General features: G+C 37.9%; 1 protein-coding gene across 6 annotated transcripts; it reads left to right on the top strand.

Moving 5' to 3' along the window:
• Window positions 1-82,795: 82,795 nt before the first annotated feature.
• On the top strand, window positions 82,796-140,251 carry TFPI (tissue factor pathway inhibitor). Of its 6 annotated transcripts, none has more exons than XM_054515493.1 (9): window positions 82,796-83,002; window positions 115,540-115,659; window positions 123,012-123,212; window positions 128,526-128,564; window positions 131,860-132,048; window positions 133,120-133,239; window positions 133,716-133,811; window positions 139,338-139,520; window positions 139,879-140,251. In XM_054515493.1, the coding sequence occupies exons 1-9, from the start codon at window positions 82,948-82,950 to the stop codon at window positions 139,989-139,991; spliced, it is 1,116 nt and encodes a 371-aa protein (XP_054371468.1). In that variant the 5' UTR covers window positions 82,796-82,947; the 3' UTR covers window positions 139,992-140,251. The 6 variants fall into 6 exon arrangements, with proteins under 6 accessions (XP_054371468.1, XP_036243115.1, XP_054371469.1 ...); XM_036387222.2 differs by lacking the exon at window positions 82,796-83,002 and adding an exon at window positions 105,691-105,813; XM_054515494.1 differs by lacking the exon at window positions 82,796-83,002 and adding an exon at window positions 110,032-110,161 and having other exon boundaries at window positions 139,338-139,558.
• Window positions 140,252-144,179: the final 3,928 nt, after the last annotated feature.

The raw sequence follows: 144,179 nt of genomic DNA, 5'->3' as shown, positions 1-144,179 counted from the left end.
GATGTCAGGATTTGTGAACTCCAGATGATGAAAGAGAAAATTGTACTTAAAATCTGGGTTGAAGCTAGAATGTTCCAAGTAAATGTTCTGTATTTAAGAAACAGGAATCCAGAAATAGGTAACAAAACAAGTAGGGAGACTCCATGTTCCACATTTTCCTTTGTTTCCTTCTCTCAGCATAAAACCCCAGCTCTGTAGAGTTATCTGATGGCCATCTATGCACCCAGGATTTCTTTCTGAATCACTGGACATGCACAAACAATGGGATTTTTCGAATATCCAAAATGGTTCTTTTTCACTATGAAGTTTTTCATGGACATTGATGATATTACATGGTTAAACTGATATTTAGGTCTGTTTTTATAGAAAAAAGTAATTGTATTATAATATTGAATCATTATTGCATTTAATACTAAATTTATAAACCATCTTAGGTATGATCTGAATGGACTATACCAGGACAATATTAAAGTATTTTTGAAGTAATCAATCTTATTTTAATTTTCTTTTTGCATGCAATGGTTGGAAAATCTTGTGTCAGTGTTTTTTTTTTTTTAGTATTTGGGAAATTTAAAGGTGCTGCACAGGCTCCAAAGGTATTTTTCTCTTTCACAGTGATAAAATTTGAGGAATCTTCTCACTGAATGGTTACTGGCAAATCACAGCAGCCTTAGCATAGAAATCTGCTTTCTTCTGAGGCATTTTTCTAATCTGTGGTAATGTCTTTCCTGTGGGATAATATGTTGCTACTTTGATAGTTCCACAGAAGTATCAGCCAGGGCACATAGAGCTCTGTGATTATTTTATGTGCTTGTGGGTTAGCTTATAGCAGTGCAATCCATTCTGGGAAAAGGACAGTGTGTAACCATAAATTGAGACTGAATTGCTTCACAGCTCTTTTTGTTGTGCTTTATTTTCTGAGTAAACACTGAAACAACTGACAACCAGATTGTTTTCATCATAGTTGTGATGCATAGCTGCTTTATGATCAAAACCACTTGAGTCTGATTTTTTCTTTTCCATTTTGCATTGGATGAGGCAGAGAAGAAACAGCTGTGGCCTGTTTGGGATGGGGTCCCAGCCTTGTGCAAAGCTGTATACACACAGCCATGCAGAGCCAGCACTGTCTGTGCATTGCAAAAAAAAAAAAAGTGTGGAGAAGCTGGGGCCAAAGGAATCACTGGAGCACATCCAGATGCCTGGCAGAGCTGCAGTTACAGGGCTTTGGGGGATGCTCTGCTGTGAGGAACACAGCTCAGCCCCCAGGCCATGTCAGAGTCCCAAAGTGCTGTGTCAGTCTCTGCCTTTGAGCTGGGAAGGTGACAGCCTGTGATACACTGTGTCTAGCAGCTATAACAGACTGCTTTAAAACATCTGTCATGTTTTATTCTTATTTGAGAAAAATAAGTTTAACTGTGTGTAAGACTGTTGCATGATTATAGTGGAAGTCTCTTCTCTTTGTGTACTGTACAGTTTGCAAGTTGCAAAAAAAACTTCCTATTAAGCATCTGACAAGAGGATGCCATTAACAAAAATGAAGCTTATAATTAGATAGAATGGCTAAGCCTTTTCTTCTCTGAGTCTCTGTGCCTGGGTGTAAAGGCACAGTTCTACCTTTCAAAAGTTGCAGCGCCTCTTGGAAAGAATAAACTGATTTACTGTACTGATTTTGGCTGAAATAGTTAATTTTCTTCACAGTAGCTGGTGTGGAGCTGTGGTTTGCAGTTAGGCTGGAAACAGTTTTGATAATGCGGCAGTGTTTGTGTTATTGCTGAGCAGGGATTGCACAGTCAAGGCCCTTTCTGCTCCTCACCCCTGCTGCCAGCAAGGAGCCTGGAGGTGCACAAGGAGCCAGGAGGGGACACAGCTGACCCCAGCTGACCAAAGGGACATCCCAGACCATGTGGCTCAAGCTCAGTGTATCAGCTGTGGGGAATGTGGGCTGCTGCCTGGGGGCTGGCTGGGCATCAGCCAAATACTTGGTTTTTATTTGCGTCACTTGCTTTTCTTGGATTTTATTCCTGTCTTTGTATTTTTTCCTTTTTGTAACAATTTGTTGTTTTGGGTTTTTGTTTTTTTTCCTAATTATTGTTTCAATTATTAAGCTGTTCTTAGCTCAACCCATGAGTTTTCTTGCTTTTACCCTTCTAATTGTCTCCCCCACCCTGCCAGGGCAGGGAGTGAACAGCTGTGTGGGGCTTAGTGGCTGGCTGGGGATAAATCCCAACATTGTAATTACTAATTCTACCTTAGGTTTGTCATACTTGATTCCTTTACTGTAGGCAAATTGTATTTTCAAACCAGCTTCTCACTGAGGTAATTAGATTGATTAGAGTTCACTGAACTACAACTGCAATTTTATATAAGGACACAGCTGTAAAAATTTCCCTAGAATTATTTTATTAATGATCATTTGATACCTATATAAAACTTCTTTCTTATCAAGAAAGAAGTAAAATAGACTGAGGTGATTTCACCAAATAAATCATTATAACTGAAGAATTAAATCCGTGACAGCTAAGCTATTAAGTGTTAATTCATTACCTGTGCTTGCACTTAAGTTTGTGGAAATGTTTGTGACTGTACATTTGCAATTACAGAGTAAAAATAAGGAACCAGTCTTTATAAGAAGAAAAATCCATTGTTTCTTAAAATTCAGCCTGGTGTACAAAATTTCCTGATTTTGTCAATGGCAGCTGAGAAATGAATGTCTCCTTCAGAAAGGAACAGTGTTCAGCAAATGACCTTCATCATTAGTCATCCATATCTGTTTGGCACTGCTGATTGCCAAAAGAGAAATAATTTCCTGAGTGAAAAGATGGGTAAAATGAGATTAACATTTGCCCCTTCACAAGTCACTTAATGTGAGCTGCCTCCTCCACAAACTGAAAATTGTCTGGGAACCCAGTGAACATTTGATTTTAGGAAACCTGGAGCTGCTGTGCTGTAAAGTTCCTGTCTGGAACTCAGTTCTGGTTTCCAAATGAGCATCAACAACATTAAAGTCTTCTGAAGATCATTATGACAAGCCCTGCAAAATTATTTTTGAAAAGGGAATAATACGTGCTGCTAAGAGTTATCATCTGGTTTCAGTGCAAATTGTCACTTCCAGATTTTTTCTTTTCCTTGATTTTTTTTAAGGCACAGCAGATCTGACACTTTCAGAGTTAGGGGAGGAGTGATACCATTGAAGCCTTATTACTCTTTACCACTGACAGCAAAATCTTACAGATTTAGAACAAATGGCAAATAAAAGGGTTTTTCTTATTCTTCAGAGTAAAATAGAAACAGTAACTGCACAATACACAGAAATAACCTGGGTGCTTTATGAGAAGTCAGCACAAGGAACTGGGTTTCCTTGCTGCCTTCTGGGCATTACTAGAAGGTGTGGAAGTATTAGAGGAATAATTTATTTTTGGAGTTGTTTACCTGTGGGAGACTGAATCCTGCAACCCTGTCATGAGGTAAAAGACTGTTGGAAGGTATTTAATAACTTTAAAAAATCTTTTGCATTCTGGTGAAAAATTAGAGAAATCTATTGCCTCTAAATTTCATAATATGTAGTAGAAAGCACAAAACAAGATATCCTGATGTTTAGAGGATGGGGGGGTTTGTTTTTTCTTAATGAGTAGAGTTGTTGATTTTTTTCTTTTAGGGACCATGTCCTGGACTGTGGCTTTCAATATAAGGTCACAGTACTTCTCTTTGCTTCCAATTCCTATGCCGTTCATATGGAGTTTTAAGTGCCTTCTGTTCTAATCAAATAGATTTGATTCAGAACTCACTGGAATTACTTTTCATTGACCTAATTTGTTGAACTATGGAGTCAGAATTACTTAGGCCAGAAGTCAAAGTAATGAGTGAGCCTAAATCTTTGAATCCTTCTGAATGCTACTGAATTCTATGGAGTAAGAATTTTAAATGGATTATTGTCTTTACAAGTAAAGTTCGTGTTATGCCATTAGTTCTGGCTGGAACTCTGGTTTTTGTCCAATAAATCTCTTTCAATAAAAATATTTTTAGCTTCAACCAACTTGGAATACAAATAAAAAAATCCATTTCTCTGTTTTAAAATTAGGGGAAATGGCTTTTGCTTGATTAAATAACCTGATAAACACATAGAAGGGAGCTTGTGTGGATCTCTGTATGACCTTCAAATTTCTAGTGGCAGAGCTCCAGTATGTCTGTAGATTATGCCCATCCCCAAAATCTTCCCTCCATTCACCTTCATGAAGACAGTAGAACACATGAGGCAATAGGAAGCGTAACTGCGCAAGATAAGATAATTTTATTTTTTAAAATTGGAGCCCCAAAATGCAATTGAGTAACACAAAAATCAGCTGAAACCCTCCTGAACTGGCCCCCATTGCAGCTGTGATGCATCCAGTGCCAGCTTTTCCACTCCAGCCTAGCTGGAAGGTGAAAAACCCAAAGCTTGCCCAGCTAAGAACGATGTAGAACTGCTTCCTGTTTTATGCCTTTTGAGCAAAGATGAAATGGGGCAGAAAAGATGTACTCATTCACAGCCTGAAAGCAAAACAATGCAAGGTGATCCAGGGGAAATGGGCATATGAAACATGGTTTCATTTATTACACTTTCTGATCCAAAGGGATCAGAAACTTACTTGGTTTCCCCTTATTTGCAGCTCTAGAAAGCTTCAATGTAGGTAATAGAATGGAAACATAATGCTGAATTTCCATCTGCTGTGGGTGGTTGCCCTTCCCACACAGCCCAATGTGACCAGCAGAGGTGACAGAGCCTGACAGGACACTCACCCACATGGCAGTGCAGCTGCTAGAGCCTTGGTTTCATTTACACCATCTAATTACTGTTGATTAATGCGGGTACTGATTTGCATGTATTATGCAGGCTCTGTAGGAAGTCAGGGCCTCTCCATGGCCTGAAGCAGGCTCCCAGGGCATGGAGCTGCCCTTTGCACTGGAAGGGAAGCCAGCAGCAGGAGGGATGATCCCCTGGGACAAGCCTGGGCATGGCTCTTGGCCCAGAAAGGTGACATTGCCTCACTGACATTGCCCAAGTATTTCCAGCCTGGCTGGAGTCACAGCAGCACACTGGGGCTGCTGTGCTGTTCTACAGAGTAAACATTTTAGTGATGAAAACATCAAATCTTTCTTTTCCTTACCTATTTCTGATAGAACAAGGTGTCTGGGCTTCATTTCCCCATTACAAGGCTGAGGTTCAGCACCCAACTCATCCTTTCCTTTATTTAGCATGCTTTTTCCTTTCATGCTTGGGCTGCCCTTTGGGATATGCCGATACTGGCAGAAAAATCAATGATACAGATCAGTGGTGTTCTACTTAAAACTTATATTTGTCTTTGTAAGATCTGCTGACTTCTGCTTTTGTGATGCTTTCAGTATCTTTTCTCTCTGTGGCTGCTCCAAATCAATGGTGAAATGGGCAGGGTATGGGTTATAATCCTATTGACTTTGTTCTTCTACAAGCCATCTCTACCCTGAATGCTAACTCTTGTTCCTACAATATCATTTGGATCATGAAATCCTTTTAATTTTTTTCTTGTTCTCAAGCCAGCAGTCATTTTCTTGGGTACTCTCTTTGAAGGTTTTCCTGAATGGAAAGTCAGACTCTCAGTGGGAGAGTCACTTTAAAGGTAATGCAAGGCAAGTGCAATGCTGACTTTACCAGTAAAGTAACCTCCGGAAAATATATTCCTTAGCTTTGCCATCGAGCTGGAAAGGAATAGTATTACCTTCACAGATGAACTCAGCTCTCCAGCACTGAAAAATTAAGTCTTTCTAGGTGAGAAAGTTATTCTGAAGGGTTTGTAGTGATATTTTTTCTTATTCTGATAACGTATATTTTCTGTTTTCGTACTTCATTACTTTATTCCAATTCATCCCCTCCCAAGGCACTTTTTGTAATCTTCTCCTAAAATATATTTACCTGCTGCAGGCTTTTGTGAATGGCTATCAAGGCACAGTTTTGCTGTCACATAAACAAATAATCTTATTCAGTTAAGACCTTAATTAGCCTCTCCATGATTTTCTTTGCTTTTTTTTATCCAAGTCAAGTATGCCTCTGTCCTTCTTTCAGTGGAAATATTACAAAACAGTTTGTTTGGAATTCCTTTTTGATCCTCTCCATGGTACATGAATGCACATAGAAATATTTTATAAAGGTATAAAAATATATACTATTAAAATATGGTAGATACTAGAGGTGGGAAAATGCTGACCTGCTCACTCATAAAATAATTATAGAAATGTGTTTCTCTAGATGTATTCTCTAACTTTTCTCTGTGCTTCTAGGTAAAAGATTTTTCCTGTAAATATACTCCATAGATGCTATCCTGCTTTTAGAAAAGACACCTATTATGCTTATGCATGGAGTAGGACCACATGAAACAAATGACACAATTTTCTGACATTGCTTCTGATTTAAGAATTATGTTTAACTGAATTTCAATTCAGTCAGCACATAATTGCAAAATGAGAGGTTTACAGATTTCATCTTGCTCAAACGTTAGAAACCATTGGATAGCTCAGTATTGTCATGTAGGGTGAAAATATTTCTTAACAGAAGTAAAAACTCATCAGAATAACACCTAATAAAACCTGATTTATCAGTTTGACATCTGCCCCATGTTTTGCTTTATGAAGCACTTAATTAGATCTGCTGTTTCTGTAAATCTCCCTTGTAACAATATGTGTAATTTGTTCAAAGTAGTTCACAAATTTATTAATGCCTCCTGTTCAGCTGCCTCTCTGTATCAGTCAGAGTGGAGAAATCTGTGACTTTGTCTGAAGTAATTATTTAGCTTAAAATCAATTTCACTGAACAAGCTGGGAATATAATTGCAAAGAGAAGTACTTATAAATGATCTGTCAGGAGAGGACTTGGAGTGGTGCTGTACTAATCCCAGAAATGAAGAAGCAGCTCTGTCCTCAGTCTACTCATCCTGGTCTGACACAATAATTGATTGACATTGATTTCATTTAGCATGGGGAAAGGAGATTTAATTGAAGAAATAGTAAAGCCTGTCCAAATGGACAGTCATGCTTGTGGTAGATTATAATTCTAAATGAAGGGCTCTAAAGATTCCTTTTCATGAGTAACTTCTGATCTCTTGGTATATGAAAGGATGTATAAACAGCAGTGTTGGTGTGCTGAATCACTTGATTTCTATCTAACGACAGTCAGTGAGAAAATCCAATAAAATTAATTGTCTTGACCTTTCCTTCTGCTCTTAAAATTTCTTCTTGATGCATTTTATAATTAAGACTGTCTTCAACATTTCTTTATTGAGGTAATTTCAAGGTCTCCATACCTGTGAGCCATAATGATTAGTGCATTAATTTTGATTTTAAACATTATGAGACAATTTTGTTTGGACCATAGGTGAACTCCCTCCCATTTTTTGCTGTATTTTGTGCCTAATGGTATTACCATGATACTGTCAGAAATAAATCAAGTGTCCTATAGGTCTTTTGAGCAAGAGACAGAAGGAATTTTTATATATTTTTAAGTCCTTAAATCTCTTTCAGTTTAATTGCTGGTTGAAGAGCAATTAAACTGAAAGAGATTTAAGGACTTAAAAATATATAAAAATATTTTGGTGTTTGAAATGTAGTTCTCTTGTAGAATCAGTAGCAAAAAATTGACCAGAGAGTGGGGATCTGCCTGTGGATTTCACATAGGAGAAACGCAGTATTTGAGTTTAATAAACCCCTACTCTGTGGCTTGGAAAATACAGAAACTTGAATATGTAGAGGGTGTGGTAAGAGTGCTTTCACTACAGAAAATCTGACTAAAACTGAGAATTCTTAGCTTGGAAGAACACTTCACATGCCCTGAAAAGAGTGTATTTTCTAATAGTTATTGATGAGAAACAATAGGCTGCTAAGCCCATCAACCTTCAGAAAAACATAAAGTGAGGATGAGACAAAGAGAGTCACCAAAGCTTTTTATATACAAAGCAGCTTAGCTAAGATGAAATACCAGCTTTGTTTGGATGTTTAGAACTGCAAATATTGTGATATTTATGCTGTAAAAGCTCTTTAAAAGTCATTTATTTTTCAGTTAATTTTATAAGGACTGAAGCTTTGTTTAAAAAGCTTCGGTGACTATCTTTGTCTCTCCCTCACTTTATCTCTCTTACTTTCCCAAAACTATTCCTAAAAGACTAAATTGATGAAATTCTCAGGAAGTAACGGGGGAAAGGCAAATTTTTCTGGTAATAGTGAGAAAATTCGACAAATTTGATGAAAATATTCCCATTTAGCTGCAGCAGAAATTAATTTTCAGTGACATTTTCCAAAAGTAAGCATATATTCAAAAACCTCCTCAGGGTTCAGAGGAGGTAATAGTGATTTGCTGGGGGGGAAAAAAAAGACTACTTTGTAAACCTTGGTTTTTTTCTTAATTAATTTTATTTCAAGCCGTTCTTTGTCTTGGTTTCTCACCTTTCTGTAAGGAAAAGCTGGCATGAAATAATTGCAGAATTTTTTACTGCAGTACATTTTCTAACCAAAGAAGTGCTAGATTGTCATATTAGCTTACTGGAAATGTGCCTACTTGGATTCTAGAAAACTTATATTCTCATTTTTACATTATGTATTCATATAAAATTGAAAAAATTAGAGTTTATTTTAGTATTGAAGCCTTTAGTAGTGGATGAGAAATAAGTTAAAAAGTTATTTATCAAGAATCAGATTTTTTTTTTTTCACATTTCTCAGGTTGCATATTGAAAACTGAACATGCCTCAGTTTCTTACTGGTTAATGAAAATCTTAAACTGCTAATTCCTTGCAACTTACTGTGCCTACTCCTCTCAAACTGCGTAATACCAAAGCGAGCCTACTATGTTGATTTTTTTTTCTTAATAATGAATCTACTAGACTTAATTTGTCATCTAGATCTTTGAAGCATCTCCTCAGATCTGATTCAATATACACCAATTTTTGCATTACTAAAAAGGAAAAACAAGACTCAAAACCAAAAAACCTGAACATAACCATTATGTTTTGTTCTACTAAAATTCTCTTGGTGAATTTGGGGTGTCAAAGGCAGAAATTGCCAAACATGCCCTTGAAAATTCTTTGCAAACCGATTCACTTGGAAGCACAAATGTTTACTTAGGAGTGGGAGTTTTGAATATTGTTCTAAATCAGACAATTACAGAAAATTCCCACTCCATTTATGGAAGTGTAACATAAGCAGGAAGAGTAGAATTCCAGCTACCTTCCTGCTCTGAGATAATTCCCCTCAAAAATAACACTAGAAAAACTAATATTATGTCTTCTGTAGAAGAGAGAAATTTCTATTGCCCTTAGGGAGCAGTAAATTATGTACATGTCATAATTAGCAGCATTAGGATGTTGCATTATTTATAAGGATAGAAACACTTCCAGCAACTTGACATCCAGGTGTTATATGTGGTGGTATGGATGAGCAGAGTTATGTAATTGTTAAATCCCCAAGGGAAGACATGACTCACGCTGTCTGAGGCAATCTGGAGGAGTTAATTGCTACAAATATTTGCCAATTAAAGGAAAATGTTAAATCGGAAGATAATTCATAATTAAAATAACATTTTCATGTGAAAGATGGCAAAAACCTAGTTAGCAACCCACTGAAAAGATGTCTTGATAAACACCCATCCTTTGAAAATCAGTCTTGCATTAGATTGTGCTTGCAGAGTTGGGTACTAATTCAGGAAGATGTCTTTCATTTCTGTGGATTAATGAGATTTCTGGCAGACCTGGTTAGCTTAAATATTTTACTAACTTGAAGTTGATCTGAGAGATGAGTTTTCAATAGAACCACAGCTGGACTGGGGAATGGGATACCAGGAAAATATTTGTGTATATGTACCTCTCCACACCTAAGTAATTAAAGTTGAGGTAGGAATCAAACAAAGACCTGTTAACGTTCACACAGTAACAGCATGGTTGCTTATGAATTTTTGTTAATGTAACTGTGCTACCTTTCAGTATTGGAAAATACAGTTCAGTTTTGAAGATGCACTTTCAAGTAGGTGTTACTTGAAGTGAAAGTAAATGCTTGTAAAACAAAATGGAGAATATTTTGCCACAGCTTGTACAAGCTGCTCTAAGCCAAGAAATAATTGTTAATTAAAGCTTACTACTTTAGAGTAAAGGGAAAGGTATAGAATCTTTCCAGTCAGACTCCTGTGATACCTACAAACAGAAAGCTTTTTTTATAAGTTGAGCCTTTTTGTGGCTAAGACTCTCTCTGCAGCAATTTAATTATGAGTTGCAAAGTTGAATTTCTGCTTGGAGGAGATTGACCCTTTCCCTGTTGCTCAGCAAAATGAACAAGCAAATTCCTTCACTTGGTTTTGAATTTAGCTAGGGAGACAGCTCAAATCAGAACAAGATATCCAAGTGCTCTGTATCATCATCACCATCACATTACTACCAAACAGGAGGCCAAGAGGAGCAGAGAGGTTGGGTACAAATGCATTTATTTACCCATGGGACAAATCATACTTGTTTATCCATAGTACTGTAGGCTACAAATTATTTTTTCTAGGCCGTGTGGCAGGCAATTTTAAAATCAATAAAAGAACACAAAGACTTCTGCAGCTGGAACTGCAGCCATACCTTGGGTTACTGCTATAGGCAAGCAATATTTCTGTGTAAAAAGCCAGATTTATATAAATAATTTCTCACCTCTAGCATAGTTATATCATTTTTTGTTGTTCCTGAGCAATTTAAGTATCTGTGTTAGGGAGTTCCTCTGTGTTCTATTGTTTCAATCTGTTTGCATCCAGGATTCATGAGTGCAATAGTAGCTCTGGTTAGTATTGGGAGGTATTAGACTGGGAACAGAAGTGCTTAGCTTGGCCTTATTTTACCAAAATGTTTACCTGTAATAACCCACCTGTCCTTTACAGCAGCATCCTGAACCTTTGAGCAATCAGAGCTGAGAATTGAGTTTAATTCTGAGTGGTTGCAGGATCCTGAAGGGCTGAGACTTGGAGCTTCATTCTCTTTATTCATTCTGCAAGGCTGAGTTCTCACAATGTTTTTGGGAGCACTCTGGATGGAACAAAACTAGATGGCATCAATTTTACAGCTGTAGAGTCAACAGTTTAGTTGGCTTTCTCCAATGAAATCACAATCTGTTTTGACATTTTTTCCTTCCAAATGTTGACCTTTTAGCTGAAGTAGCTTTACTACCATATATCTTTACTACCATAGCTTTTGTTTACTGAAATGCAGAAATAGATTGGAGGGGGCATCGATAGATGTGTATCTGCAGGTATGTGATCCCCTGCTAGTTAACAGAGGGAAGAAACCACTTGGAATCAGGCATTTTCAAGGGTGTCAGAACCAAATATAGTTTGTTAATTGTGGCTGTTGGGCTGTGTTTCTGGTGATTCCTGTCACTGCCACAGCTATGCTTTGTGCTTTCCAACTCTGCTGCCTCAGGTGGAAGGCTGAGATTATTTCTTTTAGGGCCATCAGTGTTTTGCTGTCTGTGTTTGGACAGGTAATTGGTACATGCCATTTCTGAGCTCAGAAATCAGAATTTACTATGCTTTCAGTTTTATATAGTGGAGTGAGAGGGTAATAATAGAGCACCTGTAATGTTTCTTTGGATCTTGAGCCACTGACCTAGATTATGTGGCTGAAGTAGACAAAAATGTTCAGTTTCTTGCCAGACAGCCCACAGTGCATGAAATATCAGGTTAGCTGGTTCACTGAAATGAAAAAGTCTTGAAGAAGAAAACAGGGGAGAAGGGGATAAGTCTGACTAAAAACACAAATTAACAAAGCTTTGAATATTAAACAAAGAACCCCCAGAAAATGTAAGTAGAGCAATTTAAGTTTTTACCTGTCAAAAATATCTATTGAAGCTTTTTTAGATTGTCAGAAGATCCTATTTATGCCTTTATATGCCTAAAATATAGAAATACCTTTGCATTATTTATATATTTTCAGATTATTATCTCTACACATGATTTCTTGTAACATGTTTTTTATACTGAATTATTTGACTGTTATGTCTCTTTGGTCATTCTATATCTCTCACTTGTCTAAAGTATATTTTTTTCCAATTTTGTTGAATCTACAAAAATTTTTCACAGACTCCATTAAAATACAGCTGAACTTTGCAGGCAGCTGAGGCTTAAAGGCACCAATAAGATTGTTCAAGAAATCTTGCCTGGTTGCCAGATTTTACATCTAAATTCATTATTGTTGTGATGTGACTTATTCAGAAACAATCTTCTTGCATCATGGACTGCCCTGTAAATACCAGTGATGCCTTGGAAAGCCCTTGCTGTAACAAAATTGTTGTTTTCTACCCTCTTAGGTAAATATTTCTGGGAGACATCATTCTAAAGTCTCTGCATTTTTTCCAAGGCTCACACAAAAAAACATCTGTGACACTAAAATATCAAGCTGTGCATTCCATCATGGCTGTGCACTGGCTGTATTTCATTGTCTGTGGTTGGTATTAAGGTGTCATAGTCTGTAAAGCAGTTAATCAGGTGCAGAAAAGCAGGCAGAGTTGATGCAGCCCATTAAAAATGACGATAGAAAGATGTGCACACAGGCAGTGATGGGCAGGTTTCCCCTAAGGAAAAACTCTTAAACAACACACCTCTGCAAGGACTCCTGTTTGCCTTCATAGGAATGGAAATGAAGATGTGAAAGCTGCTGGGCTGCACTCTGAACAAGGTGCATCCATGGAAAAAAATGGGATGTCTAGCAAGAAATGAAGTGTGCTTATAATTGCCAGGCTATTAGTCTAGCAAAGAGCAAACTGCCTTCTGACTCTTGTGATTGACTTATGGCTGGGAGAGCAGAGGGCTCTGCTCTGGGTGTTTATCTAGAGTAATAAGCAGTGGAATTAGTCCTCTGGGTTGGCTGAAGTCCTGCTGCCTTCTCAGCAGCTGGCAAAAACAGTGAAATCAATCTTGCATCTTTCACAACTTCTGTATTCAATTTAGGAAATAAATGCAAAAATGATCAGCATTTTTCTAGCAGATGAGAGACTGAAATATACTGTTATCATTAAGCAACTTCAATAAGAAACAAGGGCAAATACATCACAAATTTATGCATGCCACTCTTTGCTCAGCATCAAAGGCAGAGGTGGCCTGAGGGTTCTATTTGTTCATCCTTTTTAAATCTTCAATGCAGAAGGGCTTCCTCCAAGGGATCCCTTTGCCTATCTTATTTGGGCTCTAAATAGTCTGGTTGTGGAGTTTGCACCACTCCCAGTCTTATCTTGACCCTTCTGATTTTGGAGTTCCAGGGTAGAGTAACTCTTTAAATGATGGGTCTATGAAGCTGCTGCATTTTGGTAGCCCTGAGGGGTAGGCTGGGAAGTTGGGTTTTCATTTCTCTCCACTACAATTATCTTATTTTGCAGCACTATTTGTTGCTTCTTGCACATGGAGACTGATATCTACCAAATCTTCTGGCCCAGGCTGGAGTTCACTTTAAAGGCCACTTCATGAGAGCAGGCATGGATTTGGTGTATTGGCAGACAGAGTAATCCAACCCTTTTTAAATTAACTTTCACATTTTCTGCTGTGATGTTTCCCAGTTTCTGCCACATCACCTCCCTGCTGGTACTGAGTAGTGCAGCACCCTTGGGACTGCCTGCCAAGGTCTTTTTTCTGAACCATGTATTAGGCTGTTGCTGTAAATTTTTATTTCGCAAAATGTTACTCTATGCTCTAGTTAATTCTTGTCAAGGTCAAACATCTTATTGCCTAATTTAGGGTGTACAGAATAGCTATAGCATTGTTCTGAGGGAAGAAGTACTCCAGGTGGTGGTTTTATCACCCAGATCTTGTCTCTCTTCTGATGCTTTTTATTGCCCTTTTGCTGTCTGACATTATGTTCTATCTTGTAGCAGGTGGATGTGATTTTTTTTTTCCCAGTTAAGCAAAACTTCAATAAGTTTAGTACATGTATCTAAATAGAAATGAAAATCTATATCTCCTACACGGCTTTGAAAAGCTTGACTGTGCAGCCTGGTTTTGTCAAACTAGTCTGCCTGAAAGTGCTTTCACAGTAAGTCCTTTGTGTGGATTAGAGGTTATTGGTGCTTTGTTTCTTGTGTGCAGTACATGGAATGTGATATTATGTCAATGAGGTTTAGGTGGCCTTTGTAGAATATACCCTTTTATGTCCTTGAAGCTTTATCAAGTTTCTTCTCTGGGGTGTCTAACATGACAGGCAATTCAAGGGACTCGTGCAGTTTGTGCCTTAGTTTTCTGTACTGCTGCTTTAATTACACTAGCAATAGTACAGGCTATACTTGAACTGTTCCAGCTGTTGGTTCTCTTGCTCTTTGCCTGGGTGTGTATAAGCAGTGGCACCTGGGTCACAACCACAGCTGTTTCTTCCCAAGCCAACAAAATTTTCAGCTGTGCTCAGTGATGCTGTGCTTTGCAAAGAGCCTGATTCACTCCTGAGGCAAACACGACATTATGCAGGGAAGCATGAGAAGTTTTTCAGTGAGGTTAAGTGGTGCTGCTTGTCCTTGTGGCCTCATTTGCATCCACAGCAGCAGCCCCTTTGTCATAGCTGCAGCAAAGGAGGGAGAGCAGAGCAATCCTGTCACGTTATTTCCGACACTGCACACGCGCCAGGAAGCCACTGTGCCAGGTACTGCCTTTGCAGGAATGTCACCATCGGGGAAAGGACCAAGAGTTCCTGGATGCCACTGCAGAATACCAATGTTTTCCCTTGTCCCAGTTATGGCCTTATGGGACAGTCTTTTAAGTTACTTAAGTAATTGTTAATTTAGTTGCTAGGGGATGGAATGTGTTAGATCACTCCAAGAAATGTTTTCAATTAAATCCAAAGAGACTATGGAATAACCCTTATGTTAGCAGAGCCTTGATAAAAAGGGAATTGGAAAAAATTTAACCCAGTTGTGTATGGTCAATGAAAACCACCAGGTCCTGTTAAAGGCCATGGATGTTAGGAAGGTTCCAGAATAAACAGTATTAGTGTTACAGGCATGTCTACACTGAGCAATTTATTCTGCTTTTGACTTGGGCCAGAATAAACTTACTACTTAATTTTACAGCAGAACTTAGTGCTTTTGTAAAATGTTTTTACGTTTAGTTGTGGACTGAAAGCAGTAAAGATGCAGTTGAAACTGATTATTCCCTTTTTTATCTTTGTGCTGCCTGGGGACTTCATTAGTTGAGAGGAAAGTATTTCATTAAAAACTCTGTCTTCGCTGACCTCAGTGAGGAAGGAGTTTTATCCCCTGCCTTTAGAGGAAGTCTCTCTTTGATGAGAGTGAGGAGCAAGGATCAAATCCAAGAGCAAGCAGAGTGAGTAGTTTTCTATGCTCTCTCTGTTAGACAAATAGAAACTTTTTGTTTCTCTCTAGACTGTACGTTTTGCACCAGTTGGAGTCCAGAATTAATCCTAACTAAACAATGTACATTTAGGGAGCTCTACTGAAATCAGTTACGTAATTGTGAAAGAAACATGAATTGAAGCTTCAATTTTGACTAAATTTTAATAAGGGTTTACCTTTCTTCAAATGTTTAATTAATAGCAATTATCAGACTTCTCCAAGAAACATTTTAAACCAATAAAGGGTAGTGTTATATTAGAATTGAATTTTAATCCTGTTGTAAAGCATGAATATATACATGATTTCCCATTTCTAAAAGAAGTTTTGAACATGAATGTTGTGCAATTAGCTTGTATATGTTTCAGTATTTATGGTTCCAAACTGAACTTCAGTAATTTCTATTGAATGGCTAGTTCTGTCAAACACATGCTGAATTAGGTTTCTTTTGATATTTCAAAAAGCTCATTGTCATTAGGGTTATAGATTCTAGTGCTAATTTATCAATCTATTAAATACATTTCTGTATTTTTGGAATCAAAACTGACAGTTTAACCTTAGCTATCAAAATCCTTTTTAAAATCTGTGATTTATGCTAAAGTACATCATCAGGGGGTGATTATTTGGGTTTCCTTGCAGTTGTGTCACCAACTTTTCCTTTTTGAAATGGATGGAGCTTTTCAAGACTGGAAACAGTGGTTTCTGTTTCTATGCATGTTATTTATCTCAGCCGCGAGCCCAAAGGGCAAGAAAGGAAAGTTTTCAGTTTTGAATTCAAAGAATTGCCTATTCTCAGCTGTATGAATATGTATAACAACTGCTCTTTTGCTCAGCACTCTGGGGGAGAAGATATTGAGTTCTGATTTTGCTTTATATGTAAAGTCTGCACTTTGATGATTAAATAGATAAGGCAAAAAATTCATTTAATTGTACACTGAACATATGTATAGCATCAGTATGTTATTACTGGGTGAATGAAGTATCTTTTTCAATCTAATTCTTTGGTTTTAGGGTTATTCATGTCATTGTCTTGCTATGTTTTTTCTCAGCTCTGATAAAAGTCTGCTGTGCAAAGGATACTATTTGATATGTGGTAGTCTTACAAGTGCCAGTAGGGCTGCTCCTTATAGTAGGCGCTGAAGAGCAGCTGTTAAAAGTGCTGTGAGGAGTATCAAATGGTCTCTAATGAGGGTAAGTCTGTGCACAGAATAGAACAATCTTTCTGATGGCTCAGGTTTTAGTTTGCATATTTTTCAGATCTTGTGCTGCTTTAGTGTGTAATATTAGGGGATGGTGAGCTCTCTTCACAGAGTAGGGGGACAAAACAATGCCTTCTCTAGCTGGGGACCAAGGACAAATGATCCAAAATTCAGGCCCAAGAGCATAAACAATGTGGACATAAGAGAGATGAGCAGGATGGGACTTCATGGGCTAAAGCTGTAATTGGACAATTAACTCCAATATGTAAATGGACCAGAACTTATAAAAGTGAGAGATGTCGTGACCAGGTGTCCATTTTGTGACCATTTTGGTTCATCTTGGGTGTAGCCCTGGCTGGGCTCTTGTGCTGCCCAAGGTGCATCCATTGAGGCCTTTAAATAAATCCCTACTTTATTCTTTAACTCCATCCAGCCTCTGTTCTATGTCAGTCTGCACAAAGCATCATTTCCTCCTCTGGAAGCAGGCAGGGCTGGAAAAGCCCTGCTGGAGGGCAGGTAGGGATGGGCAGGAGAGCACTGGCATTTGGCTCACCTTGGGAAGGGCTGAAGCAGCAGGGACCCCTCAGCCAGCCTATCACACCTCCTTCCTGCAGGGCTGCCGGGGTGCTGCTGCCTCTCTCCCTGCTCTGACATCTGCCTGCTCTGTGAAATGAGCCTTATCTCAGTTCTGCAGCTGATGGAAAGCCCCAGGAAACCATTGATCTGGTTCTTTTGAATTCAGTGGGCACCAGATTGGGATCAGAAGGGGAGAAGATGAAATAATGAAAAAATAGTCAGATATGCTTTAGAATCTTCAGCTGCTGGATAATGAAGAACTGGGTGCATCAGTGGGGGAACTCCCATGGCCTCAGTGCACATTATTTCTCATCTTGAATATATCTCATCGCAGAACATATTTGCTATCTATAAATTGAACCTTTGACATTATGAAGTCCAGCTAGTTGACTAGATTTAAAAACAGGTTTGGATACAAACCTTTTTTAAAGTCTGTTGTTGTGACTAGATCAAGTATTTCAAATTTTGTTTCAGTTTTTGCATCTGCAAAGCGGGGAAGTACATTGCTGGCATGTTTTTTTGGTTGTCTAACAAAATTTTATAGGGTTGGAAGCCTGGACCTTTTTCTAAGTGACAGGGACCTCTAGGAGTGTGCAGTCAGCAGCTTTCAGAGTCAGTGATCAGCCTGAGCAATCCATCATTGCAGAGAACATGTTGATGAGGAAACAACAATAGGTAAAATGAGCAACTCCATCTGGGTCAAACTGAATACCCAATGAAAAATTTTCCAAATAGACTGGTAATAGAAATTAATTAGAAAAGCAAATAACAGAATTTTCCATAATTCTTAAGATAATTGAGAACTTCACAGTCTATGGTGGGTATGTTTAGAAAGAAAAAATATGAAAGGGGTGTTTACAGAATTCACTAGATCTAAATGTCCAAAATGGAAAATGTCACACAGGCAACTTTACAATATATTGCAAGTCAGCTCTGCAAGCCCTTGAACTAAAAATTGGTTTTTCGGTTGGAAAAAAAGAGTTTCCTATGTGGGGAGTTGCAAGAAAATGGATCTCCCCTTATGGGGAAAACCCCCAAAGTTTTCTTTAATTGCAAATCAACAGGTGAAGGAAATTAATTTCCATGGACCAAAAATATGCTTTTCAATGCATTGGGTTCTTTTTATCAGGTTTGCTGACTTTTTAATATACAGCACAGCAGGAAGTTCACACCTGTTCCTGTCCTTATTCTGATACAGAAATTGGTACAGACTAAGAGGAGAGCTCTGGATATTTGCCATGATTACACACAAATTTTTTCTAAAGTGGTTAACATGTTGATTGAAAATATCTGATTTTTATTCTTTCCTCTGAATAGCTAATGGCCCGTTGTGATGCTGGCTGTTGCTTCTGATAACAGTCCTTATTTTCTAAGCTGATTTTAAACTCTCCAACATTCCCTTTGCTTGGAGGCCTAATGTGGGTCACAGCTGTTTGTGATAAAGGCACAGCAGACAACAATTCTGTGACATAACTTTGGAACTATTTAAATGTAGTAACTTAAAACTGTAAAACTGGACTGCAAAACCTTTATTTATTTTGTTGCTTTGTCCTGTGCTTTCTAGGTGAAGAGCTTGCATGTACACAGAAGAGCTTCTTCTGTGCTGTAGAGCTGAACAAGATTTGCAATGCTTCAGTCTCACATATATAAGGTAATCAAGTTCACCTTTCCATTCCTAAGTTATTTTCTAAAAGTGTTTTTGTTTGATTTACTAAAGCCAATAAAAAGGTTAGTGATGGGTGCTACATAAAATGTACTTTAATAATAAAGGGAAAAAACAGTTAAGTGTTTTCCAGTGGCTGTGATGCAGTCAACCTCTCTTATTTTTCACTTAGTCTGACATATTTGAATATGTACTACCTACCAAAAAATAGAAATATAGAATAAATGAAATCAAATGCAAATAAATATTTAATTCTGTTTATATAAGCTGCCTTTGTTGAGAATGGCAATAACTGAGGTTCCTGGCAAAGGATCATTGGAAATTCATGTCTAGGGGAAGAAAGTGAAATTAAATACTTAGTGTCAAATAGTATGTATAAATAAGATATGAGAAAGGTGCCTATACCAATATTTGACTTAGCATTCTTGGAGGAAAATCTGATAATAAATCTCATTAAATGGTGTGATATACCAGTAATATATTAAGATAGTTTAATTTTAAATTCTCCTGGCATCAGCTCTTTTAAGTACATGTATTTCTGTACCATGCAAATAGTTTTCCTTTAGAGCACAAATTGGATTACTCTCTGCTGTTCAAATTAATTGTCATATTACTGTCAATAATATTGGATGGAGTTTCCATAACTCTTTCAAACTGAAGCATTTTAGTAGTATTGCTGTGCTATTCCCCAGACTTAGTCACACTCTTAAACATTTGAAGAAATATGGGAATAAAATTGAATCCAAGTAGTTAGAAGAAATTATTTAGTGAGTTGATAGATTTTCGATTATCTTTTATTAGAAGTGCTTTAATATATTCTTAGAAGAACAAGAGAAAGTTTCAGAATTCCAAAATGCAAGTGTTTTAATTGGTCAATGGCAAGCAAGGATAAATCCTGCTCCAAATATCTGCCCTAAACAGAGATTCCTAAAGAGGGTCTTCCCTGCCTAATTCCTAAAATGCCATTATCTGTCTCTAACCCCACAATTTAGTGGGATAAAACTGTTTAAGGGGTGTTACCCCTCTGGAGATTTTTGTTGCATGTTTTTTGCATTGAAAGTTTAAAAGATTTGCAGGATCTGCATATTGAGCCCCTTGTCTCTCCTTGTGACCAGCTGCCCTGAAGTGGTCATGACAACACACAGGTGAGTCTGGAGTTGGATCTTAGCAGTAGCAGGGTGATGTCTAACAACACCTTGTAAATGATATTTTATGGTTACTCCAGGTATGAACTTGAAGAACATATTGGTGTATACAAATGATTTTTGCATGTGCAAACACTTTCAGAGTAAATGTTGCAGCTGTTTCAGTAGAAAAGTGTTGTTTTGCCATTGTGACAGCTTAATAATTAACATCAGGGTTATATTAAATAATTACTAATGCTTTGAGGTTCCTGAGTTTAGATACGTTCCTGTGTTAGGGGACTGCTGTGTGGTTGCCAGCTCTCAGGGATCCATCTGTATATATGACATGACCAATCCACTGAAAGCTTGATTTCAAAGCCCTCTGTAAAACCTGTCAGAGTTGTCAAACAATGATGAGGAAGAAACTACAATTTCAGCAGTATGTAAGCTTTCAATGATAGTCTTTTGTCCAGTAACAAACGTGGCAGTGGTCTGTGATGCTAGTCAGGAGATGAATACACCCTCAAGGGCAACCTTGCAGATACCTGTCATTTAGAAGTAGATGAAATTGGAATTTCCCCCTCAGTTATTGCTCATATTTCCCCATCCCACAAGTCATTTTCAGCTATTCATACATGCTCATCATCGAGGTTGGCACTAGAATTTGGTGTCAGATGAATAAAGTGACAAACTAACTGTAGGAGTCAGAACAATGCTTTGTAGAGTGTCATCTCTCTGAATTAGGGTGGTGTTTTTGTGTAGCCTGAAGGGATGGGGAGAGCAGGGCTGATGTGTGGGAGAGAATATGTTGTCATAAAAGCACTGCATGCTTCAGCTTAGCAGCAATGGTATCTTGCAAAAAGGCTTTTTTCTATTTCTATACATGCTGCATGCACATGACTATACTTGCATATGAATTTTGTTTTAATTTAATTTGGGGATAATTTTATTTCTTTCTAAGCACAGGTGGTTTTGAAACACTGTTTGAGCTCTGTTTATTTCAGCCTACAATTATTTGATTAAAAAAGACTTTGGGGAAAAAAAAAAGCCTGTATATTGAAATTGGAACAAAGTTATGTATGTAAAGGTTTTATATGAATAACGATCTTGTGAAAGAGATGGAATTTGTTAAGTATAAATTTTACATCCCGATCATTAATCATTCCTAAATTTTTAAACCTTAATCAGATAGCAGAGAGAACAGTCAAATACTGAATTATGAGAGAGGTATGCAACAATATCAGAAATCTAGTTCAGCACAAAAACAACAGCAACAAATTTCTAACAGTGACTTTATGATACCTATTTACCACAAACTCTTTCTAATGAGGGCATTCAAGCAATTAATCTTGAATTTACCCTTTAATGTGGTTACACAATTAAATCTATCTCACAAATATGTTCCCCTGTAGATCATTTCTGATCTAGCAATTCTCTTTCTGCTTTCATGATGATAAACTGAGTGAAGTATTAAGGCTTTTATTCATTAATTCTTTGTCTTGTTTTGTAATGATTCAATTTTGGACAAATGAATGTTATCTGCACATCACTGCAGAAAATACTCAAATGTCAAATATAAACAATATGCAATAGTCTTAAACATTTTATTTCAAATATTATCCAAGCTAACTCTATGGAATCTTAATCAGTTTATAGACTGTCTTGAATTTTTCAGTGATATTTTCTGCTGATTTTTTTCCCTGACTTTCCCCATAATATACTCAATTCTTAATACAAGATTGGAGTGCTTTAAGATACGGATGGCTGGTGTATGACTAACAGTGTTTAATAACACTTGTGAGAATGACTAAACATTGGCTGAAAATATTTCTCTGCACTGGAACTGCAGTGAAATGGCTGTGCTGAGAAAATTGCTGTTGAATCAGAATGCTGCTCAAGTAAATAGAATAATTTGTTTCATTCATTAGGGTCAACTGACAAATTAGCTGCAGCTTTTCCTACAGACTGGCACTACTACATTAAATGTGGGAGAGTGGCAAATGCAGAGAAGTGGTGATGGAACAAGGAAATGATTTGAAATATTAATTCTGTGGAAGTCTCTGTCAATATTCTTTGCAGATGAAATTATCCTAGTGTACCATGATAAATTCTTAGCTGTAACAAATACAACCAGTCTCTTCTTTATGTCTGCACATTTTTATCTTTCCTGAGTCCTTCCAGTTCTTATGAAAGTCAGCAAGGAGCTAAAATATAACAAGTTCTTAACTGAACAATTTAAAGATGGGTTGTTGTTCATTTAACTGCCTGGTGACCTTGTTCCCAAAGATTGCTGCTGGTGTGGTGCAGGACAGGAATCTGCTCCCAGAGCCTGCTGACACTGGCTGTGCCACCAGTGGAAGCTGTAGCACAGCAGAGGCTGCAGCATCAGTGCCACCCTTGTGCACAGTGACACTGCAGCCCAGGTGAGCAGGGTGCCAGCTCACAGGCATCCATGTCCCCAGACCACACAGGGGTCAGCTCCTGAGCCCCTGCTGCCTTTGGGTTCACTGGATGTCTGCTGTGTGCAGGCAGCAGCTGCTCTTCAGCATCAGGGCAGGGGCTCTTGGGCTCCTTTGCAGGAGCCACGAGCCATCAGTTGATTGCGAGAACTTTGTGGCATGGCCCAAGGCTAGAAGGAAAGCCTTTCACCCTCAACTGCCTAACTTGAGGAAGACTGCAAAACCAACCTCTGTTCCTCTTCTTTAAATATGTTGTGTAAATCTCATCCAGATCACATTAGTAGAGTCTATAAATTTACTTGTTCATTACTATTATGAATCATCATACACAATCCTTTTTTCCACTTTATCTCAAAACCAATTCTTTTTCTCTTTAGATGATCTATAGATGTGCTATAGATTATTAAATATCACCCCTTACCCACCCTCAGTTCTCCTCTAGGTAAACGGCACATCCATGATTTGCTGTATGAAAAATTAAGTCTCAAAATGTTTAAATGCTGAAATGTATTTCTGGTGAGAAATCATCACCTGCAAATGAACAGATATGATGGACTGGTGGAAGAATGTACTCCTGGGACAGTTTCTGCATGAGAGTTTTCAGAATGTGCTGCAAGACTACTTCTTTTCTTATAGTTCTGAGGATGTTTCTTAGTTCTTTTATTCTGTTAGAAGGCTATAAACTAGATATGATCAGAATATTTCTTTATGTAAAGATCTAATTCCAAGTCCATCCAGGTTTAAGTCATCTTATCAAGCTGAAGCTAAGGCATTTCAATATCTAATAGGTGAGAGCAAACTTATCCAACAGCTGTCCCTCTATAACCAATATTCTGTATTACCCAGGCACGCACACATCTCTTTTAGGTGCTGGCAGGTTTTGTGTAAACCTATCCAGTTCCCATTGCTTTGTCCTGGGACACAAAGTGCTCACAGGACAGGGAAGCACAGAGTAAACTGCTTCCCAAATATCTCCCTGGCATTCTGCAAATGAGAGCCCTCCCCAGCCTCCCCCCAAAAATATCTTTGTTTAAATCCTAGGTAGATTGTACTTCTATCAGTATTTCTCCTCATATTCTAACAATTTTAAAATTCAGTATATTTACCTGATAAAGGCAATTTGATTTAGTTTTAATAAATAAAAATTTAATAAATAAATTTTTGATATTATTTTAGTTTTTAATACCCTGGAACGCTGTGAGCATTAGGAATTTTTCTCCACACCTTTTGTACATTAGCATACAGAGTTAATGTTTTTGTCTTAGATTCCTGAAGTGTAACTGCATGATTGCAGTGTACCAGAAATGACCTTTACCTACCTGAACAGTGAGTTTTTAGCTTTTCCTCTGTTGTGTTACATCATGTTACACATGATAAAAACTTTTTTTCAGTGACAGCTATTTTAACTTGCCAGCAAGGCATTAATTCACATAATAATACTATGCATTTAGAAACACTGTTAACACATTGAATTTTATCTACTGGACATATTCACTTGACATTTTCCTGCAGCCAGGCTAGAGGCACGACTGTTCCACTGACTATTTTACCAGGAGCAGGGTTTTATCCACTTCTGCCTCTGTGTAATCCTGACACTGAGGCAGCTTGGTTTTGTAGGAGAGGCACAATTCAGCTAGGGAAGATGTCACTGCCCAAAGATAATGACTTTTTTTTTAATCTGAAACACAATTTTGTGGCGAAGTATTTTGGCATGAGAAGCACTGCTGGCTTTTTCTGATACATGATTAAATTTTGCAATATGTACTGCATTCAGTAGTGAATCTGTAAGTAGGTACAGCTGAGCACTTCAGGGTCAGGGCTCTCTGTTCTCTATGTAATGCAAAAAGCAAAACATGGAGGCAAAGACTCCCTCACTCAGCCTTAGAAACTTTAGAATTCAGGTTTGATCCTTTGAAACTGAGCTACATTGTTGGTTATATTTTTGATTGCAGAAGTGAGGTAGGAAAGAATTCATCAGGAATGTTTCCTGTGATGGAACTATCTTAACAGCATGGTATTCTGTTTTTGAATTATTTCCCTTTCCTTGTTGTATTTGGTAATGAAAAGAGAGAATGGTCTGAGTCAACATCTGAAGGCAGAGTTAGCAAAATAAATCAGGAGAATTACTGTAACAAGGTGTTGAAATGAAAAGCTAGCATGTGCTGCCGTTATCAAGTTCAATAAAGGTGTCAGAAGCAAAATACACATATTAATCCATAATTCCCAAGATAATTCTGTTCACTGCAGTTTAGATGCCATGAGAAAACCCAACAGGAATTCATAAAGCAATGCACCTTCAACAATCTGCATAATGTTTTTATTTACAGACTGACTTTGTTCCAAAAGGAGGTATTTTTTGAAATAAGCATGGTGGACAGAAATAAGCATGAATGGCTCCAGGACTCATAGTTGGACAGTCAATAAAGATTTTGGTGCTACTTCATAGAATTGGATATTGCTGCCACTGGTAAAATTTCAGTGTGGCATGACAAGTGTCAGGTTGGTTATGTGAATTCTCTTGCTGAAGGATTCCACTTTACCCGGGCTATGCCTTTGCTAGGGGATGCAGATGGAGTGATTTTTCTTTCTTGATTTCACACCTGTGATGAGGAATGGAAACCCCTCAGTGATGGGGACTGGTGCTCAGTGCTGTCCTGTAATTTACTATTTAGGAAAATGCTATAAAATGAAGGATTTCAGCTCTGATTCTCTTGGACTGATGACAGAGTTCTGCACAGGCTTGCATCTCAAAAACAGCTCTTAAACTACTCAGCCACTGGGAAGAAACAAGTAATTGCTATCTTTGCTGATAATTTTAAAACCTCAACCCTGGTTTTCTGTTTACACCTAAAACAGCTCAGAGAAAATATTTTCAGGCTCTTACAGTTCTCTGTAATTAATATTCACCCTCTAACATCTTTAGCATGCTGGAGCAGAGTCTGCTTTCTATTTGATCCAAAAGGTGAATATCCTCATCCTCAAACAGTTCCACTGTTAGAAATGGAATTGTGTGGAATCAATTATTTTGCAATGTGACTAATGAATCACACCGGGTTCCTGTCCTATGAACTGCAGAGTTATCTTACTTGACTAAGCAATAGTTTCCAGCTACATTTATTCACCTTGAATTCAGCTGGCATCTTTCATCAGAGAAAGTCATCCATTGGTGCCCAACAGGTCTTTTTCCCTCTTTTTTTAACTTTAGGCTGGCTTACTCTAATCTAGACAGCAGCTATTTATGCTTCAGATAATATTGGCTGGATTTTGGGTTAAATGTTCAAGTTCCTTCAGGATACACTAACCTAGTAACTCAAATTGTGATTCCTGAAATTGGTAGACTATTTGCAAAGTATTCCTTCAATTCTCTTTTTACTGATTTCCTTAGTGAAAGGGAAATATTAAAATATACTTAAGTTCTGTGTCTAAATACGTTTCATAATCTTCTATCAGAAAGTAATTAAAATTCAATTCCCTCAAATAGGCAGGCCACTTAAGGAAATGTATTCAAGCATAGAATAGACACCACCATTTTTTGGATAACAAATGTGCTAAATGGACACTTGGCATCTCTAGGCTTCTTCAGTCATAAATGAATTTTATACTGTCATTGCTTCAGTGGCAATTTAGGATTGAACTGTTGCCATTCAGTCTGTACTATGACACTTATGGAATCAAAACATAGAGTCACTGGAGCTGACCTTAACTCCTCAGTGATTGAGACTTAGAATTTAGAAATACTTGGGTCTGATACAAATCTTGCTTTATCTATTCTGCTGGTAGATGTTAGCCAGACAAGAAGTAACCCTTAGAGAATTCAGCAGGGTGAGTAATCTGAGTTTTTTGATTAGATAAGTGCTGATATCAGAGTATCAAGATAAGAGTTCTTAATGCTTAACATCCCATCCCTATTACCATATCACACAAATGTTTATTATTAGTCACTTTTTTGCTTACATGCTTTGAAAAGGATGAGGTCACACACTCCTGATTTTTGTTATTTAGAGAATAGTTTTTGAAGAGTTGGCAGAATTGTGTAGTTGTACCTATATCTTCACCAATTGATGCTTGAAAGCACCTAATAAAGTAACTAAACTATGAAATAATGCTGGCTGCTCTCAAGAACACAGGGCAGGAACTGCACAAGGACAGGAGTGAATGGTATCTCAGGATAAATGGTGTAATTAAAGATATTTCCCTCCTATTTTCATGTCAGGTCTATTACAGTGACCTGCTTCTTGATATCAGTGAACAATGATTTATCTGTTTAGCTACAAAATGAGGGGCTTATTTAAAACATGAAAACTCAAAAGTAACCCACCAAGATCAATGTGAAGCAGTGCCTCAGTTAAAATGGTGATTTACTGCAGATATTCAGAGCTATAACTAAGTCTCCAGCGGATGCAGACAATAGCAAGTTAAGTGTTACTATTTATCAGCTGAATTTGTATCATTATCCCAGAGTCAATATGTAGAGAGAGCTGCTTTGCCCTTACTGCTGCTCTAAGAGCCTTTCAGGGAGATGAACTGTTAGAGCAAATCTGGGATCAGTAAACAGCCCATAGGAGTTCCTCCATTTATGTTGTTTTGGTTTTTGGACAGCAGATACATTTTCAGTAGGAGTTTAAAATCCATTTCATAAAGGTCTTGGGCTTACTATGCAACTTCCTTTTTTTAAAAAAAAATCTGCCTCTCTGACATTGATGCCTCGTGTGCTTTAGGATATTATTTAACAACTGTATCAAATCCATCTCACCTGAAGCACCCCCTTGTGTGGGGTGCATGGAGCAGTGAACTGGGGCCAGGCCACTTAGAGGGGTTTGATTTTTCCCCTCAGAAATGGTCATAGAAGTTCAAAGAGGGTGAATGAATTGATGTATTTATACTGTTACTATTTTAAAATGGGTAATATGTGTTCTGCAGGAGAGGTGGGGAGAGCAGGGCAGAGCCACTACTCTGAATTTGCTGCTCTAGATAGGATCAATTTTTATATTTCATGCTTTGCTTGCTGCTTTAGCATAGGCCTGGTGTTTGTATGTACAAGTGATTGAAATATGCTGGCATTTAGCAGGATAAAATTCCTGATGGTTTCCTCTCTTGCTGTCCATTGCAGGATCAGCTGTGCTAAGATTTGGGTTTTCTCTATTTCATGGCTTTTTTTTCTTCTTTTATATATGATTTCCCTTATGATATTCATTGCCATACTAGACAAGCTGGTTTTTTTTCTTATGTGTAGTTAAATGTATTTGAGGGTCAGGATAAGAACTGTGAATGGATCTGAATTTTGATGTTTAGTTACAAAGATATTTATTCAAGAAAAACCCCAGCAATGTAATTTTTTAGTATTGGAAGGGGGCAGGGAAGAGAAACTCCTGAAACTACTAAATTAAAGTTTTTTGAATAGTTTAACTGTCAAAATAGGATTGTGGATAGTCTTGTGATATTTTGTGAAAATTAGTTTTGTATTTTATTTGCCTATGGTATGGTTTCAGCCCTTGTAAATATAGAAGCCTTTGCTTTCTGTGTAAGCATTCACTTATTTTTCAAGGTTAAATCCTTCTCTGCCTGTGATGGACAAAAAAATTGCATTACCTTTCAATTTCAGTCATTGTAATAATCTCATTTTACTTCTTATCATTCTAATTCTTTAGCATCCATGTTTTACCTTTTTTTTTAACTTCTTAAATCAACAAGAACAAGCTGGCAGCCAAGCTGGTAGTTGTATGACAGTGCCATACAGAAGGGACTTACAGCTTTTAGGATGTAACAAATTATTTAAATTCTTGCAATTTGCATGATGGTCTCCAGAAATTGGCATATGGCATCACGAGAAGGCAAAATGCCAGTCAGTGTAATATCAGCTGGCTGAAAATGCTTGGAAAAGACAGTGAATACATTTTCAAAGGATTAAAAAGCATGGCCTAAGGCAAGTCCAATGCATACCTACCCTGAACATGTTTGCTTCTGGTTAACATAAAAACAGATCTGCCACGCTTTGGACAGTTTTGATGGAAGTGCTGTGCAGAGTTTGAACTGCAGTGAACACAGTGATTTGTCCTTGTAGGAGCAGGCTCCTGTGATGCAACATAAAATGGAGAAATGTTTCTTACCATTTACTACCTTCTTAAGGGTCAGGAATCAAATGCATTTCTAAACAAAAAAAAGAGAAACCAGTCACAGTTGTGCTTTCACAAGTCCATGACAAAGTGCCAGTCATATGTAGAAAACAAGGAGTTTGGTCACAGGGTTTTGCTTCTCCCTACAGCCAGGGGTGTGTGAATGGAAATTGTTGACTGGAAAAAATGTAAAGCATATACAGTGATGTGAATAAAATTTATTACATGTTATCTCCTATTTCCATAAAGTCTGTCCTTGAAGCATCCTGATGCCTTTGGTCACTGCCATGCCTTACATTGATCAATGCAAGATCAAATTTAAGGATAAAAGCAAGGAACACAGTAAGGACAAAGCATCTGCAGCTATTCTTGTACAGTAGCATACTTGAAACACATGAATAAACCCTGGCTTATTCTGGAAAACTCTTTCAGGCTTTTAATTAAGAAAATTTCTCTAGTTCACCATGTATTTCTGTAACCCTTTTTCTGTAGTGAGGAATTCCTCAGGCTAGCTCTAAGGTTTGGTGAACCCTTTTTTTCCAGCTAAGCTGGATGTGTCTTGGTGGGTGTTTCATTGAATGAGCCATTGAATAAATTAGGGTTAAAGCCAATTTCTCTTAGTTTCTATTTTGCCCTTTCTGTTACAGTCTTCACGGATTATTGCAGGAACTCCAAGTGGCAATGCTGTTTGTGAACTGAAACTGTAAAGAAAAGTGAAAGAAACCTAAATTCTAATTCATTTAACTTTTAAGTAAAAAACTGAAATTCTTCAACAGTTAAGATTACTTTAAACATATGGCAATTTTTGGTTTGAAATAGGAAGGAGCAAAAAATAAAGTAGGTACCCATTTGGATCTACATCAGTCCTCCTTGTACCTTATTAATCATGTTGTGTGCAAACTGTTGTATGTGTGAGAATAAATCCTTGGCTTCCATGGCATCCAGTTCCCAGCCCTGGCATGGAATGGGCTTTGTGAGCAGTGAGAACTGCATCTATAATAAAGTGCTTGCATTCCCATGCCTGTACCAGAGGACTAATATAAACTTTTATGTGGTACTTGTGGTATTATAATGAGAAAAATTGCTGTTGTTTTTTTACAACTTCTGGGTATTTGAAACCATGATAGCATCCTGAAGAATTTAATGTGATGGTTTTATTTTATTTCGTTTTGTTTGAAATTTATTTACTGTGTTGTGCTGGATTGGAAAGGACCCACAGGGGTCATGGAGTCCAACTCCTGGCCCTGCACAGGACACCCCAGGGATGACACCCTCTCCCTGAGAACTCCCAGATGTTTATGGAGCTCTGGCGTGCTTGGTGCTCTAAACACTTCACTGGGCAGCCTGTGCAATGCCCAACGACCCTCTGGGTGAGGAGCCTTTTCCAATAACCAACCTAAATCTCCCTCATGTAGGGAAGCCACAGGAGGTTTTCTTCTCTGTGAGCTTTTGCTATTAAATGTCTATGAAATAGGAAAAAAAATAAATCTAGATTTATTATGTGGCAAATTATTTTTTTTCTAATTCCAGAAAGCAGTTTGGGGAATAAGAAAATATTAAATTTATTTTCAAATAGTTCTGAAGTCCCAGGTGACTGAAAGTGGCAAAAAAATGAAGAATTGGGAAGGATCCATTCCTCAAGCTCTTCATACTGTAGCTCATCCATTGTTAACAACATTATTTATGGAAATGTAGTTTTAAGGTTTTTAGAAAATTGTTAAAATTATTTTTTTCACAAGATTTTCAATTCTGAAAAGGTTTCCCTCTAGACAAATCTTTTGTAAGTGAAGGTCCCAATCCAGAGTTGTAATCAAACCTAGACAATTAACCAGGTTTTATTCCCCAGTAAAATGCACCTCAAAGGACTGTTAGTGTCAGGATGTGATAAAACCACATGGCATTCAATGCCCTGGAGCTTAAGGGAGGATTCATCCTATGAAGACCTGATTTCTGTGGTGGTTTTTTAATCAGAAACAGAAATATAAATTAATGATGAAGAATACTTGGCTCAGTCAGTTGGACTAAATTCCCAAAGGTGAAATTTCCCTGTAGATGAAAGCTTAGAAACAAAAGAATCAACGAATAAGGTTTGAGAGGCTAATTTGGAGAGACTGAGCATAATCCATTTGGCTTTAGAAGTGGCCAGGAAAAAGAAGGATGCTTCTTGGTGCTAGCTGACAGTCAGTGAGACAAAAATGCCATGTTGTGCAAGTACTGCTATAAAGAATGATCAGAAAAATAAAAAAGCTTTTGTCTGTTGGGAGAAAGGACCAAATCTGAGAATCACTCCTTCTCTGAAGGCCTATTTGAGAGCCTGAGGCTGAATGTTTGTTCCTGTAAGAGAGGCCCACAAATTGGGGGGAAGTTGTATGAAAATAATAACCTCTCCAACCTGAGAGTGAAAGAAATATGAAGAGCTTCTTGATTTTTCTCTGTATTATCTACTTTTCTTATCAACTCTGACTTGCTTTAGTAGGACAGGAGAAGAAGGCACAGTAGGAGAAATAGAAAGCCCCAAGTGTTATTAATTTTCTTTCTTTAGAGACAAAGATCAAGATGCAAAGCTGGGTTTGAGTAATCTGTTAACAAAATTTGGTTTTTTCATTGTTTTTGGTAACAGAGGAGTAACTTGGGGAAAGGTGTTTGGAGTTTTTTAGCCATTATCTCTGAAGAGACTAGTTTTTCTATGATACCTTTGAATCATACTTCCCAAGCACCATGGAAAATTCTAAATACTGGATATTATTTTAAAATAAAAAAAATTAATCAAGAGCCTAATCCAAAATTTCCTGAACTCAAGGGAAAGGATCTCTTTCCCCCTACTAGTCCCTGGATCAGATTTGGTTCTCACTGAAGAAATAAAAAACTTCCCAGCTATATCATTTACTAAGTTGAAGATTTATTTACCTCTTCTTAAAACTGGTTGCTTTCAGACAGGCAGATGTTGTAAATATTCATGCTGGAATAAATTTGCTTGTCAGGGGTATTTAGTGCAAGTGATCCTTGCACTTGGAAAAACATCTTGTCCTTTTCTGCCCAAGAGCTCTGGTTAGTTTTTGATGGGTACTGTAGGCAGAGATAGACTGTTCTAAATACTTGATTTATCAGGATCCCTGACCTTCCTGTCATCCTCTGCGGCTTGCATTACCTTTGGATATTGAAGCAAATAGAATCATTTCTCTGAAGTGCTGTGCAATTTAACTCCCACAACCTGTGCAAAAGGCACCAGATGTTTCTGAGGTCCCAGGTTTCCCATCTCTGCTTTGAACTCATCTCCCTCCCACATGGTTATTAAACTTTGGTTACAGCAACAACAGCTTCTTTTTGAAGGCAGTGACAGTGTTGTCTGATGCTCTTAAATTCTGGTTTAAAATACCATCTAAACCAGTTAAATGGGCAGCACATCAAAGCATGTCAGGAGCTGTAAAGGAAAGGCTGCTGCCTTTTAAGGCAAAATGATAGCAAGATTAGCATATTTATAAGCATAAATGTTTAGAGGACAGGGTTTTGTCCTCAGTTATAGCCCTGGAATAACTTTCTTTGTCATTCAAATCCGAAAAAAACATTCCAAATAGAGCAGCCTTAGGGGGGCCTAATTCAGGAGAATTAAATATCAGAGATCTGAACCCACAGTTTTTTCTCAATATCCTATACCCATAATATGTTTCCTATTTCTTGCTAGAAATTGACTAGAAATGATCCATATTCCAAACTCTCTCTTTCTAATAATTGATTGCATTGGAAAATCTTTTCATCTGGGTGGCTGAAAAAGTGAATTCCCTGTGTTTTTTTCACTGTGAAGCTTTAATTTCATCCTGTGACATTCCATATGTGAGTGATAATGATTTTCTATCTCACAGGGAGGAAAACAGCCAATAATAGATGCAACCATGCTTTTTAATGTATTTTCTTTAATATTAAGAATAAAAGATGGAACTAGAAAGAAAGAGGTCATTCATCTTCTGTCAAAAATATAAATGCAGGAAGAGAAGGAACATATATATATATGTGATTTGGTTTTATATCAATGATGAATGCAGCACAAATGCATAATAGATAATAATGCATACTTCACTGCAAAGTACTATGGAAAATCTACATTTTTCAGAAGTTTCCTATAATTCCAACTGCTTTTTACTGAAAAGTAGAGACCTGGAAAGCTTTTATGAACCAAGATGTTTACTACTGATATTATGAAAATTTCTTTTCACAGAAGTAATTTGCTTGAAAACTTGTATGTGAAATTTCTTCCTCTTTAGCTACTTTAGGCCAGAATGTAGCAAATTAAATTCAATAGGGAATAAAGGATAAAACAAGTGGTTTCTGTGTTCAAGATTGTTAGAGTAACCTTACTGCTCCAAGGAGGATATAAAAAAAGTAATTGTCTTTCCATTGCAAAAATTCTTCCCATGTAAGTGCCTCATTTTTCTTGAGAAGCACAGCATTGGTTGTTCACCTCTGCATCCATTAGCCACTTAAACATATTAAAGTGCTTTAAAAAAATTTTACAATAAAATTTAGGCTTTTACTTGACATTGTTCATAACAGGTTGAAATAACACTTTTTATTCTCTATGTATTTTCTTGTATTTCCCAGTTCTTATCTTTTGTGATAGAAAAAAGGTCACTCTTTTTAATGACATGAAGTAATAAAAATCAGAAGTTGAACGCGGGAGAATAAGTTCATAAACCTTGACTGTAAACCTTGTGAACATTAATGAGCATATTCTATGAAAAGAAAAATCTAAACAAAAAGAGATTACATGATAGTAAGATTTTTAGACTGCCACTCTTTACTATGAGTTAAATCTCAAGTGGTTTCTATGCTTCTTATCAGCATTACCAATGTTTTTACCTTCAGTTCTTGGACAATGTCATAGCAATTAGTAGAGCAGCAGTCTATGTGAGTGCCTTGGTAATTCCTGCTGGCAATAGGAGGATTATATATGCATTTCAAATTCAATTTAGCTTTAATCCAATTATTCTCAATTTGGGATTGAGTATCTGCGTTGTACAGGCACGAACAAACCTCAGGGTTCACCTGCCAGCTGAGCTGCTGGGAGTGAGTCTGGGCACACTTTGGGCTGTCCCCAGAAGTGACAAGAGCACTGCTGCTCTCTTTGTGCTCTGCCATCTGTGACCAAGGGGCTTTCAGCTCTCCCTGCAAGCAGTGACAAATCTGCTGCTCCTGGGGCTGCCTCGCTGCAGTCAAGTGTGCTGCTCTGCTCACTGCCTCCATGGATGTGCTTTTTGAGACAGCTTTCATCATATAGGGTTTTGCTATGGAAAAAGAAATAGTTGAAAGAGCAGTAGATAAGCTTGTAATTTCAAAGTTTATTGACACTTTGGTATTTTTTCCTCTCTTCAATGTACTTAGGGGCTGAATGAGCACTACTGTTTGTGTTGGCTTCATGGAATCCTTTGTCAGAAAACTTTTCACTTCTTTCTCAGCATAATGGTACTGATGAGAGAGATGTGTAATTCTGGTGTCTTCATGTTCAATTAAATTCGCATTCAAACATGAGCCAGTGTTACTCACTTTCCCACATAATTTGTAATTTTTAATATTTTGTACTTTGCTGTGGTCAAAAAGGAGGTCAGAGGAGGTGATGGAATAACACAAAATTCATCAGAAATTCAGGCTAAAAATACCAATAAGAACTGGCATCTGAAAGCCCTTGCTCACATTATTAAATATTACTGATCTTCTGAGTGTCTTTTCCTTCTTTAATTCCCAGTGAAGTGATTTGGCTGTGAGAAACTGTGTGGGTGCTTTGTGTGGGAGAGCTGACACAGCACTCACAGAGCCCTGCTCCATGTCCCCACTGAGACACTAAGCCTGCTCCTGGTTTTGTATGGGCTGTCAATATTCTCCCATTCCAGCTCAGAGTGAGCAGTTTGTCCCACCTAAGCTCTCCCTGCATTGTCAGGCAGTGCTGGAAAAGCTGCTTTAGCTTGGCACCAGGAGCTGTCACACAGGTGGGTGAAGGGGTTGCCTTTTTCTGTCTTGCAGCTCTTCCTTGCTGCTGACAGATGAGATGCAGTGCTAGACTTTATGCTAAATTAAGTACAAAAGGAGCAGGATTCAGGAAGATCATGGAAAAGCTCTGGATTAGGGCCAACATCAGTCCAATTACTCAGCACAGCGTTTATCAGATAAAACATGTGTCTTGTGGTGTGCTCAAGTTTAAATGAACACTACTGTGTGAATCAAGAAGAGTATGCAGGTTAGCAATTATCAAGATAATATGAGCAAGGTAAGCATTTACCAAAATTCTAAGCAGGAAAAAAATCCAATATTTTCCATAGGCCTTCTAATGTTTTTCTCTGTATGCTTTTTCCTTGACCTCAGCTGTCCTGTAAGTCACTGCCTTTTGTAAGAGGCAGTGGAATTCCTACTATAATCTATTGCACAGGTGCATGGATGCTCAATAATGCTTTTGCTGAACTTGCTGTTCAACACAAGCAAGGAATTGACAGGAAGGGTTCTTTTTGCTTAACAAGGATTAATGAGTTTTGATGTCTCTGACTGGGAGTAGTGCAGATATAAATTGTTTATTCAGCTTAGGGCATTCATTCCAAAATCAGAGATACACAGCCTTGAGACATCAACTCAGACTTGCATGTTCCCATCATATTTGTCATTTAATTGTCTTGATTAGTATTCAGCTTGTCAGCCACATTATTTGCCCAAGCACTCCAAAAATCAGTAGCTATGGTCTGGTATGGCTAAAACTAAAGCAAGATTCTAGTATGAGCTGAAAGCATCTGCCATTTAAGTATATTCTGGTGTTCAGCAAAGCATGACCTGTCACCTTCGAGGTGTAGCTTTTATGTTTTCATTACTTGATAGTGATTTCTTCTCCCTTCAGCCTGCTTCAAATGTGTGCAGCTAAGCAGAGGCTTGGAAATGTGAAAATATGAAGCCTTGGTAGTGCACTTGGAAGAGAAAGATTGCATGGAAAAGCGTTAAAAAGCACTGCACAGCTCCCTGGTCTCTTTTTCAGTCCTCTAGTTCTTTTGTGGTTTTCTATCATGCTTTATTTTTAGTCTTCCTCCTACCCCACCCTCCACTTTACTCTTTTGATAGCATTTAACGTTTCCTACTGTCTTTCATAATTTCTCAGACAATCTTGTCCCTCTAGAATGAATTAGCCTTCCTTACCCTAGCACCTGTGGAGTTCTTCAAATTAAGCAGAAGTACAATTTAGCTGGAAGATTGATGTAGCAGCAGACAGGCAGAGTAAGATCACTTAAATTGCAGTAAGTAGACACCTCCTAGCTAGAAGCAGGAACGGGAATTTGTTATATGACAGTCATGAACTCGGGCACGTTGTAGTAATGGCATAAGGCTTATTCAGTGCATTTTTCCATGAGATAAAAGGGTGATGGGATTGATTGCATTAGCATTTACTAACTAAAGGGAGTTGGTTTGTTTTCTTCATATTTGGACTCAGATCCGTGGAGTACTGCAAATATTTGCTGTTGGGTCAGAAATGGCAAAGGCAAGGGAAATTGCCCATAAGCTCCTACTGCCTTAGGGGGAAAACACCTACAACCATTTTAAAAACCTTGGGTGCTGCTGTAGCTGTGCAAAGATATTTTTCTCTACTCCAAACTGCTTCTGCTGTTACCAGTATGTGACAGGAAGCTTTGTAGCATTTGGGTCATCAAAGCCAAACTGATCAAACACATATAACAAAAAAAAGTGAGAGCATCTATAGTCTGTGTCTGGAATCTCAGGAGAGTTTTTGAGGGAGTTCTGTATAGCTGTCTCCAATGCTCCAGTCTACTCTTCACAAATTCAAAAAAGATTTATCTAGATAGGTCTGTTTGTGAGAATATAATCTGGTTTTACATGTGGGCAGTTTACAATAAAACGGGAAATGGAATCCTATTTTCTCATGTTCTTTGAAATGATGCCATTACACTCCACAGGAATCTTGTTTCATGAAATAGAATGAAATCTCAGTTATGATGAAATTTGTATCAAGTTCAAGCTTGTAGCTATTTTGGTCTTTACTTCAGCATCTCTCAGAGTTTTCTGAGAAAAAAGGGGGTGGTGGTGATATATTATTAAGGCTATCCCAGTGCTTTAGTTCGTGGAGGTTTATTTTACATTTTGTATATTGATGGGCCTGTGTGGACTGTACACAAAGAATTTTTGAGGAAACAAAAAAAAAAAACCCAAAAAACAACAAATAACCAAACCCAAACATTTCTATCCTTTGATTCCAAGGCACCTAGTTGTGAAATTTGGAGCTGCTTCCACAATCACAGTTACAAATCCAGAGGGTACAGTCAAACTACTTAAATTTCAGTGAGACTTATAGAATATGTATGGTTTTTCCATTGAATATGAACATCTTTGTTGTCAGTATTTCATCTCACATTGGTTGTTCTTTATACTAAAGAGCCCTTCTATTTCAGCTTGTAGGCTAGGTAAAAAAAAACAAAACATGTCACAGCTGTTCTTAAATGATTCTGTTTGGATTTGTATGGTTTTGTTTGCCAAGAATTTGCATTGGAAAGAGCAAAAGAGTTGGGAAGAAAACCCCTTATTTGGCTAGATTCATTCATGCTGATCCCTTAGGAGGTTTCCTACTTTCTCAGCCAGATTCATTTTGTCAGAGGTCTTTGCTCTGACCCTATTCTGTCTCAAGCTGGTTGAGAACCTCAGTGAGCTCTCCTCCAGGTTTATGCTGTCTCTTCTTCTTTGCTGCCATTGAGCAATCCCATATGGAGCCTAATCCAAATGTCACATCCAGCTGGAGTCAAGGGTTCTTTGATTCCTGTTAGTTTCTGAGAAACTGATGGTTTTTCATGTAAAATGATTTCAAAACAAGTTTTGTTTATGTGATTAAGAACATGGACAAGGTTCATCTTTTCCAGAATGTGCTTGTATGGACCTAAGATTCTCTGAAAATTCCAGTGACAGAAAACATATTTCTTGAGTGAATGTAACCCCTACTATTCATCTGTCTGAGAGAATGTCTTTTATAAATAAAGGCTAAACAGTGTAATTTTTCTTTCTTGTCAATAGACACCTCATATTTTTCAATCCTGTGTGTTAAATGGATCACTTCAGAAGAGTTATAGTAAAAAAGCTGCTCTTTGCGTGTCATGAGCACAAAGATTTACTTGAAAAAAGTTTTGAAGGAACTTAGTCTGGGCATTAGTAGAAGAGGTTTGGAGGATTTTTTTTTTGTCAAATGGAAATTTAATAATTTTCACTCTGAAATGGAATTCTAGTTTTTAAGATTTTGAAGTTCCTTATTTTATAAAAAAACTTCTGCCCTGGCCTGAAAATGTCATTCCTATTTAACTAAGTGGCTTAATGTGAGCTGGAAAAAGGAGAATGAGTCTGAGGGACTATCCAGTTGTGAGGCTTGCCACAAAAGTGGGAGGAAAAGCATCTAACTAAGCAATAAAAGTCTAATAATGAAATGTGTTTGTGTATTACACTTCTGTATGGCACTGTAAAGATGTAAAACACTGTGTAATTGTTGTGATTTATTAATGCATTTGTGTATTTTTGTAATAGCTCTAGTACTTTCTAATAACAACCAATACATTTATAAACAGATTGTTGGCAAAGCTGTTTTAGTCAACCAAGTACTTCTGAATTTATGTAATTTTTGAGACACTATTTTAGTATGCACTTTAGAGTTTTCTGCATATAAAAAGCTCCTAATTTCTTTTAAATGGGACCTTGAGGAATTCAAGCCTGGGAACAAGTTTATTTAATGGCTTAGTGAGTTGCTAACACACACTGGTTTATAGCTACTTGAAAGTAGTAGATGATTTCCCTTCTCTTTTATGAGATGGATTTCAGCTGTTTTCTTTTGTGGAACTCAAGGTTTAACAACCACCAGCTATCTTCTCCCAAAGAAGTGTAACCTCAGAAAAGGGAAGTTGTTCAAGTGGGATAAACCCTGTAGTTTGCACAGACTGAGCAGAGTTGTTTTGTCCAGTTTTTCAATGGAACTGAGCAGATTTCAGGCTGCTTTCCATTTCTCAAGCCCAGCAGGTTCAGCCTGGCACCAAACCCTGCTGTGGCAGCTGGAGGGTTTGCTCTGAGATCCCCAACAGCTCGTGACAAATGCACTCTCAGCAAAGCTGTGGTCACAGCACAGAGAAAAGAGCCAACTCTTCAGTATCTTCTCAACCAGTCAGTTAAATTTAAACAGAAGCAAAAATAATACCAAAACATTTTGACATGAAAAAAATGGAAGCAATATTTCCATTTTGAGCACTAGCCTTATTGAGAGAAATCTGATGAACGCATTTCCCAGGTGTTCCTGGTGATTTTTGTTGTCGTGTTTATTTTTGGTAACTCTAGTATCTCCTTTCTGTAACATTTCAAATCTTGTTTTACCTATGCAATATTAGCTTTAAAACATGGACCTGTATTTCTACATTTAATCTCATTGCTAACTCCTCCTGAGATAGAGAAAACCTCTTTCTTCCCTGACAGATCTCTTTTAGTAGAACTTACACTCTTTTTTTCCTCTTGAAAAACAGATTGATGCTTACTAAAGCAAATTTACCAATCCATTCTTCTTTGGTCTGTGTTTTATGGGTTTTTTTTTTGTTTTTTTTTCCTGGGGAACAGGGTTAGCAAGATGTTAACAAAACCTTAAATGTTATCTCTAAAGGCACTTTAACCTAGAGATTTAGATCAAAGGGCATAGTCTGTAGCTTTAAAAGGTGTATTGGAATTGTGTTTTGACTCTTAGCTTGGCAATATGTAATAGGCTTATCAGAGTTGAATCCAGGAAAAAAATATCCGGAGGCCCATGTGTCTCTCTTTAAATGCTTCAAAATGAGTCCTATTTCTTTTCACATAAAGGTTGAAATGGGAAAAGAATTGAGTCTAGATGGGAAACTTTATTTAGACCATAAATTGAGATTTATTTTTTGTTCCTCTCCCTCTGTTCAAGATCTTGAATGTTCAACTACATTTGCTACAAGAGGCTTTGATTACTCTCTTCCAAAATAGGTTATAAAGAATGGTAAGGGAAATGGGATGTGATGTGTATTACAAATTATTTAGAAATGTGAAAAGCAGAAACCATTAGAAAATTCAGCCTGACTTGTCAGCTAGAGAGGAAAGAAGCTGTCCCAAAGCTGAGAATGATCTGGGGCTGATAGGCATGGCAGATGCAGGGGGCCTATCAGCTGCAGTGTGCCAGTACAAGTTGCTAATTCTGGGCACATTAGTCTGAAGGAACAAAGGGCTGTGAAGTGCTAATTACACTTCAGGACACCTGCTCACACTCAGATAACTTCACCCCATTCCCATTTGTGGGATGACTTTTTGCTGCTATGCAAGTGTAGCTAAACATTGTCACAGAACATTCAATTGCTGTTTAGTGCTATCTGACATGATGTCATCTGACAGGATCACCTTTGGCCAAGTGAGAATTTGCTTTGTTGCTCAAGCCTCAAAATAAAAATTCATCCTTTGTATGTGCTGTACCTGCCAAGTTGGCTCCTTAACCTGAGTTAATTGTCCTTTCATACATAGCACAGTAACCATTCCATTTCAGAGACATTGGAACTGTAGCCAAAAGTTAATGCATCTAAATTACATAATGATCATTTTTCAGTGTACAAAAATGACCTTAATGAAATGGGATGAGTAAGAAATCTCCTTAACACAGTCTGTTCCCAGTTTCTTGCATAGGGCCCAGTGGAGGGACAGCACCCCAGGATGGGATCCCCTGGGGCCAGGTGTCTGTCCCAAGGAGGGTCCTGGCAGCTCCCTGTGCAAGGATACAGAGGGATGGAAACTCAGTGCCCTGCTGGGATGTCACCTCCACTCCAGCAGCAAAGGGGGGGGTATTTACCCCACACCTCTGGCAAGACTCCCTTATTTGAAGGCTCATCTCCTTTCTTCAAAAGTAGGTGTTGTTGAGCCCTGCTTTTGAAGAAGGTGCAGATGGAGGAAGAGCAGAACATCTGGGATGAAAGCTCTGTTCTCCAGTGGAGGGGACTTGGCTCCTGTACCCACTAGGGGTGCTTAAACCAACCCCTCCTGGCCTCTGGGAGTGTGCTGAGCCCAAAGGGCTGGGTGCTCTGCCTCAGTGTTGAGCTGGGGTAGAGGGGTGCTGTTTGCGTTCTTTATGCTTTTGTGTCTCAAGAGCACTTCTTGCATATACATTACTTTAGAAATTTCTTGTAAAAATATACTGAAGATAACCTGAAGGCTCTTGGCAGAGACTTTAGCTTCATAATAAATTATTTTTAAGACAAGAGGTGATATTGCATGCTATTTTAATAAATGTCAGTGAAGGCATAGCATCATGACAGAGGGGCTCTCAAGCTCTTGAGGTAAATGCTTCACCCTATGGAAATGTTGCTGTAGGAGTCCTGGTGATTTTCTGCACTCTGGAGGGACTTGCAGGCAGTTCTTTAGGGCTGAATATCTTTTCCAGCCCCAGTTAGTGAAAGCAAAGGCATTCCTTAGTCGCAATTATCATGTTCAGGCCAGAGTGTGATGGTACTTTGAGCCTCTGATACGCTGAAATATGTTTTCACTGATGAATTGCTGAAAAAACTGAGCAGGCTCCAAACATCTCTGTGTCAACAGGATTGACAATAGGATCAATAGGATGTGACTAGGACAAAAAGAAACAGTATACAGAGCTTTCCTTGGAGTATTTATATAGTATTTTGTAGCAGTCCTCCATTTATTTTATGTGTTTCAGGGTCAAGAACATTTAGCTCCTGTCTTTGTGAGCAGAGGGCTCTTCTGCTTTTTGAGCAATGCCTGATGACATGGTGCAATGGTTATCACAAAATGATAAAAAGCACTAGCCATTGCAAAGCCCCAGACTCACTTAATAAAAGCAACTGTGAATAATTACAGCTTTATAAATGGTTTCTCAAGAAAAACAATTGTCAGAAGAATGAATGCAGGGAATCGCAGCAGAATATTCAAGTGTGTTTTCAATTTCTTTAGAAGTTATGATTAATAGAGTCAGCCCACAGAATCTTTTATATCTGTTCCTGGCCTGCAGAAAGCACAAGGCACCAGCATTGTCCGAAGCCATTTGAATTATGAGAACTGAACTTTGCATTTTACAAGACAAATGAACTTTACTTTTTAAATTGCTTTCAGTCTGAACTACTTCTTGTGTTTAACCACTGACTGCAGTGTCAGGGAAACAGGATATAGAGTTTGCCTCTAGAGTGACACAATGAATTTAGCAGAATTAGGTAGAAATTTGATTTGGTATTTCAGTATTTATCCCAAACTTGCAGATCCCAGTGGTTTTCTCCACTTTTCTCCCCTTGTTTTGAAATTTTGAGCAATTCCAGTTGATAGAAATTTGAGTTTCAAATGCTTCTTTTTTTCCCATAATGTTTTGCTATTGACAGATAAAAATGAAAGAACCATTTCCTGAAATATTTTGTTTCATTTCTATTACTGAAAGGCTGAAGGGATTTGATTTAAACTCAAAAAAATTTAAAAAGAACATTGGACCAAAATTTCCCCTGTTCAACCATGAGTTATAGTTTAGAGAAAGGTAATATACAGTACAAGCTTGTACAAGCTGAGAAGGAACTTATTTCTTTCTCTTCATTAAAGTCAAGAAGAGACTTTGTTTATAGTCATAGAGTTGATTCAGATACTGAACTTCCTTCCTGATTAAATCACTGGGATTTGGCAAGTATTTGCAATTTCTTATCCAGCAGGTCTGTAATATTCAGAGCTGTATCAAAGTAATTAAAAATAAATATGTGTCTGAGGCTCAAGTGCTGCTATGTATACCTGAGTGTATGCACACTCTCAAAGTGAAAAACAGGACATGAAAAACATCTTTTACACAAAACTCTTGGTTATCTTGTGCCAGCGTCAGTTTTGTTAATGTTATTATTTCTATAACTTCAATGAGAATGTGGAGCAGTCTACTCTGAGAATGTATTCATCACTTTGTACACAGAAAAACAAAAACAATCCTAATAACTGATAGCCTGTTATTCTCAGTGGCAAAAAACCCTAAAATATTGTAAGGTGGGTACCTAATTGATTTCACTCCATAGTTTGCTGATCTTTCTAAAATGAATGAACACTTTGGGACATGTGCTGGCTGTTTAATGCATTTGGAAATGATTATGAATTGCAGCTTATTTTCCTAAAAGAAACAAGCTTGTGCAATTCTGTTCAATTAGAGTGATCCTATACCCAGTAGTTTCCAGTTAAGTAGTTTACAGAAATCTTTTCTCAGTTTTGGTTTCCAAGCATTGCCTCTATTTATCCTTCCCTCAAAGTTTATCTGAGTTATGAATTCTGGAAAGAAAAAAAAAAATATCAGAAATAGGTAAAAAAATAATTTCCTCTTCCAACTAGGTAGCTTCTGTTCCTCCCCATCTTCAGCCAGGATCAGTTCTCTCATAATTTTCTGTTCTGATTTTGGCTGACTTATTCTTTCTGTTCCTGGCTCATGTGGACAAACAGGCCCCCAAATATTGCCCAGCTCTAGCAAAAATGCTGCTCCTGATTGCTCAGAGTTCAACTTTTCTCCTTGCTTGACAGAGAGCCCACAAGGCTAAGCAGGCAAGTTTGGTGGCTGTACAAACAGGGACAGGAGAAGGGGCTGTGACAGTCCAGGGGCTTCACTGAGAGCACTGAGCTCTGTCCTCTTCTGCATCCACCAAAATCAGAACAGTTCCTGCTTGGGTACTGCCCTCCTGGCCACACCACTTGTTCCTTTACACCAGGATTTCACACAATTTCCAAAAGTCCAGATCTTGGTTTCCATGTCTCCCTGCAGTATTTAGTCAGGACATGAGTGGTTTTTGAGCAAAAGCATCAAAGCCAGGTGTCATTTCTTGTCATTTCGTGCACACTTAGTCCCCTGAGCTAGAAAATCTCCAGAAAATCAGCAGCAGGTAGCAGAAGTCAGCAGCTCCTGGCTCAGGGAGAGAGCCACAATGGAGAAACCCCACCCTGCAATGCTCTGCCCTAGCCCAGGGAGCTGAGTCACTGCTTTCCATCGTTCCTGCTTTTCATTTCTATTGTTTTCCTTTGTAATGCTGCTTGAATTCTCTCTTCCCAGATGGGTTTTGAGATGCAGTTTGGAAAACCCTGCTTTCCCAGCTGTTTGGCACTGTGGGAGCAGAACTATCTGCCCTGGGGCTGGCTCTGTTCATCTGTCACAGGCCCCTGAGACCGAGAAACTGAAAATTTCCTTTCAAACAGACTCTGTGTGGGGAATGCTCACATCAAAAACAAGAAAGAAATCTGGAGAAAAAAAATTAATTTAGCCTAATGGTTGCTGTTTATGTGAAAGATCAATTTTTGTTAAAGACACAAGCTCACAAATGTCTGGTGAATGGCAAAAAGATTCTTATGTTTAGGACATTTCTGCTTTTCTTGACCCTTCCCACAACAGTAGGTTTTCTAAACCCTTCTCTCTTTTTATTTACTTCTTCTGAATAAAACGAAATTTATTTCATTTCCTAGGTCTCCAGGCATTCCCAGGGCTGACTTTGTGTTAAGACAGATGCATTATACAGAAAAAAAAAAACTTGGGAATGAATACAGATGCATGAAACACTTCTTGTAATACAGGATCCCCTAATGCCAAACCAACACTCCATGAAAATTCTGAAATATCTAATTAAATAGCCTGATTCTGTCTACTTTCTGTCTCAGGTTCAGGCCAAAACAGAAATGTCATTGGAGTGGCTTTTCTCAAGATAATTTATATTTCAGTTTATTGGACTCATGAAGCTTGATACTGGGTGTCCAAATTAAACTTTAATTCACTACCTTTTAAGCTAAAGAAAACAGTTCTGAAAAATTTTGTAAGGCTTGTTTTGCTTTGTTTTTCCTTTATTCAAGAAATTTGTCTTCCCCTCTCCTCCAGAAAAGATTGTTTTAAAGAGAAATATTTCAATATTTTTGGTATATTTCTCCACATTTTTATCATGCATACAAAGCTGAAAAAAATTCTATGAATGAATCCTCTAGTAAGGAATATCCAATATTTTTCTGGTTTACTAAAATATTTGAATCTGTGACCTGTTTATTAGTGTCTAGTGTGTGTTGAATGTGTGCCCAGTAGACTTCTTTTCAGTGTCCTGCTTTTTGGAGCAGATGGCACTGTCTTCATTTTCCCTGTAAAACAAACGAAGAACAAATTTGAATATAACAAATTTGTTGTATTCTTATAACAAATAAGTATAAATCATCTTAGAATGTATATTTTCAGTTTTTCATTACATAGCTTTCTCATTACAAATCAGACAGGGATAAGATAGCCATAGGTTAATTTTCTTTTTAAAAATACTTAGGATTTCTGTACTTCACAGTCTTTTGATTTGAAGAAAATTAGAAAGAGGAACAGATTCTTTTCTTGGTGTATCTGAAGCTAACATTGATTTTGCAGGGAGCTCTCTCTTAGGGTATTAGTCCTGTATTGCCCCACCTCTTGAAAATGCTGAAGGTGTTCTGGTGAATTCTACTTTGTCATGGGGAAAATTAAATGCACTTGCCCACCTTGAGGCTTTAGAAATACTACAAGTATTTTTTGGTTCAGTATTCCCAGTGGCAGATATATTTAAGGATAGTACCTAAAACAGGTACATTTATGTCATATCATATTTTATGAAAAATCCCTTCACTAGGATTTTTCTGAGAAGCCTCAGAAAAGAAATGTAAAAAAAAAATAACTGATTTCTTGGAATGTGGTCTGGAAGTTGCTTACCAACAGGTGCATCTTTGATTGGTTCCATGTGATCTGTTTTTATGTAATGACCAATCCCAGTCCAGCTGTGTTGGGCTCGCTGCCTCTGTCACAAGTTTTTATTATTCGTTCTTTTCTAGCCTTCCGATGTCTCCTTTTTCTTTAGGATAGTTTTAGTATAGAATTTTCTTTTAATGTAATATAATATCATAAAATAATAAATCAGCCTTCTGAGAACTTGGAGTCAATTCTCATCTCTCACCTCGTCCTGGGGACCATCATAACACTGCAACAATTAATAACCACACATTTTGAAAAAAAGAAATCTATGGTTTTATCAAGGGCTGGATAAAACTCCTCTGGAGTCAACAAAATTCTTCTGTATAGCTCAATGGGACAGCAAGGTCAGGCCTTCAAAGAATAATTTGAATTTCTTGCATGCCCAGAAAGGCTCAGAGGGACCTTGTTCTGCTCAGTTAGGTTTAATGGGGGATGAGTAACTCTCTTGTTTTGCAGCCAGGTATCTGAGAGGACACGTATTACAAACTGTGGTGTTGCAGTGGGATGTGGAAGTTTCTGTGGAGCATGTGATGCATTGCAGGACATCAGTGCATCCCAGATATGCAGAGATGTAATTGATGCTGTTTCTTCCATGGATTTTGTACTTGTGGTGCTGCAAGGGAGAGGCTGAGTGTCTTTACTTCTGACCTTGCAGAATCTGCTCACAGTAAAGCGAGGGAAATGGCAGGGTCAGAGCCCGGGGGAGCCCTCTGTGGAAGAGTTGCTGAGGTGATGTTTCCTTAGCTAGGGGAGAGAAGCAGTGGAGCAGCAAGGGCTGGAAGCAAGGCAAAAGCACTGGAGACTGCAGGATGGAAATCCCTCACTGCCTGACAGCATCTGTGCAGAGCTAATGCTCAGGACAGCAAGTACTTTGAAGATGATTTCCTTAGAAAAGAAGGTTTGATACCACTATAGATAAGTTCTGCTGAGATCAGTTCTGACATGAATTGGTGTTGGCTTTTCTTTCTCCATACAAGCAGGTTTCCTTTTTTCTCCCTACTGTTTAAGAGCAAAGTGCAGCTTTGGGGGATTCAGTTAATGTTGGCACTAAGAGCTCACCATATGGCAGTTCCATCACAGTTTACATTCCCTCCTACAGAACTCTCAGAAGAGGTGTTTTAAAAATTCAGTATTATGCTGTTATTCATCCCAAACAGCATTTTATTGTGTTGTCATGATAGTTTAAAAGAAGATATGTGTTCACTTATAATTAATGAAGAATGAAATTAATTTTTTAGCAGTACAGCAGTGAGAATCTTTCCACAGACTGCAAAGTTCTCTCAAGCAATTCCTCATTTCAGTACTAGTTTGTGGGACTAGTTTTGCCATACTAAACCTAATGAGAAATAAGCAGCAGAGAACTGAAATTTTTATAAAGTAGATCTAAGCCATCTGGTTCCTCAGCCTGGGAGAAAATGAGCATAGAGCACTCCTGAAAATTGCATATCCACAGAGCACAAGAAAGAGAGGACTTTTCACATTCTAGAGGCATGAAAGGTTTCATAGCAAAACCTTTCAGAGGTTTTATAATGAAAAATCTTCAAATAATTACAGCTTCTATATATACTAAATTATTGTAAAATGTTTTTCACATAAATAAATCTCTTGTGCATGCACTGTTTGCTTCAAATCTCATTGATGGAAGTATTGATATCTTGGGGCCTAAATGCCAACTGTTGTGCTGCAGCCTTATAATTCACAGGGAAATCTAATGGAACCCAAACCTCGACCTCTTATTTAAAGACTACCACAAAGTTAAGGCAGCAGGCAGAAGAACCTTTACACTGAAGAGAAGCTTCCTCTTCATATGTCACATACAGAGAAACGTATGTTTCATTAATTTAACACAATAGTTTTCAAAGACATGATAGTGACTTATTGACCATAAAGCTTGGTGTATGTATTTTAAAAGGGTAAATCTATGATTTATTTTTATCGCACTTGGCTCCCATTGTTTCTAAAGTACATGGTTCTTTTGTGGGTATTTTTTTTTTCCTGAACATCACTACTGGATATGATCCATAAGCAAAAGCTATCTAAATTAAAGCAGAGTGTGTTCTGAGGTATGTATGGCTTCATGCATCCCTCTGAAGTCAGGAATATACACTTAGAAACCCTGAGCTAGGCTTTAAATTTATTATAAATGCTTTAGAGGAACTAGGAATAGCTGCTTTATGAAAAAATGAGAAAGTCCAAGAAGTCCAAGTTAATTTGGTTACAGAGCATATGAAGCATATCGAGTGTGCCTGTAAATCAAAAGAAAAAATTGCTAAAGCACATATATGGAGAGAACTTAAATCATAGGGAGTGATCATATTTAGAAAGTTGATTTCTCTCATTTCTGTGTTATATGTACTCTGTTGTTTGCAAAAAACCCTCCAAAACACTCTCTTCATTCAAACAATTTACTGAAAACAATATTTCTGTAAAGTCTTGACCAATGCTAATGGATGGGTTATGTAAATTTTCTAGGGAGGAAAGGGGGGATTGGAAATTTATTTGCCTAAAATATGTTCAGGATTGACACCTGGACAGGTGGTGTTATGATCTTGATTTATTTGTTGGTCTTTGCATATGTATCAGTGACCACAACCAAAACACAACTTTAGACTAAACTACAATTTACAAAGCATTTCACCCTTTAAGAGAAAGCAGCTGGGTGTGCTTTGGCCTATTCCACATTTTTCAAATAGAATTCCACCTAAAGGGTTAATTCATCATTGCACACTGGTTTCCTAATTTTAGAATGATGGGGGGAGAGGGGGGTGGAATTTGATGTTAAACAGAATTGGGGGTATTTTTTTGACAGCTGTGTACTTTCATCTTGGAGGCTTTTCAAGTGATCTTTCAGTTCTTCTGCCTCTGATCTTGAATTTAAATCTGAGTAGTAGAGTATTAATACATAACATTTGCAATGGCTGTGTCCAAACTTTTGCATTAAATAACCTTCATGTTAATATTGTTAATTTATATATCTTCCCTTGAGGCTATACCATGAGAGATCCATATGAGTCAGTGAAGCACTTCTCAAAGTATTTTTCAGATTAATGTTGAAATTAGCAATTAATAATGAGATCTCATTTCCAAGATTTCGAACAGCAGAAAAGAAAGAATTACACAGAACAGAGGAAAGATTCAAAATTTTATAAACACAGAAACCTCTTTGTTTCCACAGTGACGTGGTAGTACTTGGAGTGCAGCAATCTAAAAAGTAAGGAGTGTTAGACTAAAAGAAACAAATGAGACTGAAAAAAATCCACAGAATGTAAAAGTGGAAGTAAAATAATTATGTAGAGCCTTAGTGTAACTTCATCCCACAAGAGTCCAAAATTTAGTAACGTAATAGGTGCTTAAACAGGAAAAAAATCAAGCAGCAGAATAATATAAAACCAATGCTCTGATTCATGTTATGCTTGTAAGCAGTAATTAAATTTGTATGAACATCTTACTTGGGTATCATTATGTAATAAATCATTAATTTTTCTCCTTGGAATAACATGATGATTTCTAGATACAACAGTATCCCCCTTTGTGTTCAGGGAAAATAAAATCCCCAATGAGGCTCCAGATCCAAACCATCCCAGTCCACCATTTTTAACCAGGTGAGTCTGAAACCAATTAGGAATGACAGACATAATTGAATAATTTAAGGTTTGCCCAGAAATTTAAGGGTAGGATTAATGAAAACAAAGTTTATTCCTTTGTTTTAGAAGTGACTTGGGTAGGAATGCTGTAAAATAAGGAATATATAAAGGTATGAGTTATATTTGAAATAACCAAGAAATTTTAGTACAGCCTTCAGAGAATTGTGACAACCTTTTAGATTAGCAGAAGTTGTCTAAACACTGAAAACAACACTGGATTTTAAATTCTCCATCTGAGAGCAGAGGGTTTATGCATCATCAAGAGGATGGCCAACCAACCAACCAACCAAAACCCCCCCCAACCAAAATGAAAGTAATATTCTAAATCTGGAGATAAAAGTGAAAGTATACCTCAAAAATGTAATTTCTTTTAGTCAACCATTATTTAGTAAACTAAAATCAAGAAAGATGTAGTTGGATATCCTTTAAATATAAGGATTGTAGAGAAGAAACACCACCAAAATAGAATTTTATTCTTTCCAAATAGAATAGTGCATGCTTGTTTGAGGAGTATGGCACTCACTAATCACTAAAATCCTTCTGGGAAGGGAAGCGTTACTGCCCAATTTAACAGAAGGAAAATAAAATCCTTTAGTGACAGAGTGCACTAATCCTTTATTCAAGCACTAATTCCAAACTCACAAGAACAATTCTTTTCAGTACATACTAAAACTTGGAGTCCTAAAGTCCTTGTATGGTCTGTGCTACATAAGTGCATCCCTTTTTTTCCATGGTGCTGTTGTTCCTCAGCACATCCTGCAAGTAAACAGAACCGAAAGTATGCTCCAAATGGAATTTAAGCCTGAATCTTTATTGACACTTTCCTGTCCTGCATTTACTCAGCATAAATCCTAGAGAAGCTTTAGAGCTGAGATGTTTAAATTGAAGACAGTTCCAAGTTCCAGGAGTTTTCCTATGAAATGGTGTGTGTTTATGCTGCTGCCCTCTTGATTAGGCATGGTTTCAGAAGGATGAAAAAACTTCCCAGAATATTCTGATAAGAATATTTCAGTGGAACTGTTGCCAAAAGCTGACACTAAGGCTATCAAGTGTGAAATGAAAATTAGAAAGTCATTGGACATTGATTTGAATTAACTCATAATGACCTGGTTTATGTTTTTGGTCTCTGGAAAGATGATTAGAACATAAAAACAACTTTCTGTGAAGGGCATAGGAATATTAATGAACTATTCATGTGAATATGAGCAGGAAATGTCTTCTGTTAAGGTCCTCAGGAAACAATCACCTTGCTAAAAAGTTGAAGTAGACACTGGAATGGGATGGAAAAACCAGAAGAGTCTAAAAGGGAAATGCTTGAATTTCAGAAGCAGGAACAGTGGCTTATCTATATCAAAAGCTTTTTCAGCTTTAAAAAGTGTAACTTAATCATAAACTAAGAGATAAAGCAGCATATGGTATTGTGGATTGTATCATGTTGGTGCCTCTGCAAACTGACTGAAGGTCAGGCTGTAGGAGAGAGGCAATGAAATTCAGTGTTTTTCCATTTTAACACTCTTGGGTGCCCCCTCTAAACATTTGTGTTGTCAGTGGTGCTGTAACAGTTGGTATGGACTGAAAATCTGTTATGTCATTGTGGCTGTGAGAACATTATTCTTTGGATATTCTTTGTAGGAATTAAAACCTGAAAATCATTATGTACTCCTGGAGATATTCTCAAGAACTAAAGAGGAAATTGGGGTTTATTTATGGGCTGCACCATAAATTGCATTTCTTCAGTTTCATTATCTTTGCATTTGTTAGTGGAAAACTAACCAGCCTGAATGTAATGATAATCGAACTCTAAGGGCCAAGTGTCTAAACTGGATTTCTTTCTTCCATAGTATTCTAGCTTCGAGACGATAATGCTCTCAAGAAAGGGAGAAACAATAGAGAATTCAAATGCTGAAATAAACATGTAATTCTGATTATTTAAGTAGTGTCAAGCTTAGTTCCTTAAAAGCACCATCAGTTGTATTCATAGCTTCTTATTTGAGGGATGTTAGCCTAATTATTCTTCAACAGATTCCATGAAATCAGATTTTATAGAGACTATATACAGGCATTTTAGAATTTCATACATATGAATGCTTAGTTCTGTGTTTTCAGTGGATTTTGATGTAATTTTTATAGGATATTTTTATAAAATCTATATATTTCAGGAAAAAAATGAAATTTTAAAATTAATTTTAAATATGTGTAATATTTAGAAGAAAAGATGTTATGGTATCTGAGCTACAGTATATTTTGAAGGAAAAAACAGCAGCTTTGAAAAGCAAGGCAATCTTTATGGGATATTTCTTTTTAGATATTTGGCATTGATATGCTGTCACTAGGAGGGTCTTTATTTGAGAGAAGAAATGTTTGAAACTAATAGCCAAAACTTCTCTAATTGACCCCTGGTAATTATAATATTGATTGAATGTTAGTCATGTTAGTCATTCTGCTCTTCTTTTATTCATGAGTTATATGGTGAAAACAAGTGTTCCATGTAAATTTCTCCTTAACAGGCAATCCTTAGTGTTGAAGAATTTATATGTTATTGAGAGGATGCCTTTTCAGTACTTGCAATGGGTAAAAGCCCTTAAATCTCCAGCCCTGGCAACACCAGCTGGAGATTTAATTCTTGTGCTCTATAACCCTGAAGACCTTCTGGAACATTTCCTCTAGGTCACAATTCCCAACCAGAGCACTGGTGAGAGCTGTAAAAATCCAGGGGTATTGCTGAAGCTCCACTCTATAGTGAGCTGGTAAATCAGCCCCTCCTGTGATCAGAGCATCTTTAATGGACTAAATGATGTTTAGGATTTAGTTGTTAGAAAAAGTACCTGGTTTAAAGTGACAAGAAGTTCTGATAGTGGGGAAGTTCTTACCTGCAACTCAATGAGGCCTTTAGCACTTGGGGGTAGAACGGAGGGAGCAGGTGATTGTAAGAGAAAGGATGACTATACAAACATTCAAAATGTGGATTTAGAATGTTACTGTCTTATGCTTTCCTTCTCTGGGTTCAGATTATGGCTCAGGATCTCTAGCAGAAGCTGACAAATTCATTTCACAGGTGGTAAATGTGGCTTAGTTGCAGTAAAGTCAGTTAGCTTAACTCAAACTGCTGATGTGCATTAAATGAACTAATCCAGCAGGATTTTGCATTGTTGTGGTGCTCTTGTGTTCTCTACTGCAAGCCTCCCCTGTGGGTGTTGTCAGATTGATGAGCAAGTAAATCATGAGCCAAGTTCTGATTTTTCTACCTAAATACTTCATAAAGCATCTGTAAATGCTAAGGTATTTAAAACTATTTTGGGTATATCTGTTCTAAGAAACAAACATCTTTTGAAGGGGAACTTCGGGTTTTAAAGTTTGTTTCTTTTGTGCAAGCCTCCAAGAAAAGAACATTCCAAATAGAAATAAGTATGCATTATGAATATTGGAAAATATGTGGAAATACACACAACATATATATATTGTTTGTGTGTGTGTGTCTCTACCAATACATGTTGAGGATGGTGTTATGTGATGGGGCATGGATTTCTCAGTGTGCCATTCTAAAATTAAAATTTCCAGAAGGGCTATTGGAAAAAACTATTCTCAAAACCAAGAAAATTTATTACAGAGTGCACAGGATATTTCCATATACAAACATTACTGCAGAGTCTATCTAAACTGAGGCTCACTGTGCACATTTTATTAGACTTCTTTTAAATAAGTAAGATCTTGAAAATGAAATCTTATTTCAAGACCAGCCAGTGGTGTATTTGTTTGTGATAAACAGGAGAAGAACACCCTGGAATGTTCTTTCTAGCACAATTTCTAAATATGTTGTGGCTGAAATTAGCAGGTGAGGTGCAAAGGTGGCTGAAAGGTGCAGGGTGCTCAAGAGCTCTGAGGTAGCAGCAGGGCTGCCAGGGCTGCAGGCATTTTGCCTGGTTGATGTCTCTTTATTAATAATGCCCAAAAGCTTAGGGAGATTCTGATTTCTCAAAGGTGAAATTTTCGATAGCCTAGAAATCTCTGCTGTATAATTCCCCACTTCTCTTTTTGGTGATTGTTTTTTCTCTTTAAAGATAATTTCCTAATAGAAAGCTGATCTCTGTTTCTAGTTAGTTTTATTTTTGTGTGTTCATTTAGCAATGCAAGATTGCAAACTCTAAGAAACAAAAGCAATTGTAGGCACATCTTTGGGGGTTTATTTAACCTGATTTTCCATGGTGTTAGTTCCTTAGTAAAGGCATCTCACCCTAACAGTGTACCTTGAAGAGAGGTTTTTCAGAAAGGCATAATCTAAAAACCATGTTTCTCGATTAGAATAATGACAAGAATGGAGGGAGGAGGCAGTTTTGTACTTTGGTTTGAGACCAGTAGAACTTACAGTTCCTAGGGCTAACTGTTCAACATGATGGCCATTTAAAAAAATTGATAGAATTCTCCTGCATTTACTCATGGGGTATTTATTTAGATAGTGACCTTGGATATTTATTTAGGAAATTTCCTCTGATATTTATTTAGGTATTTTCCTTTGTTGTTTATTTTAAAAAGGTATGGGCAATATTTTGTCTAGTAGTGCAGAATTGCATGTAAGCCACCAACATAATGTTTAAAATGGCAATGGATGAATAACCTGAACAACCTGTTCCCCTGCTGTGCTAGTCAAGGTTTTGTACTTGGATAAAACTGAAATAAATACTGAAGATCTGCTACGAAATGAAGTCTAGGACCTAAAGGTGCTTACAGTAAAATATAAATTCAGTACAACCTAAATTATGTTCACCAAAACTTCTCTTACTCCAGATCTTCTCGGAGTGAAATTTCTTGTGCATCCTGGCTGAATTTCTCTTGGGAATTTGATCAAGCAACAAACTCACTAGAAAGACCATCAGTTCAAACTGAAATGGCACCTTCTGTGCAGAAGGTAACGATGATTCAATTTTAAGATAAACTGCCTGTTACATTAAAATAGCTGAGGGATATTTGGAGGAAGTAAAATATAGGATTTCAGCCAGGAGAAACAGTTGGCTGCAGCATCAGGTGTGTGATGGTTCAGAGCGCTTGGCCCCGTGTAGGAAGGGCAGAGGCACTCCTCCCGTGTGAAATAACAAAGGTGGAGCTCTGAAGAGGCAACTTTGGAGAGTCAGTATGGCTGAGAATACTCCTGACCTAGTCACCTAGTCAGGAGACTCTTCCACTGCAGGCCATGGCAAAAAATTGGGGTTTTCTCATTTTACGTGCAATGGATGCTGGTTGTGTTCCTTAATGGACACCATAAGGATACAGCTCCTGCACAAGGATTGTTCTCTGAAAGGGAAATTTCTACTTAATATAAAATACAACAATTCTAATGAACACTTGGGAAACTTTGCAGGTGCAATTCACTGTCTTTATCCTGATGCAGGGAGAAAGAGGAGCTGTTTAGTCTGTAGAAACTATTTGAGCTGGCACAGTTGGGAAAAGAAAAGTATGCAAACATCTATCCTTATTTATTGATAAATTCCTGACCTTGAAAGTTATTTTCTTTTTAGAACTCATAGTAACATTATAGCAACTTTAATCTGAATACTGTTTTGCTACAAAGTGGAAAATTTAAGGGAAATCTTGTTTGCAAAAACAGAAAGCATTATTTAACAAAAGAGTTTTCATTACTGAACCTTCAAAATATAGCCCAGAACTGTTAACTCACTGCTGGATGTTTTATTCCTCTGTATTTAAAAAATATGTGTTGTCTAAGTTATGGTAATTTTTTTTGTGTTATGGATGATATTGAGGTATCATTCTTTTATTTTTGTTTGGTTATTATTTCAGGGAGTAGACTTTACATAGTTCTCCTTTTTCTCTTTTAGAATTATTTGGTTGTCCAGTCAAGAAACTTGGAGGGATTTTGCAACTGCTATGAGTGACTCATGGCGAATATTTGTGGTGGGAGCATAGCACTGAAAATAACCCATTTTGTATTGTATTCCAGAAGGGAGTGGGAAGGCAATGAAGGGAAAGGAACTTTGCCTGAAGGGAACTTTCCCTGAGGGGCAAAGTGAACTGATAAATGGAATTACTGTCTCAGAAAGGACATAAGGAAAATTACATGCAGCCCACAGAGGGAGATGTATCCCATAGAAAGCTAGATCTTAAAGGTTGAGGGACTATCAGAATTAAGCAATAATTGTCAAGAGAAAAACACAATTGTATTTTAGGAGGGAAATTAAAACTGATTGAATGATATTTTAGTCATAAGATAAAATGATGAGTTCATGTTTGGACAATAAGGGTGAGATTGGAGCTGATCAAGATATTGTGCCTGAACTAGAGGAATACATTACCTCAGTTTCCAGCCAGGGTGATAACATAGAGCACAAGGATGGAGGCAGGATAACTGCTGAAATGAAAATAACCATACCAGGAAAAATAGGAAATTAAGTGTCATTATAGGGATGAAGAGGAGATAGACGAATTCCATTCCAGAATACTGAAACTGCAATAAAACTGCTCTTTGAAAAAAAATAAAAAAATAAATAAATCTATCAAACTGGATATAGTATTAGATAAAAATTTACTGAGGTAGGAAGTTATTGGTCTGGTTTATTGAAAACTGTAATATTATAACAAATACTTCAAGAAAAAAACTTAGACTGCAGTAAAGGATGAAAAGAGAATTACTGGAAGCTGATGATACAAGACTGCATGGATTGTAGATTGGACAGAAAATTAAAAAGTATGAATCTCATGCCAAAATACTTGACCTGCATTTTTCTGCTGAAATTGACTCTAGCATCTAATATCATCAGCCTACAAATCTGTAGAAAGGAATTCATTACCTAAGTAATGCATTATTTCATGTATACTTTCTCCCCCCATGCCTTTTAAATTATCTTAGGCTAAAAAAGAAATAGGGCCTTAATATATTTATATTACATTTATGACTTGTTACATTTATTTTACATTTATGACTTGTTCTTATGCTTTGCAACTGTAGAACATAGCTGTGTTCTACATTTTACTACTGTAACTCTTTAGTTATTAAAATTATTTTCATTTTTCCAGGCTCTACTTATATATTTTTCTTTAGCACAGAGGCAGTTGTAGTTCTCAGAGCTGTGCTTGTGTAGAGCTATCTGCAATTATTAATTGCTGCAAGAATTAGATTTTTTTCTTTTTTGCGTCTCCATGTCAGTTTAACAATTATGAAAAATAAAAGTAGTTTGTTGGGGGTTTGTAGAACAAGTGTAATACAAAACATGCAAAAGCTATTTTACTTTTTTTGTCAATAAAGGTGGTTGCTCTCCAAAGGGAACTATTAACACACTTGTAGTACAGAGAGCCAAGAGCAAGTCAGGCTTTTCAAACTGAACACAGCTGACTGCTGTATTTATTGTAGTAAATATTTTCTAATTTTTTCTCCTTATTCTATAACTAAATCTCACTTTTTTTGTAGGAAGTTTTACTTTCCTTCTGAAGGAGGAAACCAAGGGAATCTATTTTCTTGACTATATCTCTTCCTTTTTACATTTGATCTTACAAACGCTGATTTTCCTTCATTTTGCATTACAGCTTTTCTGTTTTAAACAGACTTGTGGATTCTGTTTCTCTCAGAAGTTAAGATTTTACTAGTTAGAACAAATCAAATGGGGTTTTAGCTGTCTGATAGTACACAATTCTCCGCTTGGAGATTTCATGGTACCCAAGTGCTTGATTTGATGGTACCTTGGCATGTTGTGTTGGGCACACATGATATTAAACACATGGGGGAGTGTCTCCAGCACATTAATGCTTCTCCCAGGGTCTCATTCCAGAGCTGCTAATTTAACCATTCCATTTGCTTTGAGCTGCTGCTTGTTTTTCTGAGAAGCTCCAGCATGAACCACTGCAGTGAAACATTTTCAGTTGACCCTAAACCACATCACTCTTCATACTCCATTTTCCTAAATATGTGGTATTTTATATCTAATTGTGCTCAGTGGTGGTACTGTTCAAAGAGAACCCAACCCTGCCAACCACAACACTTCTGCAAACATTCTGCTGCACAGTGCAAGGCTCTGGTCCTGCTGGGGCCACCAGCACGGTGGCAATTAATGGCCCCATGGTGTTTCCTCAGAACTTGCTAAAAGGTGGGCTCACAAGGGCCCAGGACTGAGATATGGTGATGCACAGCTAAATATTTAATCTGCTGAATAGTTTATGCCTGCTGCAGAGCAATGGTTGTCAAGCAGACTCACTGCAGAGCAGAACTGCTGGACACTTCCAGTATATTCCTGGCATTTGTATTCATTTCAGCTCTCTGCACAATTTTTATTACATTGTCACCTGCTGTTTTTCAAATGACAATTTATTGGTAAGAAATTCATGTCCTGCTAAGCACCATCTCTCTCTCTTCTTCCTCCTCCACACTTGCAGAACTTCTCATTTTTTTAATGTATCTTTTGATGAGATTTATAAGTTACATGTACATGTTGAGGAGAGCCAAACTGAAGTGGCTACAAAGCAGCAGCTGTAGCTGCAGCTGTTTCTTTCCTTGTTTACCATTGGTTTTTAATCTAGTGAAATTTAACTCAAAAAAATTGACAAATTAAATTAAATCTCCATTAATGAGTGCTCTATACTCACTTTCTAGTTCAGAGGGGTACATAAATATTCAAGCACATATTTTAAATTACTACCATGCATTACTTTTTAATTAATGACTCTGCAGCTGTTTAAATTTGAAACATCAGGTTCATGATTGTTTGACAGAGGAGTGTTAGCTTCAAGAGAGAGATCAATACATAAACAAGATTACCCAAATCCAGTATATCAGCCTGCTGATGAAACCAAAGTGGCAGCTGGTGGTTGGGTTGATTAGCAGTGTTCACAAACCATGACTCCAGAATGTGTGTGAAAAGGATGAAAAAACCATCCACAGGGCAGATGACCAAACAATTAAAACAGGTTTTGTTTTTTCTTTCCCTCTGAAAGAAACCCAGATGAATGTTGAACTGATATCTGTTTGACAGAGGGGGGAACGTGGGGAAGCAGGAGTTTGTTTTTGTTTTGTACCATATGTGTACAGGGGGACAGCTGACAAGGTGCTCACAGGATCTCTGTGTAAAGCAATCTCTCAAGTCATGTTTTCACTCAGTCATTTATACAGGATTACTATTTCCAGTGTCTGAACAGCAAGAGAGTATCAGGGAAACTTCCAAGTAAAATAAAGACAGCTTATAAATAGCCAAGTTGTAGGGCGTGTTATCCATTTAGAAAAATCCTAGGAAATTTTTTTTGTTTGTGTTTTCCTAATTCCACTTCCCATCCAAGTGTCAGTTTTGTGCTGCTATGTCAGTGCAATTCCACAATTCTTATACTCATATGGGAGATTGCCACAGTCCTCGTGCCAACCTAGTTTTTAGTGGAAACTGTATCCAAGTAACCCAAATATCAATATTTTTCTGCAAACAGTGAGAAATAGGAAAAAATATTAAATCTATTAATGTACACATGTAGTATTTCTATTCTTCCTGGATAAGATACCATGAAAATTGAACAAATCACGAAACTGCAGTTGCCTGTTCAACCACCAGGAAAGTGTGTGTCAAGTGAAGAGACTTTGCTCCTATTGTCATGAGCTTGCAGAGATTCTATGGCCCTGCCTAATCTGTGATGCCTCCAGTTTTCAAAACAATATTCTGGACAGATAAAGATTTACCTTCCTATTATAAAGAAAAAGATGGCCTAAGTGTTCTTGTGGAATTCATTTTGCTTGCTGCATTTATTCCAGCTGAATACAAAACTGAGGAGAGGGAATGGGATGTAGATTTTGGGGATCCAACACACATATCTATCCATACCATAGAGAGCATGAGACCATGCAGAGGCTGAAGCTTTTGGTTTGTGGCTTTATAGAATTAAAATCCATTCCATTTTCTAATAGTGCTTAGACACAGCTCTCCAAGCTACCTTCAGTCTATAACATGGGATTCTAAAGGGACTGAGTAAATGTGAATTGAAGTAGGAGAATTTGAGTTTGATTTATTACAAAATATTAATGGAAACCAGCTCATTTAAGAACTTGCATATCATTAGACTAGTGTCTTCCCCTAGGCAATAGCCTGATTTTGCTGTGGATTAATAGCACAGGAAGCCTTTGCCAGTTTATCCCTGTTCCAAGCACCCCAGGTTAAATGAAACACCAGCCATATGCAGAATTATAAATCAGTACCTGAACATCTTCGATTTAAAAAGCCTATATTAACTTTAAATTTAAGTAATGCACTATTCTTTTTAGAGTTAGAATTTGAAAAGGGGAATAACATGATACAGTCTAACAATGTAATGTGCATCCCAAGAGGAATTGCACAAAAATTTAAATTGTGGATTAAGGCAATGTGATGAAATGTTTAGGTGCCTGTGTTCCATCTCTCTGCAGCTGTGTGGGTTAGATGGCAATTTCTATCTTCTGATTCAGCTGCTGATTCCTATGGCTTAAAGTGTGAATTTAGCTACAATTTTTCTCATGTGGATCAGCATGAATCACCAGCATGAGTAAATTAATACTTATGGCAGAAACACTCCAGTTATCTACTATGTGAGCTAAATATTTAATAATATCATCTGTCAGTAAAGGACTGCTGTATCCTCACTGTGGATTAGCCAAGAAAAATTAATATATAGGATGTTGATTTGCTGAGTAAATTCACAGATATAACTTTGTTTCACATCATCATATCTGAGCACAAAGGCAAAACAATGACTTCTTAAGAAATTAAAATTAAACTGGTAACTCTACAGACATAACATAGCAGATACCAGGTATATTTATTTGCTGGAATAAATGTCAGTATTCTTATTCCTTTTTCTGTACCAAAATTATCAGTAGCATCTTAAAAGAACTTAGTCCTTTAAAAGAAACAGAGAGAACAGGAAACTGATAATTCTTTTCTTAGGTGAAGTAGATAAGAATTTTCCTAGATTATAACCAGTGAGATTTAATGATCTGATTAGTTTGCCCTACGCTTACACCAATTACTTGGAAAGTGTCATGTGTTGAACACCACTGAAATCAGTCTGAAAGCATTAAGCCTTAGACTTTGGCTATGTTTTGTTTCAGAAGTATTATTTTTGCTCTACATGCAAGAAACAATCCTTAGAACCATCAGGTGGGAATGGTTATATGTAAGGCTATATCATAAATGTAACAGAACAAAGTTTAAAATTACTTTATTTGACTTAACTAATCAGTACTAAGATGTTATAGAGTTTTTGTAACCTTGTCATGGAGAGATAGGATGTGTCTTTTAATACATGAAAAATTACTCTAACCTGGTTTGGTAATAAATGTTAAAGTTTTACTGTTTTCTTGGTATAGCTCAGCTATAACAGCTTTCAGTCTGCCTTAAGCTATTGAAAAAAAATTACTGTCTTCCAGGGTTTGCAATCAACCCTGAGGCTTCCTGCAGCTCTGGAACATATCTCATGGAGTGGAGATTTGATCACATCCACCTGGTGTTTGCTGCTTCTCCAGGTATGGACACAGGCAGTAAGGCCACAGAGAAAGGGAATCCTGTGTGCCTTTCAGGGAACAAATATTTTTGGTTTGTTTGTTGTGGTAGGGTATCCCCCACAGTGTCCCTTAGCTGCTATGTAGCCCTTGATACGCAGCTGTAGTGTTGTTTGATTTTTAAGATTTTTTAAGCTTTTTGATGTAGCTTTAAGCTTTTTTCTTGTAGCAAACTTTCTTACACACTTTCTGTAAATAACTTATTGTTTTGCATTCTTTTATACAAGAGGAGAAATTTGATAGACTGTTAGTTTGTCCAGTGTAATTGGAGAGATGGCACTTTCACCCTCCAATCCACTGTCACTCTTGGAAAACTATAAATGTTGGAGTCAGAAAATAAACTTCCCTTTTTTCTTCACCTTGAGAGCAGCAGTGTGTGCACTTGTGTTGTTTTGTGTCCTATAGTGACACTGTAGCTCAAGATGAGCCCAAGATCCAAACCCTGTGCAAACTTGCTGTGCTGGTTTCACACTGGCCTTGCAGCAGCCCCAGCTTCCTCTAGCTCACTGAATCCATCAGCCTGCTGCAGCACAGAGTGCCCTCAACACAGCTGAATTAATTGGAAAAATGAAGTTATTAGTTCTGTTTACAGCAAAACCAGCAGAGTCTTGCCCTTGGTATGACTCTGAATTCCCAGTGAAAAACAAGATTGATGATTTTGTAGAAAGGTTGAGTGTCTGAACAGAAGGGGTGGCCTGTACAGACAGACTTTTTAAGGAATATCTCTTCAGCAGACCAAAGCACATATCTGGATTCTTTTACTCAGAAGAGCTATTAGCTTGTTCCTGGAGTGTAGTTATTTGTTTGGAATGTGACTGTACATACGTTAAATACGACACCTGCCAGTTTCAGGTCCCTGCTGGATGTTCACAGCCCTCAGAGACTTGGAGTTATGGCACAGATACTGAAGGGAGAGCTGTGTATTATTTCTCCATGAGGCTCTTCTGATCTACTGTGATGACAGGAACATTACATTAAATTCTCCTCTCACTTTCAGTTTTCTGAGCTGTTTGAGAAACCTCAGTTATTGTTCAGAAAATTGGGGCTCAGTAGACAAGAGTGACTACAACAGAGGAACATGCCAGGAGGTTATTCAAAAGGAAGCTTGTGATGGAGGATTTTATTATTATAAAGTACTTGCCTCAGAGATTTTTCTCAGCTCTCAAAGTTGCAGAAAAAGGGACTTTTGCTTGAGTTCATCCAAGGTAAAAAAAGGACAGCTTTGTGCACTTTATTTGCAAATAGTCTCATTTTCCATATTGAAATTTGGTCAATAACTCCGTTTTTTTTTATTGTGCCTACTTTATGCTTTTACTCATACCTTCTGTTTAAAGTGCTGTGTGGAAAGACTGCTATTTATTTGGAAAACTGCATGGAATATAAGTGTGGTAGTCCAAACTCAAAGGTTATTTTTATACTAATGAATACATGTATTTTCAAACTATTGGTTTCACAATATCTGGCACAGTTACATACACAATTTCCAGTAAGCAAGTTGTACTGGTGTCATAAACTGCAGTTGTACACGGGCATCAAAAATTTCCAAAGCAAAAAAAACTCTTCTGTAAACTTATGCTCCATAGCAAAAACATTTTACCACCATTACAAGAATATGACTTGTGGAAAAGCTGCTAACACATATCTGGAAGAAAAATTTGCTCTTTAAAACTGAAGAAAAAAAATAGTGCCAATAGATTTTGAAAGCTGAAGTGCAGCAATACATCATCCAACTTGCCTGCATAGTCTCCTTATTTAGAGAGGGAAATGAGGAAAAAAATAGATCAGTGTAAACAGAAGGATGGGAATTCTCATTTATTTCATGCAGAAAGTTTGTAGAGTCATTCCCAAAATCTTTGTGGGAATAATTATGTCTATCTTTTGTGATCAAAAAATGTAGGCACTTCAGTGAGAGATTTGCTGGCTCACAGCACAGGGCAGATGCTGCAATTATAAAATTTGAATTTAAAAAGCAGATATTTTAATCTTCGTGTATTAATGGATCGAGTTTTTTTCAGAACCAAGACAAAATGTGTTATTTTCCCAAATAACTTAAAGGAGCAACAATTAAAACAGTCATAGAGCTTATGGGAGGAAAAAAGTGTTGTCTCACAGGGTGTTTTGGGACTGGGAGAGTCATCCCAGCAGGGATTCTGGAATTTCATTTGGTATGTATGTTTTGTTTGCATTTAAATACATTTAAACTAACCTATTTTTCCTATATACAACTATGTTTTTCAGTTTGGGCACTGGGAGGTGAATAGCAGGCTGAAATTAAGCAGGTTTTCTATCCTAAACAATCTTTTTAGAATCATAAATTGCCTGTTTGCATCATGGCTGTTTTGTATACTTTGGATGGTTTGTTTTCTGTGCATGACTATTTACACATGATTTGTATGTCGAAAAATTCACTTTTTTAACATTTTTTTTCTAAGTTTGAATTCATGTGCAAACCCTAATATTTTGTGTTGTTTTGTGTTCTTGGGATAGACTTGGGATATGTGCTCTCACTGACTTCATGGGAAAAGTTCAGCTTGAAAAGTGAGAGCTGCCCACACAGCAAACTTTGCCCTTCAGACAGGCAGTGTGAACACAGCCTTTTTCAACCTCCTGAATAAGCTGTTTTCACAATCACAGGAAAGAATGAAACCAGCACATTGGGGTAATTCTCTTATATTTTATTTGTCCAACTTGCACCTTAGTCAAAAGAAATTCTCCCTTGTGAATTTGACGGACTTTTTTTGTTTCCTTTGGGACTGGTTCTTTCTTCTTAACCATGTGTAAATATTGTTCTCTGACTCCTGAATTATAAGGTGCTACATTGCTTATTTAAGCTGTGGTGCTACTTTCAGAGAACTGGAATAAATGCTGTGTCTGCTTATGTACTAGTTTGAACTCATTTAAGACTATCCCAGCTGACGTATTTTCAGAAATAAGAGAACTCTGTTAGGAAAGGAGTTGCTGTTTTGGTACATGGGTGAACTGGTTTTTATTCTAGCCACCAGTCTGCCTTTTTTTATAGAATGACTTGGCTTGGAAAGGACCTTAAAGCCCTTCCATTTCCAACCACCTGCCCATGGGCAGAGACGCCTTCTGCTATCCCAGGTTGTTCCAAGCCCGTCCAACCTGGCCTTGAACACTTCCAGGGATGGAGCAGACACAGCTTCTCTGGCCAACCAGTTTCCTGAATATTTCTCAGGAGTCTGATCTACTTCTCTTCTTGAGAGGTTTTTTGCACGTTTTGTGTGTTCTGTCAGCAGCTCAAATTGATGCAATAACTCTCTGTAGCCTAAAGTATTTATATTTTTTTGAGGTTTTGCAGCTCTTAAGGCAGAGTAGAAACAAGTCTCCTCTGAAATGACAGTATAACTAGGCAAACTCATAGAGTAAACCTCTGGCTGCCTTAAAATAAATTAATTATATAAATAAATAGTTAAAGCTGCAAAATGGAGAGCTGCATGGTGATGCTGATGAGCCAGTTGAGTGCAGTGTTTCAGCACTTGTGTGCTGCAGATGAACCTGATGACTTAAGGCTTTTCTCAGGCTTGCAGCTCTTCAGCTCTATACAACTTTTTCCAGTACCTCAAGACAATGCAAATAGTTTGCACGAACTGATCCTTATAAATACTGCTCTAAAATACTTCTCTGTGCCCCTCAAATGGGACAGTTATTTAGCTGGTACATACAGATCCCCACCAGAGTCTGGCCCTGAGATTAGCTCAGGTGGTTAAAGCATGGTGCTATTAACAGAAAATTTGTGGGTTTGATCCCTCCATATGGGCCATTTATCAAGGACTTGATGATCCCTGGGTGGCCTTCCAGCTCAGAACATTCTGTGGTTCTCTTCTGTACCAGCTGGGCTGTCTTTGTGGGTTTGAGCTTGAACAGCAGCTCCTGAAATCCCTACCAGGACAGGAAAAACCATGACACAGAGAGCTCCATTTGCAGTGCTAGAACTTCATTTTCATGGTCTCTCAGCAATATTGCTCAGTCTCACTGCACACAGTACATGTTCCTTTGAGAAACAGGCTGTAAAACTTCACTACAGATTCTCATCCTCTAGTGTGAAAGCTGGTCTTTCAGGCTTTTGATTATGTTACTTCTATGTCTTGCATTGAAGTTGAGTGATTGCTAAAATCCATTTTTATTAAATCTTGTGGTTTTCTCTAGAGCCAGATCCCTGGATTTTCCTGCCTGACCTCTTTGTAGGTTGTTATCTGGAACATTTAATAGTAGTCAATAGTTTTTTTCCCTAGTTTTTACAAAGGGGTACTTCATCCAGCTTTATTCAACTTCTCATTTGTTTCTGCTTACAGTAAATCAATTTATATCCTTGCTCAACTTTAAATTAGGCCTAATCTTAACTTGTAAGAGCAACTGCTTATAGGTAAACTCAGATTTCTCTATTCACCATATTCTGCCTGCATCCTTGAGTGTAGTGTTGGCAAACACTGTGTTTTCTTTCCCCAGTCTGTTTCGAGGCCAAGCCCACTGCCAGAGCTGAGTTCTGAGGACTAACAAAGAAATATTAATATCTCTTCAATCTGTTTTTACATTTTGTTTGTATCACTTTACCTTAAAGTCTGAACCAATGTTAGAGTGAAAACAAAAGTATACTTCCTTGGTGTCTGAGTTTCTTTAGTAGCCTGGGTAGTTTTGTGCTATATTTGCACTTATTCTGTTTTTAGTGCATGGAATGCAGTCATGATTCAGGTGTCAATAACATTATCTCAAATCAGAGACCTCAGAAAACACTAAAGAAATAAAGTGAAGTACAATTACTGATCATCTAATGAGTTGTGCAATTCTGTATTAACTACCAAACCAACCAATTTAATTACTATCTCTTTACCTGTGGAGCACATTCTGCAGGTGATTGCAAAATATCCCAAGTATTAGCACCTAAAATTAGCCAAACCAGAAAGACTCCAAATAGAGTGGAGGTTTCAACCCCAAGTAAAATGCATAATTTAGTGTAGTACAAATACATACCAGTAATTATCCTTATCATAATATCTTAATAATTTTAAATAAAATTTTTTGGTTTTCTCTTCATAATTATTTTTAATTAACCATCTGGTGCTTGGCCTGTGCTCTCTGCTGATGGTACTCTGTTTCTATTTTTAATTTTTCTGCTTACAGTAATGGGGTCTGGGTGTGTGTGAAGAGTTATAATAGGAGAATTGCTTTACTTGACGCAAATAAATCACAAGTTCAACAGAATATGATGTTGATGTTGACTCAAAAGAAAAGATTCTTGAATTGTAACAGTTTTTAGAAAAGTTTGCAACTTATTTTAAGAGGTCAGCACTAACTTCTAGAGTGTGAAGTAGTCTGTGGTGGCCATGGAGATTTCTTATCACTTTCACACAGTTTTTTGCCTCATTATAACCTTTGTAGTTCAGTGCTCTCAAGAAATCGATGTGGATTTAAAAATGAATGTACATACCTTAATGAATCATTCAACTGTGTTTTAAAAGTTGTTTCACTTTCTTGTTTTTGTTTTTTTTTTTCCAAAAACATCTGTGTGATCTGAAACAAGAATTGTGGAGAAAAATAAAGTCAGCACAGGGAAGACTTTTATCATAAAGTTTTCAAAGTCCGCTTGGCTGAAGTAGGACAGAATTCCCCCCTGGGAGAAGCTGAGTTATTTCCCAAGGTCCATGCTGACTGCAGCTCTGCTTCTTTATGAGCCAGTCCTCATCAATCATATTTATTGTTTGCAATCCAAGCTGTGTGTGTAGTAAATTAACCTCTTTTCAATCCTCTTTGGCTAATCTTTTACAACACTATCTCAATGCATAAACTGGCTATTAAATAATATATATTTTAATTCTCAGGCTGAATCCTTACAAGATGCTGATGTCTTAAATCATACTTCTAACAGCCTGTTGAAAAAGATGTGATTTTTGAAAAGTAGCAGAAAACAATTGTTCCACTTTGCCTTTCCATATCACAGGAGGAGACAGTGATCATCTCTCTTTGGAGAGCACTTTCTGATTGCATTGGCTCCTGAGCACACCAGATGTCCTTTTGGATACCTAGTGGCAATAAAAATTAGCTGTTCACCTTCTTGAGAGAGAAGAAGTAAAAAATTGTGCTCCCAAGTTGTATGCTTCAAAATATTTCTGCATATCACAGACCTCTTACTGTTTTCTCCAACTTCAAGACCCCCTAGGGTGGGTATTCCACCAGATTCCTACCACCCCTCCCATCAGTGAAAAAAGATTTATGATCAAGATAAATTCTTACAATAGCACTTGAAACCAAGTTAGGAAACTCATGGAAAGCCTTCCCATTCAACAAGTGTGCATCTCTGTGCCAGCAGCAGCTTTAGTGGAGTTTACCTGCCTAGAATTAGACAAAACTCTGAGTGATTAAAAAATATCTTCAAAGAAACCCTTGATATTCAAACTTGAATATCAAAAACTTGATTTTCAAAAATATCAAGTCATACCTTGAAAAGGCAAAACTGTAGATAGGCCTGAACCATCCATAATTTCCAATGCTCCCTGAAGCTGCCTTTTTACATTGGCTCTGTGTATAAAAATGGGCCAGGAACTCTAAAGTGGAGATCACTTTTAGCTCCCTCACAAACTCTTTCTCACAGTGTGATTCAGGTTTTGTTTCTCTCTCTTGGTTACTTGCATCGATTAATCTCTAACAAAAAGACTGAAAAGAGCAAGAAACATTTCTTTTTGTTCTAGTAGGTGTGGCAAAATTCATGTTCTCCCCTCGCAAAAGCAGCTGAGATACATGTACCTGATATCACTGAAGGATTTTACCATTCCTCAACACAGTGCTACTCTTGGGAGCTGCTGAAGGAAATGGCACTACTTACAAATTGAAAACCTCTTTTTTCATTCTCACAGACAGCAAGGCTTGGCTTGCAGAAATGAGCTGTGACATGGGGTAACCTTACCAACAAAGTGCTGCAAGTTTTCCTCACCAGTGGATTTCTCAAAGGGTTCCTCTGTGTATTTCATGATCAAGGCCATTCCTATAGGGGGATGAATAAGCAGAAATACTGTGGAACAGCACCCACAGGTCTAAATTACAATTTAAATTAGTTTTAATTAGGTCTGGATAACATATGCATGTTATTTTTTTATCAATAGAAGGATGAGCAGGTGAATAGGAATCAACTCTTACTTTCCTTTCAGATGCAAAAAAACACCAAGATGCATTATGAATCCAGCTAATGAGAGATCCAAACAAATGGAGTCTGGTGGTCTTTAACATCACAGGTCTTTACCTGGGGAGGTCTATGTGGTTTGAGAGCAGGGTTGAGCTAGCCTAGTATGCCTGTTCTCTGTGACAGACAACACCAACTTTTAAAGAAAATTCCATTATTAATTATAAGTTCTTTTGAAGCCCAAACTCCAATATCGAAGGCACACTTTCTTCTATTTTTGTTTTGAAAGTACAATTATATATGATATTGATCAATTCCAGTCTCTCAGTAGCTGACATTTAATTTCTTTTGTGTCTTTTGCAAAAGCATCAATACAGTGTTCAGCTCTGAGAAATGTAGTTCTTCAGATGGGCTCTGTTCTGCAGTTCTGAGCTATATAAGGTATTTTAGACAGCTTGATTTTTAATAAGCACATTTTGCTCAGATGTGGATGAATGAAAGAGCTGTAAAGAAAGACACTTTAGAATGCATGGGAGAATCATATCTCCATGAATTTGATAAGTTCTTTAAAGGAAGGCAAGATATTCTGTGACTTTTATATTTTAATTAAAATAAGGAGAGACCAAGGTCCGTCCTCCCTCTTGAGTCTTCTGTCAGCTGCCAGGTTTCATGAGACCAGTGAAGTTAACCCTTTCCTTGAGAGTCAATGACAGCTTCTTGAGGGTATCTGTATTGAATCTTTCTGAGTTCCTGAAGGGGACGGCTGGGGCAATAACTCACAATTTGCTTGAACTGCAGAGCTTGCATCTCTCACAAGAGCTTTTCTATAAGTGTGCCTGAAGTGAAGGTACTTGCAAAATGTTCGAAGAGGAGAGGCATAACTGCTCACAAAAGACCTCTGCCTTAGAGTACCCAAACATTCAGGATTCCTATTCAGAAAGGAGCTGCCTAACCCCACCCAGATGTGCTGTGCAGCAGCACTGCTACAGCCAGACATAAACGAGCACAATGAAAAATGTCTGACACAGGCCATGTAATTAAACTCTGAAGGCCCAGATTTATTCACAGAAGGAAAACATGCATCAAAGAATGCCAGCTTACAAGGCCACTATCTCTGGCTGAGAATGATTGAGCTGAAGTTTGTCCAAGGCAGGAAATGTATCCTCCTGTATCAAAAATGTCATCTATTGAATGTCATATCACAGGTGAATACTATTCAAAGCAGTGCATTGCAAATGTTATTGAATTAGGACAGATCTTACTTTTTCACTTTCCTACTTTTCAACATAAATTAAGATGATTATGAGACAAGTTTTTATATGGCATTATCATACCTGAGGCAGGCAGGGATCTCACAGTCATGGGTCACCACCCAAGGCAATAGGGACACCGTTCTTCAACAGTGTAATCTGACTTGTGACCTGCCATGAATTCGTGCTCACTTTCTCCAGAATATATATACTTCACTGTATATATTCTCCACTATATATAATGTACTTTATGTACAGAAATCAGAAAGTTTCATCATCTCTGTGACAGTGAGCTCCATGTCACCACTTCTTCTAAAAGCTGGTAAATTGAAGAGATGCAGTTTGATCCCATTTTATCTCTGCTTATGCTAGTGAAGGGTATTTTGTCTGATAAATCAGCTTCAGAGTGAGACCTCTGTTATTTTGTAGTGCAGTGTTTCATACATGCAATCACTTTAACATGTTTTTCCATTTGATTCATTAGCTGTTAAATATATCTGAGTAAATGCACCAATTTTCTCTAAAGCTTGAATCACACTCATTAAAAACCTGCAGTTTCCCATAAACAGTTAGCAGGGATTGGTGAATTTGCAAGAAGCCCTTACAGTAATGTTTTGCACAGAACTGGTGACTGATAGCTGCTGAATAGAGGAACATTTTTAGTCCAAAGTTGTGATCAGTGCTTTCTGTTTCACAGGTTCTAAGAAAAACAAGATTATATGATCAAATAGAGGAAGGAACTGTGTTTAATTCAAGTATAGGAGGTTTTATATCCTTATTTACAGAAAGACACTGTAAAGTAGACAAAACCAAATTTGAAAAGGATCAAGCAAATCCTAGAAATAGAGGTTATTTTGCAGTATAAGTACATGATCTAAAAGTTGAATGTAACCCTCCAAGTCTCTTAGTAGTTGTAGATACAATCCTAAAGCAATAAAAAAGTTGTTCCCAAGTCCAGAGCTAAATGTAATTTCAATATATAAATCTCACTCTTGGGGAATTTGCATGTTTTAATTGTTGTTATGCTTGCTTTGGATGAACAGTGGGCAACTGATGCCAAGTTTTGTCTTCATATGGCACCAATTAAAAGAGAAAGGTTTTGGTGACCTAACAAGAATTACTCCCCCGAGTCTATACATACATTTGTTTATGCTGATTGGGGGGGCAAAAAAGTATTTTAATATAATAAACAGAATTTCTGATGTTCTTTCTCTTCATTACTAGAAGATAGGATGGTTGAGAGGGACAATTACTTGTAATGTAATTGTGTTACTTGAAATCACCACTTTTGCAGTGTCCTTAACACTGGAGCATCTAATAACACACAATTTATTGGATCTGAAGTTAAGTCAGCTGAGTGGTACTTGGGTAAAAACAGCCTCTTGAAAAGCCATAGTACATTATAAAAGCAGTAGAGTCAAGGGACACCTAACCAAAAAGCAAAGCTGTAACAAGTGATAAATTCACTTACAGGCTTTCATCATCTTAGGGGTGTTTATGCACAAGAACAGAAGTTAAAATGCACAGGAACAGAGGTTTGCCTGTAGTATGACATCAGACTCTCACCAAGAGTCACCTAACACACCACACTCAAGCCCTTGACTAAAACAAGACACTTGTCATCCCACAGGAGCAGTGTCTTCCACAGGCACTGTCACATCAAAGCCACTGTTGGAGCAGCCAAAAAAAGATCTGCTGAGCAGAGCTGAAATCCTACACAAGAGGGAATCTGGAGATGTCTGTGTCTGGGAAAATTGTCTTTTAGGAAGTTTTTGGAGTGTGAATTCATGTGCTTACAGAATTGTTGTGGTTTTCATTATGTTTAATGAAGTTTAATTTTACTCTCCAGAAAAACAAAGAGAGATCAGTGTGAACTTTTGGCTTGTTCTTCAGGCATTACGATTTTGCTTGATCTTTATACGAAATGGTAGCTCTTAAATTTGATGCCACTGATGCTGATGTAAGATTTTAAATTCCTTGGATTCAAACTATGGCTACTTGCATTTTCTGTGTGATTCTAGGGAAACTTTTTTACTCTCTATCTCAACTTTTAGTCATAGTGCTGGCTCACTGACTTCTGGGGTATTTTCAAGCAGGATCGGATCTTCTGCTTGTTTTTAAAGTAGTTTCACTGGAGTAAGAATAGTCTTCATCATGTGAGGATATGGTTCTGTGTTATTAACCCTGTGCTGGGACAATGATTGAAATGCCTTACTTTGAAGTGACAGTAAGATATCACCCAGCAACTTAGAAATGCATCTAAAATGATTTTAAGTGCATTCACCTTTCCTTTTCCTTTTTTTTTCTTTTCATACAAATCTAGGAATGTGCTCATGAGATACCATCCATTAAAGTGCTTTTGTACTATTTGACAGTAGAATTCCACTTTTTAAAAAAGCTTTCCTAAATGGAAGTGCTGGCATTTTTCTGATAGCTCTGGTGATGTGGAAATTGGAGCTGTTTTCTGCTCTCTCTCATCCCCTCAGTATTCTAGTTATGCAAGAGCTAATTTGTGTGAAATGAGAGAACTGATAGTCCAGCCAGCTCATTAGGTGCAATTAAAAGAAACCCATCCCTCAGGGCCAATGAAAATCACCACCAGAGAAATAATTGTTCATGTTAGAGGGCTGTCTTCCCTTAAGCACAATAATATTGTGTTGGTGTGTATTTGTCATGCACTTCTTATGGCTCTACATGAAATAACACTTTCTTGCAAGGGTCATTTGAACCTGGCCTCTGTCTTTTCTTACTAGGTAGAAGTTAACTGCCACAGATTGGCAAACTTCTTTAGGAAGGTGATTTTCCAACATCACTTATGTAGTTTGATAATTCAAGTTTTTTATTAAACTTTTCTTTTCAATGAAAATTTCTGTTACAGAAAATAGAACATTAAAGAGTATAGTATAATAGCTGGGTGAAGTTAATGACTGTGTAGACTTACTGAAAGATAAAATTTTGCAGTATAGATTGTATTTGCAAAATACCCAATGCAATGATTGTTGAAATCATTCATCTGAAATGATTCTTCAAAACAAAATTATGGAAGCTATGCTGGGATCAATTATACTGAGACTTTCTTGTCTTCCAGCACAGGAGTATTTTGGAGCAGTGAATATTTCTGGATATGCAGATCAGTCTGCTGCATCCATCCTTGAAACTCTGATGTGTGCCACAAGTGGCTGCTTGTTTCTCTATTTTCTCAGATATTTAAAAACACAGCACTGATGCATTTTCATCTTTACATTCAACATTGACTTGTTTGTTGTGATATGCTCTCAAGTGTTGATATTCTATCAGTTCTTGTTGAATGGGCTGCAGCCTTTTCTTCAGGGAGACTCTTAGAATTTAGCAGATCTCAGCATTAGTAAAATATTCCCAGTGATCATCTTAAATATTTCATTTGTTCTCTCTCACACTACTGCCTCAAAATTGTCTTCTTAGACCTTTGTCAGTGATGTCCAGAGATCTTCGGAAAAAGCCCCAAATTTTTGGGTTTTTTAAAATCATAAAAGATGATACTCTTCTCTTAGGATTGAAGATAATAATAAAGAGCATTATTCTAATTTCAGATTCTCCCCTTTTTCATGTTGTAATGCAGTATTTCACAGAAAGAAATGATAACTTTGAAATGGTAACTTTGAAGAACTGAAAATAATTGCTGTGATACATTAAATACTTCAGTATAATTGCCATCTGAAAGCCACAAGCAAACCTACTTCATTAGTTTCTTCTTTGCAACAAAAGACTGACACTTTCCAGAACATCAAGATGACTTAATTTGCTGTATAATAAAGAAAAACATTTGTAAATGACAGATTTTGGTTTTTTCCTATTGATCAAGGCTGCAATTACTAAAGCAATTAACTTTTTAGATCTCCATTAGGGTGCAAATGAAATCTAAAAAAGTTTTAACATGACAGGGAGTCATGTTATTTTTTTGAAATAAAATGGGTTTTAATTTTCAGTTATTTTTTTGCAATAAAATGGAATAGCATTAGTTGTCAGGAAGTTTAGCAGTGAATCATGTTCTGATATGCAGACAGAAATCATTCTGTCCTTCCAAAATATATGTGTGCCAAGTACAGGAAATAGTATCTTGAGACATTATGTTACCATTTTTTGTGTTCTTCTATTGAAACTGAACCAATTGGTCTTCAGGTTCTTAATTTTTTATTCAGGTAAATCAGTTAACAGAATTTTACACAGCTGATGAATGGTCACATTTGACCTTAGTTTGCATTCATCAGTATCACTGTGCAAAAACTAAGTTCTGTGATTAATATTTTATAAGGCCCAATGTGTATTGTATACAGGTGCTACATAAGTTTACAAAAAAGTAGCTTTAAAGGAGCAATGTGATGAAAAACAGAATGCTTTGCCCTCTATGTTGTCCAAGGTAAAGTAATTTGAATTTGATATTCTACTTTTGCTTGTGAGCATGAGGTTTAGTTCCACTGGCTCTGATTAGCACAGATTTTCTCCTTCCAATCCTAAATGAGGGTTATCATGGAAACACTGAAACTAAGAAATGAAAAAAAAAAAAACATCTTCTAAGAGAAATATGAATTACACTAAGAATGTCCATTAGCATCATTACCTTGAGTAGTTCTAAATCAGTGGTTTTCAGAATTAGGAAGAAATGTCAGCAGAATGCCTCATTCTGCTACTTACTTTGTAATTATAGATTAAGAGTAACAGTGTTACCCACCTGTCCTCATGCCATGATGTCCAGCAGGACTGTCCATTAGAACAATAAATATTAAATTAATGGGGGGAGGAGGAGAGAAGAGAACTAGGGAAAAAATTACCCGAGGATAATAAAAAAATGATATACTCATATGGATCTTATATGACCTTATGAGTGACACAACCTTCTATCACCTCTCAGCACCCAGGGGAATTTTCTCATCAGAATCCCTGAAAAATAAGGATGTCTGTGTGATTATCACATATAACTTATTTGGAAGTATAATGGTGGCAATTTTTCTGATACCTTGATCACTTTTTTTACCTTATCTGTATCTCAGATGAAACTCATGGTGAAACTAACAAAATTTAGCACTTCTTGAAAAGGTTATTTAAAAGTTTGAGATTGAAAATGAGAACTAAATATTCTAATACAATTAGAGAATGTATCTAGAAATGCAAAACAGTTGTTGAGACTGGAATGTGGTATTTTATGCTTTGCCAATGAACTGATTTAGTTTTTGAAGTGTTTCTTTAAATTCTTTTTATTAGTAACCAAATTCAGTTCACGTCACAGACACAAACCCAATATTTTGGCCCAAGAATAAACCAGTCAGAAGTCAAAAAGATCACTGAGACAAATGAGAGGGAAAATTGAAATCCATTTAAATTATTTTTTTTCCTCTAAAAAATTATTACAGTACTAAAGAGTGACTGGAAGCTTTACAGTTTTGAGAATTCAGGCTACACCACATTAATAGCCTTTGTAGTCTTAAATAAGTGGGAATGAGAAAGAGGAGAAAAATATAGGTAAACAGCAGCAGTAAAATTGAAAATTCAGCTACAGTAATTCAATAAATTAGTGGCAAAATGGGAAGTACAGATCTCACAATCACTAATGAGTCATTCATTAAAGTGAACTATATTTCAATTTTTATTTTTAGGTGAAACTCAGACCTGAGTTATTTGTTGCTGTCAAACGTGTGCCTGTGTTCATTTCTGGCATTATTTTGGTTGAGCTGCCTCAGCTTTATCTGTAAGTAGTTTCTGAAATAAATGCCATTCTTCACAAACAGAGATACTGAAAGAAATGAAAATGCACATTCCTTGAGCTGCTGGTGCTGGTAGACAAAGGAATGGGAGAGGAGAAGTATGTACTGTATAAGGTCATTGAATTGAAATGACTCCCCAGTTGCTTAAATTTTTCTGGAAACCATCCCATGTATAAAAGAGATCAGTTATAATCTAAATGCTAAGGAATGGTTTCTATGGCCAAAAAAAAATTTTTTTCTTTAATAACTAGGATGCTAAAGAGTAAATTTCCTTATGATTACTGATTAGCTACTTTGCCTTCTATCTAACTGGTTCTGTACTTCTAAGCTTTGCATATTTTAGTGAGGAAACAAACAGTACCATGGTAGCAGTAAGAACATTTTGTATTTCTATGATATTCTGTATATTTTCTTTCTGTGGTATCTTGTCTTTGGGCTTAAACTGCAAAAAGGCATTATCAGAACTACCATTATTAAAATGCATGCAAGTCTTCAGCTCTCAAGAGATGAATGAACCAGTTTCAGGAAACTGCTGAAACAAAGCAAGGAAAACTCATATGGAAAGCAGTGCTGGAGGCTCAGCATATGTCTGTGACAAATGGTGTTTAGATTTGTTACAGTGTGTGTTACCTCTGCTTAGAGAAATTTATTGCTCTCAGGTAATGAGAGCTCCTTGGGAGCACAGGTTTAGTAATTGAGCCATAAAAGATTAAAGCATGAACAAACCCAAACCCTCTTACATTTTGTATTCTTTGTGACTTCCAAGTGACTGCCTCAGCAGTAACTGCCTTTTCCTTTCCTAATCTGAAAGAGTTTCTCAAGGATAAATCATACTAATCATCACATAACCATTCCCTGCATCCACTTCAAAACCAGCAAAGATGCTTTGATCACATCAATCAAACCTTAATGTTTGATTAAGGTTTTTGCATAACAATGCAGAATATTCAATTTTTGGTGAAGCAGAAAGCTGAGGCTTTTCGGTCTGTTGCCAAAAAAAAGCCTGGCATTTGCCTACCTGGGGAATCATCTTGTATTGGATATAAGCAGTCACAGGGCATATGGTAGTCTATAAATGAATTATTTTTCCAGACAGTTTCAACATAAAAAAGGTGAAAGACTGAGTGGCTTGAAGGAGGAGCTGTTGGTGCATGACCAGAGTTTTTAACTATGTGTTTCTCATCAAGATACTAAAATGGTTGTCCCACAGATGCCCATTAAATGCTTGTAGATACTTTAGAAGAATTCATTTTGGATTGAATTTTGCAAAAATGTGGATACTTGAGAAGAAACTCTTTTAAAAGGGAAAAAGGTTGTTTCTTTGTTATTGGATTCTCATCTGATAGTATCAGTCATGTCTTGTTGAAATAGACTCTGAGTGGAAAAAGTATTCAGTAAATTCTAGTTTTTTCCTCACATGGATATTAAAAAAGTCTATAATTTTTATTCTGACTGGCTATTTCTTCTCTTTAAGAATTAGGGGATCACTTTACTTTTGAATCTGTTCACAGTAGGTGAATCTGCTTTGGCTACCTATACCATAAAAAAAAATTCTGAAGTTGTTTTAGTCTCTTCATTATGGATAGCAAATTAAGAAACAAGTAACTTCATATTCCTTATAATTACAATAAATATGATTTTTGTACCAGGGTTTTCTCATGTAAGACATAATTCTACTGTGTTTGTTTCCTGCCCTTATTTGGTTATATTCTTTGTCTTATTATCAAAACGGTTCAATTGTATGTGAAGAAGAGTCCTAGAAATTGCAAGGTCTTTTGAAGAGAACTTGCTGTGCTTTACTACAACAAGTAGTAACAAGCAGTGCTTGACCTGTTTGTATATAGCACAAGCTGGGGCAACAAAGTGGTAGCAAGATCTACGAATTATTGATATTTTTCCTGCTCTTTTTTCTTTTCTTTCTGTTAAAGCATTGATCTCCACACATGGAGATGTTCTGTTACTGCTCTATTGAAGGCAAATTACTTAAGAAACTGAAACTCTCTAGTTTGAGTCAGTGTTTTCCTTTTTTTGTTTTTAATTAGTCATTGCCAACAAAGATAGGGAGCAGGTGGTTATGGCAATGGAAACCACTAAAATATCTATTGTTCCTTTGTCTCTGTGCCAGGATCAACAATTGCTGGTACTGTTAAGAAGCCCATAAAAACATTTGCTCTGGGAAGAGGTTGGCAGTGAGAAAATATTAAGGTGAACTTTAAGCAGTGAAGAAGCTACTGAAAACCCTAAAATTAGCCTTAGTAGAACTGGAGACATTTTATGACTTAGTCTGTTTCTGCAGCTTATTTCCACTAAACTTTGTCTAATAACATGCTTTACTTTTCTTCCCTCACCTCCAATTTTAGTTCTGTTACAGAACACAGATGCATGCTCTAATAAATAGACAAAATTGATGCATAGATTTATTTCCTTTCTTATGTAACCTGGTTCTCATGTAATGCTTCTTATCACTTAGTCAGTCTTTTTACTCCACATCCTTTCTGTTCCATGTCCCTGTGCTCACTTCTAGCCATTTATGAACTGGACAGAATTTAATACACACTGAAGTGGTTTGTGTTTATTAAAAGTATTTCAACCAATACACAATCAATTGAAATATTCAAGGTTAGGAGCAGTTGAGCAAAGAGTATTTATTCTACTCACTGGGCTAGGAGCAGAAAGTGCTCTTGAGAATTTACAATATGATTTCATGGAAGATTAGGAAAAGACTCTCTCTTAGGGTAGCCACAGTATCTGAATTCACCATATCCTCTACAAATTTAATGCAGATATAGCAGCCTTTATGTTATTACTATAATTTCCCTTAATAGAATATTTAATTTAGTTATCCAAATAATACAGTAAAAAATTAGGAAGTTTAAATAATATTCATTGTGTCAAAAAAAACCCAAAATGTAGAAAATGTGTCTTAACCTACACAAAATAGTTATGATCTCAGTTAATAAGTCTGTGATGTCATCCTGAGTACCACAATAATGATTTACTCACTGCATTATCTACCATCTTGAAACACAATAAAATAATTCACTTTCTTGGCTTTCGTTTTGAAGTTAATAGTTTTCCATTACAACAAAAGAGGAACTTTCCCTTTTTCATGAATTATGGTCATTGGAGCGGACCTTAAAAGATCATTCTTATCTCTAATTGTGGAAAGTGAGATGGCTACTGCTGTTTTCATGCAGCATAAATACAGGTTTACTTCAGTCTAGGCAGAATTCAGGTTATACCAGATAAACAGTTTTGCACAAATTTGACCTATCCATTTTTCCTAATTTAAATTATTCACTTCAACTAGGTATTTAGTAGCTGATAATCACTTTAGAAAATGAAATTTTTACACGGTGTTGTTTTCCACCAAATAAATTCAAAGCCATATCAATTTGTACTCATTATACTGCATTTCTCTGCAACTGTCAGAAAGTTACTTAAGCATTTCAAGTTATACCAGCATTATGGTATTTAAAAAGTTATTCAAAACATGTACCATAATAGATTGTCATTCAATCTTTGATTAAAACTCTACAGAAGATTTTTTTTTCATGAGCTTACCAATGCACAAAAAACTTTTAATGCAAGTTTTCTTAAGCTCTGTCACCATCAGCTGCTCTTAGTTCCACATAATCTCAAAGGGTTTTGTATGGAACCAAGAAACTTCTCAAAATCAGCAGTTACAGGGCCTCCTCTGGGGGGCTGTTTCAGAAAAAGTCAATAAAGGAAGAGAACTGGTCAGCTGGTGGGATGAGCCCTTAGGAAGTGGCTTCCTTCAATCTGAGCATCACCTAATAAAGTCAAGGAAAATGGAAGGGTAAAAAAAAGAGCAATTAATGAAGTAATTGTGTATCTCAAGAACTCATGCTACCAAATAAAAAATCTGGGGAGATGACTTGGTGAATAATTCTGCAACAGCTGTAATTTCATCCTTCATATAGATAGTCCAATTATACAGGAGATCAATAACAATTAAAGGGTTATCAATAGTTCCTATGAAATCAATTGGACAAAATGAGACTGAACAGGGTGAGGAGCACTGTGAAAACAGGGTGGTTCTTCCCCTCCATCATCTTCACAGAGAGAGAAGTCCTATTCCTTAAAACTAAAAGTCTAGCATCTTTGAGTGTTGTTTTCATTCCTGTTTCAAAGCATGATATGAAAATAGACAGTTCTATCTCTTCCCATTTTGTAGATTGTATTTATCACAAAATTAGATGATCTTGTTTTTACAGCACATGCCAAGTAATTTTATAATAACATTGACTCATCTTTCTTCCAGTGAAATATATGAATGGCACAAGCATTCTCTTCAAAGAGATGACATTCTCAGAGTAAAAGCAGTAATATCCAAACAATGCTGAGAAGGAATATGAAAGAGACCATTTGTATTTATTATTCTTTGTGTGAAATTAAAACTAGCAAACACAGCAAAAGCAGCCAGCTTAATGACAGTATCACATAATTAGGAAATGCTTGGTGAATGAATAAAATATATTTCCATTATACTCTGATCAAACTGTTCTGATGGTGAGCTCTGTGCATATAGAAGAGGAGAAGTAAATTAAAAATGTGGTTTTTCTTCACTCTTTTCCATGTGGCATTATTAGTGTTTTACCAGTAAATAGCCCTTACATTGCAGTACCAGTCTGGGTCCCATTGCAGCATTCTTTTACCTTTATTTCCACAGTACTGTTTCTACAAAGATATCAGCATTTCATTAGCATGAAACTACATAGATTTTTTCAGATTTGGAATAATGTGTGGGCTGATTGAGTTTAGTAGCTTTTAAACAATTTGGTTTTGTGATATGTCTTCTATCTAATGGAAACAAACTGACTGTTATGCTCCAGCTCAAAATGCTGGAGGCTGATAATCTTTCCTGGTTGTAATACCATTTAGGGATTCCTTGGACACCTCTCAAGATACCCAACAGATTTTAAGAAGCAGAATGTTAAGACTATGGAATCAAACTTGCAATTGGATTTGAAGGAAGGAAAGTGTTGGTAACTCCCTTGCTACTGCAGATATCATTAATACTCCTCCCTGCATTTCTTTGTAGATGTTTAAAAAATACAGGAAAACACCCTCAAATTAAACAGGGGGATTATACTGGATGTAAACCCAGGCTGGTAGCATAATTTTCATTAAACTGCTGGCCAGACTGAAAATAATTACATTATGCCACTGGTTTCCATGAGGGAAACAGAGTGCGCCCACACTGAGTAAGATTTTATAAAGAAAATAAATTAATAAAGCTCTTAGGACTCTGTGTACTTTGCATGTACTAAACTAACCTGGATTTTTTTTCTTTGGTTTGTTTATTCATATGTGCATACATTATTTAACACTGGGACTAACAAGAATTGATGAATCTTGTCATGCTTTTCAGAGCCTGAGTTATGGGAAGTGACACCACTGAAAGTTATACTTGCTTTATGTGGCCTACAGGCTTCATGCAGAGTGCCATAATATATTTTACTCACATTTCTATAATATGACTGTAAACAAATACTAGTTATGAATGTGGTCCCTGAGAGGAGAATTTGTCTGGAGTCTGTGTGTGAAGGATTATTGATTCCTGCTAGAGCTGAAAGTGAGTAGCAGGTATGGTAAATAAATCAGGAATCCATTATACAGGTGCATTACTGCCAGAAACACTTGCTTGAATTTTTTTTTGTTGTTGTTTTTGAACACATAATTATTACCATCAAGATATTTTTCTTATTGCTTTTACAGTGTTTTCCACTCCTTCACCCTTGGGAGCAGCTGCAGAGTCCCCAGGGCAGGGCTTCATCTTCTGACCAGGAACAAGGCAGAGAACAGGGGTCCATGACTCTGATCAAATTTTCTAGGACTGGAGAAGTGATGGTACCAGAAGGAAAAATACAAATTAATTTCTTCCATCCTTCCAGAGTCTTCCTTCTGTGCTGCTCATTAAAGCAGCAAAAACCAAGGCACAAAAAGGAGGCATCTCTCACCCTGTCTAACAAAGCTGTCCACACTGCTCTGGCCTTCAAAGGGCTCCTCAGGTCCTGAGTATCAACCTTCTTTCTACTTCTTTGCTCTGTTTTCTTGAACATTTCCTCTCAGTCTCAGTCCCATATTTGTTCTTGTGCTGTAAGGATACAAAATAATAAAAAGGTTTAACTTGGGAGCTTAAGACTTTCTTTCTCAATTTTTTAGGAATTACTGCTTTTCTAAATGTAATTCAAAACTCTTGTTCCCAGGTGGTCTTGTAAAGTCTGTGAAGATTGTTTTCTTTCCTTGATGCAATGCTATTTTATTCTAACCTGTCTCAAATCATGAGGTAGAGCCCTTGACTCAGCTCTAGTGAATTTTACTTAGCACCCAGAGCAACTGTCAGCAGTGGTCAAGAAAGCTGCTTTGGCATTTCCTTCTGGGATCTTCATCCTGTCTCCTGCTTCATACACTTACCACCTTAGACCTAGCCCCTCATACACTAACCTTCATCTTTTTGCAACTTTTCAGTGAAGATTTTCCTCAGCTTTTTGCTTCTCCACTCACTGCTCTTCCTTCAAGGGCTCTCTGTTTCATGCTACTCCTTCACCCAAAGGATTTGCTGGATTTCTCACCTGATTCTTCAGGCCTTTTTGCTCAGTGAATCAGCTGTCACACTCTTTGTGTCTACTTGTACCAGCTGTCCCCCAAATGCTCTTGTGAATAACTTGCTGTTTCCTGCCCAAACACAGTAGCAGTCCCTCAGCTCCTCCTGCTCAAACCATTCTGCTCACTGCAAACTCTTCTGGACTCTGCTGAGGAAACCCAGACCCTTCAGCTCTTCCCACTGATGTACCTCAGTGCCTCACCCAAACTCTGCTTCTGGAGGTAATCCACAGAAATTCCCACCAAAATCTTCTCAACAATCTGAAAATATTTTTGTTTGTGAATATGGAAATCAAGCCTTTGTTCAAGATCAAGGAACCTGTGAGAGTTATCTTTTTTTGTAGACTGAACAAGAGATGTAGGGTAAAAACAGAGAAGGAAGTGAGCAAGGCAATTGTCTCCTTCATGTCATCTCCATTATTTTGGGGATCATCCTTCACAGGCATGAGAAATAATCAAGCCTAGGCACTGTTAAAAGTGGAGGAAGCAATAAGTGCTATAGGGATTTTAAACATGAATGTAGTAGTTCAAGCACTGGATAAAATTAATTCTACTGAGTGGTATTTACCTATCTCTGGAATAATCCTCCACCAATCTGCTTCTAATCAGAGCTGGCTTGCATCAGAATGTACTTGAACACTACGAACAACCAGAGCATCTTGTGAGAATTCCACCTACGTAGTGGAGACAAACTGACTGCAAAGATGAACATAATGAGGTGTTTCTAGAGCCCCAAGAAATGTATGAAATCTAGTTATCAGAGCACTTTACCATTAGCACCAGTGTTTACAGGCAGTGGAGGGCTGCAGCCCTCTGTGCTAAGTGCCGTCCCCTGGGATGTGTCTGGAGGAGCAGCGTGTGATGGTTGGGGTGCTGATGTCTTGTCAGGTGAGCCCGTTGTGGCTCAGGCACTCAGGTGAAAGCAGTAACACCACGAGTCACTGAGCCACATCCAGAGCAGGGTGACTGCAATTGTAGTCTGCTCTCTCATTCTGTGTAAAACCTCTTTTCCACGTGTTTCAAAACAGTTTTGTGCTGATATTTGAAACCTTGATTCTTTGAAAATTTACTCTTAATCCCGTGAGAAAGAGGTGTCTGGTTCGTTTTTGGTTTTTTTGTTTTTTTTTTTTTTTCTTTTTTTTTCCATATTTCCTGCTATTTGAGGACCATCACACCCTCCAGGTAAGGCAGTGCCGGTGTGTCCGGGCATGGGGGCTGTGGAGTCCTGGCTCCCTCAGGGACGGGCTCCGTCCCATCGTTCTTCCCTGAAGAAGGCAGTGCCGGGCCGGCCCCGGGCTAATTGCGGTAATTAATTGCAGGTGAGCTGCGCGCGGGCCAATCGCGGTGATTAATTGCAGGTGAGCTGCGCGAGGGGTTTGTGAGGCAGGCGGGGCCGGGGCGCTCCCCATCAGTCCCACGGCCGGCCCCAAACGGGGTTCTGCGGGAGCTGCTGCGCTTATCTCCCGATGAAAAGGTTCGGTTTGTGTTCTTTGTGTGCGTTTGGGTATTTTGTCGGGGTTTTTATTGGTTCTTTTTTTTTGTTTTGTTTGGTTTGTTTGTTTTTTTGGGGTTTTTTTTTGTTAGTTTAAGTAAAGAACGAGGGCGGCTCGAAGCCCAGCAATCTCCAGGTGAGCGCAGTCCTGTGGGAAGGAGCAGGGCTGAAGAGTGATTCACCAATATTGCCATCAACTTTTTACTAAGCACCTGAAAAAACTAATAATTTACTCACATGCCTTTATTTGTTGTCTTTCCTCAGTGTTATCACTCAACACGTGCTGGTGGAGGAGCTGCTGGAACAGCCACAGCCGATGGGAAAAAGCCCATGGAAACCTCAGGAACCGGAGGTGCCGTGCCCGTTTTCAGGTCAGGTGTGCATGGAAATAAGGTTTTGTGAAATACTGCAAATGTTGGCTGCAACTTACTTTTACTGCCCTTTTTCCACCCTGACAGACTTTGCTAACTGTGCTCAGTGGCTCAGCTGATGAGGGTAGTAACTAATCAAATTCTTGAATAATTTGGAGTTGTTGCATCTGCTGCATCCTGATAGGAGAGGAAGCAGAACTGTGTGTGGCTGGGAATGAGTTATTAATGAAGTGGTTACAGAAACAATGGTTTTGTTCTGCTTTGTACCTCATGAAAGCTGTTAGCTTTTCTGAGGCAGGAGGAGGAGGAAAGAGATGTTTTCATTAGTAGCTGCCAGCATCCCAAAGTGCTCCTCGGGTATTGCAAAGCAGAACAGTATGAATTGCAGCAGAGATAAGGGATGGTAGAAGCCACACAAGTCTGCTCTGTGCTTCTCTAGATACCATCACAGTGTGTTATGAGTAAATTAGGGTAGCAGCATCTGTTTGCCACATATGTAAACTGCTAAGTAAACGCCTTGAAAGTAAGAAAAAAAATGCTTCTGTTTTGAGTATGAGAACACCTTTTTGTCTAGGTGTTAATATAATAAAAAAAAAAGAAAAATGAACAGTAACTCACATAAATATTTGAACAGTTTCATCACTTTAAGTAGGCTTTAGGGAGCATTTCTAGTAAATAGAGTAACTTTTGTGTTCATAAGCACAGTGCTACAACAGTCTGACCTCAGCCTGGGTTAATGGGAAATTATAGAACGAATGAAAATTTCAGTTCTAGCATCAGATGCAATATAAGGGGTGGTTTTATTCTCTACCTAGTCCTGAGAGACTGGATGTGAATACTGAGTGTGTTTAGCAGAACTGTGCATTGCATTCCAGTTAATCATTAGAATAGAGCAAAGCATTTATTATTTTCCAAGAGAAGAAGTAAAACCATTCATAGAATATTGATGAGACAATGTGTTTAAGGCTCAGGATTTTCTTTCCTGTGCAGTTTCCAAGGCAGTCCATGAAAATCCCATTCCTTCCAGTCTGGCCTGCGAAAGGCATTGCTGCTTCAACTTCCTCTTGTTCTTTGTGGTTACTGATGATGAAATGATTAGATAATTACAGATTATCTTGGTAGAGTTCTCAAGAATTGTGCTGGACAAAGTTGTTAAAGGAGAAGTGTTGCATAGTGGTTGCTCATTTGTCTTTACCTATTTTTCCCTCACTATAAAAATACACAAAAATTGATAAACATTGACTTAATCACTTCTGACCAACCCCAAGGCCTGAGTGTATGGACTGATCCTTTCTTTTGCTGTCCCTTGATGGAATCTTAACCAGTTAGGATGTTAGTGCTTTGCAGAATTAGCCATCAAAATTGGCCAGACTGACTACAACTTGGATTTATAAAGTAGAAAGAAAAAAAAAATGGTTTTTCACCAGCTTTTATCTGGCTACATGTTTTGTCTTGCTGAGGTTTGGTGTTCTATTGTCTCTTTGACAATAACCTTTTCAAGGCTTTTCAGAGAAAGGGCACACAAACATTGGAAAGAGTTATTTGTTCACAGCAGTAACATGATTCAAGAAAAATAGGTATGTTACAGTTGGAGAGCAGAATTTTATTTGTATTTTAAGATAATGTCATGATAATTAATATGACTATTTCAATTTCAGCCTTTCTTCTACTTCAGTGCTGTGCTGCATTGCCATTAACAGGCAGGATTATGCCCAATAAGTTGGTTTGAACTAGAGTTCAAACTTTAGTCTGAGACTAATTCATTGGATAGGAGTGAAATCTGTCCAGCTTGTAACTTAATGAATAAATTCAATTTTTAAATTTGGTAAAATTGTTCTGTAGTGAACAGCACTTATTTTGTTCTGTAATGACTTAGTAGAATGGTTTAAGAGGATTCATTGTCAAGCAGCCTCTGGTAGAAATGTGGTCTGTTTTTCTTGCAGTCAGTTTTGGTGCTCCCCTGCCTGAGGAATGAGAGTTTAACTCCCATGGCATGAATAACATTGTGAGGCAGTGTGAACTTGGGAAGAAATGCTACAACGTTTATATCTCTTAGTTAACATGGTTTTTTAAAATAAATACACAGTGGTTGTATCACATTTAGAGAGCCTTTGTACCAGCTGATAGAGATTCCTTGATTGAGCAGCTGATTTCTATAAACAGCCCGTGTGTAGGCAGGGTAGCAGGAGGGCTGATGGGAGGAGTAGGATTTAGGTTTTTATTGCTGATCGTAATCATGTAGTGACTCTGGAGTGTGGGGGTGTGCAGAAAAGGCAGTGAAGAGTTCCATGGTATTTCTGAAAGCAATAAGGGAGAAAGAAACCTCCAAAAACCACTGGGGTAGTTACTATACAAGAGGAAACAAGGTGAGAAAGGCAAGTTTGCTGGTCATTTTCAGCTGCAAGTGCATTTAAAACACTTTTGTTTGTTTTTAAAGGTTTTTATAGTGGCAATGAGGGCTTGCAAATTTGAGAATTAGCTAAAGGTAAATGGAGAATTTAGATGTGCTGTGAAAGAAGGAAACTTAAGGTGATGCTGCTGAAACCTCACTACGTGATTCTCTCCCTTTTGTTTGAACAAGGTTGTTGATTATCTTTACTGAGATCAGTGAGTTGGGTGAGGACAGCAGGGTGCATGTGATTGCTGGAAACAACAGGAAAAAGCAGAGTGTGGGAGGCTGGGAGATGTAGGAGGATGTCCAGCTTTGGGGAGGCAGGGAGTTTTTAGACTGATGAGCATTTGAGCTGTGAAATGCAGCATGGCTGCAGAAAATGTATTGCATTGTTAGAAGGAAAAGGCAGGTTGTTCCCCAAGAGAAGAGAAACCAGGCACAGTAAGGCAGGCAAGGGAAGTGACAGCCCCACATCCCCACATTCCTGCCACTAGCAAGCAGGTTCAGAGGACATTGAAAAAGCAAGGAGTCAATGGAATATCCTGTCTGAGCTGTCAGCAGTGAGAATTTCACAGATGAGATCACTGCATCTTTTATAACATGAAAAACAACAAGAGTTTAGGTAAAGCTTCAACTTCTGTGCTGATGGCTCAAATCTGGTTGCAGTTACTGTCTTGTTCTCCCTCAGCTTCTCAGATTAATGGCTACATATGTGCCAGCTGCTTTCTTTTTCCACCCTAAATGTATCTGGAGGTACAAAATGTAGTCCCCTGTCAGAGACTGTGCACACAGAATAGGCCAAATGAGGGGTTTGGGCATTTCACTTTTGGGGGTGGACTTGGAATGTACCTGCCAGCTCAGAGTTGCCTTATTGCTAAACTAATAAAAGACATTATTGAGCCAGGTTTCCAGCCTGGAATGGGATGGTTTGGGTTGGAGAGAAAGATCACCCAGTGGCCACTCCCCTGCAAAGGATCTTTCACCCTGTGTGGGTAGGAATGACCACACCACCCACCAGATCATTGTGATTACTTTACTAAACCTTCAAATGAAACGTGCCTCTAATGTTGTAAAATGAACCTGTCAAGTTCAACTGCAACTCTGAGTCAGTAGGGTTTTGAATTTTTTTTTTTAATAATTTTGACTTAGATTTTCTGATTCTAGAGACAATCTTGAGCTACAATCCCAATACAAATACTTCATTACAAATGCCTACATTTGGATGCATTACTGTCTGCCTATGGAATGGTTGATCTGTGTCATATTATTCTGTAGCACTATACTTGTAAGTCTTAAAGTCCTTCCCTAACAACTTGAATTAATCAAAATGTTGCCAAATAAGGCTCCCTTATCTAATCTAATGACTTGTTCATGTTAGTTTAAATACTCGCTGTGTAATCAAACTACTTAATAGAGATATAATTAAGTATAACTTTAAACATTAACCACAAGGTGTGATTTATGCTGTCAACCTTTTGCTGAGGGAGAGTAAAACTGCTCTTATTCTAAGGAATTCCACTTTTTTGCAGCTTCTTTAAGCAATTTAAATCAGTTTTCGACTCACTTCTGTGTTTACAGAAGTTTGCCAAAGATCAGAAAATAGATGGCAAACATTGCTTCTCTTGTTTCTCACAAGAGTTAGTTTTCTCTACTAGTACCAATTTGTAATCCAATTTTTCCTACTAAAATGTGTGACCCAAGTCTGAGAAGACATTAGGAAGCAAAATTGAGACTAACAATGCCCTCAAATTAAAAAGAACTCTGAGGAGAGGTCGGTGAGGGAAGGAGATATATATATATATAGGGAAGGATTTTCCGAAGGAGATAATTGAGTTGTTCATCCTGTGCAGGCTTGCAACTTTTTTTAGTGAGATGGCCTGGAAAAAAAATTATTTGTTTATGTTTTCATTTCAAAATTAGGCCTGAATATCCCTGTATGTCTAGAGCAAGAGTCTGCCTTAGCTGTGAAGCAGCAGCATGGTCTCTGTGGATTTCATATCCTATTTTCAACTTGTCTGTGTGTGCTGCACTGCTTTACTGCATCCGAGTCACTTCACACTGGGTTTAAACTCCCAAATTAGCTACAAGGAAGCTGGAATGCCTGGAAGATGGTGGGGGGAAAAAGAAACCATGGATTACATCTTAATCAAAAGAACATGCTGAGGGAAAGGGTGATGTACATCTTGTAGTGATGTACACCTCTACTTCCCATGCGAGCTATTTTTGTTTGCCTGTTTTCTGAAAGTAGCTTAAATTGGTAACTAAAGGAATGCAGGAATAAATATCAAATTTCATACTGCTTTTACAATTGTTTCCATTCTTTTAGGAACTTAATGTATCAGTCTTGTTTTTTTTTTTCTTGTTGAGAGAAAAATTGAGGGGATAGACTGGAGAGGTGAGCATAGATTTCTGTGTTTTGTGGGTTTTGTAATGAACAGAGGAAAAACACTTCTGTGACTTGCAGCTTATGGTGCAAGATGGAGAGAAGTGTGGTGTTCTGCATGTTTTGACTTTTAACATGGACAGCGATGTGTTCAGGGACTAAGTATTCTCTTAACTTTCATGTTTTACGTCATTCAGTGGTTTTATGTGATATGCATGAACCTTTGTTCAAAAACTTTGTAAGCATTTAAGTATTTATCCAAATTTTCGATGCCATGTTTTTTCACTGTGCACTATTTATACTTTTAAAAATATATGAATATTAAATTTATCACTCGAACTTGTTTCATCTTTTACAAGGCAGAATACAATTTGGAAATTGTTGAGTTTTAGCATTACAGGAAATGGCTCAAGCTATGACTTTTACCATAAACTATGTTTGTAATCATTAGCACTTCAGTTTCTCTGTTAATAAGAACCAGTGTGGAATTACTATGTATTTTTTGAAACCAGAAAGTATGGATTCATCTGTTGCTGATTATCATGTTACCACATGTTAATTATGCCTGGCAAAAAATTTGTTCTTTTCCATTATATGTTTGTGGAGAAGCCAGTTAGTTCTGCTTCATTTCAGCAAACTGGGCTGATGCCCAGACAACTATTAGCAGCTTCATTGTCATTATTTATACTGAATGGCAAAATTTGTCATTATCAGGGTGAACTGTGCAACCTGAAAGGGAAATTCTTGGCCAAACATGTTTTGTTTCTTTTCCTTTCTAGTTATGCCATGGTCAGGACAGCTATGTGTTCACAGGCTCTGTTGTTTTTATTGGGTATTTCCATCAATTAAAAAAAAAAAAACCTCATTTTTTGCCACTAGTCTTGGTTATAAGGCATCATGGCCATGTGAGGGAAATCTGTTAAGTACCTGAGGAAAACACCAGTAATGCACTCAAATTGTGATTCAGCTGTTTTTCCCTGGGGTGAATCTGCGCAGCCAGGAGTAAAACCCATCTTAGTGAGTAGCTGTGCTACAGTTACTCTGTGATTGTTGCTTTTTAAAGTAACAGTTGTATTTCAGCACCACCTATAGGTATTTAAAGGAAATCTATTTAGCTCAATGGCAGGATTCACAAATGGGCTCTGCATTAATTGAAAGCGAGGTTGTTTGTGACAATTGCATAGCTGCTGTTACATTTTTCATCTTTAACCTTGGCTCAAAAATATAGTAGCATGCTATGTAATGCCTATGAGATACGCTATGACATTAAATTGTTGATTGAAGGAATATTTAGTATGAAACTGCATGATCAGAGGCCATGAGAGGAAGCTTCATGAGATGCAGTTTTCACAAATAGTGTGAGTTTTGCAGGTTTTGTCTTTTAATGTAACAAAGGACTGGGAGAAAAATTGAAGGTTTTTAATAATGTCAGATTTTCTCTGGATTCACAGGTGGGTTTTCTGTACTTTAGGAAGTGTTTTTATTGATTAAAACTAAAGAATCTGCCTTCATTGTTTAACTTACTCAAATATGGCTAAGATTTATAAGTACCTGGTACTTATAAAAATATAAATTTTATAAATTTATAAATTTTATAAATTTTTTGATCCAGTGTCTCTTTATGAGGAATGATTCAGTTTTTTGAATTGGGCATGAGTGGCAGAATTACTGGCCTTTTGAAAAAGAGAAGATATGAGATATAACCTGAGTTCTTACTCAGGTTGCCTGGTTTTCCCAGAGAAAGTATCTCAGAACTCACAAATGCATGAGATCTCTGAAGGCAAAGTGTCCCATTACGCCAGTGCCCCCTGAATTTCATTTTAATATTTTATGCAGAACCTTAAATTTACATATAGTTTAAACAAAGGGCTTGTGTTAGGTTTTATGGTTTTTTTCTGTGTGTTTTTTTTTTTTTATTCTCTGTCTGTAATGGTTGCAAAGAGGACAGAAGTGTTTGTTCTTCCTAGTCAAGCACTATAGGCAGTAGAATTTGTCAGGACCGTAGAAGGAATTGTCCCTTTTATGACAGTGAACAAGACTGGTGGCAGATGATATGAGGAAACATCACTGGCAGATCTTTGTGTTTTGTAGTAAGTGATATTTAGTTATATTAGCTGCTCCTGCAGCTTTCTGTAACAGAGACACCATTTGTTTCTGCAGGTATCTTTACAATTGTACAGATACTGTTCTTGTATTGTGCTTTGTATTTGCCTTTGGACAAAAAAATTGCTGTAAATAGTGCTACACAATCTTATGAATTGGGAAGGCATTGAAGAGACAGTGGAGAAAGGAAGAAACAAAAACATGAAAAATCTAAAAGAGGGATTGGCAGCCCCTGCTTGTTGTGGTTTTGTTTATTTTTAATAGATAAATACAGCGACAATGAGAAGTTAAGTGATCTCTCCAAGAACAGTGTAAAAAAGATATTATTGTCCAGAAAGAGTCTATGACATTCTGCAACCCAAACCAGAAGCACTCCTTTTGCTCAAGCTCTCCAGTGTGTAGTTAAGAGCAGATGTTGCTGTGGGTGGAGTGGGGAGGGTCCCAGTGAGGAGCCTGGCAGGATCAGACCTAGGTTATAAACCTTGGGCTGCAGTCCAAGACTGAGGAACAGCAATGCTGGAGCCTTGGGCGGGAAATCTTCTGTTCTGCTCCTGCTTTAATGCCTTGGCATGAGTAAGACTTGAAAGATGATATTTCTGTTGTGGAGCTCCTCATGGCTTTGGTGCTTCAGGAGCCATAAACTGCCATAGATTCACACTCTCTCTTAGTGAGCTTTAGCTCTATTTCTGCAGGGTTTGTCAGTGCCTGCCCTTTCCTCAGATCATGGCAAGCAATGGTGCTTGTCTAATCACTCTTTGAGGGTCACTGGGGCTCGTTATCTATAATGAAATGCCAAACAATTAAAACATACACGATTTTAAGGTCAGAGAGAAGTAAGTTGGTTTCTGGCCAATAAAGCTGCTACAACAGTGATTAGAGGAGTTTGCTCTCATTAATGGTGACAAGCAAGAACCAGAAAGACTTTGCTTCATAAATGTAATGTCTGCTGAAGTTTCCAGTATTTTTACTGAGATTATGTGAAAGAGCCAGCAAGGAGCTAAAGGAATTACCTTATAGTGTGGTTGTGTGTGAAGAATGTGGTTCTTGACATCCAGCCAGCAATGTGAGCACATTGTTCCAAACATGCTTTGTAAGAAAAGCCAGTTGGGGAAAATGGCCCTGCTCCCTTGCTCTGTGCTTCTGGAATAGAATGTGTGTTTTATAACCTTGGGGAGCTTGTGGAAAGGAATAACATACTGGTCCAATGCAAAAGCAAGTTTCCTGAAGCTGTGCTGCAGTTCCCCAGGACCATATCACTGTAAGCCTCCTCCCTTGGCTTGAGAGCTGTGGGGGCTCCAAGTGACTTCACTCCTTGGCCATCAAATTGCTGTTTCTAACCAGGAATGCTGAAAGCAGTGCAAGGGCTCACCCTCTGCACAGCAGCAGAGTTGAATTGCCTTGCTTTGGGCTTAGCTCCATCTACATCACGTCCTGTCTATGAATAAAATTGCTTAATAATGACTTCAATTTGCATATTTCACAGTGATTGAGAGCCTGTGGTACAATTCTTACTTTCAAATCCTGTTCATGCAATATAAGTCTGTTCTGTATTTTCACAGCAGCAGATAATGCTTGAAGGGCTAACTTCTTAATTCCCCAGAGGCTATAATTTCTACTTACCCTCTTATCAATGGTTATTTTCTTTTCTTATTTTCTCTCTCTGATTTATTTTGTCTTATAAAACTTTATATTGTATTAACAGACAGGATAACTTGTTCTATAGCTTGTTAAATAACTCTATCTTGCAGAAGTTAATCTTAATTAGGTCTGGAATTCAAAAGCCCTAAATTGATACACAGTTTCTGAAAGCATGGAATGCTTAAATAGCTCATTTTGAAAAAAAAAGAAACATCAAGAAATGAAAATGGATTCTAATTAAATGATTCACTCAATTTGTTGCTTCTTAAAATAGACTGCTGCAGACCCTTTTTTTTCAGTTATAGTATTTCTTTTTGCTTAGATTGTTCACAGAGATGTGTCTTTTCTAGAAGTTTACTCTGTGTATCACCTGGTTTACCTCCAGACAAAGAGCCTTTATGGCTATAACTCAGACTTAGAAACCTGAACAAATAAACAAAATAAAAACTAGTCCAAAATTACAGTGACTGGGCTGGAAGAGGTTGAGCACTCAGCAACTAGGTAAACTTGTTCCTTGATCCCCTTTTATGTTTCAGTGGTGAGTTGGAAGTAGCTTGAATTCAAGCCATCATTGACCTTCTTTTGTAGCACATAGGTTGAAATCTTTCAGCTCTTTCTTATCCTAAGAAAATAAGTTATGCCATACGATATGCTCATACATTTTGGGGCAGGTTTTCTGCTGTTAATCCAGCAGCCGTGGATGAGCAGAGCGCCTCATACAAAATAAAAAAGATTCCATTCAGGTATTTATTTCTTCATCTCCTGTAGATGCAAAACCATGGGTAGGAACAGTTAGAAAAAGGTCATTCTACCAAGAGGTTTCTCTCTTTAATGGGAACAATAAAGCCTTTGTCAGCTACCAGATGTGCAGGCAAATTGAGAGGTGACCTGTGGACTGATCCTGCAAGACAAAAAGGGCTTCTATCTCCATTAGCTGCACCATTCATTTAGAGTTTTCTTTCTGTTGTCTTGGATTTAAATCATCATTTTGGAACAGAAATTTGACTAAAAATATGCTGGAAAAAAACCGTCTTTTATTCTGTACAGTAGGATTCACTGCTGTTAGATTAAGAAATTGTTTTCTTCTTTTGAAATGATTTAAGTGATTGACCTAGTGGATGTTCCATATGTGGGGGCTTTGTGTGTTTGTGTGTGCTTTCAAGAGCCATGAATTATAATTTGACATAATTTTGTAATTAGTCATGACGTGTGCTTCATGTTTTCTTGCGGCATATTCCAAAGATCAAGTCTTTATAATCAGAAGCATTTGTTCAGGTAGGAAACTGCTCTGTGTAAAAAGCATTGACTGTATTGCAATGACTTTGATAACAACACAAATGTAGAGACAAATTTAGGACAGTGAGATAAATTTTTATAGAATTTTCTGGTGATACTGACCAAAGGAGTGAGTAACTGTTGTATTTCTAAAGAGGTACAGAAGTTCCCCTGGGAAGCTTTTTAAAGCAGTAAATATATTATTGAGTACTCCAGAACTCCAAGCAGAGCAAATGTGAGTTCTTTACTACTGAGGTCTGCAAAGATACCCAGTTTTCAGGTTCTGGTTTTTGTTTTCAAGGCCTTAAAGCTAATACCAACAGCAATAAGTAAAGTATAGTTTCCCATCAGGTTGTGTTATCTGTGTCATCCCACAAAAAAAAATTGTATTCTAAATCCTGGCTAAAGCTTCTGCACACTTTAGGCTTTGAGATTAATAGGAACCCCTTGTGCACAGAGAAGTTGAACCTCACAGGTTTCTGTACGGTTCAGGTTACTGAAACACCTCTGCAATTCAATTAATGTGTTATTCCAAGAAGGTATAGAAAAAGCAAGTGAAAAAATGGAAACTAATGAGCATGTGAAACAAAACTGTAATGCATCACATGGTGGCCATGCAGTGACACAGCTGAATCCTTGGGAATGCTTCCTCCCCCTCTAGTGGTTAAACTGCTTTTCTGAGCAGTGGACTTCCAAAATCTGCCAGAGCCAAACACTTGCAGATGTGCCAGAGGACGTTGGAGTATCTCCAACTGGTAGGTGGTAATTATTGAGCTTTCCACTTTGTTTCAAGTCTGCTTATTTTGGAGGAGAAGAGATGTTCTCACAAGTAGCCACTGTAATACCAGAGAATTAATGTGATTCTTTACTGTACAAAAATTTACTCACTGGAGGATTGACGTTTTTCCCCACAGCCATTGCTCTCACATACAGAGAATATTTTCTGTGTCACCTATAAGTGGGAAAAACAGTTGGCAACTGGTGTTATGAGGTTTTATTTGTTGAGGGGTGTTTTTGCGAGTTTGTTTTTTGTTTGTTTGAATCCTTATATTTTAGAAAATCCAAGCATGTGAACAAAACAATCTTCACATATCCTACAGTGGGTAAACAAATCACCAATCCTATTTCCATCCAGAAACATGTTGTACTGTTTAACCTCAGATGTGTAGATTGTGTTGGGGCTGATGATGCTACACTGAGCAGGCTGTCTGCTTTCAAGGTGGTTTTGAAATGAAAAGTAATGGGATCTTTGCAGGCACAGCACAGGCATTGGTATAAAACATCAAGGTCCATCTGTGAGCTGGGGGAGAGCTCCAGGCTTGGTTTATAACCAGCCCTGCTGGTTACTGCAGAGCTGAAGGAACTTCCTTGGATTTCACAGGCACAAGGAGGAGTTGGACACAGCAGAGGAATAAATGCCATCTTCCCTCTTTGATAGCAGTAAAAACTACACCTAAGTCACAAATGATCCTGAGAAAACAGCAGCAAGTGATCAAATGGAATATTGTTAAGTTTAACCATTTTCACTAAAGAGCAGCACCAAGCCACCAGGAAACTCTTTCCATGTTTGGTGTTTTAAGCACCTGAGCCTTGATAGGCCTTAGAGCCATGCCAGGTCTTGACAATAGATCATTAATTGATTAATCAGCACTCCTTAATTTCATAAGTAGAAAGAGCTGGTAGTTTGTTATTCACACAAGTATTTGAGTTAAAATTTTTCAGCTGTCTCTTGTGAGAAAAGCATTGATAGTTGAGGATGATATTTTGGTCAGAAAAATGAGTATTCCCTTTAAAAATCAAAGGACCTTCTTTCAATGATGTGAATCATCTATGTTTTGCAAAAAGAACTTTAGTTTCAGAAAAAATCCTCTTTACTGAGAGAATACATATTTTAGCATGATTTTTTTCCCCAGAAACACTTACAAAGCCACCCCAGGGATTCATCTTTAAATAAGTGTCTCTTGTTTGGAGCAATTAAAACTTTCTATTTTTTCTTTTCCTTCTGTTTTCCAGCTGGTCTGTCCACCTGCTTACAGTTTGTATCCAAAAAGCAAAGTTGAGAAACCCATAAGATCTTTCTGTTTTAAATGGAACAAAACAGTGATAATGCCTGTATTCTTCATTTATTTCTACAATGTTGACATAATATGAAAAAAAGTAAACTAAAGCATACAAACCCAACCAAAAAAGCCCCAATTTGTATCCTGATTAATAGCACTAATTTAATCAATGGTCATTGTGTAAGAAAGAAATTCTATAGTAAATTCCAAGATGCCTATGTTGGAAATGGTTAATTATAATAGTACACATTCTCATGAATAATTTCTTTTTTCTCATGAGTAACTGATAACTCTGAAAGATACTCAACTTGGCTTTCTTGCTATTTTTGACCCTATCATCTGTTCCCTGCACTACAGTAATAGAAACAAAGAAACATCCTGAAATTTAAAAATACTTTTGCCTGTATATGTATTACTTCATATTCTGTGGAACAAGTCCTGAAAAACTTTATTTTCTCCTTGCATTTCAGGGTATGAACAATTCCAACCCTAGTCTGGGTCCGTAATCTCTTCAAGCCTCTTTTGCCTACAAAGCTTCCATACTTCTATCTTTGTCAGTTCAGTAGTAAGGGCACTAAAAATAGGAGAGAAGTTTACCATTTGTCACTCTTGTGAAATGATTTAACCTCAAAACTTGACATCCTCTGTCCTGACCGAGTAGGAAATACTCTGTGTGCTATTACAACTCATTGTAAAATAAACCTGGAAGGAACAACTGAATGAACAGAGCCTTTTTAAAGGAAGCTGGTAATCACAATCTGTCCTTCTGCATATATAGTTCTTGTCTTACTTTCCATTCCTGGCTCGAATCTAACCAGTGTATTCCAGAACTGCAGGGTGGCAGGGGAAAGATCTATCTACTGTAGCTGTTCCTCAAAATATTTTAAATTGGAAATATTTAAATCCATCTATTAATTGCATGCTTTCTTTTGCATCTAGCATCAAAGTAAGGTGCTGCTTCTATTTATTACTTTTGTTGTTTTTATTATCGTTACAAAGCATTTAAAGGAAAAAAATTAATTTGGTCAAATTATATGTGAATATCTTGATAGGATGGAAAGCCCCCATGAACACCTTGTATCTATATAGCAGCTTTTTCTCCAAAAAGCAACAAATTTTTAAAATAGAATTGGAGGAATAAAATCTGTTGGGGGGAATATTTAAGCATCTTTAATGGAATGTGTTCCAACACAGCACTCTGATTGTAAAAAATCTGTGTTCAGCTAGTATTTAGCTATTGAGAAGTAACTGTTTCTGTGCTTGATTTACTGCAAGTAGCTTGTATTAAAAGCTTCTTTGAAACATAAGTGCCAGCAATTGTAGCTTGTTTTTGTGAGGGTTATCTGTCAAAGAAATTTATATGTGTCTATTAGAAGAGTTATCTGTGCATTAGAGCAGGGTGTGTGTATTACAATGTCTTAGCTCTGGGCAAATTTTCTTACCCTGTGGTGTAAGCAAGCAAAAAATATCACCCCAGCTATCTCCCAGGCTGGAAAGTAATCAAATAAGCTGACAGGGTTCTGCCACAATCTAGTGGAGATTTGTATAGTGCTAGAAATAGATTGCAGAGGATCAAAGAAAAATATTGAGTAATTCTTAATCTTCTTTTACCAATAGCACACAAGGTTTATGGAAAATCCTCCTTCGCTGCCTGTTTTCTTATTAAAACAGGCTAATTCAGGGAAGATGATGAGAATATTGCAGTGAGAGATTCTTGCCAGTTAAAAATTTGCCACTCAGCAAACTAGGATTTTACTATAACTGTTTGGATTTTCCCATAGGAGCCACACAGACTTCCATATGTTGTGAATACAGCTTTTGTAAGCATTCTGACCAGTCCTGTTAAACTCTGCTTTACTAAGGATGCACTTAGCACCCAGGAAACACCTTAAATACTGGGTTTCTTTCTTCTAATTCTAGCAGGATCATTGCATTGTTCTCAGTCCTCCTGACTTCTCAGATTCTTTCTGATTTATCCTCTGGTAGCACTCTGAGTAAACCCAGCATGAGAGCCATCATTAGCTCATTTCTGTTAGAGCACTGCTGTGGATACAGTTTAAATTGCTTCATTCATCCAGTTACTGAGCAGAGCAACATGTCTGAACTTGCTGCAGGAGACCAGAATGCAGCATCAGGAAATTCCTCTGCAGCAACCTGTTGTGCTCTTCTCCTTTCAAAAGCACTGCCTTATTCCAGAGTTATGTTTAGAGTTAGGCACACACTTGAGAGACTTTGGCTGCTCAGCATTCCGGATGTTTACTCTTTGTTTTGAAACCAAAGTGCAAAACTCCTGTGGAAGGCATTATGTTCCATTTTCTGTCTCCTGGGGGAGGTGATCTTGCCAAGGATCTGTTTTGGTTTGCTGTTGTTTGGGGTGTTTGCCATGAAACAGTTGCATGGAAGAGATGTTTTGAATCCAGCATCTTCCTTGCAGTAATTTTGTTTCTGAAGAAAGGAGGAAATGATTTTACCACTGACTAATTTGATGGATATCAGTCATCTAAGGTGGCTCTTGCCTAATGAGTTGGAAAGGGCTTTCCCACCTGGAGCAGTCTGACAGGACCTGTGACACACAACTTTTATCATGTCAAAAGTTTCAATACCACAGTGTACAGAGTATTCCATGTTTGGCACAGTCTTCTCTTGATTGAATAGTTTGGGACTTCAAACAAGATTTTTTTTTCATTCATTTCTAATCCAGTACTTGTCCCTTTTTTGAAGTGCAATCTGGTGTTTAGTCTTCTTCCACGTGTCCAGTCTCATTATTTATTATTTTCTATTGCCAGAAAAATAATATTAAATACTAAAAGAGTAAAAATCTTTTTCTCACTGCTAGGCAACATAAGCTTTGCTGAAGATGGATTGGTGCTCTGTCATCTGTGAAACACAAATTGTTTCCAGTTTCTTGGAGGGCAGGAACTTGATAAAGGACTGGCAATTGTTCTGAGAGTTGTAAGCTGTGAGAAATGGATTTGTAAAGAATTTTTAGAACTTGATAGAAAGTTTATGCAGTTTTGAATATTTGTATATAAATATTGAGAATAAGGTGTGTTGATTTAGGAAGTAAATAATTTATGCTATTATTACTTAATAGCAGCATTGTGTGGTAAAAGCTAATAGGCTAAAAAACATTTTATAAACTGTTGTAACCAAAGAAATAAGATAGCTTCTGATAGAATGGCGTTGAGTTTTACATTTCTTGTGTCTCACTCTTCATCGAGACTGCTAATGGAATAAAATCTTTCAAAACACCTCTCAGTTGCCCCATCTATAAAAACTAAAGAAACCAGCAGTAAGCACTGTGTAAAGAGCCATTCCCTGGTGAGCATGTGCACTGCAGTAACTCTCACAGGAACAAGTGGCTGGGTTTAGCTGTCTAATGACTTCTTCTGAAATGTTGAAATGTTTGTTTTGCTTAGAGATGCTGTCTTAGATACTGGATAGCAACTGATAAGAGACAAAGTTTGGGTGGTGTTTTCCAAAGGACTTTGCTGTCTCTGTGATTCCTAGAGAAGCCTTTTCCTCTCCAAATGGAAGACTGCAAGTCAGTGGTCTGGGGAGGCAGCAGCCAGCCTCAGGAAGGGCAGGTCTTTACCACAGTAGTTGTCGGTAATGCTTTATTTTGGATTTTAGCAGATTGGAAAACAGGTTTCCTGCTTGTGTGCCTGGGTTGCCTTCCTGTGTCTGGAGCATGAGCAGGCAGGAGGTGATGGAGCAGAAATGACAAGTGGGGCAGGGGTGCTGGGAGGCACCAGGGTACCACGGTGGGGCTGGGAGGAACAGAAGGCAGCAGGCCTGGCCCTGGGGCAGCCGGGGCTGGGTCCAGCTCTGTCTGCCAGGAAATGCCTGTCACGGGCTGCCCAGGCTCCCCAGAGCGGGCAGCACGTGGTGGTGTCCTCAGTTGCCACCTCCTTCACTTAACCAAACCCTTAAAATACTTCCCTGAAAATGTTCTGTGGGACTCCCGCTGCTGCTCCTTATGGCACGGCTTGTGCATCTCCTGCACCTGATTTATTCACCAGCCACCACGCAGGGGAAGGCTCTGCCTGGGGGAAACTGGCACAGTGCAAAACCCAAAATGACACACAAGGTGGCCAGGGTGCAGCCTGGAGGAGCAACTGTGACTAGTGCCTCCCAGTCACATCCTCTGAAAAGAAAATAACTTTCACTTCTATTCACCCTATGCCAAGACAAAACACAGGCATGCTCACAGCTTTCTGAGAAATCAGTAGAAGGTCCAATGAATGGGAAGTTCTGCTTGTTTTGTGGTTTTCTATCTAAAAGCACAGTCTATTTAATTTCAATTTGTTTCATTTAACCAAGAGTTAGAAACAGCTAAATAATACTGTCAGAGTATACCTCTCATTGGTGGTTTTGGTGCTGCTAGAATACATTTCAAGGAGGGTTGGAAAAACCCATATAAGGAGTCTCTGACAATGTAAGCTACTTATATACATGCTGAAGTTAGTCAATTTTCAACATTCTGAGCATGTAGAGTTGTGTTTCTTGTACTATTTAGCCTTTGCTCAGTTTTGTTAAAGCAAGAGATAGGTATTTTAGATAATGCAATAGTCAATCATTTAAATTTACAGCTTACGTGAACCTACCAGGAACTATTTTTGAATGATTAAGGAAATATTATATCAATTTCATCTGTACTCATAAATAAATATATTATTCTGGTATGGTGTGGGTATGTATATATAAGTAATGGCAGGAATATGTATACTGTGCATACATAAAAAGATATACAGAAATAAATCTCTCATCAGAGCAGTGGAAATAAAAATGGGCACACAAATTTAAAAGGAAAGATTTTTAAAAGTTTAATGGAATATTTTCCCCTGAAAGCAGAAATTATCCTCAGGCCTGAATATTTATAAATATTTAACTTATGATAAAACGCACACTGACTGCAGCCTGATCAGGAATGCAAACCAATAATAGTAGTAATAAAGAATGCATAAATACAAATGTAGGTTCTGGCTGTTTCCACATAGAACACCAAAGCTCTCAGTGCTGCAACAGTGACATCCAGTGACTGAGGCAGCCAGTCCTGGGCTCAGGCTGCATTTGGAATGAGCACTAAAGGACATGGATAGGAAGGGATGTTTGTTTGCTAGGATCTTTAGTGCAACACTGGAATCATTAAGAGGATAATTGGAAATGCCATGGGAGAATGAACAGCATGATAAATAGGTAATCAAGAAAAATGATGTGTTGAATTAATCCATATCTGTTTCAGAAATAGGCATTTGCTGAGCCAAACAAGGAATGTATTGTTTTAAAACAAGTGCTTTATCCAGTGAGGCAGTTTGTTCCATGAGCCTACACACACCCCCTTTTTTATCATTTAACAGAATTCAGTAGGTAACACTTCTACTCTGTTTTGCTGCAGATGTGATCTACCTCAGATCTAAATGCAGCTGTATGGTGGAAAGTTCTTTTGATTTTTCAAATAAATGAAATAAAAAGACCAAAAAGAAATAAGAAACCTGCCTTTTGTAGGGAAGGTAATAAAATGCTCACGGTCCTTTTACATAAGACATCATTTTCTCTGTTTTGGTTGAAGGTATTGTGAGGTTTAATGAAATTCACACTTCATAAAGCTGCTGGCTCTAAAACTGAGTGGCATTTGATTCTGACCTGACCCCCTACTTCCTTACTTATCCTTTTTTTTTTTTTCATTGGGTAGGAGTCTTGAAAATCTCCACGTTATTCCAAATGTCACATGATATCTGCTGTACTTTGATTCCTGTAATTGAACTACAGAAGTAGCTTATCTGTGGGCTTTTAAAAAAGGTAGTAATGGGAACTAATTTTTTAGGATTTCAACTTCAAAGCATGCTCCAAGCTGCCCACATTTTACTCTTAAGAAACTGAAGAGCTAAAAAAAGGTATATGAGTTATATAAGGTCATAAGCAAAAAGAAATGCACAGAAAAATGAATTAAAAGAATTACAAGGGAAACAGCTGCCCAGATGGAAACATGAAATGGGAAAGTTTCTCACATCTGTCTTCTACCAAGAGGCAGTAGTTTGATTGTGATACAGGAAAATAAGAGAATAATCCTTAGGGTTACATTGCTTCTCCCTGCTTGTTCTAAACAATATTCAGATTATTAAATACGCTGGGTGTTTAATCCCTGATTCATCTGGTGTCAACAAATGCAATGTTATATTCTGGTGGTATGCTAATACTGGGTTTCTATAGGGTATAAGATGACATAGTGTTCTGCCTAATAGAAGGAGAGCCCTTTTGGCATTTTTTTAAGCCCTGATTTGGTGGAGGGAAAATTTTATAAGCTCAGCTTCTTTCAGGAAAAAGGACAACAGCACCAGCTGACAGCAGAACCTCTGTACTTCTGCTGGGCAAAGCAGAAATTTAATTTCAAGAGAACTGACTGCTCACCATAAGACAGCTGGGCTTAGAAATCAGAAAGGTAGATGCTGAAAGTATTCCTTGCTGCTGCTCAAACAGGTTGGGTAGCTCAGCTTGGGAAGATTTTCAACTAGTAAGAATTTGATCTGATAATCACTTTCCTCTCATCCATCACTCAGTTCCTCTTCTCACCCTTGAAGAAAAAAAGCACATTAGGATAGTCCACTAAGCCAATTTACCTTTGATAGCCCTGTTAAAGATTTGACTTTCAAAGCACAAAACCCCAAGAAAAAAACCCAGCAAAAATAAATTTGGATGTTAAGTGTTGAAGATTCTCCCTTTTAAAGATGCTTAAATATTTAGATGTCTAAAATTTATTTTAAAGATGTTTACATACTACATTTCCATTAGTAATGGTATGTGTTACTTAGTTATCACTAGTTTGGAGTGAGGATAGAAACAAAGCCTGAATTTTTGTCCTCATTGTATTATCTCAATGTTCTGCTTTCAGGAAAAATAGTCACCTTCTATGTTCATTTCAGTTTCAGTCTTTAGAAAACCCTTGAGATAGCCATGGTTTTTAAATAAGATCAGAAAGTTACAGGAAAGAAACAATAAGAGTGGAGGAGTGCATCAGAGAGACAGCTCTTCCAGTCACAGCTGCTGGATTCTGATCTTGCTTTCACTAAAGGAAGATCTTTCACTTTCACTTCCATTCATGTGTTTTTAGTAAGCATTGAAATATTTATTACTACAGAGAACACTATAATGGAACAAGTATAAACCAGTAATAGAACCATTTGTAAAACTCATGCTGAAAGGCAATTAAGCTATTTTCCTCTCTTTCTCTATGTTCCCCTCTTTAGAAGCTAGCTAGGATTTTGTGTGGCTGTGGTGACAGTGACTGCCACATCTTGGCTCTCACTTTTAGGCTCTCTGGGCTGAGCCAGCTGTGCTGGTTGTGGTTCTCCTGCCAGATTGCTCTCAGGTTCCTTATCCTTATGAGGATTCAGAAATGCCCGTGCTGTCCCATCTCCTAGCACCAGTAGGAGAATTAAGTTATGACTCAGTTTGTTGGAGCAGGAGGCAGACAGCTCTCAGCTCTGAGGAAATTTGTAGACCGAAGCAGTGGGAAAATCAAGTGGCATCGCTAGAGGGCAACAAGACATCACAGACTTTGTGTTGTTAAAGCTCGAGCAATGTCACACCCTCACCGAGGAACAGCTGTTTGAGGAGCAGCTTATGTAAACCTTTGTGTTTTCCCAACTGTGTGACAATAGCGAATCTTGCTTCAGAAGTGATAGAGCTTAAAATATTAATTTTATTATATCTGCACAAACAAAATTTATAAAATAATTTTGTGTTGCTTTATCTCTGTTCTGGCACAGTAAAACAATTACAAGATTGGATGTTTGTGCATAATTTTAATTTCTGAACAGCATATTAGCTATGGTGGAGTATAACATATTCTCCTAAAAACCCATGCACTATATACAAATAAAAATGTACAGGTTAGGAAAACTTGTATTTGTAGTTCACTGTCTTTCCCTCCATCCCTTTCAGTCAGCATGAGCACCAACCCTAACTGGTAACAAACATTGCAGGGGACGGTGCTCCTGCCCCAGGCCTCTACAGCTTTTAGGGTAGTTATTAGTTCTTACCTTCCATTTCCTGCTGGCACTAACAGCGTTGTCAGTGTAAAGCCAGCTTGCCACTCTGTGGTAGAATGTAGGCTTGGAAGCATTTTGCACATGACAAGACTTTCAGCACTAGTATTGTCATCCTTACCTACCTTGTGCAGGCCAGCAGTCAAGACAGAGCTCCAGGCTAGGGGTTTTTCTGGCATTGCACATTGCTCCTGTTCTGGCTCTTGGAAAGAGTGAGGCTGTCACCAGAAGCAGCTTCATTGTGAGAGCTCCCAGCTGACAACATGGAGTAAAGGGATTTTTCTGTGGTCAGAGGGTAGCTGGCAGTGTGTCTTTTTAAGCAGAGTCTGTTTGTTCATCAGGCTTGTAATGATGCTGACCTCTTCTACAGACCTTCCTTTTCTAATTCCCTCATCTCCCACCTTGTTGGGAATAATTCTATGCACTGTCAGAAGACTAAATTCTAATCACCTCAGCTTTGGACCCTCTGAGCCAAGTACTGAGTACTGCAAGTATATAGAAACAATCTTTTTCATGGCACCTCTGCTTTAGTTGACTCTAGCTGAACTATTGTATCTATCTGCATATTCGTACCTCCTCAGGTAGGGACGTTTTCCACTGTGGACAGACAAGAGTTATCAGCAGGCTTCAGGGCAAACCAGGGATTAGTGTGATTGTCTAGGCCAGGTCAGAGCTGACTGGAATTCTCTGTTCACACTAAAGGTTCAAATCAGTTTTGTTTTCGTCTTCAAAGTCTTATTCCAGTTTCAACTGAAACTTTTATGTTGCAGTGATAATACAAACTAAATTAGAAGGACAACTGAATTAATTCCTGGCAACTAAATTAGGAGGACTGCATGTGGGAGCTGGAGAGGCATCAACAGAATAGAAAGCAAAACTGCTTATCTGAAAATGAAATAGTTTTCTTGGAATTTTTCTTTTGAGTATGCATTCCTTGAGCACATGGTGGCATTTTTACTATCATCCCATTTTATTATTTTCCAAAGACATTTTTAGTCTAACTTTTAATCAAAATAAGGGTTTCATTCTCTTATATGTTATTTAAAGTACTTTTCTTTATATGTTTTTCTCCCCTTATTTAAAAATAAGATGTCAAATGTGTTTTAAACTGTAGCTTTTCCCTTTTATTTTTGCATGTCTGTGTGGACTATATCATTCAGAATTCCTTTGAGTTACCTGAATACGGTCTTGTGAGAAAAAGACTGTGTCAGTGAGTTAACATCAAACTATGAAATTTTTTTTTTGTGGGTGTTCATTAAAAAAAAAAGCTCATTAAAACAGCCACAAAAAATTTACTTGGAATTATGGCCAGGCCCGATCCCAAGATTTGAAATAAATTTGCCTGGACTTGTAATTTCAGACTATTCAGCATCCAGTACAACTAAAACTAAAGCAAGTTTCTTTGGCAATTTCTTGTAGAGTGGAGCAGGTTTGAAACAATCCTCACAGATTCTTGTTCATCCATCTAGGCGCATTATCAAAGTGGAGAAGTATGTACATTTTTTGAAATCTATTGAGTTTTGTTTCTATTTCTACATTTCTAAAGGAATGTACAGACATTTCTTTAAAGTCATGGTGTGATTTTAGTGCATCTGCTTTGGACTCTCTTTCTTGTGACCCTCATGGATAGCACTGATAGACACTAATTCTTAACACAATGATTTTCATTTGCTGTGGTGTGACACAAATGACAGAGTGCCCATTTCCTTTTCACTGACCTCTGCAGCTGTCTTGCCTCTTGCTTTATCTGAGCTGGTAATTAGTAACTGCAGGGTAGAACCTGGCCCCCAGCATTTGAACTGTCCCTTTACTTTGGGAGTGCTTCTATTCCATTTCAGGACAGTTAATCCATCTGATTATTGACCCAGTTAATTGTAAGTAGACTCAGCTGACTACTGGCTTTGCTCTGAAAAGTATTACAGACATTTTTCCAGTCAGGAACAACAGCCAGGAGATCCAAGGAGCTGCCAGGAGCCCTTCTGTTTGTGTCAGAGATAGTTAATCCATTAACTGGCCGGGACAAACTGCCAGTCTGTTTCAGGATGGTGATGAACAGCTGAACATAACCTTCAATGAAAGTGATTTAACTACCTGTTTGCCTTTGCCCAGAAATAATTAAAATGAGTTACAGCTACTGACTGTGCAGGTTATTGTGCTTCAGCTGCTATCTATGTCTCTTACTGTTTAATTCCTTACCTGGGAAGTTCCCATCCTGTGTGTCCAAGACTGAGATGCTGGATGTGTGTCTCTATATGCACAACTTAGAAGGTCCCTGAGGGTCCCCATCCCTATCATCAGCCATGGCACTCTTAATGACCCTAAAACTCGAGTTTTAGCACGTACTGGTGTGCTGTTTAAATAGATGGGATGTTGTATAGCTTTTGTGAACAGCTCCAGACAGCCGGGTGAGCAGCGTGGCTTCGTTTAAAAAGGATAAAATGCTGCAGTCCATCACGCCGCCTCCCTTAAACTCGCAGGGAATAAGAGGGCATCCTCACGGGCCGTGTCAGAGCCTGCCAGGGACAGCGACTGAATCGTCTCACAGTCCCTCACTGTGTCAAGGTGCGCTTCATTTCATCCCGTGCTGTTGGGCAAGCGGCTGCTCCCAGCCCCGGGCAGATGGAGCTCCCAAGGGGAAGCATTCCCGCCGCTCCTACCCGGGGATCTCTGCCCGCTGCCCGGAGCCAGCCCGTGTCGGAGCTGCGGCTCCAAACCGAGCTGCAGCAGCTGAGCGATCCATCCCCCGGCAGGCAGGCAGGCAGGCAGGAGCCCGCAGCGGGCAGATATCAGCTCGCAGCCCTGCCCGTGCAGCTCCACACCACACCCCTCCAACGTGGATCGCTAGGGGAGGATCACACTCAGCTCTGATTCAGGAATTCCCTCTTTCTTCAAGAGCTGTTGCTAGGAGTTGGGTGAGTACTTTGCAACAGACTTTCGGTTTTAACGGAGTAATTATTCTTCCTTTAGCTGTCGAAAGCACTCTCAGCTAGTGGCTTTTCTTTAGATGCAGTCGTCAGATGTTTAGATTCAAAGTCCAGCAAAGAGTGCTGTAAAAAGGGAGAGACTTCTTTTCCTTTGCAGATTTGAAACGGCAGGATAATGAATATACTTGCATGGTTAATACAACTAACATTTGGTTGCCATAATCTCAGTCTCAGGTATTTTAAGCTCTAAATCGGTTCTTGGAAAGGAAGCCATCCTAAATCTGAACAAGCTAATTCTGATCAATAGCTTGAGTTTGAAGAAAAGTTTTTGCTTTTTTATGGTGCATGTAAGAGAGGCTCGATTCAAGCAGACTGGTCTGCCAGGCTGTTTCAAATCAATCTGAGGCACCCAACTTCTGAAGCAATTCATATTTTGAGAAGTACAGGAAGATTTTAGGAGAATCAAATTAAGCTGTTAAGACAGAAGCCAATTTCACTCACAGTATATTTGAATTTTACAAGAAACTAGTGAATGAGGCATCCAGTCGTATCAGTGTAACAAACACACTGCACTCCAAAAAACCAGAATATTTTTGGAGACTTTTGTAATATTTTACTTAGAATAATTGATGCAGACTTCATTTTTAGTAACTGTGTAAAACAAAGAAGTAATACTAGCCTGTATTTTAAAATATCGCTAGAATTGGCTAATATGTTAAGAAAATTGCAATTTTAATGAGGAAAAAGTCCATAACAATGGGAAATTAGAGGTAGGGAGAAAAACAGCGATTTGGACTGGGGGAGGAGTGTGTGGCTGGTCAGTCTGACTCAGTGCTCCAGGAATTAGCCATGAAAGTGTCATGGGAAACATGTAAAGATATAAACCTTCCTTCCTGAGTGTCTTATGGGCAGAGACAGGAAGTGCAGCTGTCAGTGCAGATAGGGACAGCAAGGGCATGCTGGAAGAATTGCCAGGCACCTACTTGGGCAAAGCTGTCAGCCTTTGCCCTTTGGAACCTTCTGCCCATTGTTTAATTTCACTAAGAGACATTTATTGCTGTCTGTGAAGGCAGCGAGTATCTGTATCCACAGCAGATTCCTCTGAATTATTCTTTAAGCTAAATTTGAGAATTATAATCAAGTTTACTTTGGGTGTAGTGTACACAGAACACAGCTGAGGAGGTAAAGGTGATTAAAGCACATCCTGCTCTGGCCTTTTCTCCTGTCAGATAATGCCCCAAGTGAAATGGTTCATTAAAAAGCAGTCATGTGGCCAATTGCTTGATGAATCCATTTATTTGAAAATTTTATGACTTTTATGCCAGAGAGTCACAGAGTGCCCTTTAAATTGCCTTTCAGTAATCTGTGTGTTTGTCCTCACATTGTGCATTTCCAAGTTTGTAATTTTTGAGTTTTAAAGCATTTCAGCTCTCTGGTGTAGCTATGTGACATTTAAGGACCGTTAACTTTTTAGTGCAGTGCCCACTAATATTGCTCATGAAAACTTAATTGTTATTAATTCAGTAATATTTTAAGTGCTGAATTAGAGTTTTATGTTTCTGACTCAAGACAGATAAACTCAATGCCATTAAATTTCTATTTATTCTTAATCTCATTGGAGAGCAATTTTGAAAGCCCAGTGGTAAAACTTTGGCTCTTTGGTGTCTATTTTAGATCTAAAAGGAAGTGAGGGACAGCACACAAAAAGGAGGCAGTTTTCTGGGAAGAGGAAATTTCAATAAATAGGAGGAAAAGTGATCTCAGAAACAAAGCAAGGGTGTAAAAGAAGGAGCATCCTGGTAGACTCAGAATCTGTCCAGATCCACAGTTAGACAAGGAGAATTACTCAGCTCCAGTTCTACCTGCAAGGACTGTCTGTTTCTCAAATAACTCTTCCAAGTGCATAAACAGAAGCTGATCCTGGTACCCAGGTGTTCACCAGCACAGGACCACTGATATTTTTTATGCTATTCTGATTCTGTGCACCTTGGATCACTTTTAGGGCACAGAACACAGACTTTTCCCACTGATATATCAGTGGGATTAGGATTGTTTCTGGAAAAAAAAAAAAATCTCCTCTGGGGAAAAAAAATACCGTTCCACAATCTTTCACATTCTGGAAAGTTACTTTAATATCTACATTTACTTTAAAAAGGTGATTCTGGCAGTAATTTTAGTCTGCATTGTAAGATAAGGTGATATCTGCTTTAAGTGCTTTTTTACTTTCATGATTTTGTTGTCATTCAGTTCATTCTGAGAATGTCTGCCAGAAGGACTCAAAACATTTGTATAGGGAAAAGAAAATAAATTTTTAAATTAAAAAAAAGAATATCAGTAGAACTTAATAGCATAGAGGTTTACATGACTGTCTCAATTGTGGAGCAAAGTGTTTAAAATCTGTCAAATTCCATTAGTTACTGGTGTTTGTTTGGGCTGCATTCTGAACAGTCATATTTTCTCTCTGGAGAGTCAGGAGAGGCTGATGGGCTCTTACCTATCTGCAGTTGTTCTTCACACTGAAACCAGAGAAAAACTGTCTTTAAAAACAGGGACAAATTACTCACTTCTGTGTGATTGTCTTATGAAACCAATTTAACTTTACAATGGGGACAGAGTACCCCTGGGGACAGAATGAAGCAAAACCATATGGAGAATTGTATAATTCCTTTCCCCTCGTAGTTACTTCACAGCAAAATAGATTTATTTTGATCCTTTTCATTTTCTCTCACAACTCTGTTCAGTTTCTTAATTACTTCCTGTGCTGTTAATACAGATATTTATTTCCCATCCTTAGTATTGCTGCCACCTTCCCTGATGAATAACTGAGTGAAGCTCTGAATAAGATAATTAGATTTACAGTTTAGTGAGAAATTAAAATTAGGCTTACTCTAGCGTATGAGTTGGATCACAAGAAAGTTCAACTTTCTTTCAGAAAATTGAACCTTCCTTCAGAAAACAAAGCATTCCAAGGGAACTGATTTTAATGTAGCTACATTGAAAAGAGTAGTTGCAGCCAGTTAGAAATACAGATTTTATGTAAAGGAAGCACTCAGTTGGTATTGTTTTTATGAAGGTCAAGGAAGCATGTTGGCATTTGCTCTATGTCCAGAGGAGCTGGCACTGTGGGAGATGAAGGGAATACAATCCTTTTTTTCTATGGCATTGTTATTTCATGTTGGTTTAAAGTGGCTGTAGGCTGAGTCCTGGGTGATTCCCACTGAAGGCAGTTTCAGCATTTCTAACCTGTGTGACCATCACAAATCCACTGTAGGAAAAGTGTCTGTGGTGTCTCCAGCTGGGAAGCCAGAGCAGGTGAGCTCAGCTTGCCTGACAGAGCAGGGAAATTTGGGTTTTGAACCTCTGTATGTGTGAAAATGTGATTGATGTGATGGTGAGGTTACAAAAGGTGAATGGGTATGACCAAAACCAGTCACAAGAGGCATCACTGTGGCAGCAGTTTCCTCCTGTGCCTGCCTGTGGTATTTCCAGCACCTGAGTGTGTGCAAATGGGAAATTACACACCAATGGATTACCTATGTATGATATAGTGCTGAAATTCCTCTCCCCACTAGAAAAGCAGATTGTGCTAAGTTAGTTGACATCTAAATTCACTTCTGTTTATCCATAAGGACAGCTTAGACTTGAACACATGGGCTGGACTTTTCCAGTCCAAACTGCTAGGAAAAAAAAAACAGGTTAGACACTTTATAGTGCTTAGATGTAACTAATACTGCTGCTTGTTTGTTTTGCTAGTGGATCCTGTGCTCTGGAGTGGTTTTTATTAGGATACTGAAAGCATTCCCTGTTTGAAAATAAGATCAGATGGCCAATATTTTTGCTACCAACGGGGAGTTTGTCTGAGCACTTCAGGCCCGAGTGTAGTGGGGTTGTTTTTTTTATTAAAATGTATGAAATTATGTAAGCAAGTTATTGCTTTAGTCCACATGTAAAAATATTTTGATAGGAGCAAAAGATTTCTTTTCCCTGTTGAAAGCTATATCAAAATGAAAATGAGATAGTTATGTGATTTGCTGCAGACAAACCCAGTGGTCCTGTGAAAAGTGCAGTTATTTTAATAAATCAGTCCTAATTTCAGAAGTTATAATTCCCTTTGACTGTTGCATCAGGTGCTCTGCACTGCTTGGTCAGAGAGGAAAATTGTTTACAGGCTTCTGTCGACAAGGGTTACTGCCACTACAGCCCTGCCTAGCTGATTATATCCAGTTCCCTGCTCTTGGGTCATGGATACCATGGATGGGACACCTGACTGAGCCAGGCAAGAAGGAGAACTCGGGGGAGGAGGAGTTTAAGGTCTGGAGCTGTGTCACAAGAGAAGGTGAGTGGAGACATGATGGCAGAAGTACCTAGTGTCAGATGTGAACAGTCCAGCAGAAGGGAAAAAATAGGTCCTGGACCTAAGTTGGGAAAATGGAAAACAGTTTTAAAGCAAGAGTGAAAGAAGCTAACAAGGAAAATGAAAAGGTAAGAGGTCCACAGGCATATAAGGAAGAAGGGACTCCTTGTGCTGGGTTTATTAATTAACTTGTTATTTTATATTTCCATTTCAAAATATGACAAGGTTTTTACTTTCTATTATTTTATCACATCTTCTTGAAAAGCAGCATTTATAACCTTCATAAAAGCAGAAAGAAGGTGGGAATTTAAATCTGAATCAGTGACATCAGGTTATACAACTTTTTAGCAAAAAAGCTAATAAAAACATTAGTTTTCTCCAAATTTTCTCCATAGTTCCCAGTTTTCACTTCACTTTCCAGTTCTCACTAGGTAATTTCAGAGACTGGAATAGTGCAGCAGCAAAGCATTTAAGCTAAATAGTGAAAGGCAGTTAACCAACCAAAATTGTCTTTCATGACAAGAAGGAATTTGAAGTTCTTGGAGGAAGCACATGGAGTCCCTGGTCCCAGGACTGACACAGACTGAAAGCTGCCACAGCAGGGCACAGATAAAGGGAGATAATTTGGGATGGGAGGTGGGGTTGCCATAGCTTTTGCTTTCAGTCAGTAATATTTGCATGCTCATGATTCACAGTGCACTCCTGAACTTTGAAAGCTGCTGTGCCAGCGCAAGGCTCTGGTGGCAGTCAGTTTAATTGACAGCTCATCATTGACTCGGGTACCACCATCAGAACAGAGGTGGTGGAATTCCTGCTCACTCCATTCTTCATATTTACAGCTGAGGGAATGGGAAAACAGCTCCAGACCAGCACAGGTAATAAAATAATTTTAAAGAGAACACTGACTCTGCCAGCTGGGAGACAATGCTGCAAAGGAGACTGATGAGACCTGTGTCACACAAGTCCTAGGAGGCAGTGCAAGATATCAGAGGGCAAAGGCAATGCCTCTGAACTACAGTGACCTGAAAAGGGTCTGCTTTTATATCAGAAGTGCTATAATCCTGTCTAGTTAGACCTTTTAATCCTTCATTTTAGGCCGTGCTAAAATGGACCTCTGGCCATGCACATCCTACCTTCTGCTATTAATTCCTCTACTTAATTATATCCTCTGCCTTTTTGTGTGTGTGTGTTTCTGTTTCCTGGGCTGTCAGTGTGAATGAGTCACTTTTACCATCATTGCAATGTCACTTTAGGCCTTTTTCTAAGGATGTCTTTTTTTGGCTACTATGGGAAATGCTAGTTTTATTTTTCTTTTTCCAGTTAGCGTGTTAGAGATAAATGCTACACTGGAAAAAAAAAAAGTTTGTGACTAAACATTCAGGGAACTAGAAAAATTGGTGTTGAAGAGACTGCTAGGTTAAAAAAAAAAAAATAAAAGTCCTGTCTCCAAAGGCTGAAAACTGCATGAACAAGATATTCAGTTTTATACTTTTCTGGTTTTGGCAAAAAACATCTTGAGATCCTCTTTCTATTTTTGTTTTGGGTGTCAGGAGGAAAAAGTCTTGGCTATAAGGCCAGATAGTGAAGATCTGTAACTGGGAGCTTCCTTGATGGCTTGTGGTCTGCCTTGGCTACCTGTGTTTCAGACTGAGGGAAGCTAATGGCACCAAATGAAAGCGTTTAATTAAATCAGTCAACAAATCAGTGCCAATTATTATCCACCGACCTTTGATCTTCTTTGTCAAGTAAAATTCTTGTTGTCTGTTATAAAATGTCTCATTAAAAGGTGGGGGAGTTTGGGAGCAGTAGAATGCCAGTTCCTTAGGAATTGTCTGTATGAAAAATACATTAATGACACCATGATGGAGAATATTAATGCTGGACTGACACCTGGCTGTCCTAAGCTAGAGTCATTCTGAAGGAAAAGGCTTTATTTGCTCTCACAAGTTTTCAGAATGTGGCTGAAATAATCAGACAGTTAAACATTTCCTATTTTTCTCATGACACACAGTTTTTCACCATTGTGTGCATTTGACATTTTACTAGCCAGATATGATAGTTAAAGTATTTTGAATTTTTTGCTCCATACAAATACAACAAAAACAAAAAATCAGAGTGCTTTAAAAAATATAAAAAAATTATAACAGTATCATAAGAGGCTTACAGCTTTAAAGTTCTGTTACTGGGCAGCTGAACATCCAGTCAGAAAACCTGTACTTTTTCTAGAGGGTTTGGGTTTTAATTGAAAATCCAGTGCCAAGTATGCTTTGATCTGGGATTTCATTCTTCCTTCAGGAATAATAAGAAATAATTAGACTATGGAAGGATTTAAGCATTTTATTACCAAAACCTTCACCCCACTCAGCCCACCCTCACCCAAACCTGACCCAATGTTCTGGGACTGTGTGGCCTGCTGGGAAGGATAGCAGGGAGATAAAGGAGGTTGTGTTTGCTCAGGAGGCTTTGCAGCAAGGCAGATATGCTGCTGCACAGCCTGCATCGCTCTTGTTGGGAACTGGCCCAAGCATGGACGTGCCCAGCTTTTGACACACTTGTGACCCTTCCTTTTAGTGGAAATGTAGGAGTTGAGTGGAAGAATAGAAATACTGTACCCTGGGAAGGGTTTTGTTCTCTGTACAAATGCAATCATTTGTCCTCATAAACACTCAGTGACAATGCTGTATGGTAGCTCATGATGCACACAATTCTACTTCCAAATGGAAAAGAAAATAGGAACTTATTAAGGATTTCCATTTCTGCCTGATTGCCTGTGTTCTGCTTGGGGAAAAGCTTTTGAGAATATGGGATAACTGACTAAAAACTGATTACTAAATTTTGCAGTGTAAATCTATACTCTGTGGATTCCTGGAAGAAGGAACCAAAGCTTCAGTTTGAGTGATAAAAACCCAAATTCAAAGAGAGTTTTGCTGAACTAGTGAGAGTTTTGTGGCATGTTTGGAAAAACTCAAACATGGAAAATGAGGGCTCAGGGACAAACATCGAATTAATCCATGGGTTACTGAGGTTGTGGATAATTAGCAAGTTCCTTTATGAAGAGCCACAATTGGGCCAATGATTATTTCTAAGAAAAACAATGTGCTAGAAATTTGCTCTTTCCCATGTAATTCAAAAACTATAAATGTATTTTGTAACTTTTTATTCCAGTGACCTCACTGGAACCAGGCAGTTTGCAAGTTATTACTTTATATCTAAGTATCCAATCTGAATATTTGATGGTATTTTTGCTTTAAGTGAGCCTAGACCATGTCAAATGATCACCAAATTTTTTATATTGTAACGATAATTGTCTGTGCAGTTCTTTGAATTTTTTTACTTAATGTTTCTCCCCATATCATCTTTATTAGTTGTGGATTTATTTTAATTTCAGCTGATGTCAAACTAACATCACAAATCAGATGTCTCTCAAATCACAGAGACAGTCTTGGACACTTGGACAACTTCAGGTTGCCATGTACAGAGTTACTGTCCATTTTAAAGCATGACTAGACTTCTTATCAGGGGTGAATTAAAAGACTTATTGCGACCCTTTTTTTTTTAACATTTGGATAAAAATGCATAATTCCTCCAAGGTCAGGTATTACAAAACTTTGTATATAAAGGATTGTAAAACTGGAGTTTCAGTTGGAATTATGATAAAAAATGCTAATTTTATTTCTTTGAAAAATACTCTAGCTCTTGCTCATTTTTTCCATTTAGGGACTATTTCAAAACTTGTGCATTGGTTTCTAATCCAGGAGAGGTTATTCTATCTCTGCTAGAAAAACAATGATTTCTGAATTTGTTCACAGAATTAAAAAATAGTTTTGAGGAAAGATTTTAAAATCATGATTAAAAGCACAAAATGGGATCTATATTAGTTTGCAAAATGTTTTGCCAAACTGTATGTGGATAAAGCCTTTTATCCGTTCCTGTAGAAGTTAGGCGAAATAATTGAGTCTAGAAGGAATCAAAGACATGAAATTTTTTGTTTGTTTTGGCAGGAATGCATTATGATGTGGAATTTACCATGGTCATATTTTCTGGCTAAAAAAGAAATTCCTTTAAAACCAAAACTCTTGTTCCATTATTAAAAAAAAAATATATATAAAAAAGGAAGAACTCTCAGTAGTTTTCCCTACATTATATACTGAAGCCTTCTAAAGGGCATTGTCAAATTAAAAATTACCTAAATAGTTAGTGCTGTTCATGATTTCAGCAAGTTATTTTTAAGAATTAATTTCCTTTTTATTACATGCTGCAAGCTGGGAAAACACTGAGTATGCAAGAGGGAAAAATTGGCAAGTTTTCTAGAGAGAAATGAGAATTGTGGCCCCGATTTGGTGAAGACCACTTTGTCTTCACAGGCATGTAAACAGAAACACTCAAGACCAAAGAGTGTCTGAAGGTTAGAAACTTCCTAGCCCTTAGATTTTAAGTTTTATTTACTTAATATTAATTAACATAGCAAAAAGAAATTCAGTACTGTACTTTAAGAGAAGAGGGTAGGGAACTCCCTTCTATTCCCTATTATGAATAGGGAATTGATCTGTTGGTAACAAAGAAGACATTGGGTCTATTTTCTAATTAAAATCCAGAGACCCTTAAGGAACTTTTAGTTAGTTGGAAAATATGTATTTCTAAAAAAGTTAAAGCAAAAGTTTTCTGAAGGTAATTTCATGTGTGCGTGCATAACCTCATCTTTAGCAACCTCAGCATGACAGCTGCCATGGGATAAAAGTGTTTTTCTTCTGTCAGTGATTGCACTGCTTCAAAGTGAAAAATAATAGCTCTGAACTCAAGTTTGGAGGTGAGGCTCTCAGTATTAAAGAGATGTACAAGATAGAAAATCCTGCAGAAGGCGCTGAAGCCTATGCTGCAAAAAGTTCACTGATTACTCTGAAATGGTATTTAGTAATTTGGGATCCTGCTAATTATAAAATGATTAAACATTTGTTTGAAAATCTTGTGGTAATGAATCTAGGTTCTGCAGATGGAATAAGACTTGGAATTATTTGACTTGGCAAGCAATGCTAATTGTGCAATTAGCATCAGGACATTAAAAGTACCAAGTGTTATATTTTCTGTCATGATGTGTTCCAGGAGGTGATTTCAGTTGGGGCTTAGATTAAAGCAGTAGCAGTGCCTCTAACCTGGATTGGAGATGGGACGGGAGACTTGCAATCCTTGTCTTGTGTTTCATTGTGCTGACAAGAGGTTTATGCTAAAAGAGCTCACATTATCTCCAAAGCTCCCAGTTTGTGTGTCTGCCCACAGGGCTGTGCACTGCCCTGCTAATAGCTTTTGCAGAATGCTCAAGGAATCTGACTGAATTTGTCAATTCTCACTTTTATGTTACGCAGGAGAAATGAAGGGAAGAAAGAAGGGACTTTCCTCACCTTCACCCTTTATCTTGCTGCTCTTCTGTATCGCCGAGCACGCGACTGCTGAGCTGGATGGCAGCAAAGAAGAGCATGTTGTGGGTAAGAGATCCTAGAAAACACCTAAAACTCAACCAACAAAAACCAAACGCTCAAACAACAACACCCACTATGTTAAAATGCACTGCAGGTGTAATTCTGTACTTGAGAACTTTTGTGGGAAACGTTTGAAATTGGGACTCAGCTAAAAATGGTGTCTAACTAGGAGAGAGATGCTTATAATTATCTATTAAGCTTTAGCAAAATTGCCTTCTGCTGGGGCTTCTGTTTACCAAGCTATTTGCAGCATCTAATCCTAATCAAACACTGGGTTAGATGTCAAGATGATTCCTTTAAAGCTCTGCTCTAGCAGCATGGAAAAGCTCAATATTCAGGCAAGGAAACATAGAGCGGGTTACTCAGGCTTTATTTCCTCACACAGAAAAAGCAAAAATATGATTAATACCGTTGTAGATTGATGTTGCTCTGTTCCATGCACAGATCTCTTGAGTCACAGTTAATTTTCAAAGTTGGCTTTAAAGATGATACAATTACTGTCCTGGTAGTTTTCCTGGGCCTTAAGGAAGGTCTTTGTATTGCCCAAGTGATTTGATATCACTGAATAAATAAAGGAATTGGACTTGATCCTTGTTAATTCCTTCCAACTCTGGATATTCTACAATTCTATGACTAAAAACTCACTAGCTGAAAATTTTTGTTAGAAAAGCAGTGTGACTGTTAGAAATGGGGATGTTCTTGATTTTTCACCGTGCAAAGATCATTGTTTACTTCACTGAAATTAAGATCTATCAGAATTCGCGACTGGCTATCATTGTGAAGGATATTTCAATTTCTTCCCAAACAATTCTGAGAAAGATGAGGGAAAAATACACTCCTGGGGCCACACTAAAATATTACTTTTTCCTTTGAGGAAGTGACTTGAAACTCTGACCACTTCCCCAAGTTGCAGAGGACTCTGAAGGGGATGCTTTTGTTTGACAAGTCTGATTTTGAAGTGCAAATGAAAGTGCAGCTAAGGGGAACCTTTTTGTTATGTTTTGTCCTGTTTCCATCCAGATTATTTCTCTCTATCAGACTTTTGCAGCAGTGTTCTTTGAGACAGAAATAGTAGTTGGGCATAGTCATGGCTATACTAAGACAGGACTGTGTCACAATTAGTCACTAAAATTTAATATATGTGCTGTTCCAGGTTAAGTGTATGACTAGAATGGCTGTGTAGTAAAGACTGGTTCATGCAGAATAAATTGTTTCTTTTAAACTCTGAAGTATAAAAATGCCCTTTTTGTTTGAGGGCAAAGCCACATTTACCTTTGCCCCACAACTCTTAGTGCTGTATAAATTCTTAGCCAAGCTTGTAGGTCGTGGAGGCCAAACCAGCTTGCACACTTTGTCACCATAACAAAAAATCTGATGGCTTAATTTTTTCCTCTGTTTGCTTTGTTTATAAAAGAAAATAAGTAAATAATCTCAAGGAAATTAAATAGTCATTTTACTGGGGATTATTTTTCACTGGTTATTTTGCAACTGGTTACTTAGGATTATGTGACCACTAACTGATTTAGCAAGAGAAACAATTCTGAACTTCTGGCTTTAATTCTGAAGTAAAAACCCATCAGATGTGAGGCTTAGCTATTAAACTAGGATCCTGTTTTTGTGACTACTGAGGACTCGGTTGTAGTGTTTACAATAAAAAAGCTTTTGCTGTACTGTTTTCACTAAATATTTAGATTGTTGTTAATTAAAATTTTATTTGTGGTTTCTCAAGATTTAACTTCTGCACTCAGACTTTAAGTGTTGAAATTTTGTGGGCTGCAATATCATTGATAACATTTGTTTTTGAAGTTAGATGATTATAAAGCAATGACATTTTACCCCAGCATTCCATAAATTTCAGGTATTAAAGGATAAAATTAATTCTGTGCAGCCATTATTTTTAATGTCATACTTTTGGATCACATGGAGTATAAGTGCTTTGTGAATTTAAGAAGTGGGCTTATGTCTATTTTAATTACAGTAATAATCAAGATTGCAGGGTCAAGCCCAATGTAATAAAAATATTTTTAATTTGTTCTCTTCCAACAAAATCTGTCATTTTTCCATCAATAGATAAGTGTAATAACAAAAATGAAGTATAAAAATAACCAGGTTATGCATATTGTTCATTCATCCCTTATGTGGTAGGCAGCACTGTAGCTGATGTTCCAAAGCCTGAAGAAAATGACTCACAAATTGAATGTGCTTTTTATTCATATGTGAAAGCTTGCCAAGAATAAATGTGCCTGCCTATAAAAAAATGTAGGAAACACAGGGTAGGAAGAGCACTGAACAGTGTGTGGGTGGGAAGCTGTCAAACTGACAAAGATTGAGAGAAAAGAAACAGCTATTCATTAGTGACAAGGTGCTTAGTATTGATACCACTTATCAAAGGGAGACATTGCCAAGGAAGGCTGGAAAGATGACAGCATATCTTTATAATTAAGGATAACCATGGAAATTCTCATAAAGTAAAGAACACATAACCTAAGCAAACTAAAACAAAGTATTTTTACATAAAAATTCAGAAATACTTGTGATCTTTATTCTCCCAATTCATATCTCTGTTCTGAAAAGCGACTCCTCCATAACGCTTACCTTTCATACTAATTGTGCTTCAGGTGCAGTGTAGAAATCAGTTCATTTTCCTAATTAAAAGGAAGTCTTTTTTATCAAGCAGCCTTCCAGATTATCCACAAGAGTATGAAAGCCAAATTAGAGTCTTTTGTTATGCCTACATCCAGAGGAAAGGTATTGTTTTCACTCGTACTAATGTAAGAGGATTAGAGGCCTCATTCACCACTCCTGCTTTTGTAGCACTGCCCTGCTTTCTAGTGAAGTGATAACAGGGCCTTGCCTGGATCACCTGTGCTCAGGGCTGCATCAGGGCTGGCTGCAGCTTATTAAAGCTCTTTCAGTGAAATGACTGCACTGCAATGAGGAGTGGTGTCCAAACTGCACTGCAATGAGGAGTGGTGTCCCCTTGAGTGGCAAAAGTTGCCATGAGAGTGACAACAAAGGGGAGAATGTCTGTGCTGTATAGGAACAGTCCTGGCCCCATCTTGTTTGACAGATGCAAAAAGCAGGAAGGCTGAAGGACTGGAGGAAGAAAGGAATGGCAAAAAATACCTGCAAGGAGCTCATTGTCACTGTCAGCCATTTCATTCAGGGCACTTTGGTCTTAACACAGACTGGGGAGTGCAGTGGCTGTTAAACAGAGCAATGGGTGTTTAGTGCTCATGCAGCTAATGTAAGGAAGCCATTGCATTAAAAAGTTTAAAAAAGGGAGAGGAGATTTTGCTGGGGTTTTATTCCAGATATAGTATGGGAAATAATAACTTCTGTGTGACAGTGAATATCAGCTGTAATCATTATTTAATGTATTTATAACAAAATGTCTTGGTCTAGGCTAGTACAGTCCTATAATTATACAAGAATTCTTTATGTATCTGGACCAGGTGTCTAAATTGGATGAGTAATAAATATCCAACAGAACCAGATCTAACATGAGAGCTTAAATTAATTTTTAAAATGACACATGCAATGTGCTATACTTAAGAAGGAGAATTAATGCAATCATAAATACAAGATGGAATATTAATGTTGAAGCACCTGTATAACAAGGTTCTATTTGCTGGAAGGTCAATGGAAGTTACAGGGCATTACAAAATTAATTCAATGTTAAAGTGATTACTATTAAAATCAATGTCAAAAGGCAAGTGATTTTGTGATGGATTAAGGAAAAAACCAAAGGATAATTATTCCACTCTATTTGCCACTAGTAATGTGTCAGGTAGAGGATTATATTGAACTCTCAGCAGCACATTTTACCAGGAATCCAGACCAATAGGAATCATTCAAATAAGAGTTATGGGAGGATTAGAAAGCAAGGCCAACAAAAAGATGAGAAGAAAGGAGTTTATTTAGCATGGAGATAATTAAGAGGAGACAAAATCTTCCAATAAAAAGAGAGTAGGCAGAGGTTTGGGTTACAGAAGTGATACAGTGAGTGCAGGGCAGCTGCTGCACCGCCAAGGCTTCAAGCAGCCAGGGAAGCAACTGAACTTGGAGAGCCCAAAATCAAGCTGGAGAGTATAGGAAACAACCTTCTCTCCTGCAGCAGCCTTGAATTGCAAGACATAGAGGTGAATTGGAAAGTTGAAACTGATTTACCATGTGTGTATATATATGGGTTTAAATTATTTTGTCTATGCATGAAGTAAAAATCATTTAGTATTTAATAAAGAATAATGAGGCAGCATGTTACCAAAAAAAAGGGCTGTCTTACACAAAGAGTAGTGAAATCCTAGAGCTGACTGCTTCAGATTGCTTGGAACTTTACTTCACTTGGATGAGAAACTCCATTAACATTCATTCAAGTGTTATCTTCCTCTGCTTCTGCTGAGGAATTTTCACTGACTTTCCTGACAGACATCTTCACTAAATGTCATATCCTATGCCTTTCACACCTAAAATGTAATAGCACTTTGTCCCACTGTTCAAGAGCAGAGGATGAGTCCTTACACTAGGAAGTACTTTTGTCAAGTTATATTCCACAAATGAAACAAGTACAGGCAGATGTGTGTCTGTGGGCAAATACTCCTGCTTGCCTTCTCATCTGCTGCTCTAATCTGAGAAGGAAAGCTAACTTTATATCATCTGTGTGAGTTAAGTGCTCCCAGGTGTAAAATAATGGGGAAGAATTCTTTCACTGTTTCCAGACAGAAGAATGATTCAGTTCCGACCAATCCCTTGGAGACCTCTTTCTTCAGAGTCACTTGGTTACTGTTTGGAGTTGGAGGGTTTGGCCCCTGGGGCTTTGACAGGGTACAGCTTTTACTCAAACTATGGCAGCTTTCTAGCATTCCTAGGAAACTGAGTGATTGCCAAGAAGTGTGACACAGTTAGTCATTATGTTCTCAGCAGATGTCAGGACATCTGACAGTGGTTAGCAGCATCCCTGTGACTGCAGGGGAAAGGCCTTAGGAGGTAACCAAAACAATGATTTTGTTCCGTGGGTCTGATGGGAAGTGGGCTAGGAGTGGAGAGCAGAAAGTTCCCAGGATGAACTCTGCTAAGCCCTTTGTTCATCCTCTTGGTGTAGTTTTGCAACAATGCTTGCATGCTGTTTTTGTTTGGATAGCCCACCACACTGGGGTGGTGCAATGCAGCAAGAAAACGAGCTGACATAACTGTGTGTCTGAAATGTCAGTGGTTAGGAAACCTGGTCAGTTTTCACAACCTCTTGTAGACTGAACTGGGTCACTGGCAGAGGTCACAGAGGGGATCTCATTTCTGGGTGCCAAGAAAATGACGTATTCATAAACCAGCTGCCAGCCCTCACCACATCTGAGTTGGATTGGTTTCTGTGGAGCTCTGAGTGTTTGATTTTAACATTTCAGGAGTGAGTTCATAACTTACTGAAAACGTTGGTGTTTTTAAGGCATTTCTTTCCCTGGTACTGAGCAGGGGAAATCCAAAATTTCATTTTGCAATGCAGGATCCTCTCAACTTTTTAAGTTGAGCCTTTTTAAGTCCCTTCCAAAGGATTCCCATGCCTTTTGGAGAACTTTAGAGCCTTTGAAGTCCAACTTGGCATTTAATTTGACTTCTAAATACTAAGATGTTATGGACTCAGGAAGACCCAGTTAATGAAACCAGAAAGAAAAAACATTCTAAAAATCTTGTTCAGCAGGCTGAGCTCCACAGCAAGTTTACCAAATGTGACATCTCTTATAATTAGTAAGTTTATTTCATCAATATTTCCTATTGTATGGTCTTCAATAATATTTTCAAATCTATATACCCAACTTCAAAATCTAAAAATATACTTTCACCAATATGGCTTAATTTACAAACAATTTTGCGGACTGAATATTTAAATAGAATTTTGAAATTAGTCCTTTTTTATATGTATTTTAACACCAAATGGTCCACTTTTGGAAGATCTGACTGTGTGCTATGATTGTTCTGTTGGCAGTAATCATGTAATAGAGGTTGTTAGTTTTTCAAGGACTTAAATGCTATTCTTGAAAAGATTTTAGTGCTGAAATTTGTTTATTTTCTATAAGTTGGATAGTTATAATCAAATGTAATAAAATAAGTAAACTTCCATAGACCTCAGTACTTCTGAGGATTTATCTCAGCTCTTAGAATTTAATTCAAGAATTGTATAATAAGGTCAATTTTAGATGCTAAAATTAGATATCCACAGAGCAGGTGGGTAGTAAGTACACAAGGTCCCTTTTAACCATGTCATAAAGACTGATTTTCGTGGATTCTTTTAATTAAAACTGGAAATTTAAACTAGTAAGAGTAGGAGTCTGTAATGATTATGTGATCATGTAAACTCTTCTCTTCTTTTTTACTTTTGTCTCCTTCCTGGGCCACTGCAAAGAGCACAGATGTTTTGCATGTTTGCATGTAAGTTCTGAGACATCAATGTTCTAATTAGCTGTAGGATGAATGAATGAAAAACTTTAGATCTGTTCTTCTGGCTCCTATGGCATGCCCACAAGCTCTACAGAGCTTTCAGAACCCTCTAGGGTAAAATACTGCCTTGGAAAACTAAAAGAGAAAAAAAAAAGTAAACCATATATTTGTAAGGGAACAGTATCAGGAACTGGATTGTTGGTCAGAATTTCTTTATAGACATTGACAGGGTGAAACTTTGGTAGTGTTCTTCACAATGCCTATGAAAATTTATATGGAACACTCCCTGACCTAATATATATTGAAAGACAGAAATGACACAATTTGAAAGCGTTCAGTCTTGTTTTGCCTTGACTTTCTAGCTGTTTGCTGTTGAAAGCTGTAATGCAAGAACAGTGAGATGAAAGGAAAAGGAGTCTGGTGCCGGTCAGTGGTGCCAGCAGGGTTTGTGTCCCTGTGAAGTGCCATCTGACAGGAGAGTGATGCCCTCTGCAGGCCTCTGGCCATCCCACACTGTTCCCTGGCAGCTCCTTTACGAGCCAAGTTCTCTGGGAGCAGTGCACGGAAGAGAGCCCAAGGAAACCTTTCTGCCCTGGTGGTCTTTGTGTCTTTGTGTGTTTTTGTTATTCAGCGTTGCACCCCAGCTCCTGTGACTCAGCCACACTCCATAACTGTTTAGAGGTTTGTGATGAGGAGTTGAAGTTTATACTGTGAGCTGTTTTGGTGGAAAATTGAAGCCACACATTTGAATTGATCGAATGGAATCTGTGTTCCAATGCAGATGATGTTTTTCTTTTTACATCTGTTCAGTGTGCTGGGAGCTCTGCAGTGCCTCTCTGGAAGAACACACAAGAAACCCCATCTGGGAGTTACACCCTGCAGTGTGCAGCAAACTAACTCAGCTCTTCTGCTTCTCCTCGGTGCTCCAGGTGCTGGTTTGCCACCACTGAAGCTGGTGCACTCCTTCTGTGCCATGAAAGCAGACGAAGGCCCATGCAAAGCCATCCACATCCGATATTTCTTCAGCATCAAGAGCCGCAAGTGTGAGGTGTTTGAGTATGGTGGATGCCATGGCAATGAGAACAACTTCCTGACGCTGGAGGAATGCCAGGAGAAGTGTGTGCCAAAAGGCCAGTACCCATTCTCTCACCCTCCTACCAAGCCTTCATTTGTAGCTGTTATTTCTCATTCACAAACCACTTCAAATTGGGAAGTAGAAGCTCTCTTCAATTCCTATTATGACAGAAATACGATTCCTCTAATTATGTTCCCAAGTAGGTTGTAGTCATCTGAATGATTTTACATGGTGTGGAAAGACAGGTAGGTCTTGTAGTGTACCTCTGGAATAGAAACACCAAGGCAAGGAATCTTATTTTCTAGCTAGAGCCCTGTTTTGGATGAGTTCTTAAGAGAAATTGATTCTGAGGCTGGGCTAAGCTGGTGGGTAGCAAACAGGTTCTTTATTGCTTTTGGAATGTCTAACCCAGGTTTGTCCTTTACTTGAGAAGCTGATAGAAGTTGTCCACAATTTTGGCCATCTTCTCTGTTTCAGCATAATTACTACTACAGTAGTAGATAATTCTCATTAAAAATGCTAGTTATGGCCAATTTTTAACTTTGTTTCATTGAATCCTCCTCAGTTAATCATTGGAAAAAAAGAAAATGAGATCTAACATACGATACACAGCACAATGTGCACCAAGGGCTTTGTGAATGCTGGTTTTGCTATTAAAATTCAACCTTGTAATTAAGGTTTTCAGCATTGTACACATTCCTCACACAACTGGATGAAAATTAGAAGACTTGTATCTTCTAGGATTAGCACAGGCCACTTGCAAGCACAGCAAGTTCTTATGGGTTACAAAAAATACCTCTGAGAAATTTTGGATTAGAAAATTGATTTCAGAAGCTCCTATTTGGGTTTTCAAAGCTGATTGCCATATGTGACAAAGTAATTTATAGCTTCAGGTTTTGTCTGGCAACAAATGTAAATGTCTCTTACCTATTTTTTCCATCCCTTCCAGAATTTATGTCTACATAGTGTTTAGATCAGGCTTTAAATCTGTTGCATTGTCTGCTTTTTACACATCTGTATTTCCTGATCAAAATTACTCTGCATCTTCTTGCTAAATTAATTTAGAAATCTCAAAGTAAGTATCTGTCTCCCACTGCAGTGTTACAATAATGGCTGGAGCTGGTTGCACATTACCCAAAGTAGTATTTCAAGAATGTTTGTTAGTTTTAATGCCTCTAATTTTATCAATCTACAAATGTTAGTGAGCCATTTCCATATACCTTGAAAGCATCCCTGGCCTCGACGCCTTTGGTCTTTCCCAAGAGGAGACTTCACACATTTTATTAACTCACCACGTATTAACTCAAGATATTGTTTACCTTTCAGATGTATTTTTCTGATCTGCTGGTGCCACCATAATTTCTGTTCAGTTAAGTTTTGCTTTTAAACAACTGTATGCTTATAAAGCTCTCTCTATCAGAATGAAAAAAAAAAAAAACCAAAACAAAACACTACAGAGTTTCACTAAGAACAGGGGCAGTCAAAAATCTTACTCCATTTTTTAAGGGGATGAAAATTTTCCAGTACATTTTACTCTAAGGATTAATTGGAAACTTAGCTTTTGATGGTTTTTGGATAGATCCTACTAATAAGCCTCAGAGACCAGAGGTGCTCCAGGGAAGAAGTAGGAAGGATCAGTCACAGCCTTGCTCTGTTTTCAGGTGCAATACATGGGTAAACACAGTGGTGATTATAGTAAAATAATATCAATTCTTAGAATGGCATCCCATCCAGAAAGAGGTATGTGGAAATCACAATTCTTTAGTTACTAAATAACATAATCCAGCATTTCAAGTAAAAAAAAAAGAAAAAAGGATGACATGAAGAAAAACATTTTGCCCTACATTCAAGCACACACAAATTTCAGGAACCTCTGTCCTAAGATCTGAAATGGATCTTAAGCAGAATCTTCCTGAAGTGGCTGGAAAGGGAAAGAACCTAATGAATTTCTATTTATGTTGAAGTTTCAGATACTTCCAGAAGTGCAGATTACTATTTTGGTGCTCACTTACCTGTATTTGGTATTTTAGCAATTGGCAAGGATAAAAGCTTCTCCAAAATATACTATTTGTGCCTTTGATTCATCATACCCAAGTTTAAAAAAAATACCAAAGTAAGATAGAATTCAAGTCATAGGCTTTAAAATCTTCCTTACAGACTATTGTATGGGAGCAGATCTCATTTCTGGGCAGAAAATCAAAGAAAGAAGGAATTCATTACAGATCATGAATCTGTTTCTAGTTATGACTCCACCAAATTTAAAAAGTAAAGTTTTTCAAGATAAAAAATTGAAAATTATTGTTTCCTTGAATAGCACTCAGTTTCAGAAAGACCTGGAGTCTTGGATGTGAATTAGCTGCTCTTTGACACCAGGCTGGCTCTTGGTGGTTTCCAGCTAGTATTTGGTTTGGGGTTTCAGCAGGACCCACAGCATCTTTACCATGCTTGCACTGGAGTTATTTGCACCTGTCAGAATCTCATCCAAAACTTGGCACTTCCTATCACAGGAAATTTGGAGTGTTTGTCCTCAATTTCAGCTTAACGGCTAGGACAGAGGAATAAAAAGGAAAAGGCTGGGCTGATGACCTCGATTTCAGTTTAAAGGCTAGGACAGAGGAATAAAAAGGAAAAGGCTGGGCTGATAGATGCAGAATTTGGAATTAAGTGTCCAAAAGTCATAATCAGGTGTCATGAGTGAAGATTTATCACATTATTTCTTCCATCTGATGCTGCTGTTTTCGGAGAATAAGCTGAGTTGGAAGGGATCCAGTGTTACTTTGATTCTGACACACATGTTGCATCTGGAACAGATCTTCTAGACCAAATCCTGTACTGGCATATATTTGGCATAACTCTATAGTATAAAACTGAAAGTTTTTTAAAATGAGAACTGGCTTAGTGTCTCCATCTTGGTACTCAGCCCATGAACACTTTTCAGTGCATGAGTAACAGTGATACAAGACTCTCCAAGAGCTGGATCTGCTTGGAGGTAGAGGAGAAACAAAGGCTCACGATCTCTGTATTCTCTGAATGGATAAGAGCAGATAAAATTATTTGGTGTTACCTACAGTGTGCTGCAGACCATCAGGCATAAAGCAAAGCAAACCCTTAAATTAATCCCTTTTGCTAACATAATGCAGCAAAACCCTGTATAATTCTGTGAATTTTTGTTAACTCTAACTCGGTCTGTGCAGTATTGTAGTATATAATTGTATTCATCTTACTTACATTTCCAGTATTTATTTCTGTAGGAGATCACTATTTAGTGACTGTAGAAATGAGTCTGAAGAGAGTGTATTAGTGGCACAAAAGTGCTTAGAAATAAAGAAAAATCTGAAATACTAAACAATCACTTTGAAGAATGTGAAGACCAGTATTGATAAAAATAACCTCAAGAGCAGCTACCTAAAGTATGTAGAAATTCAAAAGAATTAATGCAATCAAAGTTTTTGATTTTCAATATTCAGCACAAATACACGAATAAATGAGCCAGCATGAGGGACTTACCAGATCAGGATAACTTGTTAACAGTTTGGAATCAATAAGCCACCAGGCAGAACTGATTGATGTCAGTACAACAGAGTTGAGAGAGCCCAGCTGTGTTCTGGCCACTCTAAGGCTCTCCAAGACAATGCTCAGATTCAAGATGAGTACTTCTGAATCAAACTTCCTAGAAATCAGCTGTATTTTTTGTTTCTTGTGCCCAGTACTCACAACTTCAGGGAATGAAAACGTACTTTCTAAGGGGAATTTGACTATAGGCTCTATTATTTTCTGGATATGAGTATAGTCCCAAATGTCATCACTCACACTAAGACCTTAATTTTCAAGGCCATGAATATAAATTTTACGCTACTTAAGCTTGCTATTATGGGAAAATACCTGCTCTGATAAATGCTTCTGGTCACAATGCCAATTCTAATGTCTATTATTTAGAGTGGATCTACTAAAGAATACACTTTGTTTACAAAAAAAAAACCAACTCAGATGTGGATTTGGATTTTTGACTGAAACCAGAAGCAAAAATAGTGTTGACATGGTACTAAGATTAAGATATTCTAGGCCTGTATCAAGTCACAATGAAATTTTCCCTTTCTCTGCCAGAAGAGTGGAGATCACATGCCAAAGTATGATTGCTGATTTTGCCCCGAAGGGGACAGCTGAGTGAGATTAGTGGAATGGCCTGACGTGCGTGTCCGCGTTTAGGTCATGGGTTTAAATGCTGAGGGCCAAGCCTCCTACTAATAGGAAAAACTGGAAACCTGTTCAAAGAAATGCTACATCACTCTGAAGTGCGTGCCATGCCTTTAATATTTTTTAAAGGGTAACAGCTGCATTGTCCCAGAGGTGGAAGGAAAAATGTGTCATGACAGAATTTCTACCCAATAGATCTGCTTTGAAAATATAACATCAGCACGTTTCCAGAGAAAACTAGGATAGAATTATGATACAAAAGGGCAGTAAAGTACAAAACAAGAATTATGAAGCAATGCAAATAAGGTGACTAAGGCAGAGTCCAGAAGCTGCTGGCCACCTTTCTCTCAGCTGTCAAAATATTGTTCGCCTTTCTCAGACAATGTACAGTCTGCTCTGCCCTTGGACTCCTTTGCAGTTTTATGATTAGACAGTCTCCTACAAGGAGAAGGTTTGTTTTCAATCTCTAAAAAGGAATTTGGGGTTGAATTAAGATACCCAATTTCTTGAGCTGATACGATAAAACCCAGGCTCCTGCATTAAAAATGACAATAACAACTTTGCTGCAGATCGTGCACGGAGAGAACCATGCAGACCAAGTTTTCATCTCCAGCCCCCTGGGATACCTGGGGACACTTGGCCAGTTGCAGTTAATTAATATCATTAACTGGAGGAGGAAAGCTTCATTCAGGCGCTTCACTGAGGCCCTAGATGGCAGAGTAGAGGGAATTGGGTGGGATGAGGGAAGTCCTGCTGTCTCCCTCAGCCAGCTCCACAGCTATGAGCAGTATTAGTAGCTACAGCAGTTGGGTTGTTAGTCTGCTAATTAATTACTCCTCTTTTGAGGAGTGAGATTGCATGATGCAGGATCCTGGATCCAGTAGTAAGAGGGGTAATTTCCCTTTTCAATTCTAAATTGGCATAATTTGATTTCAGTACTTGCTATATTGTCAAGTTTCCAATACAGCAGGTCCTCCTATACAAGGAAAATAATACTTCAGTTCACTACAATGAGCTTTTGTGCTACTTCCTGAATAAAGAGAAAAAGGAAAAGGAAGAAATTCTGTTTTCTTGCTTCTCATTGCTCAGTGTCACTGCAAAACACACTGATATCACAGGTGAGACTTAACATGTATGCTTTTGCTAACTACTTTTATTTTTATTTATCTTGCAGAATTTCCTCAGAAGATGGCATTAGCAAAAAATAAGAAAGGTAATTATATTTACATCATCATTTAAGATTCTCTACACAATAAGGAATGTATTTTCTTCTTTTGTTAGCTCAGAACAATACGTAATTTATCTTCTAACAAAAACAGCAATGTCAGTTTAAAATGAGTTCTTAGGCTGAATCTTCTTCTGTCTTCATCAAAGAATTTGAGGACAGTTGTGGTCACTGAAGATGGTAGCCGCAATCTCTCTTCACAAAATAAATACATCATTTCTCTTTTTTCTGTAAAAAGAGAAATTTAGCAGACATTCAAGCATGGTATAATTAGCCACGACGGGGAGCTCTTATCATGTATTTTGAGAACAAGCTAAATGCTTTGTACTAATGCCTCTTTACTTTTAGAAAGTGGGAAAAAATTGGTCTGAAACAGAACTCTTTAAGCATTGTCTGTGGAGGAGCTACCAGAGGTTAGGGCAGATGTCCTAATTGCAAATCAAACAGGGGAGCAAGTTTCCCATTCCTGGAGGGACAGACTTTTAACAGAACTTTAAATTCCTGATATCCCAGACCTCCAAAATAGCCAGTGCTAAAGTATTGGGAGTCCCTTACTGGAACACTGTTGGTCTGTTGAGAAAACTGATGTTCCTAACAAGAATATTTCACTTTAACACCGAGTAGAGCTTGTGAAGACTTAACCCTACCCTTCCACTTTGCACATTGGAGACTCACCTGGATGGGGCCCACTGTGGGCAGCCAGAGGTCCAAAAACACAGACTTGAGTACACTTTGTCACAAGTCAGCTCCTCTTTTTGTGCTTCCTTTCCTTCATCCCTCCTTCCACTCAGCACTTCCTGAATGGGTGTGCACTTAGCAACTTGCAGAAATGCAAACATTTGCATGTACATTTTGAAATAGACTATAATCAAGTCACCTATCTTTACAGAATGGTATTTGGAATATTTTCATATGAGATGATGGTTTTCTTTTCCTGTTTTCTACTGTATTTTCTCTTCTTAATGCATTTTTTAAAATTGTGATTATATGTGGAAGCTACTAAGGTTGATTTTCCACACATGCTGCAGACTTTGGCACTACTGCCTTTAAGGGCTGACCCTAATTCCCTGCTTTTAATGACAAACCAGAACATATCCTGTAAAATTCAGCCCATGGCTGTCATCAGCATTATTGCACATGCACTGTTGCTTCCACTAATGTAGTTTTGAATATTGAGCCTTTAGAGAAAGATGTTGCATTTAGCAGTACAGTACTGGTTTGTGTGGTTAGGATTATATTGCCTTCATGAACTCTCTCTTCAAAAGTAGCTATAAAAGTTAGCCATGAACTCAGCTAATTTGGACTTAATTTCATTTGCAAGAACCTGCAAGAATCATTTTAATATAAGACTATTCTAAATTAAAGACATCTGTTTTTAAGACTCTGTCATAATCCTGCAGCCTACTTTGCACACCCTTATTTTTACCTGCCTTCCTTTTTCAGTTAATATCTATCTAATAATCCCTTTGTGTTATTTCATGGTATTGTGCAATGTTTGATGTGAGAATTTTTTCTGTGGCTCCTGTTGTCTGTGAGCTCCTAGGAGATGGAACAGGTACACCTGGTGGAGCCCTGCCGCTCCCTGTCTGGGCACCTGCCTCACCTCTGTTTCCAGCTGAAAGCACAGCACAGGCCTTGTGTTTCCCACATATTTCTCAAATTTCCCACATATTTCTCAAATTTATTTCTCTGTGTGGGCTTAGCTTTCTGAATTTGTGCACATCAACAGGTGCTCCCTTTGCATAGTGAGAGAGGTGAAGCACCCGAATGTGGATTACACTCACTGTCAGAGAATGAAATTTGTAATGAAGAATCAAAATTAAGCCATTCAGGAATGCTATAAACAGTTGATTTGGTTGCTTTATTCAAGAATATTTTAGTGATTGAATTTTGCATGTGATCTCTGAAAATTATTTTTTTCTGTTCATTAGGTATTATAAAAATTGAAATGCACTATATTGCCAATTCTTAGAAAAACACTTGTTATGAGCTATTATAATATTTTGTATAAATTCAACATGTGCATCAATAGCCTTTAATAATCATCTTGTTCTAGCAATTAATTTGAATATGTACCTACCTAAAATAGGTGTTACAGGATTAACTTCTTTGCAAGTTGATAACCTACTTCTAAAATGTTAGGAATTTCAAAGTAATTGTTTCACATATATATATATTGATGACAGCTAGCTGCACACCATTTTAGTCTCAATATTTTGTGAATTTTCACAGCTAAGGAAGGCATTTATATGTTACACCTGCTAGGTTTTTCTTATATGATGGTTAAGTAGACTTTTCTCAGCAAGTCAGCTCAGACAAGAATCATAATTCTAAATATCTGTTAGCAAGAATCTGAGAATTCCTCCACATATATTTCTGTATTGTTACCATGATTTTAAGCGTACTATTTAAAAAAAAAATGAATATGGTGAGGAGTTGACTTCTGGGGATTGTCATATGGCTGTTTTTTTATTCCCTGCCAAAGGATGTGATATCATGCTGTGATATTCAGTCAAATTATGCAATATTTATTTGTTAACTTGTCCTTGGTTGATATTGTAGTTACTGATTGCAAACTCAGAGGTAGGACTGAAATTATGTAGGATAGCTGCTCTGTCTCCCTGTTTCCTGTATCCTTTTACAAGGATAAACTGCCCTAGACAAACTGCACTGCTAGGTATTTTTTCTGTTCTATTTTAAAACTCCTTCCTTTTTTCTTCTATTTGAGAATTGCTTTGTCTTAACATTGAGGGAAACATAAATAACAAGGATGTGTACTTAGGTGCAAGTGATCCAGTTGATGTTCAGGTCTTCTTTAAAATCAGAATAAAAACTAATTTTTAACTTAGAGCCTCTATGTTTTGGAATTTTTAAGGACTCAAGATGTAGTTTAGTGGCTACTTGAACAGAGCAATAAATACCTCTATAATGTTCCAGTGTAAATATAAATAATTAAATAAAGAATAAAATAAATTAAATATTTACTATAACTAAATAATATATTATGATACAATGTATCTAATAATTATATTTAATAATATTTATAATTTTATTTACTAATTATTATAATATTTAATGTATTTAACAGTTTATTCATATAATTATTCAATTAAATATGATTATAATTAAATCTAGAAGAAAAACAGCACAAAAAAGCAGTAGTTATTTTACAGTTGGCCTTTAGCCCAAAGTCACAGGTTTATTTAGCAAACTTCCTCCAGATCTGCTGTTGTCTTGGGATGCATTTCAGTTTCTTTCTTCCCCCACTCTGTTCATCATTTAGCATTGTTTCTAGGACAGCCTGACTTCTGCTTCCACGCCCAAGAGCCCGGGGTGTGCCGAGGGTATTTTACCAGGTACTTCTACAACAAAGAGACAAAATTGTGTGAGGCATTCAAGTATGGTGGGTGCCTGGGAAACCAGAACAACTTCAGGAGTTTGGAGGAGTGCCAGAATACCTGCCAAGACAACTGTGAGTTGATGGTTTTACTCACTCTTCGTTTTACACTTGTATAAAAACCGGTGTGTTTTGAAGGTATTTTGCATGGAAAAAAGGCAATTCAGGGTGCCCTGAGGTGGCAGTAATTTATACATGAAATTTACAGTAATTATACATATTTTTAAATGAAAGTACCAAAATTTAAAGTATGGAGTAAAAAATTGGTAGGTACTATTTAAGGAATGTTACATGACTCCTACATTTTAACTTTTCTCATGGCAGCTAACCTAAAATCTGCCATTTATTTGGCTTTATAATACCATAAAACACTTCTGTATGTTTTTAACCCATAGGTCTGCATATACTCCTTTCAAACCAAGTCTTGTAATGACAAGAGGTGCCCATGTAGGGATTTTAAACTCACTATGTATTGCTAGCTTGCAACCAAGATTCCTGGAACACCTGTGTGTCCCTTGGGAATGACTTGGCTGTGCAGCTTAGGCTACCAAAGCCACTCAGACTGACCACAGACCAGTCATTTTCTTCCTTGTCCTGCTCATTCCAACAAGTTGCTCTACATCAGGACATACAGAGACGTTCAGAGCTCCTCTCCCTTCACCAAGTGCCTCATTTTATTCATAATGTGAATGCATTTTCCCACCGAGAGAGCCTCCAGACCTTTTTATCTTGCTTGTGTCTAGTGGGCCTTTTTCCAGCACTATTTCATAAGCTGTCATTTTGGCAAGGGGAACTCAAGCTTATTCACACTTAGAGTAGAAAAGACCCACTCTGCTTCTTTCTAAAGATTTTTTTTAATTATAAATTTAGAGCCATGTGCAGTTTCCCTCCTTTTGCTGAAGCATTTCTTCCTGGGCTGTGATTCCACTTGTACCTTCTGACTAAAAGGTGCAGAATAATCTTTTTCATGACTTTAGTCTAAAATAACACCTTCATGTAAATTTGCATGAACATCCAACAAGGGTTGCTGTGGTCTAAATAGATTAAAGCTTTTTATTTTTTGAAATATTGAATCAATACCAATTTTTGTTTGTTTTTTCTTAGCAGTTTTCACTATTTTTTTAAATTTAACAAATTTATTGCCAGCTGTTACAGCTGAAGAGCATCCCAGCACTGTGAACAGCAGTTCCCCAGCAGAAGAGCATCCCAGCACTGTGAACAGCAGTTCCCCAACAGAAGCACCCAGTCAGACTCCTGGGATTTTTGGTAAGAATTTGCTTCTGCTGTTTATAATCAACCCTTTGTTGCTCCTTGGTTTGTGCACTGGTTTTTCCCCATTTATTTGTATGTCACTGGAAATACCTGAGCACAGGGAAGTCTTTGACATTAAAAGTAGCTTCAGAGCCACTTTCTTACCAGCAATACTTATTTTGCAAAAGGCTTACAATTGCGAAGGTTAGAATGTCTGCTGGCAATAAAAAAATAACCTTACCAAGCTGTGTATAATCTAAATTTTATGTCAGTAAAATTAAGGAAGAAAAAGGAACTCATTGCAGAGTTGTTTCAGCAGCCTGACTTTCCTGAGCCTTTGGGCCTTAGAGATGTTGCTTGGCAACTGGCATCAGCAGTGGGTTTGAGCAGGGCCAGCAGGTACCAATCACAGCTGATTTACAGAGCTTGGATGTGTCTACATATCCCACCCTTGAATCTTTCACACCCACTGTCTCTATTTTTTCTTTTAGGTAATGCACTGCCAGCTGCTCCAAATGAGAAGTCCAACACCCTGAACAGTAGTTCCCCAAAGGAGGAGGAGCCCAACCAGTTCCCCATCTTTTTTGGTAAGAATTAGCTTTTGCAGTTCTTATCTCTCAGTCTTTTATATGGATTGCATTTCCATTTCAACCCATTTTCTGACATACCTGAGACTAAAGAATGGGTTTTGATCTTTGCCAAAGGATTTGATAAGCAGAGAAAGCCAAAGCAAAAGAATGTGTTACAACTTATGGATCTTCATAAATATCAGCAAGTGGAAGACTGACCACTCTCTTTAAAAAGTGTGCACTTCCCAAAGGCCTGATTAATACAGAGCAAAAAAAAAAGAGCAAAAGCAGTGCTGCATAATTCTTTCAGTCTAAATTAATCATAAGGAATTATTTCAATTCCCTTCATCTATTAAAAAAGAACAACATTTGGATTTTACAACGTAGCATAGTGTAATATATTTAATAGCAAAATGTTTGTATTTTCACCGTGACCATATTAAACTCATTTTTGGGTTGAGTGTAATCACAGTGGGTATGAATTAATTTTAAATGCTTTCATTAATGTAATTAATTGTAATTTCATTAATTTAAAATGTCTCTCCAAGGTATTTTTGCACTATGTACTGTAATGCAGATGGGACTCTGGACCTTTATTGAGGAGGGATAAGCTTTGACAGTATCAGTAGCTGGACACTGTCCTCTGTAGGTGGCTGCTGCTTGCTCACACTGTTCAGGGTGATTGAATTTGAAGTATGTCATTTTTATGATCCACAGTTGTGCAAGAGGAAGCAACAAACAGTTGGAAAGAGCCTGAGCATTCTCACCAAGTATTTATGTTGGTTTTTTGCTTTTGCACTTGCTTGCGCTTCTGAGGACTGAGTGATGACTCGCTAAGGTTTTTGCATTTCATATGTTCTGTAGATAACAGGTGTGTAGGTGGCATTCCTGTGCTCTTTGCTTAGAATGGAGTGCCCAATAAAGCATGAGTGTGTGTTGTACCCTGTTTTTTGCCTGCACTGTAATCTTCAAGCACTGCTGGTTTGATGTAAGTTTCTGTTCAGTTGTGTTGTCTACCACATGCAAAGCATCAATGCACTCTGTAATTTAAATGAATGAATATAAAACAGTAAAGCTTTTGGCAGCCTATTTTACTGAAAACTATGTGAATTACATCAGGTCTGGTAAAAAGTCTAGGGGCATTAAGGGGCAAGCACATTCCCTGAAGGTTTTTAGTCACAGTATGAATAATCCTCCAAACAGCTAACCTATACCAGGAAAGGAGCATGCTTCACTATGTTTTCTCAGAGGAAATTGAAGGGGTTTTGATTGTGTCAGCAACAGGGAATTTTCCTGCACAGCAGACTTTGAGGGTAAGAGAAAGAGAACTAAAGATTGATGGAACAAAGAGTCAGTGTAGCAGATAGGATTGGGTGAGAAGCACACCATGGAAGGACCAGAGAATTTCAGTGCCATGTCTGAAGACCCAACAGATTCTTCCTAATTGTGTGACCTTTGTCTTGCTCTTGTCTGCCTCATGCAGCCTCCTGTTCCTGTTCTGTTTATCAGCTTGTACCCTTCAGGCTGCTGGAATGGGCTAAAATCAGGTGATTTTGGCAATTCCACTAGAGGGGAAGGCCAAAGCTGACAGCTGATTTCTCCACAGTGGCATGGAGAACATTGTCTCCATTGCTGCTCTTTCTGGATGTGCAGCTGTAAAGTGAAGCTCCAAGGCAGAGACCGGTCACACAAACGTGCAGGGTAACTGTCTGTAGCTTTCTGTGAGGGACAGGAATTTGACTTCACATATGAGGTGAGGATCAGGGTGAACTGTTTGGGATGGAGTGGCTGATGTCCATCTCCTCAAGCACAGGCAAATTGATCTGCCATATCTATTTGCTATGTATATTGGCCTGGCTATATATCTTTTTCAAAGACCTTTTAAAAAATGAAATGTAATTTAGTTAATTTACACTAAAAAAAAAATTAAAAGGAGCTGTCTCTTATAAAATACCTCACCTTACAACTGACATGCTATTTCATCTTGATTTTAAGAAAAAAAAGTTTTTTTGGTATGTGTAACTCTGTAATAATATCAGGCTTTTAGACTTACAATATAGTTGTTGATCTTCAGAAGATTAAAATGTTCTATGGCCAAATAAAGCAAACCATGGATACAGACATGAAGTTTCTAGCACTCTTAGCAATGAACTTTCTGCAGAGACTGAAGATTGCTCTGGCCTCACTCTGCTGAAACATCTATAATAACTTTTTCTCTCTGCAAACTAAGAGAGAGTGAGGCTAAGAATCGTGATCTATGGTAGAAAATTGCAAGCACTATACCTACATTTAATTTGGGAGATTTGAGTGGGAGACAGGATCAGAAGTCAATTTTCAGCTCAGCAAATTTGGAATAGCACAAGGATGCAGGTCCTGTGAGTACAGAGTCAGGGTCATCTTTTGCTGATATAAATTGGCACAGTTCTATTTGCTTTAATGGATCTGCACCAATTTATACCTGTGGATTACTGTCAAGTGCAGATGACTCATTATTTTTGTAATAGCCTGTCCACTTGAAGACTCTTTTATTTTTCGCTTTGCTGCAACCAGAAATGAGGAGCTGAAGTCTGCAGATATTGAAAATCTGGCAATAAACTTGAAGCTTCATGAATGTCACACACTTGTGTCTGGGGAGAAATAGTGCTCACTGCATTCCCTTTCCTCCCAAGATAATTTCAAACTTGTTTTCTAGTGTGAATAATTAGCAGTCTGTTGTCACACAAGCCCTGCAAAGCCTGAGGGATAAGGATTATTGTTGCAATGCAGAGTTGAGGTTCTTTCTGATAAATGTGAGTCTGTATCTGGATGTGCATTTTCCAGAGATTCTGAGTTTATGATTAATCTGATTTTTCAGAGATTATGATCATGTCATCTGTTTATGTCATCAGAGGGATGGGATTCAATAAAGGGCTGTATGGTAGAAACTGAATCTTAAACCATACAGTATGTACCCCTACTTTCTAATGTGGTTTTGTGGCTTGTGGGACTTTTGCTTCTTTCATTTTCTTTTCTTCTTCATAAAAAAGCAGGAGAGAAAACTTTTCAACAACTCTCAGAAAAATGGGGTTGTAAAATAGAAACATTTGGGAGAGAAACTCAATAATAGACATAACAGCTCCATTTTCTGTTCCATCACATCCATAAATCCAGCATTAGGAACTGGAGCTGAACAGAGACCACTCACCTGCTGTAATGTCCTGGTGACATTGTTTACACACTGCCTCACAGGCTTTCACATTGTCCTGTCAATAGACACACTGGGCATGACACAGAGAATGTTTTCTGCTTACCTGAAGTAATTTCTTTTAGTAATCAATACATTCAAAAAAAATCATAATTTTTATGATCTTCAGCATAGAGGAAATTATGATAAGTCATTTAGTTTTATTTTAAAATACTGTTTTGTTGGAAAAAAATGGCTCCAGGTGGCAAAATTAAGAGGTTTTCTTCACAGGCTGGTTGCTTCTGTGAGTGAAGAACATGCAGGTATTTTGAAGATAAACAAGGAACAGTGTTTGGTATTTGGGGCATTTATCTGAAAATGATATAGGCAAGGAATAACATAATTTTGGGAAGAATACAAGAGGGATTCTGAATAGCACCTGGCTCTCTGGTGCACTGTACATGCAGAGGCAGTCCTTGTTGACCTCATCACTGGCTCCATGGTTCCCCCAAATCTTGCAGTCATTGGGAACTCCTTCCTGAGGGGACTGTGGACTTCCTGGAGAATTCTACACGGCAGATAAGTAATTTACATTAGAAGGTGTGTACTTGAATTCTGTTATAATTAACAAGCCTGTGCTGTTTGGCCCTTTGCTCACTGGCAAGCCTTTCTGCTCTGTTCTTTGTAGGCTCAGAAATTAGCAGGTTTAAATAGGCAAGCTATGCTGAACATATGCTTTAGGAACTAACCTCCTCTCCAGCTAGAGAGAGATGAAATTAGTTCCAGGCTCAACAGTTCTCAGAGCAGTACCAAAAGCATTGCCTTAGTTTATTTAACTACCATCTTCATTATACAAAAATGTAGGTTTAATATAGATTTTTTCACATTGTGGACTTCTACTCTGGACCCAGAGTGAAATTTGGTCTTGCAATTATGAAAAGAGGTTGTGGTTCTCATTTTATAACTTGAAACTAACTTAGTCTATCTCAAAAAAGTAACCCATTACTTGGGTTTTAAATTTCAGATTTTTTTTAATAGTATAATGTTTCTAACATACCATTCTATTTCTTTCCCAGCAATTTTTCATACTTTTTCACCACAACTGTTCAGCAATTATACATTTCAGATGAACCTTTTTTTAGCAGCTGTACCATATGTAAGACACCTAAAATGTAGCATGTGCTTTTTGGATATTTTGTCAGCCTCCTGCATTGCCCAGGTTTTTAATGCGTTACTTCTTGCTTTCAGCAGCTCATTTGCTTCCCACTTTTGTGACCACAGGATGTCTTCAGCTTTGCTCTAAACTGAATGATTTCCTCAAATTTTTACTTTGATTTTCCACTGAACTCCTTCTGTGTGGCTTTGCATCTTCAAGAGTTCCATTTGACTGGCTTCACATCTGCATTTGTGCATTCATTTATTGCATTTATGCACCCAGTTCTGCTGCTTCCTGAGGAAAAATGGTCCTCTTTTGGGTCCCACCTAACTGGTGATGTAATGGCTCCCATTCAGCTCCTTGCAGCCTGTGCAGCAATTTTACCAGTTCCTATTTTGTGTATCAGTCACTCTTGGGTGAGAGATGATGGCGTTCTTCCAGGTTTGGGAATCCTGGCATGGATTTGCTTCTTGAACTTGTTCCAGTGCCCAGGTCCTTTGGCTACCCCAGGTTCATCCTCCAGTGTTTCAGTTCTCACTTGCAGCCACCCTGAAGGAGCAAACCACCAGCCTCTCCTTGGAATGGTAAAATCCTGCCAGCAGCACTAACACACCAGCATCTCCATTGATGTGTGCACTTGTTCTTCACATTCAGTGCTGTTTTTATTCTGCAAGTAGCAAGCTAGTGTTTTATAACTGCTCAATGGCTGCTGACAGACCCTGTTACTTAGGTCGAGTTTTCTGTAGTCATTCAACAAACTCAGCACTGAGGTATTGAATCTTACACTGGAAATGCTGGGTACTTTTACCTTCTCCTTGATTCCAGAATGTCTAGCAGTGATTTGCTCCATTCATTATTAGAAATAGTTACCATAATTGTTAAAGCTGTCGACGTTTATTTATTTCACGTCACTTTCTACAAATGCTTCACTTGAAACTCCTCAAAATGCATTTGTGTGCTCTCTCCTATGGCAGAAATGGCAATTTTATCACTAACAACACAAGTAAAGGAATGGCTTTCAGGTAAGCTTTTGCTGGCAATCCAAAGACAGGATGGCATTTTACTGTGCTTTTTTTTTTTTGTAACCATAAAAGATGCTTATGCCAAGTATCTTGGATTTTCAGGGGAGCAGAATTCAATTTGACAGCAAAAAATTTCAAATAACATTGACATAAAACTGAAACACTGCAGTGTTGTCTCACCTTGTTTTTCTTGGTACTTCCAGAACCCCCTGCTCTCCCTTCCTTGTGCATGACCCCCATGGACAGAGGGCTTTGCAGAGCCAAAGAATTGAGATTTTTCTACAACTTCTCGACTGGAAGGTGTCGCCCCTTTAGCTACAGCGGTTGTGGTGGGAATGAGAATAATTTCATCTCCAGGAAGTCGTGTTTGAGGATCTGCAAGAAAGGTATGGGAAGTGCTACTGCCCCCAGCTATGGCTCAGAGGTAAATATTGTGCGGGTCAAAACCCTCTCTTGCCACTTTTGGTAGTAAGGATTGGACTGGTCAAATGTAACAGCTGGAAGTCTCAGGAAAGTGAGAATGGAAATCAGGAGAGATACAGAGCTAGAGAGAGAAGGAGGGACAGTAAGTGCAGTGTAAAAGGACAGCAAAAAGACAACTTGGCATTGGTCAGGCATATGAAGATTTTAGGTAAGACAATGTTTTTTTCTATTTTTTTTTAAGATTAATTGAAACGAGCCTTGTCTCTTACTTCTGATAATCTTGGGTGTCTTCTAATGTTCCTTTGTTAATTTTACCTTTAGGATTCAATAACAGAAAAGGTGAAAGGAGATTAATACGAATCAAGAAAAAAAGAAAGAAACAGCCACTAAAGGCACTGGACATGGAAATCATCCCTGAAGCAATGCAACTTTGATTTTTATGGAAATGTGATGTAAACTGCTCTTCACCTGTGAATGAAAACCTTCAGTGTACACCATTAAAATATATTTACTGATTATTTTGATTATATATTACTAAGCTGCTTATATTTTTTTATGTATTCCTCAATCATGTTAATGAACATTACCTCTTACTTTGCTAAAGCCTTTTAAATTGCTGTTTGCTTGTATATAATTGTCAGAGCTTCAGCAGGACAATAAACTGTGTGAGTGAATGGTTGAAATGCAGAGAAAATTCAGATTTCTTACCTTATTCTTTTTGAATTCTATTTTTATACTAAAGAAAGCACAATACTTGTGAAAGAATAATCACTAGTCAAGCATGATTGTTTCAATCATCGATTAAAAGATAGGTGTATTGCTATAAAAAGGAAATAGGCACTGGATTTGTTTTAATCAGATTTACTTTAGGTTGTGCAGGCCTAGATTTAACTCCATTGAAGTGCATATAATTACAGTACTGTAAAATGAATATGAAATCAGACTTAACCCATGAAAATCCATAAAGGGAGTGTTAGAGCTGTAAAGATGTAAAGCAGAGTGGTAAATTTTTGGAAAGATTTAAAATTGTATGTGTTGTGGTCGTTGATTCTTATCCTTGTTACTGATCTAGACTCATGGCTAAGCTTTACTGCTGAAATTGTTAAAAAATTATGCATTCTAAATACCAGAATGGAGAGGATAAGTAAAATCAGATTTTTATACTGAAATTTTATCCAAATCTGTTTCCTGGTGCTTAAGTCCTTTCATGGCTCTTTCAATCTAGGATGCATTAATTCTGATTTGAAAGATTCTCAAGGAACAGGAGTGTACAGCAGAGAGCACTTTTGTAGAGCCTTGTCATGTAAAATGTCTGAGCACCACAGACTACCACTGCAATAACCACATAAATGAAGTGCAGTTCTGCCAGGGAACCTATAAACTCCACAGAATTGATTTGGCACATTTTGTCCCCTGGTTTCAGTTTCAATTTGCTGTCTTCCTGTTCTGGTTCCTCACTCTGCCCTTTCTCTCCAGGTTTTGCTGCCCTTCCTGCACCAGGAGTGGAGTGTGTAGGTGTGGGTGCCCTGCACAGGAGCAGAGCAGTAAGGGAAATACTCAGACCAGCTGGAATCCCTCCCTGCAGATAAGTGGAGAACCCATGGATTAAACTGCTCCCAGACCTCTCCATTTGTCCCATGGCACCTGCCTGAGCACAGCAGGTCATGTGGCCTCCCCAGGGCCAGGGGATTTAGGCACATTTGGGGTGGGGGGGTCAGGATTTGCCCTTCTGCCATGGTTACCCTGCTTGTGTCTGCCTGGCCAAGGGATGCAGGTGAGGGCACAAATGTCTGCACCTCCCCTTGTCTGCATCTTATGGTCAAGCCAGTAAAATATCTGATCTTCCACTCTTAGCTGTAACCATTTCCCATGGGTTGCCAGTATTACAACTTAGCTAATTTCTAGATTACAGGATGTACCTCAAAGGGAGGCAGAGCTGAAGTGACTGCATTAAACTAAAACATCTATGGCTTTCAGGTAAAAGACAAGGAAAATTATTAAGCTGTCCCACCAAGAACATGGAAAAGGATTTGTAAGCTTTGTGAGATTGATTAGACTACAAACTGGAATGATGAACTTTCTAAAACAGAATGTATTCATATGAGACAATAGGTATAGAAGGATAGGAAAGAAAAGATGCATTTGTATGCAGATTGTCTTGTGATTCCTGTGTCATTTCATGACAGTCTCTCTCCTTCAGGTTTCCTCTTGTTCCAGCAACTTGTGCCTGGCTGCCGGGACTCAACACCTACAAAACCCACAGGGGAAAAAAATTGTAGGGAAAAAGTCATCCTTTCAGTCCCAGCAGAACCCTGTCTGTGTGGCTGCTCTCCACTTTATAAGCTTCCCTCTTGCTGAGCTCTACTGCCAACTGACAGGGTCTTGTCCCTGAGAGGGATCAGTTGCTCCCAGGACTGTGAGGCTCCTCCAGGACTGCTGTAGCTAGGACAGGACTGACAGGTACTCTCCCATCCTCTCCTACCCCACTCACACTGTACTGAGGAAACTCCTTGTGCTGCTGTGGTACATTCTGTAATAACAGCAATTAAGGGATCCAGTGAGGTCTCTGTTGTGTCATTGTTGAGACAGAAGGGAATTTGTACCACTAGCATCTCAAGAGTTGTTCTGTTTCAACTGACTAAGAAAACATTTCACAGTGATTCATCTGTCAGGCTTGTTGCTTAGTGCAATGAGAATCAAGGCTGCAGTGTCACAGACTGTAAAAACCTGATTATAATCAGGATTTGATCAGAGAGTGCAGGCTGCTCTCAGCTGTGTGTGCACTCAGCTTGGCCACCACACCAGCCATCCAGCTGTTTCTGGTTTTGTTTAGCTCTACAGTACATAGAGCTATTTTTTTTCCCATAAAAAGTCCAAACTGCAGTGTGATACGATCTTCAACATAACAAGAAGTTTCTTTTGTGCCCTTCTGCTTCATTCACTTCTCTTTGCTCCTGTACCTCCCATAGCTGAAGAGCTATGAAATCCAAGACTAAGAAAAAAAAGATCTACGCATTTCCCAAAGACAACTAAAGGATGAGCAGGCGCAGAGTTGAGGCACCACACAGGAAAAGGTATGGATCAGGTGCCAGAATGCTGAAGCAGTCAGAACATGAGGCTGTGCTAAGGTATTAGAGTGACTGTACAGTTCCACTTGACTAGAGTCCATTCATCCAGTCATTTCATTCCAGAATTTTCTCCAGTTTTTTTGGAGAGGAAATGCAGAGTGCTGTGAAATTTCTGCCATGCTGTATGAAAACAGCCAACAAGCTGAAGCAGTTTCACAGAGGTTTGAGTTTCTATAGCTCATCTGACCTGCAATAACTTGGTATGTGCCCTTAATCCATGCACATGGTAAAACAAAATATATTGAGAAATAATTTAATTTAGTTCAATTTTTTTTCTCACGATTTTACTGCTATGCCCTCCTTTTTCTCCTTTTTATTTTCTACCTCCTGCTTCAGTTTTACTTCTGCATTTCTCCCTGCATCTCCAATCCACTTATTCTCTCAAAACTGATAGTTTTTTATTTACATTTTGAGCAAGTCTTCATCTTTCTAGCTTCTACCTTCTGAAACTTAGCGAAGGGGACCTAAAGGTTACCGGTTGTTTCAGTGTTTCTTCAGAGAAAGAGCGAGGTTCAGGTAAAGCAGGGTTGTACGCGTGTCGTTGGGGGGTGTTCATGCAGGGTAATTAATTCCTGAAGCAATTAATTCCTGCATTAATTAATTCCTGAATTAATTAAGGGGGTAAATCCTCGTGCGCCGCTTCCGCGCCTGTGTTTATGCCCCGGGTGGCCGCGAGAGGGCGCCGGCGGCGCGGCGAGCGCCGGGCGGGCTGGCTCTGATGGAAAACGGGGAATTCCCTGGCTTTACTCTCTTTTCTCGCTTTTAAGCTTTCTTTGGTCCCAGTGCAGGTAGCTTGGCATATTTAGGTCCCTTTGAACTGCTCCCTTCTTCGCTGTCAGCAAGCAGGGCAGCCTGTAGGGTGTGATTTACGCTCCTCGCAGCCAGGGGACGGGGAGCTGCAGGGGAGGCACCGCGTTCAGAAGTGCAAACTGCACCAGCTGAGAGGTCTCAGTAGAGTACAAGTAAGTAAGTTTTAATGTTACCTAAGCCAGTAGAATGTAAAACTTTGTAAAAATAAACCCCAAAACCCCCCAGAGCAAGAAACCAAGTGAAAAAAAAAAAATCCACCAAAACGCTCACACAAAACTCCACTGACTTTGATCAGCCAAATCAAACATGGCCTGTGTAATACGTGTCTAGCTAATTCAGGTGCCTGTCTTGGAGCTGTGAGCCTGGCTGGGATACACGGATTATTCTCTGAACTAGAGTGTGTAATGTACCTTGTTGCAATCTACAGCCTAGACCAAATTTGTCTAAAGCAATGCTGCCAGGATCACTCCTGATGAAATTCCTGTACCTGAGATGACACCACTCATTTAGAGAAGTTAATTTCCATCACTGTTCAGAATCAGAGCTAATCCCCAGTTTATATGTGTTTACATTGCCTAGAGGTTTAGAGTGCCAGTCCTTAGTTCTTCACTAATTATAAAACTCAAACATTCTCCTGTTGATGTGAGATCCTAGAAGCACATGTGCCAAATGAGTATCCAAGCC

This window comes from Molothrus ater, chromosome 7 (assembly GCF_012460135.2).
Source record: "Molothrus ater isolate BHLD 08-10-18 breed brown headed cowbird chromosome 7, BPBGC_Mater_1.1, whole genome shotgun sequence".
In the NCBI taxonomy this organism is placed as follows: Eukaryota; Metazoa; Chordata; class Aves; order Passeriformes; family Icteridae; genus Molothrus; species Molothrus ater.
Note: the sequence above shows the minus strand (reverse complement) of the source record. Positions and strands in the feature narration are given on the sequence as shown.

What these genes read in the sequence shown, in the direction of transcription:
- TFPI (XM_054515491.1), top strand. Translation starts at nt 110,080, where the DNA reads ATGGGACACCTGACTGAGCCAGGCAAGAAGGAGAACTCGGGGGAGGAG. An exon ending in ATTAGCAAAAAATAAGAAAG is followed by an intron (nt 128,565 to 131,859) that starts GTAATTATATTT and finishes TTCATCATTTAG; the next exon opens with CATTGTTTCTAGGACAGCCT. An exon ending in TCAGACTCCTGGGATTTTTG is followed by an intron (nt 133,240 to 133,715) that starts GTAAGAATTTGC and finishes TTTTTCTTTTAG; the next exon opens with GTAATGCACTGCCAGCTGCT.